General features: G+C 43.5%; 2 protein-coding genes across 3 annotated transcripts; one reads left to right on the forward strand and one right to left on the reverse strand.

Annotated features, from left to right (window-relative positions):
• The first annotated feature begins 1,163 nt into the window (after positions 1 to 1,163).
• On the forward strand, positions 1,164 to 84,474 carry LOC122694885 (speckle type BTB/POZ protein). Of its 2 annotated transcripts, XM_043904240.1 has the most exons (11): positions 1,165 to 1,344; positions 48,504 to 48,549; positions 63,550 to 63,693; positions 64,326 to 64,447; positions 66,491 to 66,642; positions 66,762 to 66,889; positions 74,390 to 74,567; positions 77,454 to 77,509; positions 78,006 to 78,128; positions 81,796 to 81,938; positions 83,208 to 84,474. In XM_043904240.1, exons 3-11 carry the CDS (start codon positions 63,616 to 63,618, stop codon positions 83,350 to 83,352), a joined length of 1,125 nt encoding a protein of 374 aa, XP_043760175.1. In that variant the 5' UTR covers positions 1,165 to 1,344; positions 48,504 to 48,549; positions 63,550 to 63,615; the 3' UTR covers positions 83,353 to 84,474. The 2 variants fall into 2 exon arrangements, with proteins under 2 accessions (XP_043760176.1, XP_043760175.1); XM_043904241.1 differs by lacking the exon at positions 48,504 to 48,549 and having other exon boundaries at positions 1,164 to 1,344.
• Positions 84,475 to 101,714: 17,240 nt separating this feature from the next.
• Positions 101,715 to 106,407, reverse strand: NXPH3 (neurexophilin 3). The gene is made up of 2 exons (XM_043904242.1): positions 105,874 to 106,407; positions 101,715 to 103,497 (listed from the first exon to the last, which is right to left on the reverse strand). Exons 1-2 carry the CDS (start codon positions 105,925 to 105,927, stop codon positions 102,793 to 102,795), a joined length of 759 nt encoding a protein of 252 aa, XP_043760177.1. The 5' UTR covers positions 105,928 to 106,407; the 3' UTR covers positions 101,715 to 102,792.
• Between the last annotated feature and the right edge of the window lie 37,772 nt (positions 106,408 to 144,179).

The raw sequence follows: 144,179 nt of genomic DNA on the forward strand, positions 1-144,179 counted from the left end.
ACATGTGGCAGGACATAGTGAGCACCGTGTCCTGGAGACAGTCCCACAGAAGCAGAGCTTCCAGTAGCTATCCCCAAGGCAGGGTTCATACTTAGTCACCCCATGACCCACAGGTTTATCTAGTTGCTTTTTTGGATAAGATGCTTCCTCACACGTTTGTGTGTGTGTGTGTGTGTGTGTGTGTGTGTCTACATAATGATACAATCTCAGTATGGAAAAAAGACAATGCCTGTTTCAGATTATTTGGCTCTATTCAGTAAGAATAAAATTTTTAAAGTTAAAGCTTAGGCAAGAATTGTAGCAATAACAAATCAAACATTCCATCACTGGTGAAGGTAACTTCTTTCTCCCAGGGCCAAGATGCTCTGAGACCTCTTTTTTTTTTAACTTTTTTTTAACTGCACTATGTAGCATGCAGGCAGAATCTTAGTTCCCTGACCAGGGATCAAACCAGTGCCTCCTGCAGCGGAAATACAGAATCTTTCTTAACTGTTGGGCTACCAGGGAAATCCCTGAGATATATTTCTTTTACTCAACTCAGCAATCAATGATAGTCCTTACGAGACAGGATGTGAGACCAACTGGGGACCCAGGTGTCCAAGAAAATAAATTGTCCCTGAATCAGCTTTCTATCAGTTAAGCCACCTACATGCCCACCTTACCGCAAAAGAAAGGACCTTTTTGTTTTTGTTTCCGAAAGGTCAATTTTTTAAGTTACTTAAAAGTCTCTAACATCATCAAGAAGTTCAAAATATTATACTTACACAGAACTGGTTAGAAAAATGAGGTAATATATGTAAACGTCCTTAGTAACCCACAAGCTGCCAGCGAATATAAGATGCTGTTGTTAAATGCCTTTATTGTTACGCTCACCCCAACTCCCAATCTTGGTGAGCCGCTGTTTCGTCCTCGCACCTCTGCGCAGCCTGCCGCGCCCTACACGCGACCCTCTGCGAGTTCCCGCCTCTTTTTTCTCAAGCCCCTCCTTCCCTTCAAATCTTCGGGCCCCGGCGACACCCGGGACGCATGCGCACTAGGGAAGGTAGGCGGAGTCTTGAGGCAGAGGGAGGAGGAGCTGGAGAACCTAAAAAGGGGAGGGGAGCGGAGTAGAGGGGGCGGAGGCCGCGCGGGGTGGGGCCCGGCGGGTACGCGCTCGCTGCGTCGACGTGCTGACGCCATGACGCCCCGGCCGGTGTGTTTCGGTGTGTGTGTGTGTGTGTGAGTGTGCGCGCTCCGAGTGTGTGTGTATTTGTGTATCGGCGGTCCCGCAGGTCCCGGATGTTGCGGACAGTATGAAGCGAGTGCAGGGGGACGGGGACCAGCAGCTGTCGCCGCCGCTCTCAGGTGAGTGGGGGGAGGAGAGTCGAGGGAAAGGGTTGTCCTGTCTGATTGGGGGGGGGGTGTCTCCCTTAAGAGGTGACTGACCCCCCACTCTCCCCCCCACCACCCCGCGCCGCACATAGTCTCTTTTCTGCCCCATTTCCCACATCCCGGATTATGGCCCGCGAATGCCAGCAGTCGTGCCTTCTCCTAATCCCAAGCATTCAGGAGACACAAACGCGCCCCCTGCCTTCGGCCCCCCCGCCCCCCCATAATTTTCCCAGTCCCATCCCCCTTGCCAAATAGTGAGCTGTCGCCTGCGGCGAGATGGGCGACTGCGCATGCTCGAGTGTGAACGAGCTAGGGGTGCTTGGTCGCTGCCCTCGGGGCGCATGCGCATCGCTGTGTTGCAGGGACCTGCGGGATAAAAAGCCACTTGACCGCGCGCCCGCCTTCTTCCCAGGCAGTGGGCTAGACTTGGTGCCAGATAGTGGGCCTGTTGCTTCTCTCCAAAAGGGAGCATTTAAATTATTTGAGGGAATTTATGACAAAGCACCGTTCGCGTCTTGTGTTGTCATAGGGACTCCCAGGCTACAAACGCCTCCGAGAGCCAGCATTCCCCACGCTGACCCTTCTTTGGAAACTGTCATTGGAACTTATAGTTCTAGTATTACTTTTCTTTTCTCGGATTCTTCCATCGTCATGTTGTATCGCTAGTGCAAACCTCCTCTAAATTTAGGAGTAGGTGGCAATTGTTCTGGCAAGGGATTTTGCTGGCCTTTCTAAGGAGGACTAGGGCCATAATAAAGAAAGTAAGGGGGGATTCCTTTTAGTAAAATTATTTATTATTCTCACAGAACCAGATAAAGTAAAGAGCAAAGAGTATCAGGCTTAGAGTAGTAACTGTAAATCAAGACATCTGTGTTCTCTGATCTCTAGCCCTCCTCGGTGTGACCTATTTGCCTCTTTTTTGGTAAAACATCTTCTTTAGTGCTTTCGTTTTTAGCTGTACATTATTGATGTTTTGAATAGCACATGAAAAAAGCAATCTGAAACTACTGGTGAACAATAACTTAGCCAGTGGAAGTTTTAAGTAGAAGAATGGTGTTTCTTTCACATTTGCAAATAACAAAGAGCAATTTTAAAAATGAACTTTAAGGTGCGGTAATATCTCAGTGATCTAGAACCTGTGTTTTCAGTTGGCAGATTATACATGGTCCCTTAATTTGCTCCTGTGTTGCCACTCTTGAATACTTGCTGCCATCAGAACAGGGTGAAGAGATGATAAACTCTTACAAACAAAAGGTTAAGTTTTGCTGAATAGCATTGAAATGAATAGTTAAATTGTTGGGGGGGTGCTGGTGGTGCACATTTTCTGTGTTCTTTTAGTTGTCTATGCCAACCTTGCTTCCTGTCTGGATAACTTAGGAATGGGACATATTATTAGGAAGCCTTATTTTCTCTTTTCTTTCCTTTGTGTTCTTTCTTTGATACTCATCTCTCAAGGCTTTTTTGGGGAGAACGGGCTGTCATTCTTAACTCTAGGGCCTTATGTTCTTGGGCTTTAAAGTATATATATATATTTTTTACTTCCTCATTTTACTCTGGCCTTTGCATGGTTCAGCTGTCTTTTATGCTGTTTTCTGTTGTCATGGTTACAGCTGGAGCTAAGCAATGACACAGGAAGCACAAGAATTTGGGGGGCATATATCTTCTTGCATCCTTTGAAAGAGCTGGAATTCATCTTTTTTCTTGTGTGAAGGCTGAGAAGTTTAAGTTATTGTGACCACCTCATGCTTAGGCTGAGGGTGGTTGATGTCCATTTGATACTTTGGGACTTATCCTTTTAGAGCTCTTCATGGTGGTTAGTTTAGTGCTTGGAGATGTTTAATGTTGCCTGTGTCCAGACTTCTGCCAGGTAGTTTGGTAAAATCTTTTAAATTTCTTTAATTTTTAAAAATTTTTGGCCATGCATGCAGCATGCGGGATCTTAGTTCCCTGAGCAGGGATTGAACCCCGGGCCACCTGCAGTGGAAGCACAGCCGTTAACCGCTGGACCACCAGGGAAGTCCCCTAGTCTGGTAAAATTTGGAAGTAAAATGGAGGTAATAAATGTCCATTTTTCTTCTCAGTAGACTTCTGTCATATAGGGTGCTTTGTTTTTATCTGGTTGAATTTACTGAAGTCTCATAAAAAAGTTGTATAGTGTGAAGACATGAAATGCTTTTAGGTTAAGATAAGTATTAATTAAATAATTCAGATTGGTGCAGTGTGTTCAGTCACTCAGTTCTGTCTAACTCTTTGCCGCCCCATAAACTGTAGCTCCTCTGTCCATGGAATTTTCCAGGTAAGAATACTGGAGCATGTTGCAGTTTTCTACTCCAGGGGATCTTCCTGACCCGGGGATTGAACCAGCATCTGTTATGTCTTCTGCGTTGGTAGATGAATTCTTTACCACTAGCGCCACCTGGGAAGCCCTAAATTGGTGTAGAGCCTTGTTTAAAAAAATTTTTAAATTGGTAACACATGTACACACATATGATATAAAAATTGGAAACTACATAGAGTGTGTCTTCCTTTCCCCTTCTGTCCTTCTTTCATCCTTCTAGATACCTCGCTCAAAGGAAATTGTTATCTGTACCTTGTTTACATTTCCATAGATAAGGCTTTTACATGCATATACAACTCTATATTCTTTGGTGTTTTTGTTTTTATTTCTTGTTTATACAAACGGTAAGATTCTATACCTACTATTCTGCACTTTGCTTTTGTCACTTAGTATGTCTTGGCTGTCATTTCATACAGTACGTAGAGTACCTCTTCCTTTTTGAAAGCTGGCAGATATTCCACGGTATAGATGTGCCATTATCCAGCCAGCTTATTGGATAGTTAGGTTGTTTCCAGTGCTACAATTAATTCCTCCTATGTACTTTTTATGTACATCGGTGTCTGTTGGATTAATTCCTGGTGGAAAGCTATATGGATTTTTAATGTTGTTAAATATTGCTAAATTGCTTTTCATAAAAGTTGTATTAATTTATATTCCTGCCAGCAGTGTGAGTCTGGCTCTTTCCTCACCAACACTGTACTATGTGATTTTTTAAATCTTCCTGCAGGAGACTTCCCTGCAGTCCAATGTGGAAAATCCATGCTTCCAATACAGTGGGCATGGGTTTGATCCCTGGTCAGGGAAGTAAGATCCTGCATGCCCCACAATTCAGCCAAAAAAACAAAACAATTACAAAAACAATAAAACTTTGTGTGCTCTTTTGTGTAAGATTTTAAAGTTCATTATGTAACTTGTTAAGCTTCATTATCTCTAGGAGTTGTGGATAAATACTGTTTATCAGACAGTATTTTGCATAATACTGTTTTGCAGACCAGGGGTGGTGGTGAAAGATATTGTTGGATTGAAGAATAATCTCATGAAAATAAAGTCATATGCCTGGATAACATGGCTTCTTAAAAGCAATGCTAGGAAGACATGTGGAACCTATATTCTAATTTCTCCCTATCACTCTTGCTGATGTTTCTCTATGGGAAATTCTGTAAGCCCATAAGTGATGTTTGATGATCTCCCGTTGAGAGCTGTGACTCAAGATTCTTGATACAAGTGAACTGCTACTCTGTTGAGAAGTTAAAAGACTAGCCCAGTTATTTAAGATGCTTTTCTGAGTGCCTGCACGGAATATTGCTACTAGTACTCTTAATGATAGTTGCAGAATGTGTGCTTCACTATGAATTGTGAGAAAATAGAGGAGAATTCATTTGGGAGGCCTTCCTGGAGGAAAGGAAGTGCATTTTGAGCTGTCTAGGTACAAAGTTGTAAACATACCGAAAAATTGAAAGAATAGTACGGTTGTCATCTTTATACCAATTACTCCCTAGATTCCAACAGTTTTTCATGTTTTACTGTATTTGTTTTATCTATATATGTGCACTCGTGCGTACTCAGTCACTTTGGTTGTGTCCGACTCTCTGTGGCCCTGTGGACTGTGGCCCACCAGACTTCTCTGTCCATGGGATTCTCCAGGCAAGAATAATGGAGTGGGTTGCTTTGCCCTCCTTCAGGGGATCTTCCCAACTCAGGGAACAAACCCAGGTCTCCTGCATTGCTGGCAGATTCTTTATTGCTGAGCCACTGGGGAAGCCACTTTATATGTGCATATGTGTTTATATATAATATATAAATCTTTACATTGTAGACGTCATGACATGTTAATACTTCAAATACTTTAGTACATCTTTTTAAAATAGACATTGTTTTAGTTCATTGATCTTACAATACATTGTCACAGTGGAGGCAATTAACAATACTTTCCCAGTACCATCTAATATCTAGTTCATGTTCAGGTTTTCCCAGTTGTCTCCAACACAACCCTTGTTAGCTATTGGTATTTTTTCTCCAAAAATGTTTTCCTTAGTCTCTTTTTAAATCTAGAACACTTTATTTAGGAGCGAGGCAGTATTGCCTTTTTGAAGAGACCAGGCCATTTGTCTTGTATAATATATCACTTCTGGAGTTTTCTGAGAAACTGGAGTTTCCTTTCAGTTTCATTTAATTTGTTCCTTTATCCCTATATTTCCTTACAAACTGTCAGTGAGGTCTTGGTTAGATTCAGTTAAACATTTTTGGTAATAATACTTCATAGGTCATGCTCTGTACCTCATGTCACATCACAATAAGAGAAACATCATGTCATAATATCTGACTGTTAATGGTGATGGATTTGTTTGTTCAAGATGATAAATACCAGATCTCTCCATTGTAAAGACTTTGTAATTAGCAGGTAATCTGTAGAGTAGTAACACTTTGACACAATACTCTTAAGCTTCTTCAGCAACCTTTATCACCTATTTTATCACCTATTAAACCTAAACGATCTTTGCCTGAATCAACTATTTCTTTGGTTATTACAAAATGATAATTTTCTAATTCTGGCATTCCTTTTACATTGATTAGCCTTCCATCATCTGTAAAGATATCTCTCATCAGTTAGGAATAGATTATAATTTCTTCCCAAAAGTTCAGGTAAATTCTTAATTTACTCAGAATCCTTTAGCAGTTTTCTGAGTAAGAAGTTGGTGTACCTCTAATGATAGCAAATGAATTTTTTTTTTTTTTTTGCTCTGTTTTGGTATCTTTATAAACTCATGGATTTTAATTTACTCTGTGTTTTACCAGTAATTACAGACTTTTTTTTTTGATGCTCAAAATGTCCCATATTTGACCTTTGGGAGCCTTTTACACTTGGTGTATGAGCTTCTAGTAGAGGAAGTCCCTGGATCACTGTATCTTTCTTGTCTCAGATGTCCCCTCACCTCACCTCTGTATGCTTATATATCTATATTACACTTCCTTCCGTTTTAATAAACTGTGTTGTTCATCTCCATATGGAGCTTCTGGCCCCAAATTCTAACAGCCAAAGGTGCCTTTTAACACAGTGCACCTAGTGTTTGATTCATTTCTGTGTCACTGGCATTGTTGGATTCTGAATCTTAGACCTCACAGATTTCTTATCTTGAATAGTCTTTGTGAAAAATAGCTAGTATCTCTCAAGAGAGCATTGCTTCCCAACCCCACATCATTAATATGAGGTTAGCTATAGAAGAGACTGGACTTCCGTGGTGGCTCAGACAGTAAAAGAATCCACCTGCAATTCGGGAGACCTAGGTTCAATCCCTGGGTTAGGAAGATCCCCAGGAGGAGAGCATGGCTACCCACTCCCAGTATTCTTGCCTGGAGAATTCCCATGGACAGAGGTGCCTGGCGGGCTACAGTCCATTGGGTCGCAAAGAGTCAGACATGACTGAGTGACTAAGCACAGCACAGCATGGAAGAGACTGGGGAATTTCTTTTCTCATTAGTAAGCTTGCTTTTTTTCTGAGATGAAGGGTATACAAGATGAAATTTATAAACTGATAGTTTGTATATAATATTTTCAAGATGTGGGGTTTTGAGCATTATGTACTTTTGTGTGTACACGTGTAAGTGTGTTTGTCTTTCCGCCCTTTTCCTTATTTACAAGTGTTTCTCCAACACAGTTGGAGTGTTATGTAAGATTATGCTCTTATAACATATATTTTTCATTATCACTAGATTTCATCATGAAAAAGTGACAAATTATTCATAATTAAGGAAAATTTTCAGATAGGCCATGAGCTCTAATATCTAGCTGTCTTAACATAGGGTCTGGAACAGGACTAAATCCTGTGGATTTCTATTGTGTGCTGTGGACTCAGAAATGTTGATGCATCTTCAGTGTTTCCTGAAAACCCATCACACTAATAAAAGTTAATACAAGGGAAAGATACAATGGAGCTATATTCTAAACCTGTTTTAGGGTCTAAACTAATTGCTCAGCAGTCAGTTCAGTGGCTCGGTTGTGTCCGACTCTTTTCGACCCCAGGGACTGCAGAACACCAGGCCTCCCTGTCCATCACCAACTCCCGGAGTTTGCTCACACTCAAGTCCATTGAGTCGGTGATGCCATCCAACCATGTCATCTTCTCTCATCCCCTTCTCCTCCTGCCTTCAATCTTTCCCAGCATCAAGGTCTTTTCCAATGAGTCGGTTCTTCACATCAGGTGGCCAAAGCATTGGAGTTTCAGCTTCAGCATCAGTCCTTCCAATGAATATTCAGGACTGATTTCCTTTAGGATGGACTAGTTGGATCTCTTTGCAGTCCAAGGGACTCTCAAGAGTCTTCTCCAACACCACAGTTCAAAAGCATCAATTCTTCATTACTCAGCTTTCTTTATAGTCCAACTCACATCCATACTTGACTACTGGAAAAGCTATAGCTTTGACTAGACGGACCTTTGTTGGCAAAGTAACATCTCTGATTTTTAATACGCAGTCTAGGTTGGTCATAACTTTTCTTTCAGGGAGCAAGCATCTTTTAATTTCATGGCTGCAGTCACCATCTGTGGTGATTTTGGACCCCAAGAAAATAAAGCCTGTCACTGTTTGCCCTGTTTCCCCATCTATTTGCCATGAAGTGATGGGACCAGATGCCTTGATCTTAGTTTTCTGAATGTTGAGCTTTAAGCCAGCTTTTTCACTCTCTTCTTTCACTTTCATCAAGAGGCCCTTTAGTTCTTCTTTGCTTTTTGCCATAAGGGTCGTGTCATCTGCATATCTGAGGTTATTGATATTTCTGCAGGCAATCTTGATTCCAGCTTGTGCTTCATCCACCCCAGCGCTTCTCATGATGTACTCTGCATATAAGTTAAATAAGCAGGGTGACAATATACAGCCTTGACGTAGTCCTTTCCCTATTTGAAACCAGTCTGTTGTTCTGTGGCCAGTTCTAACTGTTGCTTCCTGACCTGCATACAGATTTCTCAAGAGGCAGGTCAGGTGGTCTGGTATTCCCATCTCTTGAAGAATTTTCCACAGTTTATTGTGATCCACACAGTCAAAGACTTTGGCATAGTCAATAAAGCAGAAGTAGATATTTTTCTGGAACTCTCTTGCTTTTTCGATGATCCAGAGGATGTTGGCAATTCAATATCTGGTTCCTCTGCCTTTTCTAAATCCAGCTTGAACATCTGGAAATTCATGGTTCATGTATTCTTGAAGCCTGGCTTGGAGAACTTTGAGCATTACTTTACTAGCATGTCAAATGAGTGCAGTTGTGCGGTAGTTTGAGCATTCTTTGGCATTGCCTTTCTTTGGGATTGGAATGAAACTGACCTTTTCCAGTCCTGTGGCCACTGCTGAGTTTTCCAAATTTGCTGGCATACTAAGTGCAGCACTTTTACAGCATCATCTTTCAGGATTTGAAATAGCTCAACTGGAATTCCATCACCTCCACTAGCTTTGTTCGTAGTGATGCTTCCTAAGACCCACTTGACTTTGCATTCCAGAATGTCTGGCTCTAGGTTGGTGATCACACCGTCACGATTATCTGGGTCTTGAAGATCTTCTTTGTATAGTTCTTCTATGTATTCTTGCCACCTCTTCTTAATTTCTGCTTCTGTTAGGTCCATACCATTTCTGTCCTTTATTGTTCCCATCTTTGCATGAAATGTTCCTGCCTTAGCAGAAAATGATTTATAAGACTCTGAACCTTTTAGTGATATTTTGAGTAACTTACTGATTTCAGGTTACTCAAAGCCTGACAATAACAGTATTCTGATATTTATCTGAAATTCAGTTTTCTTTTTGCCATCTTGTCATATTTACTTTCAGATTTTATAAGCTTATTCTCAACCTGGTTTCATAACAGTACTGGCTCCATATTAAATTTTGGTTGTGTATTCAGGGAAGCACACCTGTTTCTTGTGTTTGTTTTCAGTTATGGTGAATCATTCCAGTAGCTTCCTTTACTTTTGTTTTTGACAAGCTTCTGTTATAGTTTTAAAAAGATTTTGAAGCTTAGCCTCTTTAGGAAACACTCGGGCCTTCATTATTGCAACTATGGTCATGTTTTAGTAGAATTGGCAGGAGTTGTACAGTTGCTGTGTGTGGCAGAGTTGGTCATGCAGCTTTGGGAATGCTGGATGCAGACCTCAAAATGGGAATTATATATTTGGACAGTAACCCTTACTTGACTGTGAAGACCTTTATTCTTTTTTTTTTTTTTTTAACAATTAAAAATTTTTTTTTTTTACTGTGCCGTGCGGTATATGGGATCTTAGTTTCCCAACCAGGGATCAGACCTGCACCCCTTATAGTGGAATCATGAAGTCTTAACCAGTGGACCACGAGGGCAGTTCTCAAAGACCTTTATTCTTTAGTGTTGCTTTCTAAGAAGCTGTTGGCATAAATCTTCAGACTGAGTCACCAGCTATATCAAAGAAGAGCTTGCAGTAGTTCTCTGAAGGCCTCTAATTCCTCCTAGCAATCTGTTTATTTGTAAGGAAAAAGAGATATATGTGCAATCATTCACCTTGATTTGAGATTTACATAGTCCTTTTATTGGTATTTAAAACAGGTACTACTTGCTGTTTCTATGATTTTGACTACTTTAGATACTTCATATGAGTGGAATCATGTAGTACTTGTCCTTTTATATCTGGCTTATTTCACCTAACATGATATCCATGAGGTTCATCCATGCTGTAGCATGTGTCAGAATTTCCTTCCTTTCAGAGACTGCATAATACTCCCTTGTTTGTATATAATTACATTTTGTTTATCCATTCATCCACCAATGGATACTTGGGTTGCTGCCACCTTTTGCTCTTATGAATAATGCTGCTCTGAACATAGGTGGACAAATATCTGAGACTCTGGTTTCAATTCTTTTGGGTTTATACCCAGAAGTGGAATTGCTGAATCATATGTTGATTCTATTTTTATGTTTTTTGAGGAACCTCCACACAGTTTAATGTGAGTCTTTGGCAATACTTGTTATCCCTATACTTTTTTAAAAAAAAAAAAAATAGTAACCATCCTAATGGGTATGTTTTAATGTGTTTTTTAGCTTTATCTTTTTTTGAAACTAAGTTTAAACTTTAAAGATTTTTTTTTCTTTTATGCTGTATGTTTTTTGTGAGGTAGTAGTTACATCCTGTGTTTTCTTCTACAAGTTTTAAAGTCACACTTTTCACATTTAGGTTTTTAATCCACCTAGAATTTATTTTGATGTTTGGTGTTACATAGAGATCTAATTTTTTTCATTAGGATAACCCAAAATAGGGTTAATTTTCTTTCCATAAGGATCACCTGGTAAACCACTATCATGTGTTGAATAGTCATGTTTGCCCACTGCAACTTTATGATAACATTTCAGTTCAGTTTAGTTCAGTCATGTCTGACTCTTTGCGACTTTGTGGACTGTAGCATGCCAGGCTTTCCTATCCATCACCATCACTCCTGGAGCTTGCTCATACTCATGTCCATTGAGTCCGTGGTGGCATCCAACCGTCTCATCCTCTGTCATCCTCTTCTCCTGCCTTCAGTATTTCCCAGCATCTGGGTCTTTTCCAGTGAGTCAGTTTTTCACATCAGGTGGCCAAAGTATTGGAGTTTCAGCTTGAGCATCAGTCCTTCCAATGAATATTCAGGACTGATTTCCTTTAGGATGGACTGGCTGGATCTTCTTGCAGTCCAAGGGACTCTCAAGAGCCTTCTTCAACATCATAGTTCAAAAGGATCAATTATTTGGTGCTCAGCTTTCTTTATAGTCCAACTCTCACATCTATACATGACTACTGGAAAAACCATAGCTTTGACTAGACGGACCTTTGTTGGCAAAGTAACATCTCTGCTTTTTAATATGCTGTCTAGGTTGGTCATAGCTTTTCTTCCAAGGAGCAAGTGTCTTTTAATTTCTTGGCTGCAGTCACCATCTGCATTGATTTTGGAGCCCAAGAAAATAAAGTCTGTCACTGTTTCCATTGTTTCCCTGTCTATTTACCATGAAGTGATAGAATCTGATACCATGATCTTAGTAATGCCACGAAGTGATGGGACTGGATGCCATGATACCACTTAACGTGTTTCCAAATATATGAGGGTTTGTGTTTGTGTTCTCTATATTCTGTACCATTGGCCTGTTTGCATATTTTGTGCTGATACTACACTGTCTTCATTGTCATAGCTTTATGATAGTTGTTCTGCCTTGTAGGGCAGGTCTCATGACCTTGTTCTTTTTCTGTTCATCAACCTCTGTGAAAAACCCTGTCAGATTGGTGTGGTTTAATGACACCATAGGCTGTCTAAATTATATTGACATGATATATAAGGGTCTTTTCCAAGAGAAAGGAAATTATCAAACCTCTCTTATGTAACAGCTGGTTATTAAGTTTGTCTGTTATTCTGAATGAACCAATAATTTCCATTCAGTTTTTAATTTTGTTGGAGTGATATTTACTTTTATATAGGAATATTGTCTTCAAATGGAGGAGAACCTTGTTATAATTTGTTGTCTCATATAAGGACCCAAATTAAACTGTTTTTGTAATGACATTGAGGTTCTGTGGTATTAAGATTTTCTTGATCATAAGGAAAATAAGCCTACTTAAAATTGCTCATATAAAAAATAAAATAAAATAGCTCATATAAAAGTTATTTATCAAAAGGAAATAGCTGTTATAGAATCCAAGGAAAAGCTGACCAGGGCTTCAGAAAGGGCTGGCACTGAAACAGTTCAGATATTTTAGCAGTTAATAGAGTCTAGTGTTCCACCACATACAGACCTTAGTATCCATGAAGCTTAATTCAGATTCCTGAGCAACATTTGATTTCGTCAGTCTAAGGCTTGACTTCGCCTGGACAGATATCTGCCCCAGGTTCCGCTCTGGTTGTGGATTCAAAAAGCAGTTTTGAGGGTGGCTGGAATCAGAGGCAAGTTCTCTTAAGCAGTGGTTCTCAAAACTTTTTGGTCTTAGGACTCTTTACACTCTTAAAAATTGAGTTTTGAGTTTTTCTTTGTGTAGTTTATATCTATTCATAGTTACTAAATTAGAAATTAAAACATAAAGCATTTAAAAATAATCAATTACTTTAAATATCATATTAACACAAATAATATATTTTTTGAAAAAAAGACTAAAAAATTAGAAGTGGTATTTTTAGATTTTTGCAAATCTCTTAAATATCCAGCTTAATAGAAGACAGCTAGACTATCATATCTGCTTCTATATTCAACCTGATGTGATAGATTGTTTTGATTGAAATATATGAAGAAAATGTGTCCTTAAAGTACTTGTAGTTGGGAAAGGGAGCAGCATTTTCAGACAGCTGTGCATATTCTCTGATACTACACCAAAACTTGATAATCAGAAGTTTCTTCATAAGTTACATTGCAGTGTGGAATCTGAAATCATGTTGTATATTAAAATTCATTGGTCTTTCTTGTACTTTAAATAGATCTTTAACTGATACTTGGTTTTATGATACCGTGCACTGGTTGTTTGGAAATGTTGGTTCATTGAGTTAAACATCTTCCAAATGACACGTTTTATAATATTATACCAAAAAAACCACATTAACTAATATCATTCTCCTTCCTATCAGAAAAAAATTTTAAGTATTGGGAAGCTATGCAGCTACAATATTTCCAAGATTTTAATTTTTGATTAAAAGCTTTGATTTTGCCATTAGTTACAAATACTGTCAGTTGTCTTCCTTGAAGTGACAGAATCACTTCATTTTCAAGAAAACGTCTGCTAAATATTCATGTCTGAATAACCACAGTTTGCCCGTTGTTCCAAGTAAAAGTAGTATTCCATGAAAAAAGCACTTAGTTTAGCTCACAAATCAAGAGTACAAGAGGTTTTTCTGGAGACTGCCAATGTACTGGAGTATCCTATAGAAGTGCTATTTACATACTTCCCATTTCATCATGCAGAATATTTAAAAGACCCATACAAGGGCTCAGATTTGATAAAATTAATACTGCTTCCTCAGGAATAATTTCAGTGAAATTGACTTTTTAAAAAGAATACTAGTCCATAATGGTAAGAGACACGCATGACTGTAGTACAGTTTGACGCCATTACCTTTCTTTATACTAATGCATCGATTTTGTATACCTGTGCAAATGCCAAGACAATGAAAAAGGCAAAATTTTCTTAATACTGTGAAAATAGTTTAAACAAACTCACTGAAAGAGACTTTCAAGGATTTATGAACTACACTTTGGGAACCACAGTGGGTAAGGTAACAAAGATCTATTATTTGAGGTACAACAAGTGTTTCATGGTAGAATTTTACTGGATTGCTAGTGCTGTTACTCAACAATATTTAATGTGATGGAGAAATGAAGGGATACTTCAGTTCAGTTCAGTCGCTCAGTCCTGTCCGACTCTTTGTGACCCCATGGACTGCAGCACGCCAGGCCTCCCTGTCCATCACCAACTCCCGGAGTTTGCTCACACTCATGTTCATTGAGTTGGTGATGCCATCCAACCATCTCATCCTCTGTTGTCCCCTTCTCCTGTCTTCAATCTTTCCCAGCATCAGGGTTTTTTCAAACGAGTCAGCTCTTTGCATCAACTGGCCAAAGGATTGGAGTTTCAGCTTCAACATCAGTCCTTCCAATGAACATCCAGGACTGATTTCCTTTAGGATGGACTGGTTGGATCTCCTTGCAGTCCAGGGGACTCTCAAGAGTCTTCTCCAACACCACAGTTCAAAGATCAATTCTTCTGTGCTCAGCTTTCTTTACATTCCAACTCTCACATCCATACATGACCACTGGAAAAACCATAGCCTTGACTAGACGGACCTTTGTTGGCAAAGTAATGGGATACTTAAAAGATTATAAAAAGTTTCAGATTTTTTATTGAACAGAAATACTTTCCTAGTAATTATTGTTTTCAAACAGCAGAATTTAAGGCATTCAGATTTTCAGCTAGTCCTTCAAACGTCATAATCGTAGGGTAACCCATTTTAATATGGCTTACAGAGTTTCCCTTGTGGCTCAGCTGGTGAAGAATCTGCCTGCAATTAGGGAGACCTGGGTTCTATCCCTGGGTTGGGAAGATCCCCTGGAGAAGGGAAAGGCTACCCACTCCGGTATTCTGGCCTGGGGAATTCCATGGACTGTATAGTCCCTGGGGTCGCAAAGAGTCAGACACAACTGAGTGACTTTCACTTTCAGTTTTTCACTTTATGGACTTTAGTCACATAGTAGCATGTGTAGCTTAACACTTTTTTTCAAGCAGTTGAATACATAAAATATCTGAGCTGCCAAATCTGGTGCTGTGTGACAACCTAGAGGGGTAGGGTGGGGTGGGAGGGAAGTTTAAGAGGGAGGGGGCATCCGTATACTCTGTGGCTGATTCGTGTTGATATGTGACAGAAACCAGCACGATATTGTAAAGTAATTACGCTCCAGTGAAAAATAAATAAATTTAAATAAAAATTAAAAAAAATCTGAGCTGCAAAAATTGCTTTTGGGACGATCTTGCCTTTTCAGAAAAGGCATAGGAGGGAAGGTTAAGGCTAGGAATCTGCTATTGCAGCTTTAAATCTTTTGGTCATTTAAGAATCTTGTGAAAGAAAACACCCCTCCCCCCAAATTTAAATATATTTTATGACAGAGACAGGACTGGTGGTGTTAGCTGACTTCAGCAGACACCTATTGAGTGACTGTAAACAAAAGGTTTGGTAAAAGGTATGTTCTGAAATGAGTGGGGAATTAAGCCAGTATTATATATTGGGTTGTGGTATTATATAAAGTACTGTATAAAGTCGTTCAAGTTTTTCTGTAAGATGTTATGGAAAAACCTGAATGACCTTTTTGGTCAACCCAGTATTTTGGTGTTTAGAAGAGAAAGAGGGCTTCCCTGGCTGTTCAGTAGTTCAGACTTAGTGCTTCCACTACAGGGGCACGGGTTTGATCCATGGCCAGGAAATTATGGTCCCCCAGGCTGCGTGGTGCAGCCAAAAAAAACCAAAAGGAAGACACCATTCAATTGGGAAAGTTAGGGTGGAAAGACTGTCTTTGTAAAGGTTGCATTTGAACTGCGCTTTGAAGGGTAGGTATTTTGAAGGCTGGAATTTCAATAGGCAGAAATAAAAAGTCAGTTCAGGCAGAAGGAATGTCAAGAGCAAAAATGTGGAGGTGGGGAGATGCGTTGTTAGTATAGGGTGTGTACTGGAAATAATGAGCACTGTAGTGTAGCTGAAGGAAAAGACACATGGGAAACTAGGAGATAAGGAAGGAAAGGAAATTGGCTCAGAATCTGGGAGGTCTACCAGGACCAGGCAGTTAGGGTTTAATGTGGTAAGTGATAGAGAGACTTTGACATTTTTTGAAAAAATAATATGATCAGAGTGTGCTTTCAGAAAATTTATTTGGCCTCAATCATTTGTTAGTTCATTCATCAAAAAAATTTTAAATAGTTGCTCTGTGCCACTTAGTCATGAGGAATGCTGTATATAATGGTGAACCAAACAGAAAACCCATATTTGAGAATTTCCACTCTAGGAAAGGAACTTCAACAAATAAAATATAATTACAAATTACCGTAAATGTTGTTATGAAGGAAGGGAATAAATTACTACGTCGGGGGGGGGGGCAAATGGTGAAATTAAGTTTAATTTAGGAATCTGGGAAGGCCTTGCTGAGGAGTTAAATTTTTAATGGAGTACTTGCCTTGTGCCAGATGATGTTCTAGGTGCTGGGGATATAGTGAAGGAACAAAACAGATGAAAATCTCTGCTCTCATGAAGTGCATATTCAGGTAGTAAACAAGATAAATAAAATATATGGTTATGTTAGAAGGTGGTTAAGTCCCACGGAGAGAAATAAAGCTGGAGAAAGAGATACTGAGTGTTTGGCTGGAGTTGGGTATTGCAAGTTTAGATAGAATGGCCAAGGAATGTCTCATTAAATCACTACAAAGGTAATATTTGAGTAATATCTGTAAAAGTAGAAAGTGGAAGAGTAAACCAGAAGCTCCAGGCAGAGGGAGTAGCAAGGGCAAAAGCCAGGAGGAATATATGTGCCTGGCATTTGCAAGAAATGAGCAAGGAGGCCAGGGTGGCTGGAGTTAGGTAAACAAGGGAGAAAGTGGTAGAAATAAGCTTGGAGAGGTTAGTAGGAGTCTGGGACCTGTAGAGCAGTGGGTGAGTCCTTAACTGCATGTTAGAATCACCTGGGGAGCTTTTGAAGTTCCTGAAGCCCAGCTGCACCTTATAACACCTAAATAAGAATCTTTGAAGGTAGAACTCAGTGGCAGAGGTGATGGAGAGACGTTTTTGAGAAGTAGGTCAGAGAATCTATCAAATTTTAGAGTGAATGTGGGGGTTTGGGAGAAGAAAATGTCAAGGATGATTTCCAGGTTTCTGTCTCAAGTCCATGGGTGGGTAGAGGTACCACTTACAGAGATGGAAGCAGGAGATAGGAGTGGGAGGAGCAGGTGAGGGTTTGGAAGGAAGATCAGAAGTCAGGATCTTCAATTTTAGACCTGTTAAAATCTGAGATGTGAATGAGGCTGAGTATAAAATATTAAGGAGGCAGGAATGTGAGTGGAGCTTGAAGTAAAGTCAGGATTTCAGTTAATAAATTGTATATAACCTGCTTGCTGATGGTCTTAAAAGTATCTAAATGACATCATATAGGATACATTTGATGTGGAAGGAACTGAAAGTCTGGAAAGTGGTTAGCCTGTTCCAGTAATCTGAACAAGAAATGATGCTAGTGTGAACTAGGACGGTGGCATTGGGACTAGAAAAGAAAAAGTAGGTCGGAGATTCGGAAACCTGTGAAGCCCCTAGGTAGTGGGGATGGACAGTAGACAAGGAATGAAAAATAGCTTTGAGATGTCAAGCCTGGGTAATGGTCTCTTGTTGTTGCCTAGTCACTAAGTTGTGTAGCCCACCAGGGTCCTCTGTCCATGGGATTTTCTAGGCAGGAATACTGGAGCGGGTTGCTGTTTCCTTCTCCAGGGGACCTTCCTGACCCAGGGATCGAACCTATGGCTCTTGCGTGGCAGACAGATTCTTTACCACTGAGCCACCTGGGAAACCCAGTCTGTTAGCAGATATAAATAAAGCGTTTGGCTTTGCATGTATTGACATTTAAGAGGCTGCTTAGCAGGCAGGCAATTTAATCTGTTGGAAGAGCAGGTGAGCTTTGCAACATAGACCTGTGTTTTATTTACTTAAAATTAGTTCACCATGGGAGTGTAAAAAATTTTGAAAATACAACATCCAAAGTCTTTATTATGACCTGTTAGGCCCTCTGTGATATGGTCCCTGTCTATTTTTTGTGATGTTTTCCTTTGTGCACCATGTTCAAACTGCACAGGCTTTCCTTCTGTTCCTCCAGCATGCCCAGCTAGATCCTCCTTCAGGGCTTTTGTACTTGCTTTCTCATCGTGAGTCTTCCCTTCCTCTTGGTAAACTGAATAGAAGTTCAGAGAGAAAAATTCAGAAGGTAGCATCTGGAAAGTAGAAACAATTCCAGGAGGTCCTTGCTAATGGATGAGAGTGTAAATGAGGACCTGAAATGGAATGGCTGTGGGAGCCTTTGAAGTTGAAGTCCAGTCAACAAAAGACAACCGAATACCGTCTTGGTCTTTGTGTACTTCAGTGTTCAAATCTGTTGATCAGAGGTGCTAAATAAGTGGATTTCCCCTCTGCCTCCTTGGTCTGGTGATGGGATGATAGTGGTGGTCATTGTTGACTTGACTTGATGACTCATTGCTTCCCTGTCACCATTTACAGAGATGTCCTCTGAATAGGTGAACACTTCCTTCAGAGAAAGTTGTGGGTAATTATTTCAGAAACTTCTGGCATGAAGAAGCAACATGTTGATTATGAAAATAATTATATTTTGACTTTGATACATTGTTAGGGACTATTTATCTTCCTAAGCTAGTGTTTTACTTCTTAAGTGATAAAGAGTTGTATGTTATTTCAAATCTATCCTCTATTTTTTTCAGAGTGAGAAGATTTTGCTTTTTTCTGATTATTAAATCGTGGAGAGAAAAGTAGAAAAAACTTTAAAATTAAAAATAAGCTTTTAAAGTAACTACATAAAAATAATGTTATATGGGTGCATCATATTTTATGTGGTGAATTCCCTACTAATGAACTTCTTTTTTCTCCAATTTTTGCTTATAAATTATGCTGTGATGAATCTTTTTATACACTGATCAGATTGATTCCTTAGGATGGACTCTTAGAGCGGAAGTGGAATTGCTGTGTTGAAGGTTATATAATATTCCATTTCCCCTAATTATTCTTTTAGTATCTTAATGGTTGAAAAAATAAACAGCATTAAAGGACATTTTAGTAAAGGGGGAAAAAATCAATTTTACCTTTTTGCCAACTGTTTTTGTTTCAGTTTTTATGTGCCTGTTCCAAGTTCTCGCTACACATACCAAAAGATAATTGAGGGTAAGGAAAAACACATACAGTTCTGGGCATCCGATATTAATGATCAGGTAAGGGATTCTAAGTAACATTTGTTAACTGCCAAGAAAGTGACAATTAATATGATGGGAATTCAGAGTGAACTGAAGTGATTAGGAAACACTTCAAGGCAAGGTGAAGTCTGACCTGGTATCCAGAAGAGTGGTATTCACATACGAGGTAGGAGAACGTTCCTAGTCTTCAGAATGGAATAACAAATTTGAGGAACGTGTGTATGAGCTGACAAATAGTCTAGAGTAGGTGGTTAGACTGATCGGAAAGGAGGGTTCCTGCTGTGCTGTAGTGGAGAGGCTTTATGGGAGTAACGTTCTATTCCAGAGGACTGCTTTTATTTTTGGTACATCTGAAGTTGTACAGTAGGGAACTTTAAGATAAAGCAGATAATGTGGTCCAATTTAAGCAAAAAAAAGTCTCTTTTTACAAGAAATATAGGTTATTTATTTATATAAGTGAATTATTTAAATAATGAACTTCCTGTAGATCTTAAAAGTTATTATCACACGCAATTGTGTGACTCTGTGATGATGGATATTAACTAAACTTATCGTGGTGATTATTTCACTATATATGTGTATATCAAATCATTATGTTGTGCAGCTAAAACTAACACAGTGTTATATGTTATATCTCAATAAAAAAGTGATACTTAAATATTCACTTTATTATATAGCTTGACAGACATGTTGCAGCTTTTGTGTATCTCAGTTTCTTCTGTAAAATCAAAGGGTTTAAACAGGGTGATTGCCGAAGTCCTTTCTGGCACTTGAAATTGTTACATAAACTTTCAAGAATACCTTGATTTTATGAAATAAATTGGCCTGCGATTAGGTTGATACCCTCTTCCACCTCCGTAGGCACAATAATGCACCTACGTATCTGTGGGAGCAAAACCTCTCAGTTGCATGATTATCTCATGGCTCCCCAGGTCTAGGTTCATTCACTTTTGGCAACTCAATTTTTCTCACCTTGTATTTCTAAATGACAATTACAGATTTTCATTTGAAAGAATCAGTGACCTAAGATTGAGCCTCAAGAGGATGCTGTGAGGTTGAGAAGAACTATTACACAATAATAGTTTTAAATTATCCTCATGTAAATTATCTATAGGAATTTATCTCATGCTGGCTTTCTGAATTCACTTCCATGATGTCTTTAATATATGGCCAAGCTGTGTAAATACACTTTATTATTAGTCCAGCCCATATGCAATTTCGGTTATACATCTATAGGAAAAAGTACATAATACATTCCAAAGTGAAATGTTAAGGATTTCTTCTTTTACTGTCTGTTTTGACTTACTTACACCACTTTTCACCTCCTTTAGTGTAGATAATTGAGAACTGACTAGTAGTTATAAAAAATTTTTATTTAATTTTTTGGCTGCACTGGGTGTTTGTTGCTGTGCGCAGACTTTCTGTCGTTTCAAAGAGCCAGGGCTACTGTTCGTATTGGCTTCTCATTGTGGTGACTTCTTTTGTTGCGGAGTGCAGGCGCTAGGGTGCTCAGGGCTTCAGTGGTTGCTGCATATGGGCTCCAGAGCACAGGCTCAGTCATTGTGGCATAGGGGCCTAGTTGCCCTGCAGCATGTGGAATCTTCCCAGACCAGGGATTGAACTGATGTCCCAATGTTGCAAGGCAGATTCTTAACCACTAGACCACCAGGAAAGCCCCTGACTAGTGCTTCTTAAAGCTAAGATTTTCTCTTTAAAGTATATAATCATGTTAAAACTAATTTGTGGTATACTTTAAGTATCTCCTGCATAGCATCACATTCTTTTCACTGAATCATTTCTGACCAGTGTTGCCTTTTAGATGGAACCAAGGTTGTAAGTTTGACTATCTAGCTCTTTTGACAGGCCTTATCAGGATGCTGTTAACTTGGTGGGGTTTTCAGGATTTAGGATCCATTCCTTAGTTTTTCAAGTACACTTGTTTTTTCGGTGCACCAAAGTTGATTGGTCTCACAAAAAAGTGGCTAGCCAAGCTGACGTTGGGCTGAGGGATAAACCAGAATGCCTTTTTTTTTTTTTTTTAATTATGTATTTACAGTTCAAAAGAATAGCAAGGAGAGATAAGAAAGCCTTCTTCAGTGATCAGTGCAAAGAAATAGAGGAAAACAAAAGAATATGAAAGACTAGAAATATCTTCAAGAAAATTAGAGATGCCAAGGGAACATTGCATGCAAAGATGGGCTCAATAAAGGACAGGAATGGTAGGACCTAACAGAAGCAGAAGATATTAAGAAGAGGTGGCAAGAATACGCAGAAGAACTGGACAAAAAAGATCGTCATGACCCAGATAATCACAATGGTGTGGTCACTCACCTAGAGCCAGACATCCTGGAGTCCAAAGAAAAGTGGACCTTAGGAAGCATCACTACGAACAAAGCTAGTGGAGGTGATAGAATTCCAGTTGAGCTATTTCAAATCCTAAAAGATGCTGCTGTAAAAGTTCTGCACTCAGCATGCCAGCAAATTTGGAAAACTTAGCAGTGGCCACAGGACTGGAAAAGGTCAGTTTTCATTCCAGTCCCAAAGAAAGGCAATGCCAAAGAATGCTCAAACTACCGCACAACTGCACTCATTTGACATGCTAGTAAAGTAATGCTCAAAGTTCTCCAAGCCAGGCTTCAAGAATACATGAACCATGAATTTCCAGATGTTCAAGCTGGATTTAGAAAAGGCAGAGGAACCAGATATCGAATTGCCAACATCCGCTGGATCACCGAAAAAGCAAGAGAGTTCCAGAAAAACATCTATTTCTGCTTTATTGACTATGCCAAAGCCTTTGACTATGTGGATCACAACAAACTGTGGAAAATTCTTCAAGAGATGGGAATACCAGACCACCTGACCTGCCTCTTGAGAAATCTGTATGCAGGTCAGGAAGCAACAGTTAGAACCGGCCATGGAACAACAGACTGGTTCCAAATAGGGAAAGGGCTACGTCAAGGTTGTATATTGTCACCCTGCTTATTTAACTTGTATGCAGAGTACATCATGAGAAGCGCTGGGGTGGATGAAGCACAAGCTGGAATCAAGAATGCCTGGAGAAACATCAGTAACCTCAGATTCGCAGATGACACGACCCTTATGGCAAAAAGTGAAGAACTAGAGAGCCTCTTGATGAAAGTGAAAGAAGAGAGTGAAAAAGCTGGCTTAAAGCTCAACATTCAGAAAACTAAGATCAAGGCATCCGGTCCCATCACTTCATGGCAAATAGATGGGGAAACAGTGTCAGACTTTATTTTCTTGGGCTCCAAAATCACTGCAGATGGTGACTGCAGCCATGAAATTAAAAGACACTTGCTCCTTGGCAGAAAAGCTATGACCAACTAAGACAGCATGTTAAAAAGCGGAGACATTACTTTGCCAACAAAGGTCCATCTAGTCAAAGCTATGGTTTTTCCAGCAGTCATGTATGGATGTGAGAGTTGGACTATAGAGAAAGCTGAGCACCGAAGAATTGATGCTTTTGAACTGTGGTGTTGGAGAAGACTCTTGAGAGTCCCTTGGACTGCAAGGAGATCCAACTAGTCCATCTTAAAGGAGATCAGTCCTGAATATTCATTGGAAGGACTGATGTTGAAGCTGAAACTCCAATCCTTTGGCCAGTTGATGCAAAGAGCTGACTCGTTTGAAAAGACCCTGATGCTGGGAAAGATTGAAGGCGGGAGGAGAAGGAGAGGACAAAGGATGAGATGGTTGGATGGCATCCCTGACTCAATGGATGAGTTTGAGTAAACTCCGGGAGTTGGTGATGGACAGGGAGGCCTGGTGCGCTGCAGTCCATCGGGTCACAAAGAGTCGAACAAGACTGAGTGACTGAACTGAACTGATGTATTTATATATGGCTGCTCTGTGTCTTCATCCTTACACAGAGGCTTTCTCTAGTTGTGGTGAACTAGGGTTACTTTCTAGTTGTGTGCATGTTTCTCATTGCAGTGGCTACTTTTGTTGCAGATCAAGGGCTCTAGGCCCTAGGCTTCAGTAGTTGGGGTACATGGTCTTATTTGCCCTGCAGCATGTGGAATCTTCCCAAACCAGGGATTGAACCTATGTCCCCTGCACTCACAGGCAGATTCTTAACTGCTGGACCACCTGGGAAGGCCCCAGAATGCCATTTTATTAAGGTACATGGTGAAGGTTTTATTCAGGTACGTTGAGGGGCAGTCCTTTCCATGACCTAGAAAACATGTGTCTGCTCAGTCCTTTCCCCTCCTAGTGTCACAGTATTTTTAAAAATAGTAATAATAGCTAATGTTCACTGAGTGCTTAATATGTGTCAGCTTCTGTTTTAAGCATTTTACTTGTTGTTTAGTTGCTAAGTCGTGTCCGATTCTTTTGCCACCCCATGGACTGTAGCCTGCTGGGTTCCCCGTCCGTGGGATTTCCCAGACAAGAATACTGGAGTGGGTTGCCATTTCCTTATCCAGGGGATCTTCCCAACCCAGGGATAAAAACCAAGTCTTCTGCTTTGCAGGTGGATTCTTTACTGTTGAGCCACTGAGGAAGCCCATTTTACTTGTATTTAGCTCATTTAATTTTCACAATAACCTTATGAGGGAGGTATTCTTATCTGTATTTTACAGGTGAGGAGGTATAGAGAGGCTTTTTTTTTAGTAACTTGCCTGAGATCATATAACTAGTAACTACTGTGTTCTAAGCAAAAGATCACTTGGTAAGCATGAATCTTAGCAAAGAGAAGTAAAAATCTTTGAAGCCATTCTATCTGGATCATTATCTATTCACTCATTCCTTTTTCAACATTTACTAAGCACCTAGTATTAACTGGGCACTGCCTAGACACTTGGCTTACTAAGGTGAATATAACACAGTTAAGTGCCCTCCTGGGACACTCAGTCTAGTGGGAAAGACATATAATAGCAAGAGATCTACACTTTGAGAGTGACTAGGAAGGAAGCATTTAATTCTGCTTGGAAAGATTAGAGTAGCTGTTTACCTCTCCAAAGAAGAAAGAAAGGCATTCTAGGTAGAGGAAACCTTAATGCAGAGATGGTATGGTCAAAACAGCTTACTCAGCAGGAATGAAATAAAATCTTGCAATTAAGGTAATATTGCAGTATACTAATGTTCTGAATTAATTAAACTGGTGGTTGTTCCTGGAGATCAAGAGAAACAGACAAGTTTGGGATGTATTTCTGAGGTAAAATTGATAAGACATGATGATTAACCAAATTGAGGGGGAGGTGGGGAAGTGAGGGAGAGTAGGAAGTTGAAGCTAGTCTAGTGTTTATAGCTTGAGTATTTAGATGAATGGTAGGATCGCTGGAAGACAGTCAGATTTTTTGAGGGAGGCTGGACCTACATTTTGGACTTACTTAGTTTGAGATGCCAACCAGATAGCCATGTTATGTCTCATGGCAGGAAGTTGGTTTGCATTGCAGAAGAGCTAGGCAGGAGAGTCTGTGGAAACTATAAAGCCATAGAAATTAATGAAATGAGGGTGATTGTAGTGATTTTGATTGTCTAAAAGGCAGGGGCAAAAAAAAAAAAAAAAGGAGTGGCTGTTATTATTCTGTTTTCAGTAAATCCTTGTTTAAATTTTTAGGTTCTTTTTTGTCTGCCTTTGACTTATAGAAACTTTGACTTGTCTTTTGAATAAGTGCTTTAGTAACTCTTTTTTGTGGTTATGTTAAAATACACACAAAAACGGTTGTATTTTGATTGTGGTGGTGGTTACATGTCAATTTTGTCAAAAATTTTATACACAAAAAGGTAGATTTTATTGTATTAAAAATTGCTAAATAAGTAAATGCATCCAGAGTTTATTCCAGAGTTATGTGGATACTTTTCTGTCCTTTTAATGGAATCTATTGAGAACTTTTCATAATGCCAGAATCTCATATTAACAGATTTCTCTAATCTTTCTCACTGATTCTTTGACTTAGCTGACAAATAAGAAAATGAGTATATTTAAATGTAGATATCCTTCTCCTACATTGTTTATTGATTCTTGAATACAGAAGGCAAGAAAGGATCTAAAGAGTCTACAGATTGTACTTAGCCATTTTCTCCACCAAAAAATTGTGAATGACTTTTCACTGTAGATATCTACAGTATTTTTAAAAATTTCTTTTTGAATATTTTCCGCTCCTTTCAGGTATGGTAGGAATTCAAATAAGGTTATAATTTCATTCTAGAATAAAGAATGAGGATTTGTTGTTGTTGTTGTTTAGTCACTAAGTTGTGTCCGACTCTTTGCCAGGCCCCTCTCATAAAAATATTTTGAATTAGCTAACGTAATGTCAGTTGGGAAAGTCAAAGTTATAGACATGAGATATTTATAGGAGTAATTGAGTTGGTTATAAATTAGGTTGGAGTCCTAAAGACATTGCACATGTAGTTTCAGTTTTTAACAACTTGTGCAGCAATGGAAAACTCAGACACCTCCCTTTCTGCATTGGACTGTGCCTTGACAATGTTGCCTTGTATGGAGTACATGCTTGTTAAAAACTTATATGATGGGGGAAAGAAAGAAATTACTGCTTACTTTTGGAAGTAATTTGCATTACATTATCTGATTGGATAAATTTTTTTGGCAAGTATGGACAGTAACCAATAAATATGCACTTTGGTTGTCAGATTGTCTACCGCCAGTTTTGAGCCATTATTTTCTTTTACATCATAGTAGTTTGCCCTTTAATGTAGCAACCCAACTAATGGTTGCTTTAGTTTGTTCTTGACAGTATGTGCAAGCTCAGTGTTTAATTGAGTGTCTTTGGGTTTGATTTTTGGTTTAGTTTCAAGTAGTCATTTTTCTCTTCTTGATCCATTGCCACTTAATACCAATCTCAAGTCCAAGAAACAGGTTCTTAAGTGTCTTGGAAATACCTGAGACCTGCCTCTTTGATTATATGATTGTAATATTTGGTTTTTTCTGTGGTTGATAGTTTTTATTTGAAAACTGTTAAACCTAAAATTTGTATCTACTAATTCATGGAGTTCATTCTCGTAAATGGAACATTGAACTCCAATAGGTAGACTTTGCTAGCACCTAAAGACTAATTTTTTTTCAGCTGCAGACAGTCTTAAAGGGCCTATATGTAAGGGTTTTTTTTAAATTTTTTTTTTTTATTGTTATTATTAGTGATGGAACTTGGGGACTTCCCAAGTGATTTTTTTGATAATATCATGGGCAGGATCCTTGCCAGGTAACCCTTATATTTGACTTCATGTCCCATTTAGTTCAACTGCTCCTTCCTTTCCTAATTGGTGCTTTGTTGGATACCTAGATTATCTGCTCTGAACCCAGAGTCTGAAGTTGGGCCCCACTGATAATTTGTGGTATAGTCAGAGCAAGTGCTGAGAAAACTTCTCTCATTTTGAAAGATGCTTCTGGCCCTAGTGTGGGACTTGCTATGTTTGGTGAGTTTTACGTGTAGGTGTATGTAAGGTTGGCTTTGATTTGAGTGCTTCCTGTTGATGCTTAAAACTGTGATGCTTTTTTATATTTTAGAGATCCCCTGATAAAAGAAGAAACTGGTGGCAGTTTTCTTAAGAGATTTAATATTGGGTGTGGTTGATTTACTTGGGTGAGGAAAGGAAAAAATATGTCAGGAGTAATCTCATAGTGTGTGTTCCTAAATTGTTTTCCCACATTTCTTATAAAATTAGAGGGAGCTTCTGTTGAAAACAAACAGACTGCATTAATATACCTCATTTCCCTGGTTCTAAAATTAAAAAAAAATTTTTTCCACATTTCAGCGAACAACCCAAGTTATTCCTCCCTCTATGGGATAGCATACTACAACTGCAGATGTAATAAGTATTTAAAATAGTACATTATAGAAAAGTAAACTTTTATATATGTTTGTTTTTAGAAACTCATGTTCCTCCTGGAGTTCCCTGATGTTTACATCAGTTCAGTTCCTCAGTTGTATCTGATTCTTCGCAACCCCATGGACTGCAGCATACCAGGCTTCCCTGTCCATTACCAACTCCCAGGACTTGCTCAAACTCATGTCCATTGAGTCGGTGATGCCATCCAGCCATCTCATCCTCTGTCATCCCCTTCTCTTGCCTTCGGTCTTTCTTAGCTCTTTCTTAGCATCAGGGTCTTTTCCAATGAGTCAGTTCTTCTCATCAGGTAGCCAGAGTATTAGAGCTTCAGCTTCAACATCAGTCCTTCCAATGAACATTTAGGACTGATTTCCTTTAGGATTGACTGGTTTGATCTTATTGCAGTCCAAGGGACCCTCAAGAGTCTTCTCCAACACCACAGTTCAAAAGCATCAATTCTTCTGCACTCAGCCTTCTCTATAGTCCAACTCTCACATCCATACATGACTACTGGAAAAACCATAGCCTTGACTAGACGGACCTTTGTTGGCAAAGTAATGTCTCTGCTTTTTAATATGCTGTCTAGGTTTGTCATAGCTTTTCTTCCAAGGAACCAAGTGTCTTTTAATTTCATGGCTGCAGTTACCATCTGCAGTGATTTTGGAGCCCAAGAAAATAAAGTCTGACACTGTTTCCACTGTTTCCCTGTCTGTTTGCCATGAAGTGATAGGACCGGATGCCTTGATCTTACTTTTCTGAATGTTGAGCTTTAAGCCAACTTTTTCACTCTCTTCTTTCACTTTCATCAAGAGGCTTTCTAGTTCTTCTTCACTTTCTGCCGTAAGGGTGGTGTCATCTGCAACTCTGAGGTTATTGATATTTCTCCAGGCATTCTTGATTCCAGCTTGTGCTTCATCCAGCCTGGCATTTCGCGTGATGTACTCTATACGTTAAATAAGCTAGGTGACAGTATACAGCCTTGACATAGTCCTTTCCCTATTTGGAACCAGTCTGTTGTTCTATGGCCGGTTCTAACTGTTCCTTCTTACCCTGCATACAGATTTCTCAGGAGGCAGGTAAGGTGGTCTGGTATTCCCATCTCTTGAAGAAATGTCCCAGTTTGTAGTGATCCACATAGTCAAAGGCTTTGGTGTAGTCAATAAAGCAGAAATAGATGTTTTTCTGGAACTCTCTTGCTTTTTTGGTGATCCAGTACATGTTGGCAATTTGATATCTGGTTCCTCTGCCTTTTCTAAATCCAGCTTGAACATCTGGAAGTTCACGGTTCATGTATTGTTGAAGCCTGGCTTGGAGAATTTTGAGCATTACTTTGCTAGTGTGTGAGAAGAGTGCAATTGTGCTGTAGTTTGAACATTCTTTGGCATTGCCTTTCTTTGGGATTGGAATGAAACTGATGTTTTCTAGTCCTGTGGCCACTGCTAAGTTTTCCAAATTTGCTGGCATATTGAGTGCAGCATTTGCACAGCATCATCCTTTAGGATTTGAAATAGCTCAGCTGGAATTCTATCACCTCCACTAGTTTTGTTCATAGTGATGCTTCCTAAGGCCCACTTGACTTTGGACTCCAGGATGTCTGGCTCTAGGTGAGTGATCATACCATCGTGGTTATCTGGGTCGTGAAGATCTTTTTTGTATAGTTTTTCTGTGTGTTCTTGCCACCTCTTCTTAATATCTTTTGCTTCTGTTAGGTCCATACCATTTCTGTCCTTTATTGTGCTCATCTTTGCATGAAATGTTCCCTTGGTATCTCTAATTTTCTTGAAGAGATTTCTAGTCTTTCATATTCTTTTGTTTTCCTCTATTTCTTTGCACTGATCACTGAGGAAGGCTTTCTTATCTCTCCTTGCTATTCTTTGGAACTCTGCATTCAAATAGCTATATCTTTCCTTTTCTCCTTTGCCTTTAGCATCTCTTCTTTTCTCAGCTATTTGTTAAGGCCTCCTCAAATGACCTTTTTGCCTTTCTTTTTCTTGCGGATGGACTTGATCACAAAACAGATTTCCCAACTTGGGGATCTGGCAAAGGAACTGAGAATCCCAGGGAATTTGACTTCAGAGGCAGTGGGATTTGATTACAGAATTTACACAGGACTGGGCAAACAGACTCTTGGAGGGCACAAACAAAATCTTGTGCACCAGGACCCAGGAGAAAGGAGCAGTGACCCCACAAAAGACTGACCCAAACTTTCCTGTGCGTGTCCAGGAGTCTCTGGCGGAGGTGTGGGTTGGCAGTGGCCTGCTGCAGGGTCGGGGGCACTGAGTGCAGCAGTGTGTGCTTGGGACCTTTTGAAGGAGGTCGCTATTTTTCTTCATTACCTCCTCCATAGTTTGGTCTCAGGTCAAACAATAGGGAGGGAACGCAGCCCTGCCCATTAACAGAAAATTGGACATTTACCTGGTCCTTTGTAAATACTTCTTATTGAACTAAGACGATAATTGCAAAGTGAATGACACTCATTAACTTAATTAACAGATACTTTATTGAGTATCTACTCCATGCTAGACATTGTACCAATTATTTAATAATTTTTTAAAAAGTTTAAAAATACTCTAAGAGTTACTTCTGTGTGCTCTGTTAACACTTTTATCAACTCTGAGATCATGTACTACCCTATTTAATTTAGGGATAAACAACTGAATTAATAGGGATTCTTTGGCAGTGCAAAAGGATAAGGAACTAAATTGATTCTCAGTGTACTGATAACAGTCTTTGGGTGAAAGTAGCTAGATTATGGAGAACAGTATGGAGATTCCTTAAAAAACTGGAAATAGGATTTCTCCATCAGCCTGGAAGGACGTTGCTGTTGAGCCGCCGAGAAGGAGAACTACCATGTCCACTGCTTTGGCAAAACCTCAGATGCGTGGCCTCTTGGCCAAACGTCTGCGATTTCATATTGTTGGAGCATTCATGGTCTCTCTGGGGTTTGCAACTTTCTATAAGTTTGCTGTGGCTGAACGAAGAAAGAAGGCATATGCAGATTTCTACAGAAATTATGATTCCATGAAAGATTTTGAGGAGATGAGGAAGGCTGGTATTTTTCAGAGTGCAAAGTGATTTGGAATATAAAGAATTTCTTGGATTGAGTTCCATGGAAGTTTGTCACTTTCCTGTGTTCCTGAACTATGAAACTATGACTATCTGGGGTGAGAAATAGTCTCTCAATAAATAAACAATTAACAACAACAACAAAAAAAACTGGAAATAGAACTGCTGTGTGACCCAGCAATCCCACTCCTGGCCATACACACCGAGGAAAAGGGAGACACGTGCACCCCAGTGTTCATCGCAGCACTGTTTACAATAGCCAGGACATGGAAGCAACCTAGATGCCCATCAGCAGACGAATGGATAAGAAAGCTATGGTACATATACACAATGGAATATTATTCAGCCATTAAAAAGAATGCATTTGAATCAGTTCTAATGAGATGGATGAAACTGGAGCCCATTATACAGAGTGAAGTAAGCCAGAAAGATAAACACCAGTACAGTATACTAACGCATATATATGGAATTTAAAAAGATGATAACGATAGCCCTATATGCAGGACAGAAAAAGAGACACAGATGTATAAACAGACTTTTGGACTCTCTTGGAGAAGGCGACAGTGGGATGATCTGAGAGAATAGCATTGAAACATGTATATTATCAAGTGTGAAACAGATTGCCAGCCCAGGTTGGATGCATGAGACAAGTGCTCGGGGCTGGTGCACTGGGATGACCCAGAGGGGTGGGATGGGGAGGGAGATGGGAGGGGGATTCAGGATGGGAACACATGTAAATCCATGGCTGATTCATGTCAATGTATGGCAAAAAACACTACAATATTGTAAAGTAATTAGCCTCCAACTAATAAAAATAAATGAAAAAAAAAAAAAAAAGAAGCTAGATTATATGTGGAAGAATTTAACCATACATGCTATTAAATCCACCTCTTGATCTAAGATAGAACTTGGGTCTCCTTGTGATTCATAGATCTGCAGTCAGTTGCTCACCTACTCTTTGTGCTTCCTTGTACTCAGAGATGTGGGAGAATCGAGCAGTCAGTCATGTGGGGAGCATATACTGGTACAATATTTCGTTGAGCAATTTGGCATTATCTCTCAAAAGAAACAGTGCTTAGACTTGAGGTTGCTTGCATTTATGTTCAGATACACCTGTGTGCTACATTGCAGTAGCAAAAACCCAGAAACCACACATCAGGGTACAGTGGAATTCTTTGCAACCTTTAGAAAGATTAAGGTACATGTGTGCTTCCAAGGAGAGAGAGAGAGTGTGTGTGTGTGTGTGTGTGTGTTTGCTGGCACATGCTTTCTTTTTTGGTTTTGTGTGTTTTTTGCTTGTTTCTGAGGATCCAAAAGAAAACATTGGTGTCTTTAGGCTTAGGAAGAGGATTTGGGTGTCTGGAAGATAACTTTTACTGTTAAATTTTAGCTTCCTATAACTTTCAAATTATTTATACTGAATACATGTTGCTTTTCGTTTTTAAAAAGCACATATGAAGAGAGGCAGATGTAATTTTAAGTTTTTCCAAAGGGTCATAGAACTTGAACTCTGGCAGGGACCTTAGAGAGCCTTGGATAGTTGCCCTCAATTTAAATATAGGAAAACTTAGATTTAGGAAAGTATCAGCAATGCCTATGCTAGAATTCGGATCCCAAGGACTTCAAGAGCTTATGAATATATTGATGTGTTCTGTTCTTACTCTGACAGTTCATTTAACTGATGTCCATTTCTCATTGTGAAGAATTGATTTTGAAAGACACAGTAAAATGTTGACCTTTGTAAGACAGATCTTAATGTAACTACCTCTGGCAGTAAAGGTAAAGTGGTAATGTTAACTCTTACCTACATTTGTAACTTATCCTTAAAAGCAAGTTTATTTATGAGTTCTGTAAGTTTTTAATATTTGAAATGAGTTCAAACCTTCTCTTTTTTATATGAGTACTAGCTGACTATCTAGATTTTTTAAATGATTTTACTGAGTTTTTGTTCCACCTAATTTTCAGGAGTGAATAGATGGAGAAATAGTTTTTGTGTCTTCTCAGTGGCTTGCTATTTAAAGATCAAGTATACTGAAAAAGATGATAGGGAAATTGTTTAATGGAGGAAATTTTATATATTGAAGATGAATTCTCAGTTCTTTAAAATATGAGTTCTTCTTTTAACTATAAGTTGAGTCTTTTCCTGGCTCTTCAGGGCCAGAAACATTTTCTCTTAATTCAAACCAAGCAAAGAAATTGACAGTGCTGAGAGTGGTGGTTTAGCTTGGGACTGGACATCCAGACTGCAGTCAGTGAATATTTTTTATGATTGATTGACTTTAGCATTCAAGCAGTGGTTTTTTGTTTTGTCACTAAGTTCAAACAATGTTTTGTCACTAAGTCATGTCCCACTAGGCTCTTCTCTCCATGGGATTCCCCAGGCAGGAATGCTGAAGTGGGTTGCCATTTCCTTCTCCAGGAAACACATTTATTAATGCTAAGGGTAGTTGCTGGACGTCGAGTAAAATCTGTTTTTGCTGTGACTCTTACTAGTTGTATAGGTGGGAAAAACAGTCTTCCAAAAGTTAAATAATCCATAGATCTCTCCCAGATGGGATCTCTATTTGATAATAATTTGATTCGGCCACTAAGATGACTTGTTGTTTGAAAGGAAAGGGCTTTCAAGAAATCAAGGCGTCTTTTTTACATCTTGAGGATCAGAGTCAAATATCTGTGCAGTTTTAATCAGTTAAGGTTTGGTTGAATTGAAAGGAAGAAAAGGTTATAGAGGGCCAGGGACAAAGAGTTGCAAATTTATCTTTGTAACCTCACATCCTTGGGGAGAAATCCAGTTTCTGTAGCCACTTTAATTGTGTTGTAAACGCAGACTGACCTGTGGAATTGGGTAGCCTGACAGTTGACTTAATTTAAACAGTTGAATTAGGTATGACTGGAAAACAGTCATTTTACTGGATATTCGTTACATCCTTTTCTATCTCTAGAATATTTTCCTAATTCCTTTATTCAGCAGATGTCTATGAAGCACCTTCTATGTGCCAGGCACAATACAGGATTCTCTGGGTGCATGTCCCTTGCCCTCAAAGAGTATTTAGGCTGATAGCAAAGAGCTCCCTTGAATCAACTAGTATTAGCAAGTTTTCTTGTTTTTTTACTATCACCCAAAAGGGATTTGTTACCGTTTTTGTTATTATTTATTTCTACATCTCAAAAAATGCTTTTAAGTGTACTTTTTATTACTTGTAAGCCAATTTCCCATCTCAGGAAAAACAGATCTCAGCTCCCAGTCAGTCCAGTTATGATCAGCTGTTTTCCTTAACTGGTAGAAAATAAACTGTGTACTATGAAGCCTTCTTAGTGGTCAGAAAAACTAGTAACTTATTTTAGGCAAGATAGAATCCAGGCTTGATATTATAATTTTTAAAAAGAGAAGCCTAAGTGGATGCAATAAGATGATTTTCAAAGATCAAGGATGGTTTTGTTAAACATTTTTACACCCAAAAGAAAAAGAAGGTTTAATTGTTTCTTTTGGACACAAGAGAAAGACAAGGGGAGTGCTTCTGACTTTGAACTGGGTGTTATCTCCCCAGAGCTCCCACTGTTTAGGTTCTGGTTTCAGATTTGCAGGACCAGAATGTCAGTATTACAGGTGCATTCAGAAGATAATCAGGCTATATATACTGTAGACAGTGTAGAAAATTAATTCACAGAAAACAAATCCATGGACAAATAAGGATGGGGCTGCTACTTTGATTGTGGTCACTGAATGCCTTTTTAAAAAGAGATGACTGTTGAGCTAAATGTAAATAGCAAGAAGCAAGCAATATGAATATCTAGAAGTGTCTTCCAAGCTGAGGGAAGATAATGCTAAGGTTCTGAGATGGAAAACAGGCTTGGCTTATTTATAGAAAGAAGGCCAGTGTGTTTGGAGTAATGGGTAGGTGATGAATTTGGAGTAATGGGCCAGTTTCTATTAGGACCCTGTAGGGCTCCAAAATCACTGCAGATGGTAACTGCAGCCATGAGATTAAAAGACGCTTGCTCCTTGGAAGAAAAACTATGACCAACCTAGACAGCATATTAAAAAGCAGAGATGTTACTTTGCCAACAAAGGTCCGTCTAGTCAAAGCTATGGTTTTTCCAGTAGTCATGTATAGATGTGAGAGTTGGACTATAAAGAAAGCTGAGCACCAAATAATTGATCCTTTTGAACTATGATGTTGAAGAAGGCTCTTGAGAGTCCCTTGGACTGCAAGGAGATCCAGCCAGTCCATCCTAAAGGAAATCAGTCCTGAATATTCATTGGAAGGACTGATGCTCAAGCTGAAACTCCAATACTTTGGCCACCTGATGCAAAGAGCTGACTCATTTGAAAAGACCCTGATGCTGGGAAAGATTAAAGGCAGGAGGAGAAGGGGATGACAGAGGATGAGATGGTTGGATGGCATCACTGACTCAATGGACATGAGCTTGAGTAAACTCCAGGAGTTGGTGATGGACAGGGAGGCCTGGCGTGCTGCAGTCCATGGAGTCGCAAAGAGTCAGGCATGACTGACTGATTGAACTGAACTGAACTCAGGGTCAGGTAAATGAAACAGAATTTTACTTTAAGTGTAGATAAATGGAAGCGTGACATGATTTGATTTACTTTAAAAAATATATGTATTTATTTATTTGGCTGTGTCAGGTCTTAGGTGCAGCACATGGGATCCTCGTTGCATCATTCAGGATCTTGTTTGCCGTGGAAGGACTCTAGTTGTAGCGCATGAGCTTGGCTGCTCCACGGCATGTGAGATCTTAGTTCCCCAACCAGGGATCGAACCTATGTCCCGTGCATTGCAAGGTGGATTGTTAACACTGGTTTACTTTTTAAAAGCTCATTGTGGCTGCTCTGTGGCCAGTAGATTATCCTACAGCAAAAGCTGGAAGATCAATTAGAAATGGGTTAACACTGGTTCCAGTGAGAGAAAACTGCACAAAAATGGATGAACTTTGAAATGGATTAATGTGGAATACTAAATTAGGGAAGCAGTAAGCTGACAAGACTTGTTGATAGATGGGATATGGAAAGATATGGGTTTTGGCTTGAGTAACTGGATAGAAGATGGTGCCATTTAGTATTTTAGTCATGTTAGACTTCTCAAATGAATGTAATTAAGGAATGTTAGAAATTGTGCTTTTTAATTCTGTAAGCTTTTGGCAAAGGAGAGGGATCTCTTCTGGAAAAGACAATGTTTGTTTGTTTTTGGTAAACTCAGAAAACTCTGACATATTAGAACAATAGAGCTTTCATTTAAAAAAACTAACGATGATTAGGTGCTAAAATATAGAGTTATTTAAAAAGTGTTAGGACATAGGATTTTTTTCCCCAGGTTCTAGCCTTGAAAGTAGGCCTGAGCCTATCAACGGTTTGCCCAGGTGTCATTAATAATTGTGCTCAGAATTTGTTAGAACAAAAGAGCATAATTTTCAACAGTTACCACTTGAAAATGAAATCAGAATTGAAAGTTATGATACATAGTTAGGTATCTTCTATCGGGTGTTTATCCAGTTCTTCCATGTTGAATAATCCCAGATCTAAGAATCATCTGGTCATAGGAATTAAAGTATTGGATTAGAAGCTGAAAGACTTGGAGTTCTGAACTCAGTCCACTTTATTAATAGTCATGTAACCATGATAGATTGTAACCTCTTAACTTCTGTTTCCTTATTTGTATTGTCTTTGTTTGTTTGTTTGTTGCCTTATTTGTAAAATACTTGCCTTGCATGCCTCACAGTTCTGTTAAAAAAATCCCAAATAAAGTCATGAATGTGAAAGTACTTTGAAGACAGTGAAGCTCTGACTGCTGCTTGTAAGGGAATGGTTATATAGCTTAAAGCACTTAGCACAAAAGGACCTTAGAAGTCCTCTTAAAGGCGACAAAGAAGTGCTTGCTTTGGCAGCACAAATACTAAAATTTGAACAATACAGCGATACAGAGAGGATTAGCATACCCCTCCCCCGCAAAAAAGACGAGGAAGGTAGGGGTGGGAGTGTTCAGGATGTATCTCCACTGTGAATCTTGAGGTTATGATTTCCATTAAACTGTAGTAGTACTCAATTTATAGACCTATTCTATGTGGTTTTGTAATTCTTAACCAGAATGACTTGTGAAACAGAACCCCGGATTAATGTGATGAGGATGATTTAATGTAAGTTTGGTTTTGCTCTCTTATTTGGTAGTTAGAATTTTATTCCTTGCCATAATGAAAATGAAAGGCAGCAAAATGTGGTTAGCATTTTTTACTTAAAATTTCCCCCATTTATTTGCTCTTTGGGCTATGGAGTGGGCTTTTGTTTGGTTTACTTGGAGTATCTTTTTCTTAGGAAAGGAGAAGTGTAAACATGCCAGAAGCTTGCTGGCAGTTGAAAGCAGCTGTTGGTCAGCAAGACAAAAGCTTGGGGGGGGAAAACAGGTTGGGGAATGGAAAATGTAAAGCAAGAGGGAGGAAAAACAGATTTGAAGGAGTGCTCAAGAAAAAACATTTAAATCATTTTCCAAAAGGCTCAAGTTTTCTTTTTAAAAATCAGTCTTTGAGTTCAGGTACTATTCTTTGAGGTGATTGAAGAATGGGTTGGTCTTAGAGAAGAGTGAGTGAAAGGGAAAGATGGAGGACAGGTTTTCAGGAGGTTAGAGGTAGGTGATGAAGAGGAAGGAGAAAGTGCTCTGTGGAAACGTGAGAACTGACTGAGCATGTGCTAGGTTACTGTGCGTGTTATTCTTACTGAAGTATGAAGTCAGTCCCTTTACTCCCTCTGCTTAAGTAACCCTGGTGCTCTGTTCCCATTAACTGGGGGCACTATTTAAGCAAGAGCTAAGTTTTTTATTATTGAGAAGATCTGGACTGAATTCATTGGCTTTTTTGGTTTGGTTCAGACTGTGTTATTGTGTATTTAATATATTGCTCTGATGTTGATTTTTTTTATGTTGATTAAAAAATAAAAAAAGCTTTTTTAACCTACTGTTCCCTCTGAATTCATTGTTTTTGGAAAAAAAATTTTTTTTAAAAGCCTAACAAGAAGTAAAGAGATTGTGACACCTTCAGTTGAAGTCCTCCTGATTGACTTTCTCAGTTTCTTTTCCCCACCTCACTCCCAAGAGACAGTCTCTAATCTCTGACCATGAATTTCGTGACCATCCAATACAGGGTGTGTGTGTGAATGTATAAATTTTGTCACAGTCACTTTTTTCATTTATTCTATTTTTTCAAGATCTACGTGGATCCACATAGATCTAGGTCCCTCGTTTTAGCTTTTTACCCTTCTGTATGAATATTTCAGTTTACCAAATCCCCAAACCTCCATGATGGATATTTAAATCGTTTCCATTTTTCTTTTTGCCATTACAGACAAAACTTCATTGAACATGGTTTTTTCCTCCTCCTTCCTTGTTACTGCTTTTTTGGTTTGATTTTTGTCCAAAATATCTTATTTTAATTCTCCCATTTTGCCAGTTTTCTTTTACTAAGACCAGAGGCTCTGAAATGTTCTTTTCCTATGGATTCTCTCTGGACTCTGATAAATATGGCAACCTTTGCATTTAATGTTTTGTATTTTTATTGTTTCATATCCAGTAGCTGATTTTCATATACATTATTGACTACTCACCTTTTCCCTTTCTCCATTATATGTTTTATTACTTTTTAACTCCTAGAATATGTCTCACCCATTACATGTAGGACTAGTAGAATACGTCTCACCCATTAAATGTAGTAGTTAGTGATCTCCAATCCAGTTCATGCAGTTCTTGTATTGTCTTATAAATTCAGCATGATCCAAATGTAGCTGATACTTACAAAAGAGTTTCTTGTAGCATTCTTAGCCAAAGTAAACATTTTAAAAGTGTAAGCCTTTACCTTAGAACTATTACAGGTAGATTTTGTTTAGGAATCATATTGTTGCAGGAAGGGGGACCCCTTCCAGGGCCCGAAACTGGGCTCTTGTCTAACACTCGGAAATGAATTGTCCGAGGAGACACATGCTGACAAAGCAAGAGATTTTATTGGGAAAGGGCACCCGGGTGGAGAGCAGTAGGTAAGGGAACCCAGGAGAACTGCTCTGCCGCGTGGCTCGCAGTCTTGGGTTTTATGGTGATGGGATTAGTTTCCGGGTGGTCTTTGGCCAATCATTCTAATTCACAGTCTTTCCTGGTGGCACACACATCGCTCAGCCAAGATGGATGCTAGCAAGAGGGATTCTGGGAAGTGGACGGACAGGTAGTGTCTCCTCTCGATCTTTCCCGAACTCTTCCGGCTGGTGGTGGCCTATTAGTTCCGTATTCCTTATCAGGATCTCCTGCCATAAAACAACTCATGCAAATGGTTACTATGGTGCCTGGCCAGGGTGGGCGGTTTCAATCAGTGTGCTTCCCCTAACAACTCCCCACTGAGAGACTTCATACTCAAGATGCTTCTTGGGAATTGGGGCGGAGGTCTCTTTCTTCTGTAACTTCTTCCTGCTGTGCCTGGGCATAGGCCTGCCTAGCAGAGCAGAAGTCTCTCTATACCTGACCTAAGTTGGGGTGTTTTATATCTGAAACCAGCTTTTACTCTTGTAATAACAGCAACTTAGTTTGAAACTGTCAGCGCCTCTCAGAGGTAAAATAGACAGGGGCCAAACAGGACACCTAACAGGATGGTCATCACTGGTCCCCAGAAACAGGAGGCACTGCTGGGATGATTGGCTGGTGGTCAAGCAACAGAGCTGTGTTCTAAGAATCTTATGTTTAGTCTGAAGTTACCATCTTCCACCTGGGTGGGGGCTCTAGTTCTGTAGAAGAACTCAAAAGACATTGTTATGCATTTTTTTTTTTTTTTTTTGAGTAGGAACCAGGACCTGTCTCAAGGCTGTACCACCATTTGATTGTTTCCCCTCTGTTTCTGTATTTTTTTCCTTCTCTGATTGGCAATTCTTTGAATCTACCCTTTGGAACTCAGGGAAGGTCAAGGAGGCTGAATAAAGCCTATATTTTACAGTACAGCAGATCTGTACTCCAGAGTCGCCACCCCGCAGAGTCCTGTTCAGTTTTATTTAGGGAACAGGGCAACTATGACTGTGATAACTTTTTGTCAAAATGGGGCATAGGACCGCCTCAGCTTGGAGAAGAGACACTGAATTGGAAGTATTCCTGAGTTCCAAGTCTTAGATCTGAGCCTTGTATGATTAAAATCTCAATCCCTTGGTCTGCCATTTTGTTGTAACATACCCAGTTAGTAGTAGCTAGAGAAGGGATAACTGGAGTTTTAATAGACAAAGTAAATCTCTTTCTTTTAGAAGAATAGACCTGAAATCCAGTCTGGACCTGGCACTTCAGGGAGACTTGTAGCCAGATGGCCAGTTGCCTAGTTTTATAAAAAGTAAGGTAGAAGTTACTAGCTTCCAGCAGACATTGTTTTGAGAATGGTGGCATCTAAGCCTGACACGACTCAGAAAACTCAAGTGTTTAGCAATACAATGTCTAATCTGAAATTACACCCATAGTAACACCTGGTTATTTCCCAGGATGTCTGAACCATAGCTGAGTACTCTATTTTGACTTTTAATTGTAAAATTTTTTCTTTAATATCCAAAGCAGATGGCACCATTAATGATGTCAGTGTTTCTCTAGGTATGAGAAGATGCAAGAATTGGGACTCATAAAATCTCTTGAAAAGACCTAACTCTCTGAAGGCCTGTTCTGCCAGTTTTTCCCAGAGCACAGAACACCTCATTCTTGATCTTCACCCTGAACTCCTTTCAGGGCCGTTGGAAGTCAGCAGTTGCAGTGGCCATGATAGAACCGCTGTAGATGTAGATGGCAAGTGTCAATCTTCAGTTGGCAAAGCCCCTTTTTGCTCACAAACTTGACCACGACTTTGAGGGGGGCATTTCATGACCATTTTATCCCATGGTGCTGAGAATGTCCATTCTCAGGTTTGGCAAAGATTTTGTCGACCGGCCTCTCAATGTGCTGTTACTGGATTAGGCCATAAAACAGTATCTAAAATTCTCTGGACCACCTGTCTTACTAGCCTCTTGGTCCAGGAAAACATTCCCTCTTGTTGCTTTTTCTCATATCTAGAGTTACACTGTCATCATCATCGATTTCATAAGGAACTATATATTATTCTATCAGAGGCCTCAGTCACACATCTGGCACTGTAAGAAACAGCAATTCTGTAAAACAGGTGAAATACAAAGAACGTAGCCAGCAGTATTAGTCAAGTCACAAGTAAGACCTAAGAGCTTCTATAAGATGTAGCCCAGTGTATCTCAGGTCGTCTGACTTAGTCTACTCTGTACGAATCTTTTATCTTTCAGGGAAATTATACATTGGCACCACCATCTATAAGGCACACAGCCCAGTTTTCTAGTGTTACTAGACTGATTATCTTTAGTATGATTTAATTGTTTTTAACACAGAGGAGACTTTAAACCTAAATTACCATAGCCTAGTGTTATCTATATAAATCTATCTCATAATTGTGGGAGATTTCTTTTTCTTTTGTTAAAACCTTTTTTTGTTGCTCTGATTGAGCTTGAGGAATAGAAAAAGGCTCAAATTTATAGCCAGAGTCAGAGTAGGCATTATTAATTGGCCCAGTAAGGGGATCCCATCTGGTAGTATCATAGTAACCTGAATATGACTATAATTTTTCCAAGTAAATTTCTTCAGGGCCAACCAGTTAGAGTCTTGTAGTAGAGAAATTTACCAAGGTAACCCAGAGCTAGACACATATAATTGGCCACAAACCCAACAATTGGATTGATTTTTAAAACTAGCATAGTATCAGGCCTATGATAGAAAAGCATTTGATTTATATACAAAGGTCTAAGAAGTCAAGAGAACACTATAAACAATCATACGAATCAGGTCCGGTATCTTGGACAAGCTGTCTACCTCTGATGTCGTTGTCTTCTCATCCTGGTGTACTGTAGTTTTTCTTGTTTGAGCATCATTTTAAGGTGAGATCAGGTCAGCTGTCTTCTCTATAGACCAATCCAGTGTAGGGGCCTTTGGAAATGGGAATTAATCTAAGAGTTAATTTCCCTTCAGTTTTATTCTGTATGAGCTAGTTAAGAGTACCTGATAAGAAGTCTTTCCATCCAGGTTGGAGACAGTCTCTTAAATTATGTCTTTTTTCAGTCCTGGTTGCAGGTCATGAGGCATCTGATCTTCGTCCAAAGATAGATTACTGAGACAAGCTTCAGAAACAAACTTTTACATTAATATCACATAACAGAATTGATCATAGACTTTTTATTTTGCTGAAACACTTATAGGATCTCAGACTGAACTTTTAATATAAAACAGGACTGGGAAACTCACACCAAAGGCTTATCACAGATTTTGCCTAACAAATCTAGGTGAACTCTTTTCTTTTAAGGTCTCAAAAATTCCTTGAGATTTTTGTACCTGTTAGTGAGATAACCTTTTTAGCTCATTTGATAAACTTACTGGAAACTTAAGAGTTTTAAATTTCTGGAGGAGTCAGATAGAAAATACAATTGTCTTGTTTATAATGTGTAATTTTACCAAATTATTTTTATAATTAGTTTAAGAGGAAGGTTTTTTTCTGTTCCCGGAAAACACACAATTTAAACCTGTAATTTCTCAGATAGAAACCATAAAAGTTATAAGCATATTCGCTGGTTCATTCAGTCCTTTGTTAACTTTTGTGAAGTCATCAGGTTTTTCATCAGAATACCAAGACATATCAAAATGTTAAGAACTCTATATTTCTAGGATATCTGTATTAGTAACTTTTTATACATTATAACATGAGCGGATTTATTACTCATTTGATAATCTTTTTCATGTAATTTAATCAACCAAATAAACAGTTTAATATCTCTCTTTGGGATGTTTCAGGGGCCCTCTGAAACACCCCAAAGTTAGCTAGATGTCAAAGAAACTTCAAAAGAATTCAATTTAGGAAGTTTTATCAAAAAGATCAATTAAAAGCTTTAGAACATTTGGTCAGATTCAGTCAATGTTGATGGGTGTATCATTTAGCTTGTTGATATGTCACAATGGGCGCAAATACCAAGGCTCAAGGTCTAGTGAAAGTCAGCTCCACCATCTTGGACCTAATTAGCTCTAACCAGTTTTCTTATGACCGTGTCATTTTAAACAAAATCTATTTATTTAACTAATTGTAATCTAATTTTAGAAAATCTTGATCATGCATAACTCTTTTTAGTATTTTTTTACTTTTTTTTTACTGAAAGCACACTTCCTGCTTTCCTTTAGCAGCCAAGAGCTAACTTTTATATTAGCATTTTATAGATTGGTGAGCATAAATACCAGTGATAATTTCTAAAACCCTTGCTTTTTTAAAACATTTTAGGATGGCATCAAACATTATTCATTTATAGTCCCAAATCTCTTTAGTTTTTCTGTAAAAAGAAATCAGTGTTTAGTAGTAAGTGTTTCAAAATCTTATTTCATTTGGAAATGACCTAATTATTTAATAGACTTTCAATACTTAGTTTAGCACAACCCTTAGAAATTCAAGTTACGCCAATCTGGGGAGACTATTGTAGACAGATATTTTTAAAGAATAATTATTCTTAATAGAGTTTATATATAAACTCATACCTCATTTACATTTTTTAGAAGTTTTTTCACTCGAGGTAATTTCTTTGTTGACAAACTTATAATAGGTATAATATTTAACTTATATTAAACCTAGGTACAATGAAAATATTCTACTTGATGTTAATTACTCTAAGACATGTCTATATTAGATAGGTCAACAAAAAACATTAATATCAGGTATTTAATACTGAATATTTCCCAGTTCACCTGAACCTGGAATTTATTGTTTAATTTAGAATTATTTGATTTGTAAGCGCTTACCTTTTCAAAGCCAATTAAATAGAGCTCATTTACAAATTAACCTAAAAATATTACCCAGAGACAAAAACATACCAAGACATATTTAGACAGACACACTCTAAGATCTAGCTTCATTTTCTAAGTTTGGTCATGAATTAGATATTACAATATAAAATTTACTAGTTTATAAAAAAAAGCTGAAATAAATAACATTTTTAAAGGCTTTTTTCTTTTTTTTCTCAGTCTCAGGAGTTAGAGATGGTCTAGATAAGTGTTCCTGAGAGCCCTGGTCTCAAGGCACAGGGAAAGAAAATCAAGCTCTAACAAAATGGTGGCAGGTCTAAATGGTGGCCAGACAAAGCAAAATGGCCATCACAAATCACAACACAGAACAGAGTTAAAACACACATATAAACCTGGCAGTCCTCATCAGACACTCTCTTAAATACAAGAATACAGTCTCTCAGAAAACCTTTTATAGAGACACAAAACTTCAGATGTCTTCAAAGATTTCAAAAGGAGGAAAGGAAGCCAGGTTGAAAGAAGGGGGAGGAGGTGGGAAAGGGGGGCAAAAGGGGTGGCCTTACAGACGTCTCCTGCCACCTGCAGACACCCAGGCGTTACGGGACTTTTCCCTGGGCTTCCAGAAAAGGGAGGACTGGAACTCGGCCCTACCAGAAACCAGACCAGAAAATTCGAGTTCTCTGCCAAGAGGAGGTGATCAGTCTCCAATCCTCAGCTCAAGCTGAGGCCCTTCGACCAGATTCCTGCGTCCAGGACCGGGGGACTAGAAAAACGGGAAGGATAGGAAGGGCTAAGGAGAGGAAAGAGAGAGGGAAGGGGAGGGAGGTCAATAAAGTCTCTTGTTCCTTACCGGTTGGGGCACTCTGGCCAGTTGTCCGCATCAGGAGGAGACCAGGGACAAAAGGGTCCCAGTTGCGGCCGCTGGGTCTGGTCCATTGGCAGGCAAGCTGGCCCCTGAGTACCCCGAGTGGTCAGGATGTCAGTCTCAGCGAAGAAGATGTCCCTTCGTGGTCACCATTTGTTGCAGGAAGGGGGACCCCTTCCAGGGCCCGAAACTGGGCTCTTGTCTAACACTCGGAAATGAATTGTCCGAGGAGACACATGCTGACAAAGCAAGAGATTTTATTGGGAAAGGGCACCCGGGTGGAGAGCAGTAGGTAAGGGAACCCAGGAGAACTGCTCTGCCGCGTGGCTCGCAGTCTTGGGTTTTATGGTGATGGGATTAGTTTCCGGGTGGTCTTTGGCCAATCATTCTAATTCACAGTCTTTCCTGGTGGCACACACATCGCTCAGCCAAGATGGATGCTAGCAAGAGGGATTCTGGGAAGTGGACGGACAGGTAGTGTCTCCTCTCGATCTTTCCCGAACTCTTCCGGCTGGTGGTGGCCTATTAGTTCCGTATTCCTTATCAGGATCTCCTGCCATAAAACAACTCATGCAAATGGTTACTATGGTGCCTGGCCAGGGTGGGCAGTTTCAATCAGTGTGCTTCCCCTAACAATATGATTCAGTGACCAGTGTTTCACTTGTATCTTTTTCTGGAATCTTTAATCCACTGTGGGGTGCGTGCTCAGTCGTGTCCACATGGCCTGTAGCCCGCTAGACTCCTCTGTCCGTGGAATTTCCCAGGCAAGAATACTGGAGTGGGTTGCCATTTCCTTCTCCATTAATCCACTATACTTTAGTCATTATTGTGAGGTTGGGTGTATTTTTAATTTTTATGTTGCATGCCCCCCCCCCCCCCCAATTTTAAAAGGTGGATTCCTGTTCAGAGCTTTGAGCACTTGGAATGCTAAAGTGTTATAAAGGAAAACCGGTTCTCTTCTCTACTGATACACTCCCCCCACCCCTACTGCCTGCTGAAGTGTTTGAGTAGGACTTCCTTTCTTGAATATATCAACTTTATGTCTTTAAGACATAATGTATGTCTAAAGACACAATATAGTCTTTAAGAATTTATGTGCTAAGTATGTTTAAAAGCAGTTGATAAGACCTTAAAATGGAAATGTTAGTAATAAATATAACTAGAATATCAGGTTCCTGTGTATTTTCTTCCAGATTTGTTTATGTCCTTAAGAAATAGTCAAGTCACAAGTTGTTGTGGTTGGAAAGTAACCTTTGGATCTAGGCTTATTCTGACTTGATTGTAGGTGAAATGTTCCACTGAAAGTATAAGCTCTATCTGTATGTTCAGAAGTATCTGTATGATCACCCAGTAGGCAGTTTTGTTCAGTGAATTATACCTTCCTTATTTTGTAATCACCAAGTTTGAATTGAGTTCCTTACCTGCTCTTGATCACATCAGTCCCATGTTTTATGCTACAGAGAAATGCTTCTATTTTAAATCTTTCTTTAGAATAAAAATATGTTCTTATGTGGAACACCAGCACCATGAAGTTTTGTTTTTCCTTCCACTCTAGAAACTCTGCTATAAAAAGTTTTAGTTCCTAAGTCAAAAATAATTTTTTCTTTTAACCGTAGTTACCATCTTGGGATAGTTCATCTGGATCCGTAATAGAAGACTTTACTGTTTCTGTAGGCATCAAAATATAAAGAATCTTCTTCTTGAATTATATTTTGTTTGCATAATTCTTATTTAAAGCACCTTTTTTCTTGATTTTATGAAAATATGCTCACTAAAAAAAAAAACAACAACAACTTTAAAATAGTAGAAAGTATAACTAAAGGAAGCAATCCCTCAGTCTTCATGCCACATCTGGTTGAGTAGTTCCCTTAGTGGTTACGGCGACTTCCTTCTGCACCAGCAGTACAGGAGAGCTCTTGTCTCCCTGGGCTTTCCCAGCATTGTCATCATTAAAACTTGCCGTGCACATTTGTTTTAGGGGAAGATACAATTTCGTTCATATCGACTTTTTATTTATCTGTAAGTCAGTAGTGATAAGAGCAGAAATCTGAATCTTGTTAGTAAAACTTTGTTAATAAATTTGATTTATAGAGAGGGGAAACCACCTTTTTTTCAAATGTGTAATGTTACTGTCTAATCTTTCAAGGATAGAAATCTAAAGAGCAGATTAATTCAATCATTTATTAAATAAGTATTTATTTCTGATTTTCCATGTGCCAGACACTGTCTGGGTATAGCAACAAAACAGATATCTGCGTTCTTACATCTCAGGTAAAGTATAGTAGATGACTTTCTGTGCTATAGAAAAAAATGAAGGAAAAATAAGACTGTGGCTGTGGGGGCAGGGGATGACATCTTTAAAGGTGTCAGGGAAGGCCTCACAGAGCTGGTGATTATTAGGGAAAGCCCCACAATGGTGAGGTTGTGTGCCAAGAGAATATCTGGGGAAAGAGTTATCCAGGTAGGATAAAGGGCAAGTACAAAGCCCTAAGGCAGGAACGAGCGTACTCTGTCTGAGAAACAGCAGCAGAGACGAGCAGTGTGGCTGGAACACACAGAGCTCCAGAGGACATAATTGGAGATGAGGCAAGAGAGGTAATGAGGTCCAGATTGTGCAGGGCCTTTGCAGTTATTGTAAGGACTTTGGCTTTTATTCATAGTGAGATGGAAGTCATTGGAGGTTTCATCCATGATTAAACTAAAAAGGTAATGGCAAAAAATACTTAGGTTCAAAAGTTTTTTTTTTGTTTCTTATAATTCAGGTATTAACTAATGGCTCCTGGTGAGCAGTCATACAAAAATTTAAACATTTGTGCCAGTACTTAAAATTTCCCAGAAATACAAATCTTAAGTATTACATTTAAATTCAGAGAAAGGAAGTATAATAGGAAAGCCTGTCTATTGATATTCATTCCTGGGTGGCCCTGCTTTATTACCGAGTTCTTATCCTGAGTTATCTTGCAAAAAAAGTCAAGGATGTATTCTGTGGAAGACCGTGTATTCACCCTTAGACATTGGAGAAGATATATGCATACCATATGTACTCTTATTTTATTTTAATGCCTTGTATAACCACCATTTATACCTATAAATACCATTGCTGGCACCCAGAAGAAGCTTGTTGTGTTGTAGATCATAGCCCCATCTAGATCCTAGCCCCTACCACTGCTCAGAGGTATCACTGATCTGACATTTGTAGTAGTAGATTCTTCTTTGTGATTTCACCAAGTACGATTCATTGCAGACCAATATAACTTAGTTTTGTCTGTTTTTGAACTTTATATAATTAAATGGAATAATACCACATGTGTTCTTTTATGTCTTCTTTCAGAACCTAACTATATGTTTGTAAAGTTCATCTGTGTTGTTATGTAGAACCATAATTTAATTGCCATATATGTATTGCTGTCATGAACGTATCACAGTTTGTGCAGTGTTCTGTTGACATTTTTAGTTGTTAGTAGCATTGCTGCTGTGAATGTTCTCATTTATGTGTGCTGATGGACATGTGCAGGACTTTCTCTGGGCCATATTTGGGGGTGGAATTGTTGGATCTTTAGTTAGGGGCTTCCCAGGTGGTGCAAGAATAAACTTGATTTCTAAAATGGTTGTACTAATTTGTCTTTCTACACACAGAACAGGGTGAAAGTGTTCCTGTTCCTTCTAGTCCTTATCACTATTGTCAGACTCTTAAATTTTGCCTGTCCACTAGGCCTAAAAGTGTGCATTCTAATTAACTGAGAAACCAAAACCTTAAACACAGTTGGTGTTCAGTAAATATCTGCTAGATGAATTTGACCTGACTCTTGCTATTTTAAATCTTCTAGTCATGACTTGTCCTCTTTTAGATTCAGTAGTTTAGTATGGTTTTTGGTGAGGGCTCAAATCAACTGCTGATAGTAACTAGACTTGGTTAACCAAAATAAGAGGAGCTTGTTTGTACCAGGGTAGCAGTTAAAGATAGCATTTACATTTTCAGGAAAAGATTCTGTTTTTTAGGAATCACCCACAATGTATGCAGTATTTCCTTTTCTCATAAAAAGGAAGATAGCACCAGAATTTTCTGCCTTGCTTATGTTCCCAGAAGCCTAGGAACCATTTTTATCCCTGATTTTGAGTGACTTTGTAGGATATGGTAGATTATTTAGGGTGGTGGTGGTGGTGGTTAGCTAAGATATCTCACCGGTCTTCAATAGCAACCTCAGTGTAGCAGCTGTTTATTAAAACCATAGGATGCATAGCTTTGTTTATTTTTATTTTTATTTTATTTTTTTTTTATTATTTTTTTTTCCATAGCTTTATTTAAATGCATCTTGCTTCAGTGTAATTGATCCACAGAGCACTTTTTATAAAGGGTATTTTACATAAAAACTTGATAGTAATTCTTTCAGCAGTTTGTGAAGTTGCTGGCAAAAAATGATTGCTTTTATAATTGCTTTTATAAATGATTGCTCTTATAAATGTTGACATGGGGCAAGCCACCTATTTCATTATTGCTGTATTCATAGGCCAGTTCATTAGAAGAATTAACTTGAATTTTTCTGACTTTAATTTCTAAGTATAATCTTTTTGAGAGATGACTAGAAGCTAGAGCACTCAGAACTAGTGATGAGATACAAGAATGGTAATTTTTGACTAGTAAATCCTAGCTAATGTATCACTTGCTTTTGTAAAATTTTCTCTTTTCAGAATAGCCTAAGTAAGTAAAGACTTGTATGAGATTCAGAATCGTAGGTCTGATTCATCATCTCTATTTCCCACAGAGATTTCCTGTTAGACAAGACAAATTAGAGTCTTCCTACTGACTTGGTGAGTTTTTACATAGTTTTATTTTAAACATAGTTTAAGATCATGAGGACAGAAGTGGAATGAAATGCATAGAAGTATTTATCATGACTGTAAAAGATACACATCTTGAGTGCAATCTACTATCTCATTTCAGTGCAAATAGTATGTAAAGGTGGAAGTCATACAAGGTGAGCATGTAAGTTTTTTTTTTTTTAATGAGCATTACAATAAGTGTTAAACATTTTTCATAACTGGTTTCAAAAGAGGTTTTATTCTAAATATTCTTTCCTGGAGTAAACCAGAGTTATTTATTCAGGTCTTCTCTGGTAACTGCTATATATAGGGTAAGGTTTTACACTAATTATGGAGATGAGAAAAGATGTTTGGATTTAAAATTTTAATTAATGGTTGATAATACATGATCTGGACATTTTTAGAGTAAGATTATTTTTCTCCCTAGAAAAGATCTTCAGAGAAATTTGAATTATAGCTTATAAAAGGGAGATACCTTAAAGCAATTCATGGGCTTCATTTTACTCTATATATAAGAAGTTTGATTTTGAGCAAATTGTCTTTGTGTATGTACTTTAAAACTCATCTCTCTATGTGTAACTTAGATATTTCTACCATTCTAGCGACCATCTTGAAAATTTTGCTTGTGGCATGAGATTCTTACCTCAAATGTTTATGTATGTTTTTATACAGTTTTATTGGATAAAATAAGTGTTATTGCAGTTTAATCTTTTTGATTCTGCCAAATCATCAGGAGCCAGGAAATTGTGTTCAGACAGACATTTTAACTTTGACCTGTTTTGTCTGCCTGTGTGGTTTTACTTTTTCCTTGCGTCATGAATTTTGGAATGAACACTTCAAACCGAGAACTTCCTGCTCATCCTTTGTCCTATTTAGTTTAGTTAAAACCTTACCATTACCACAGAAATTGGCTTATTTTTAAGAACTTTAGAAAGGAGAATTTATTTTTTGCAGGTGGTTTTAGGTAGGGAACATGGATCCATCAGATTTCTCTACTTAATACCACACTTGAAGAAAATTAAAGCATACGTATACCTCAGTATCTCTTTTGTAGTTACAGAGAGGTCTAGATGTCTCTCATAAAAAGTTTCCAGAGAATACTGAATTCTATACTACTAGATAGTAGTTGTTCAGTTGCTAAGTCGTGTCCAACTCTGCAAACTCATGGACTGTATGTAGCACACCAGGCTTCCTTGTCCTTTGTTATCTCCTGGAGTTTGTTCAGATTCATGTCCATTGAGTTGGTGATGGCTATTTAACCATCATGTTCTCTGCCATCCCCTTCTCCTTTTTCCTTAAATCTTTCTCAATATCAGAATCTTTTCCAAGAAGTTGGCTCTTTGCATCAGGTGGCCAAAGTATTAGAGTGTCAGCATCAGTCCTTCCAATGAATATTGAGAGTTGATTTCCTTTAGGATTGGCTGGTTTGATGTCCTTGGGGGGACATCAAGGGACTCTCAAGAGTCTTCTCTGGCACCACAGTTCCAAAGCATCAATTCTTTGGTGTTCAGCCTTCTTTATGGTCCAGCTCTCACATCTGTACATGATTAAATAGCTTTGCTATGTGGATGTTTGTTGGCAAAGTGATGTCTCTGTTTTTTAATACACTGTGTAGGCTTGTCATAGCTGTCCTCCCAAAGAGCAAGTATCCTTTAATTTCATGACTGCGGTCATTGTCTGCAGTGCTAGATAGTATGTAGTAGTAAATGCTGAAGAGAATTGGTTGCCCTTGTAGTAGACCAAATCCTCTGGAGCAGGTGGGTCTTTTCAGCTTCTGAATTAATGAATTTATCCCAAATTGTATACCCTAAGGGCAGTTTAGAATTTCTTCTTTGGTGTGCATTCTTTGGCCCCTTCTCTAGCAAGATTGTGTTAGCAAGAAATATTTTTAAATGTTTTGACTAAAACATTGGTGGGCAAAGAGAACTGCTTGTTGAATTTGGCTTCTATAAAAGCCAGAGGACCCTGTGAGGTTATGCAACCTCTGCCTATTTGTTTCATAAAATGACTCTTTAGTTTTTTAATTCATTACGGATTGGACATGCTTAAATTGTATTAAGGCCAAGCCACTCATCTATTTGCTGTTTGAGTTTATAAGATTCTTCATAGTTGTAGTTGAGGGGAGAAGGTGAAAAACTGTAACTTCTCAAATCTCAAAAAAGCTTTGGGCATATAATTATATAATAGTCTCTTAACCATAAGGTTTTGTACCTCTTCTTCCTCTTCCTTCTTCTTTTTTAAAATTCTGTTCCAGCTCTTGTTTTAGACTAAATTTTCTCAACCTAGAAGTCTTTGATAACATGTGGGTTGTGTTAAAATCTTCATTTTTCCTAAGTTTGCTCTTTGTGGCCCTAGAGATTTTTGCCCAAGCCATTCAGTGGAATCAACACATTGTTATTATTATTTGTGAAAAGAGAAAAGTTGCTGATTGTTTGGTTCTGCCTATATAACTTCATTTCTAAAGGTGTTTTCCTTTGGAACCGAGATCCGCTTTGAAGTGAAATATAGCCCCTTTATAGTCAGATTTGTTTGCTGATTTGAATTCATGTCTTTCTATTTTAGCCATCTCCCAAATAATGGATTTTGAAAGTGATGTGTGGAGAAGCTTAATCTGATGAACACTATCTGCCTTTTTCTTTTAAAGCAGTTGGAGGAAGTCGGCTTTTTTGTTTGTTTGTTTTGTATTTTATCCTTGCAGGGGTTTAGTAATTAACAACACCAGCACATCACCTGATGAAAGAACCCAGACTTTGTGAAACCTGTGCTTGTTGCACTCATGGTTTATTCTGCAGGATCCTCCATTCAAGTGGAGACAGGAATTTTTTTTTTTCTTTTACGTTGTTACGTAGATGTAGTTATTTGTGCCTGAATTAAAAAGCAAAACAAAAACCCAAGAAGTCTTTTTAAGTTCTAAGGAGATGAAGTCCTGCAAGACTGTTGAGTGTCACCTACCTCTTTCCAGGGCAGATCTCTGCATTTGGAGCAGAGCATGCCCTCCCTGGGGGGCTTCCCAGGTGACGCTAGTGGTAAAGAACTCACTTACCAATTCAGGAGACATTAGAGATGTGGGTTCGATCCCTGGGTGGGGAAGATCTCCTGGAGGAGGGCATGGCAGCCCACTCCAGTATTCTTACCTGGAGAATCCTGTGGACCGAGGAACCTGATGGGTCCATAGGGTCGAAGAGTCCGATATGACTGAAGCAACTTAGCATGCACCACACACATGCTCTCCCTGGACATATTTTTCAGGTAGGGGATTATGCTAATATGTCTATATCAACTTCTCTTACATAATGGATAGTTTTTGGGTAGAGGGAATGATTCCCTAGCCCTTAACTTAAATTGGCAATCAATTTTTTTGCTCTTTGATTTTTTTTTCTAACTGGAAAAGTTGCATCCAGATTGAGAATTATTCTGTATTTTAACCTTTGAGCTGGCTGCTGAGGTCTCCTTGGGGACAAGGACACTTTGTAGTTATTTATAACCTATAGGGAAGGGCAGTAAGACTGTAAACAGCCAGCACATGCTGAGGTTGGGAGTCAGTGGGAGCAGTCTATTGTTTATTCCTTTGCTTTCAATGACTTGAAATTCTTTCATGTATCTTCTTGTTCATCTTCATTTTGACTTTGGATGAGCCTTACTAGCCAGGCTATTTCTGTAAAAGTCTTATCTCATAACACACTGAGCAGAAGAAAAAAATAGCCTTTTTATGTTCAAAAGCATAGCTAACCCTCACAGTCATTTCAGAGTCCATGCTTGCCTAAGAGATCTGTAAACTGGGAAAACCTTAATGGTATTGACATGCATATGTAATACTATACTTGTTTCTGAGTTTTCCTTATATGCAACAAATATACAAGCAGTTGAACTCTTGGTTAGATAAATATTGACTATGGTAGAAAATAGGTTCTGCATCATAGCCTGGTATAGAAAAAACTTAGTAATATATCTGGACGTGTTTTAAAAGTGGATGTGTCTATCTCTGTGTCTCTCTCTGTATGTTTGTTTCTATACACATGTTTGCACATACATATATTTAATGTTAATTATCATTTCTCTACATGTCAGTTTTAAGGGAATCAAACCCTATGTCAGACATGAGAATTATAGATCAATTCTAAGTAAATGCTAATAATCTACCTCATTTTTATCCATATATGGGAATTTTATTGTATAGAATTTAACTTGGAATAACTGAGAGGTCTAGCATGAGTTTCTGACAGCTGCTATAATGATACTTTCAGGATTAACTTATACTGGAAGATTTGTTTATCTTATTTGTTGTGGGTTCAGGAACTTCCCATTTAGTCCTGCACATTTCTCTTTTTTTCTCAACTTTTCTTGGATTTTTTTTTTTTTTTAATCAAAGAAGAATGTAGTTTTGGAATGTATTAAATTAGTTCTTTAACATTGAAGATGAACCATTAGTTTTGTTTTGTTTTTTGTAATGTAATTGCTTTACACTGCTGTATTAGTTTCTGTAGCACAATGAAATTCATCAGCTGTATGTATACATGTATCCCTTCCCTCTTGGACCTCCCTCCCGCCCCCTCCACTTACCCCCTAGGCCATCACTGAGCACTGAGCTGACTGCCTGTGCTACGCAGCAGCTTCCCACAGCTGTTTTACACATGGCAGCGTGTATGTGTCAGTCTTCATCTCCCAATGCGTCTCACCCTCCTTTTACCTCCGTGTGTCCACGTGTCCAGTCTCTATGTCTGTGCCTCTGGTCCTGCCCTGGAAATAGGTTCATCAGTACCATGTTTCTGGATTCCACATATATGCATTAATACATGATGTTTTTCTCTTTCTGACTTACTTCACCTTGTATGACAGACTCTGGGTCCATCCACATTTCTACTAGCCACCCAGTTGTGGCTGAGTAGTATTCCATTGTATATATGTGCCTCATCTTCTTCATCCATTCTTCTGTAGATGGACATCTAGGTTGTTTCCATATCCTGAAAGTGAAAATGTTAGTCAAGGCTGACTCTTTGCGACCCCATGGGCTGTAGTCCATCAGTCTCCTCTGTCCATGGGATTCTCCAGGCAGGGGTATGGAGTAGGTTGCCGTTCCTTCTCTAGGGGATCTTCCCAACCCAGAGATTGAACCTGGGTCTCCCACATTGCAGCCGGATTCTTGACCATCTGAGTCACCGTGTCCTGGCTGTTGTAAATAGTGCTGCAGTGAACGTTGGGGTACATGGGCCATTTGGTGGAGTACATTGTACATATATATATTTTTTACATGTGTCATTTTAAATTATGGTTTTCTCAGAGTATATGCCCAGGCTTAGTTGCACTGCGACATATGGAATCTTAGTTCCCCATCAGGGAGTGAACCCTCATCCCCTGCTTTGGAAGGCAGATTCTTAACCACTGGACCACCAGGGAAGTCCCTAAAATATTTTGTTTTAAAAGTATGCTTGGATTCCTGTAGCTGTTATTCATTCAGCAACTCCTATTAACTAGAGCTCATTAAAGAAAAATATGATCCCAAAAGACAGTAGTCTAGTTAGTCAGTAGCAATTTCATTGAACAAATATTTATTGAATACCTATTATGATACCATTTTAGGCATAGGGGAATGCTGTTCTCTCATTGTGCTTTAACTTCTTAGTGGGAGAGACAGTAGACAAGTGAAAATATAAAAACAAGGCAATTTCAGATAGTGGTACTAAAAAAATGTGAGTTCGTTTACTGAATTTGTGAGTCTTCCTTGTTTTGTAAAGTAAGTTCATTTGTATCATTTCTTTTTAGATTCCACATGTAAGGGGTGTCATAGGATATTTCTCCTCTGTCTGATTGAACTCATGGTTGCCAGGGGAAGGGATAGTTAGGGACTTTGGGAGGGTCATCTACACACTGCTGTGCTTAAAATGGATAACTAACAAAAGCTATTGTATAACACATGCAACTCTGCTCAATGTTATGTGCCAGCCTGGATGGGAAGGGGATTTGGGGGAGAATGGATGCATGTATATGTATGGTACTACCACAATGTTGTTAATTGACCATATCCCCAATACAAGATAAAAACTTTAAAGTTAAAAAAAAAAAAATGTAAACAGGGTAATGTGATGAAAGAGGCTATAAGTAAGGACTGCTTCTGAACCCGTGGTCAGGGATGACCTGTCTGTGGATACTACATTTGACAGGACACCTAAATGATAAGAAGAAGCCAGCTGTGAAAAAATATGAGGGAAGAAAGAGCTTTCCAGGCTGAGGAAAGAGCCTGATGTGTTCACCAGATAAACTAAAGGCCTGAGTAACTAAAGCCTGATGACAGAAGAGTAAGTGTTAGGTGAGGTCAAGAGATATACTGAAGCTTTGGCCATCATGACAAAAGGCAGATTTTATTTGGATAACAATGGAAGCCACTGAATAATTCGTCTTGTTTCTCGTAAGGGTCTGATTTATAAGCCCTCTTATACCTTAGAGGAATTAATTGTACAGTCTGCTAATTCTCTTTAAGATATTTTTATTCACTATTTGAAAAGGTAATATAGTCACATGGTTCAAAATTCAGTAAGTACAAAAGGGAACATAATGGAAATTTCTCCTTCCCATGCAAGTACCAGTTTCCTTCCTTGGAAGTAGCCAGTGTCCCTAGAGTCTTGTATAGCTTTACAGAGATATTTTATACACACACACTAAATATTTTTGCATGTTTAGATAGAAGGAGCTTCCCCATTCCTTTTTAAAATAAATATTATTATTACATTGTCTATACCATAATTTATTTAACCAATCCCCTGCTGATGGACTTTCAGGTTATTTCCTTTTTTTAAGTTGTTGTGATTGCAAATAGTGCCACATTGAAAAACCTTTTATATTTGTCATATTAAATATATCAGTAGGATAAATTTCTATATGTGGAACTGTTAGATCAAAGGGTATTTGTATTTCTAATTCATTTTAATATATATTTCCCTTCGTGAAGTTTATAACAGTCTATACTCCAATCAGAAATACTCTCCTTACCCTAGGCAGGTGTTATCAAACATTTTAATCTTTGCAGAGTCACTGGGTGAATTAATGTGTGGTTTACTCTGCATTTATCCATTATAAATGAGAGTTGAAATTGTTTTCACATATTTAAGAGCCATTGATATTTACTTGTCTGTAAACCATTGGCTGTTCTTTGCCTATTTTTCTGTTAGGCTGTTGATTTTTTTCTTCTTGCTCTTTAGAGTCACTCAATTCTAAATCTCCGTGTTATAGAATTGAAAAAAAAAAAAAAAAAACCACTACAATATTGTAAAGAAATTAGCCTCCAACTAATAAAAATAAATGAAAAAAAAAAAAAAGAAGGAGAAAAAAAATACAGTGTTACATGTCAGTTATATCTCAGTTTTGTTAAAAAAGCAGTCATCTTTAACTTGTAAATTTTAGGAAGCGTGTACCTGACGTGAAACACGAGAAACCCATCTTCCTTTGCTGATTGAAATCTCTCTTGATTGCCCCTAAGAAGTGTCTCTAAGTTTTTTTTAAAAAGTGCATTTAAATAAATAAAAATAAAAAGTGCATTTAGTGTTTTGTTAGACTACACTGAGGGCTTCCCTGGTGGCTCAGATGGTACAGAATCCACCTGCAATGCAAGAGACCTGGGCTTGATCCCTGAGTTGGGAAGATTCGCTCTAGGAGGGCATGTCAACCCACTCCAGTATTCTTGCCTGGAGAATCCCTGTGGACAGAGGAGCCTGACTGGCTACAGTCCATAGGGTCTCAAAGAGTCAGACATGACTGAACGACTAAGCACAGCACCGACTAGACTGAACTGCAAAAAGTTTACTCATAACAAATATTCAAAAGTCATTCAAACCTTGCAGCAGAGGAAATCAGTATGACCTGTAATTTATAGGGTAATGAGAAAGAAGATATTACCTCCTGGGCTGTACATGATTGAGCATATGTAACAGAAGAAATACAGACACTCCTTTGAGGTCCCAAAAGTTTCTTAAAAATGAATATACCCAAGTCTTTCTATAGTTTTGTGTGTGTGTGTCAACAGTCTTTTTGGCATCTTCTGTTTTGGAAAATGCAGACGTCTCTCAAGTTTAAAATAGTTAACGACATTGGGATTTTTCCTTACTTGGAAACTGTACCAGGCTTTAAACCATGAAAAAAAAAAGTTACAGGTTTTTAAAAAGTCCCTAAAAAACTATGCTTTGGCAAGAAGCCATATTCCCAGCCTTCTAGCTTGTGCATGTTTATGTATTAAACCATATGAAATTGCCAATTTTTGACTATCTTTGGCCTACAAAAACAATGATTCAGTCTAGTATCTGCATAATTTTATCCTGTAATTTTAAGACTGATGGATATAAAGATACCATATATGTGATATGCCTGTATTAATTGTTTGTTTTTAAAAAAAATTCTCTGGAAGATGGGATCAGATTGAAGATGGAAGAATACTTATTAGGAATAAAAGATTTAAAAACTGCACAAGCTATCAGGAGAATGGATATGTGTATATGTATGGGTGATTCCCTTTGCTGTTCACCTGAAATTATCACTTATTAGCATTGATAATTTCCCCTGAAATTATCACTTATTAGCATTGTTTGTTAATCAGCTAAACCCCAATACAAAATAAAAAGTTTTTTAAGAAAATCCTTAAGGGTTGAATCCCTTTTCCACTAAAAAGAAAGACAGAAAGCAAGCTGCACAAGCCGTCTATGTAGCATTTTGCAGAGCACGTCTAGCCTAGCTCTGGCCTGTCTCTGGCGTGTGCCACAGGTTAAACTATTGGGATGTTTCTTTCTATTATACGGGGAATTCATCTTCTCTCCTGGAAGTATCCTGATTACATAAGAGTTCAGTTCGAATTACTGATTTATGGTTTCACAATGAAGGGAAAAATAACCAATCTTTTTCATCTTATAGAATGAAGATACTCTCAGAAGAGGTGTAGACTCATAGGTCAGGATTTAATAGAGTGAACAGGAAAATAAATGGTGGTATATTACAGATAGGGCTTCCCAGTTGGCTCTAGTGGTAAATAACGCGGCTGCCACTGCAGGAGACATAAGAGACTTGGGTTGGATCCCTGGGTCGGGAAAATCCCCTGGGAGAAGGAAATGGCAACCCACTCCAGTATTCTTGCCTGGAAAATCCATGGACAGAGGAGCCTGGTAGGCTACAGTCCATAGGACCGCAGACTGAAGCGACTAAGCACGCATATAACAGATACGTTCAGCCTCCGAGTTGTCAGCATACGGGGAAGTTTGCTAAGCTTTGGAAAATAAATTTCTTGTTAGAGAACTTGCGAAGTCTTGTTTCAACTTGTTTGAAGCCAGGAACAGTATATGTTGATGCTTGTTGTCTTTCTCTTAAAGATTCTCAAACCATGACCCTCAAATAGACCTCCTCTTTTCTAAAATTGTTTTTCTGCTGGGCGTCTGTGGAAATTGGCATGTAGTCCTGAAGAGTTCATGTACCACCAGGCTACTTTGCTGATGAACATGTGTTTGCACATGGTGCCTACTCTGAGTGAAATTAATTAGACTTGTGCTATCCTAGTCAATTTCCCTCCCAGCCAGTTGTGTGGTTAGAGCTCCTTAGAGTCTAAAACTGATTCTCTAGTTCTACTGACTGCTGGGTTGGACATTTTTAAACAATTGGAAGATGGGTGGGTGATATTATTTAAAAAAACAAACAAACAAAAAAAAACCCACAGACTTGTGTACAGAATAAATGAGAAACAAAAAAGATAGGAAAAAATGGCCAAGACAAGTTGTACTTTATTTTCTGGTTGTAATAATGGACCATAGCTCTGTAGCAACAGTTAATCCATTAAAATAAGCTGGCTTTTAAACTTGTCTTTTTCTTAGGCTTAGAGAATTCCTAAATTATTAATTGTTAGATAAGTTTGAAGTATTTTTTAAACTTGAACAATTAGTATTTTATGTATTACAACTCAAATTAGTATTTTATGATCCATCAATAGAGAGCTAAGCCTGCACCTCACACCCATAGAGCCAAGTTTTATGCTCTTAACTAACATGTAAAATTCACATCTTCATTGCCAGCCTGCCCAAAAGATAGTTTTAATTGGGAATTTTGAAATTCCATTCTGGTTCCTACTGGCAGTAATGGTAACTGGATTTATAAAACTGCCTAAGGTGCATTTACTACTAGATAAATAAATGGGCTTCCCTGGTGACTCGGATGGTAAAGAATCTACCTGCAATGCAGAAGATACCCCAGTTCCATCCCTGGATTCAGGAGGATCCTTTGAAGAAGGGAATGGCCACCCATTCCAATATTCTTGCCTGGAGAATTCCCTGGACCGAGAAGCCTGGCAGGCTGCAGCCCATGGGGTGAGAATGTGTTTTCCATCAAATGCAAGCCTATCTTGAACACAGGTCTCTTTTCTTGATATTATCATGAAATCTTGAATTGCATAAACCAGGGAGGCCCAAAGACCATTGCAGTGCTTAGTTTGCTGGCTTAAGTAAACTAGCACATCATGTGTATAAATCTTAACTTCATCTGTTATTACATGGGATATTTTAATTATAAACACATGTAGGATAGTGTTAAAACCAGTAGGGACTCTGGTAATACTAGTGGTATTACTCTGTGAGGGTGCCCTATGTCTTATTAATACTCTTCCATGCTTATTACTTAAGTAGCTACTGAATGCGTATGAGTTGAGTGATTTGGGGGCAGGGGAAAGTTATTCATTTATACCTCTTTCTATGAAGGATTTGAGGCAGTTTCCGGAAATACTTAACATATCAAAGAGTAAAATAAACAGTTTAATGACTTATAGCAAAATTAGTAACAGTGTTAAGAAAATAATAAAGCCATAGTACAGTAATAATATGAGCTATATAGAATATAGAATGAGCCATGTGAGCCTATAGTTTCAAGACAAATTTGTCTCAGAGCTTCATAGTAGTCAAGCACAGAGGACAACACAGTCATTTAGAAGATTCGTATTGTCTGTCCCTAACTAAAAATAAACCAGGAGTTTGGGAAAGAAATTTCTCCCCTGTATATTGTAAACTAGACAATGTATGATATAATGAAATAAATATATCCTTTTTATGCTATTCCTACAATTAATATATTTTAAAGATAAAGTAGAACAGTACAAAGGATATTATACACAACAGTAGTTGTCATCCCAAATTAAATGACATTTGTATTGTCATATTTGCCTTAGGTTGTCCTAATTTTAAAAGAAACATGAGAGATCAACTTGAAATGTCTTACATTCTTTTCCCAGCTTCATTCTTTCTTGCTCCCCCATCCTGAATCTGCTACATAGCTTGTCAGTGAATTTTTTTCACTTCTACTGTATGCATTAAAACTCAGTGTTCAAAAAACTAAAATAATGGCATCCGGTCCCATCACTTCATGGCAAATAGATGGGGAAACAATGACAGACTTTATTTTCTTGGCCTCCAAAATCACTGCAGATGGTGACTGGAGCCATGAAATTAAAAGACGCTTGCTCCTTGGAAGGAAGGTTATGACCAACCTAGTGAAGTGAAGTGAAGTCACTCAGTCGTGTCTGACTCTTTGCGACCCTATGGACTGAAGCCTACCAGGCTCCTCCATCCATGGGATTGCATATTAAAAAGCAGAGACATTACTGATAAAGGTCCATCTAGTCAAAGTTATGGTTTTTCCAGTAGTCATGTATGGATGTGAGTTGGACCATAAAGAAAGCTGAACACCGAAGAATTGGTGCTCTTGAACTGTGGTGTTGGAGAAGACTCTTGAGTCCCTTGGACTGCAGGGAGATCCAACCAGTCCATCCTAAAGGAGATCAGTCCTGGATATTCATTGGACAGATTGATGCTCAAGCTGAAACTCCAGTCCTTTGGCCACTTGATGCAAAGAACTGACTCATTTGAAAATACCATGATGCTGGGAAAGATTGAAGGCAGAAGGAGAAGAGGATGACAGAGGAGGAGATGGTTGGATGACATCACCAACCCAGTGCACATGAGTTTGAGCAAACTCCGGGAGTTGGTGACGGACAGAGAAGCCTGGAGTGCTGCAGTCCATGGGGTCGCAAAGAGTCAAGACACAACTGAGTGACTGAACTGAACTGTATGCAAATATCTGTAAATAATATATAAATCTTAAATCTGTGTAAATAATGTACTGCACAAGACATTCCAAAACTCTTTTTTCATTAGTATTGTGTTTGATCTCATCTCCATGGTGCAGTTCATTGCCTTTAAATCCTGAAATAGTTTTCCATTGTATGGAAATAACCCAATTTAGTTACCTATTTCCCTCCTACTGGATTTTTAGTTTGTTTATAACTGCCACATTGAACGACCTTGTCCATGTCTTCTTGTGCCTATGTGCAGTTTTTCTAGGGCAGTGGTTCTCAAAACGATCCAGGACCAGCACATCAGGGTCACCTGGGAACTGGTTCAGTTCAGTTCAGTCCCTCAGTCGTGTCTGACTCTTTGTGACCCCATGGATCACAGCACGCCAGGCCTCCCTCTCCATCACCAACTCCTGGAATTTACCCAAACTCATGTCCGTTGAGTCGGTGATGCCATCCAACCATCTCATCCTCTGTCGTCCCCTTCTCCTCCTGCCCTCAATCTTTCCCAGCATCAGGGTCTTTTCAAATGAGTCAATCTTGAGCATCACGTGGCCAAAGGATTGGAATTTCAGCTTCAACGTCAGTCCTTCCAATGAACACTCAGGACTGATCTCCTTTAAGATGGACTAGTTGGATCTCCTTGCAGTCCAAGGGACTCTCAAGAGTCTTCTCCAGCACCACAGTTCAAAAGCATCAATTCTTCGGTGCTCAGCTTTCTTTATAGTCCACCTCTCACATCCATACATGACTACTGGAAAAACCATAGCTTTGACTAGATGGACGTTTATTGGCATAGTAATGTCTCTGCTTTTTAATATGCTATCTAGGTTGGTCATAATCTTTCCAAGGAGTAAAGTGAAAGTGAAGTCTCTCAGTCGTGTCCGACTCTTTGCAACCCCATGGACTGTAGCCTACCAGGTTCCACCGTCCATGGAATTTTCCAGGCAAGAATACTGGAGTGGGTTGCCATTTCCTTCTCCAAGGAGTAAGCATCTTTTAATTTAATGGCTGCAGTCACCATCTGCAGTGATTTTGGAGCCCAAGAAAAGTAAGTCTGCCACTGTTTCCACTGTTTCCCCAGCTATTTGCCATGAAGTTATGGGACCGGATGCCATGATCTTAGTTTTCTGAATGTTGAGCTTTAAGCCAACTTTTTCACTCTCCTCTTTCACTTTCGTCAAGAGGCTCTTTAGTTCTTCTTCACTTTCTGCCATAAGGGTGGTATCATCTGCATATCTGAGGTTATTGGTATTTCTTCGTGCAGTCTTGATTCCAGCTTGTGCTTCATCCAGCCCAGCATTTCTCATGATGTACTCTGCATATAAGTTAAATAAGCAAGCTGACAATATACAGTCTTGACATACTCCTTCCCCTATTTGGAACTAGTCTGTTGTTCCATGTCCAGACTTGTTAGAAATAGAAATTCTTGGACCTATTCCAAACCTGATAGGTATACAGTGTTTAGTAACAGCTATTTTATTTACTTTTTGTGGCTGGTATTTTTATAGGATAGTTGGTCTTTTTCTTATTTATTTTGTAGAAACAATTTATGTATTACTTCTTATATAGCTAACTCTTTGCCATGTATTGTAAGCTTTGTTTGTTTTTTGCTTTGTTCATAGTACTTAAAAATTGTATTCACTGCTGTTTTTGATGTCTTTTATGTTTAGAAAGACCCTGGAGGGGAGAATTTTGAGTTGGATTTGGTTTGCTACTGGGACACCCTGTTGAGATGTGTAGCAATTATTTAGGAATGGTCTGAGGCTTATGAGAGAGGTCAGAGTTGGAGATGTGGGAAACATTTATATAAAGACAGAAATTTGACACTGTTGTGGATAAAATTACCACAAAAGAGAATGTAGTTTGAGAAAATGATTCAAAATTAAACCATGGGAACAACAGTGAAGTAAGAGAATCCAATAAAAGATATTGAGGAATGATCAGAAAACAGAGAAGGCAAGGAGAAGAATCTGGAAAATCAGACACTGGTGAAGTGTAACAAGAGAGATTGTTAATGCTACGTAGAAAGGAACACATCTAAGAGAGGGGTGAATGTTGCCCTTCAAGAGAGCAGCTAACAATGGGTTAAGAAATAGAGGACTATTCTTCTCTTTTCAAATTTATTTTTAATTGGAGGATAATTGCTTGACAATACCGTGTTGGTTTCTGCCATATATCAACATAAATCAGCCATAGGTATACATAGGTCCCCTCCTCGTGAACCTCCCTCCCAAGGACTATTCTTATTAATAAGTTTGCACTGAAGTGTAGAAGATAAGACAGTAGTTGGAAAGGTAACAAAGTTATTTTCCTGTAGGAGTATTTGTATTTGTACCCCCAAGGGAAGGAGGCAGTAGCAAACCTGTATGTGATGTTCACCATGCTGTCTTCTCTTTAGGAAGTCGCTCAGTCATGTCCGACTCTTTGTGACTCCATGGTCTGTAGCCCACCAGGCTCCTCTGTCCATGGAATTTTCTAGGCAAAAATACTGGAGTGGGTTGCCATTTCCTTCCGTGTCTTCTGTGTCTCCTGCATTGCAGGCATATTTACCTGTTGAGCCATCAAGGAAGCCCCTACTTTAAGTACCCTTTGAGTAAAGGGTACTCAATTGGTAAGATAATATTAATTATCTTATATAAATTATATGTTATATAAATAATTAGTTTTGTGCAGAAAATTAAAACAGGATTTTATCTTTGTGATGAGGAGACTGCCTTAGGTTAGGTGAGACTGCCTTAGGTTAGGTGATCTTCTCTGAGGTCAACATTGAATGCTAAGCAGTCATTTGAATGATAACTGCAATGCATTCCAGGCAGGAGACAGAGTTTCCAGTCTCTGGAAGGTCAAATGGAAGTAGTAGGATAGTATGCTAATAAAATTCTCTTGCTTCTTGCATCAACCAGGGTGAAGAAACAATAGAAGTTTTTGTCCCCTGACTTCGGAAATCTTGTTTAACCTTCAAACTGGCGATGTCAAGGGTTCCAAGTCCTCCACCTCCGGCAGAAATGTCGAGTGGCCCTGTAGCTGAGAGCTGGTGCTACACACAGGTAGGTGCTTCTTGGGAGGATTTTGGTGGACAAAAGGAATCAGGTTTCTTTTCTATGTTGACTTTCCTGCTTTCTCTGAGTCATACATTTCAAATAGGTAAAGTACATGTCATCTTTCCGTTCCTTGGTTTTCTACGAGGAATCTGAATGGCCTAGGCCGCTGTTTTTCACAGGAGGTTGAAGGAGAGAAATCTTTGAAACTAGACCTAGTCTCTACATCTTCCTTGATGGTAATGTGTGACTCTGTTGAGCAACTCAGGGGGAAGCTAGGTTTGAGATTTGCAACCCCAGGCAGTGGTGTCAATATCTAAATCATTAAACACTGCTCTGAGCAGAGGTTCATTTTAGGTGTGGCTTAATCACATGCTTTCCCAACATTGTCTGTGCTTTTCTCACTTTCCATCCAATATTTCTCAGAAACTGAAAAGAAAAGCAGTGGAAGCAGTTGATCACTGTGAGATTTCTTAAAATGTAGACGAGGGATGGAAAAGGATGAGCCTCTATGCTGGCTGAACAGTGCTATCTTCTTATGGGATTATGCAAAGGGAGGGAGGGGGAAATTATCTGATCTCCAGCCTGTTTTTCAGGTTGCTCACTTCCTATATAATTACTTCCTGGTTTTCTATCAACAGATCAAGGTAGTGAAATTCTCCTACATGTGGACCATCAATAACTTTAGCTTTTGCCGGGAGGAAATGGGTGAAGTCATTAAAAGTTCAACCTTTTCATCAGGAGCCAATGATAAACTGAAATGGTGAGGAAGAATACATTTAGCTGTAAAAATTTTTCTAAAAGTTGCCTGTTTTGCTTGGCTTCATGGAAGACTGTCTGGAACGTAAGATCCTTGATGGCAGGGACTTTGTTTTGTTCTTTATTCCCCAGTGTCTGATACATAACAGATGCTCACTGTATGTTTGTTGAATTAGTTCGGTGAGTGTTTCGGGGTCAGCAAGCTCAAATGGCTGTAGAGTAAAGTCAGTGAGTTAAGAGGGGCCAGTATTGTAAATAATATCCGTACCTGGTGTGAGTGTTGACCACTTTGCAAACTAGTTAGTGTCCTAAAAGAAGTGGTGGCTACAGCTCCCCCTGACTATAGCCAGATGTGAATAAGGTCTGACCATTGCCAGATTCTTTGATTTTTCAAGAAAAACAGAAAATCTAGCTTTTATAATGTAATAGCTCTTGATTTTTAGATTGCCTGTTTTTTTGTTTTTTTTTTAGTTCTCCCACTTTATTGCTACCAACCCATCTCCCTCCACCCTCGTGCACACATGCTCAGTCACGTAATCCCATGGACTTCAGCCCGCCAGGCTCCTCTGTCCATGGATTTTTCCAGGCAAGAATACTGGAGTGGATTGCCATTTCCTTCTCCAAGATTGCCTGTTTTTAAACAAAGGAGATTTATTTACTTGTAACTGGAATGCCCAGGGTATAGGATATCTTTTAAAGTAATTTGATCCCAGAGCCAGGCCAATGGTTAGATTAAGGACCCATCACTCTCTGTTCTGCCCTGCTCTCCACACTGTTTGACATCTCAAGATTAGCTTCCCTTGTGGTTGAAAGTTGACTGGCAGTAGCAATGGGCATCTTCCACTACCAACCAAGTCTTTAAACTTTCTCTGAACTGTGTGGCCAAGAATGTGTCAGAGTGCACTGATTGGTTTAGATCTAGGTTCCCTCAGTTGATCCCTGTGGCAAGGGAAATAGGATCTGGGAGGGTGGGTCAGTCCCTTCCAAACCATGTCTTCTCTTGAGGAGCTGTTTTGTATACAACCATGTTCTCCCTACAAAGCCCAGAGTACATAGCTATGAACCACCATTTTGACCTCTGTTAACCCACTGAAAAGTTCAGTGACTTTCCATTCATTTGGTATTTGTTGGCCATGTACTTTAAGTAGTGAATTACTAGGTGCTGAGAGAATTCTTAGGCATTGTATTTAAATCCACATCTTTAGCACAATGTGTTGTGATGTCTGTGGTGTATGCACTTCCCAGAGAAGCAGTGAATTGGGCCACCTGTTTGAGAAAGGTGTCATAATACTGGCAAGGCCTAAGGATGCATATGGCCTATGTATTATACATGGTAAAACAGTGTCTGAACCACATGTAGTTCAGCTAATGACATTTACAAGTTAACTGAGTTGAACCTGTTAAATTCTGTCTGAATTTTGTTTTGATCCATTGGTAACAGATTGGCATCGCTAACTCTACTTAGAAGTCTGACTTGGAACTCTGCCCCGCATAATGGGAGTTTACCTTTGTCTGTGCTTCCTCCATATTGCCTCTTATTTTAATCTTAGAGTATTATCGCCAGATTGGTAAAATATCTGTAAAAGATTACTTATTTCTCTAGAGTTCTTTTTCTCTCCCAAATTGGTGTTGAAAGGCTCACTGACTTTTTTTTCTCCTGGTTTCACTACAGTCCCAAAAAAATAAGGGGCTGAATTTTCCTGAGATTGAGGATTAAAACAGATGGAGATTCAACTGAATCTTGAAGTATTTTAGGGGGAAAAAATGATTTGGGAGATTATGAGGAAAGAGGCAGAGATGCAAGGGATGTGTTGTCGGATTCTAAGATGCCCCTTTATTGTTTACTTTTTAAAAGGTGCCTCAGATTGCTCTAGAAGAGTGATTTGTAAGTAGTCATTTAACTGAGTCAGAATATCCTGCCTGCTATGGGGCCTCGGTTTGTTTTTTAACATCTCCTGTTGATTCTTATGTTCTCGTTGCCTCCTATCACTTCATGAACCTACAAACATGGATGCTTTTGACTTTTTTTTCCTTCTGTTTTGGGCAGGTGTTTGCGGGTAAACCCAAAAGGACTAGATGAAGAAAGCAAAGATTACCTGTCACTTTACCTGTTACTCGTCAGCTGTCCAAAGAGTGAAGTTCGAGCAAAATTCAAATTCTCCATCCTAAATGCCAAGGGTGAAGAAACCAAAGCTATGGGTAAATGTTATCTTTGTTCAACTCTGTTTTCACATCCAGCAACTTTATACATTGACAAGTTGTGGATTTGATCTTTTTTTGAGTAACCCTAAATATAACTTTTTTTTTTTTCACTCCAGAGAGTCAACGGGCATATAGGTTTGTGCAGGGGAAAGACTGGGGATTCAAAAAATTCATCCGTAGAGATTTTCTCTTGGATGAGGCCAATGGGCTTCTTCCTGATGACAAGCTTACCCTCTTCTGTGAGGTGAGTCCTTTTACCCTGCTGTGAGAGTAGCAGTTCCCAGACCTGATGGGTATCGGTAGATGTATTGTGTCAAGGATGGAGAGTGAGAAAATCCCCAAGTGGAGTGGTGCTGCACAGATACTGTTTACATGACTGACTGAAAGTTGTGCCATGTTTTCAAGGTTGTTGGGCAGCTCAGTTTTCCACTTGTTACTATTTGTTTAAAAACAAAGATTGTGTGTGTACTATCTTGGGTCATGATTCTGGCTTTTCATTGCAAAATTTTTCAGAAGGCATTTGGAAGGACTGTTCCTTTACACTGAGGAGAATGACCAGCAACTGGATAAGTGTATTTGTTCCTTGAGCTCTCTGGCTCCTCCTTGAATATGAGGTCCACATGGGTTTGATAGAGCACTCTCTTTTCTGCTCTTTGAACAAGATGACTTTTATCGATTGTTGAGTGTCTCTGGTTTGTCTTGCTGAGGGAGTTGTGAAATAGGAAGGTAAGAACCATTTTTTTAGAGTGGGGGTTATGTAGAGCTAAGTCATTGTTAGTGAAGAGGGTTACCTGTAGTCATTTAGGAGAAGCCTTCTAAGATCCCCAATGACCTAAAGAGCCTTTTTCAGGTTTATAGGAGAAGCCTAGAAATAAAATTCCATGAGAGTGAGTTGGAAAATGGTTTCTTTAATGAGTATATACTAATTAGTTGTTTCATGCTGTTATTAATGCATTTATAAATACTAATAAGCTTACAGTGTAAGAAACTAAGAAGACCTCTAGTCAGCTGGGATGTTGGTGTTCCTTGTACATTGTGTGGTCAAGGACCTGATTCCTGATCAACATCACCAAGAGAATGTTTCCTGTGCTTTCATGGGGAGGGTACAGGCAAGTTTCCCAACTAACACTGTACTTTGTCAAATAATAGGCCCACATCGGGAGTTAACGTTAACGATAGCTCCAAAGGCATAGCATGTCACCCCCCGCACAGCAGGGAAGGTGTCTTGCCCTGTTGTAGAAGAGGCCTGGCCAGCAGTCGCTGGCTTCTTTTCCAAGTCACAGCTCATTGAATATTTTCATAGAGTTGCTGATGATTAGTAAACCTGTGAGGTATAGTTTATTAAAATACTACACTGAATACATAAAATATAGTTTGCATAATAGCTACCTTTTCTCCTTTTTAATTGCTAAGAGAAAAAAGGGAATAAGAAAATACTAGAGTGAAGGTGTCTGTAAAAATATATAAAATGTTGCAGTTATTTTTTATCTTGGAATTTCAGTTCTACAGAAATCCAAGTAGTTACAGATCATACTCAATTGCCCATGTGGAGAAATGAGAGCAAGAACAATTGGGTGGTTTTGTGTGAGACTGAATGTTATATAAACAAACTATCAGTTGAATATTCACCCACCTTAGAGATCCTGTATTTCAGAAAAAAAATAAAATAGTGGATTCTTAATTTCTGTTGGAAATGAAAGCCAATCTTTGGACTATTCTCTGAAGGAAATCACCTCTAAATAATGCATCTGGTGTCTTAGGCAATACCAGAGCCTTTATTGCCACATTTTTAAGTCTACAGTGCATCCAGCGTTTTCTTTACATGCTGTCCCCCGCACCTCACCCCACCCAGATCCATTCCATCTGCTTCAGCCCTTGTATTGACATTCTTGATTTGGAAACCAGTTGACCTGCCCTCACTTGGCAATTTCTCATCCTGTGGTTGAGTCTGAGGCACTCTCTCTTTGCTTCCCCATATGAAATTCTCTTAGGAGAAATTCTGTGGTTAAGTTTAGAAATGCCTTACTGACTTAGAAGGGAAGTGAGATGACACTTTGGAAATGAGGAGATGTTGAACAGGGAAACGTCTGGCTGGGTTCTGCTGATGCCATCGGTTTCTCACCATCGGACCAGGTGTGCCATCTGTTCCTCTCACACTTCTCCGTTGGCCACAGGTGCTGAGTGTTGCTTCTCGTTCTTGGGCTTGTGCCTAGTGAGACTCGTTTCTGTTCCAAGACTCTCTGTGGACTTAGTAGCGTTCAGCGTTGCAAGACAGTTGCGTAGGGGTGTGTGTTGGATGTGTGGGTTTTAAAAATGTCTGCAGCTCATCTAAGTTCTTAGTGCATTTCAGAGCTAGATCACCCTTTGGTGAAAATTCTGTCACTTTGACCTTTGCTCCCTTCTATCAATGGAATATTTATAAACAAGTCTATTTTGTTCATATTTATATTTTATTTATTATTGGTTTAGTTATATTTTCTTATAATTTAGAGGCCTTTATGAAGTTGATGTCCACATACAAATTTAGATTATGAGTACTCCACTGTTGTATTCCTTACCCAGTTTTTGGCCCAGGTACTTCTGTCCTGTCCTGATGTAATAAGTACAGTTGTTTTGTGCATATTTTGGTCTGTTTCCAGAGGTCATAAGAGGGAATCCTAAGGTGAAAGACTGAGAATCACACATTTGTGTGTTTGGGCTATATTTCAGTATAACTGTGTAACCGGTAATGAAACTGAAAATGCTGAATGGGCAGTCTTGTTTGTAATGTGCCTCTGGGTTCACTTCCGGTTCTCATTGATCTTTCTTTCTGACTCTTAGGAAATGCAGTGATTTTTCCAAGTTGATACTGCTTAGTTAACTCATTCCCTCAATTGTCTTTTATCACAGTCCTTTGAGCTGGGTTAGTTCTTTTCGATTCATGTTGTTATTGAGGGGAGAAGCAGTGCCTAGGGAGGTTAGGTAATTTTTCCTGACATTGTGCAGCAAATTGGTAGCAGCTCTCCACTTTCCACTTCTAGTCTGCTGTGCTACACTAAAGTGGAACTGAGCACCATTCACCCTGGGAAACATGGGCTCTACCAAGTTTTCTTTGGTAATGAAAGAATCATGAAAGCTTTACACTTTTAATTTTCTCTTTAATAATTTGGAGCACAGAAAATCTACCTGAAATGCTTCACTTTTGTTGATCCTCTTTATTTATACTGAAAACAAGTAGCTGTTAGTAAAAATCCATGTATTCCATCTTCATTGTATATGCCTCTGACAGAAGATTCCAGTGCCTGTTTGTAATGTTGTAATTAAAGTTGAAATACTAAATACCATATGAAATACCTAGATACTAGTTAATTATTAAAACGCCTCTTTCCTTAACAAACAATATCACTTCAAAGCCCAAGAATATGTATTTTTTGCAAATTTATATATGTTGGTCTATTTTTTCTTTTACTATTTGTTAATGGATTATTTGTATATATTAGTTGAAAGAAAATGTGAATAATAATTGATTGTTCTTAACCTACAAAAATGGTGCTTTAATGTGTACTATCATTATAGGTTATAAAACATGATAATGTAGTAAATCTACTACCCAACCCAACATTACCGCCAGTAACTTAGAACCAACCTATATATGCTTCCTCCTAATCCCTTAGACCTGTTGTCTTCCTACTCAGACAATGATAATAAATAGCTCTTTTGAATTAATCATTCTGTTGTTTATTATTTGTATGCCTGAACAATATATTGTTTAGGTTTGCTTTTTTTGAGCTTTATGAAGATGGTCTCAGGATATAGGTAGTCATCTAGGACCTGTTGTTTTCACATTATGTTTCTGAGGTTTATTTACATTGTGAATATAACTATAGTTCATTGATTTTAATGCTGTGCAGTATTTGGTTGTATATTCACTCACCAGCTGATGGGTTTGTTTATTCTTTCTCTTACTGATAGACATTTAGATTGTTGCTAGTCTTTGATTAGAAGTAGTGCTGCTGCTATGTTGTTGTTCAGTCACTGAGTCGTGTCCAGCTCTTTGTGACCCCATGGACTGTAGCACACCAGGCTTTCCTGTCCTTCACTATCTCCTGGATTTTTTTCAGACTCATGTCTATTTAGTTGGTCATGCCATCCAACCATCTCATCCTCTGTCACCCCCTTCTCCTCCTGACCTCAATCTTTCCCAGCATCAGGGTCTTTTCCAATGAGTTGGCTCTTTGCATCAGGTTGCCAAAGTATTGAAGCTTCAATTATTGTATCAGTCCTTCCAATGAATATTCAGAGTTGATTTCCTTAAGGATTGAATGGCTTGGTCTCCTTGCTGTCCAAGGGACTCTCAAGAGTCTTCTCCAGCACCACAGTTTGAAAGCATCAATTCTTTGGTGCTCAGCCTTCTGTATGGTCTGACTCGCACATCCATATGTGACTGTTGGAAAAACCATAACTTTGATTATATGGACCTTTGTTGGCAAAGGGTCAGCTGCTGCTATAAACAATCTATATACAGTCAGTTTATTTTTCTAGATTTGTTTTAATTATATGGAAGTTAAAAATGTATTTCCAGTATTTTTTACCTTGACTTTCTATGTTTGGACAAAATATACAAGAAATGACATAATCTTTCATGAAATTTTCTTTTTTAAGGAAAAGAATTGACTTTAAAAGTGAAGCCCTTTTACAACTTGAAATTTAGAGGGTTATAGAGCCTTCCTGAGACATTTTCATGCAGTTATGTCTAAGACGACATAAATGTCACAGTCACGTCATCTTCACAGCTGCAATTCTGAATGAGTCTCCATAGTCAACTTTATAAACATTAAAAAAAAATCTTTAGTTTTTCTCAAAATGGTATCATTTTAGTGTCATCATTTCCAGAGGAAAACAATCCTTTCTAAGTTAAAAGTTTGGGCTCTGAAGACTCATTTGTGAATGCCATTTAAAATTTATTTTTAATTAAGCGTATTTAATGTTGGTAAGAGGTGCCAGACATTCAGAGCTCTGGAGACTCCAGGCAGCCATATATCTGCAGAACAAGTCTGGCTCAGGCAGTAAAGGTACATTCTCCTTCCTGCTGTGTTCCTGTCTGTGTCTAGAAAGAGGAATTACCCCAGTGAGAGGAGTCACTGTCTTTGGGCCCCACTCATTACCAAGTACACATGTAACCAGCACAGAGACCACTGGTAACCATAGTCTGAAAATCAGCTTAGCTCTTGCCAGTTCATTTTACCCAGTCTAGTAAATTGCCATCAAGTGTTGATGACTTTGGGCTGCTGTCAGACTGGTTTAATTCAAGCTTAGGAACGTAGTGCCAAATGTATTGTCCGTTCCTTTCATTGGCCGTTCCATAAGATTCCTGCCTTCCCTCATGAGGAAGTTGGATTTAATTGGGCGTGTCCTTGGTGTTTTGTTTGTTCATTTTTAAATCAGCAGTATTTTGGAGCTAAAACTGGAAATAGGCTGCTTTTACTTTTGGTGTTAATATTATATCAAAGAAGTAAGGATGTTAGTAAGAGAAAGTTGCTGAACCAAATTAGAGATCTGACAAGGGACAATCTCTGTGGGGTGGTTTGTGTTGGGTCCTGGGCTGTTAAAATAATATTGTATTCTGGCTCTGATAAATGTGCTACTAATGCTGAGCACATTCATAATTGATTAACTCAGCTGCTTCATTGTTCAGGACTATAACAGCTAGTTTGAAACAAATGAATAAACTTCTTGACCTGAGAGTAAACATCTCATTCCTATGCAGAAGGTGCCACCAGTCATTTGGATGGGGCGTTAACCATCTCTGGGTTTATGATTGCATTTAAAGGATGACTTGCATCTTGAAGGTTAAAAGAAATTTGAGTCATTTAGGATGTTCCTTAGCTGTCTTTCTCATCTAACTCATAGGAATAGCATGAGTGGGGAGCTGATTCTCAAGGTTTGTGAATTCTACTTTCTTTTTAACATTTCTAACCTAATATGATGTAGGAGAGGAAGCATAGCTAAGGTTGTCAGGCAGAAGACAGATCTGTTGGGTCTCATCTTCAGCTTGGTAATTTACACTTATTTTATAATGTTTTATATGGTTTATAAATTCCTGTGTTTTTTTAAATTAATTAATTTGACTTTGTGGAGCCTTAGTTGTGACACACAGGATCTTTCATTTCGGCACATGGTCTCTGTAGTTGTGGAGTGCAGGCTTGGTTGCTCTGTGGCATGTTGGATCTTAGTTCCTTGACCAGGGATTGAACCTGCTTTCCCTGCATTGCAAGATGGACTCTTAACCACTGGGCCATCAGGGAAGCCTCAGTCCTTGTATTTTGTATTCTAACACATTTATCTGAGTTTCATTGACCTATCTAGAAGTACCAGGGTTTTAGATTCTTTAGACCAAACAGTTAAATTGGCTGCTGCTGAAGCCAAGTGGCCAGTTGGATTTCTCTGTAAACTCGTCATCATTCTGTTCCAAAACTGTAAGAGCATGCCTAGCTGGAGCCAATCACCTTATATGTCATTGTCACAAATGACTGAGTAGGCGTGTAAATGATGTGGGATGCCTACTCAGTTATCACTACCCAAGATCTTCCAAGCTCGGTCCAGTTCATTAAACTAACGTTGGTGAGGAAAACCAGTTATTTACTGTGTCCTGTGTGAGAGCTGGACCATAAAGAAGGCTGAGCACCAAAGAATTGATGCTTTTGATTTGTGGTACTGAAGAAGACTCTTGAGAATCCTGTGGACTTCATGGAGACCAAACTAGCCAATCCTAAAGGAAATCAACCCTGAATATTCATTGGAAGGACTGATGCTGAAGCACCAATACTTTGGCCACCTGATGCAAAGAGCCCACTCACTGGAAAGACTCTGGTACTGGGAAAGATAGAAGGCAAAAGAAGGAGGCAGCAGAGGATGAGATGATTAGATAGCATCATTGACTCAACAGACATGAATTTGAGGAAACTCGAGGAGATGGTGGAGGACAGAGGAGCCTGGTTTGCTGCAGTCCATGGGGTCGCAAAGACTCAGACATGACTTAGCAACTGAACAACAACAAAAATAGAAGCTGTATTTTATGTTTATGTTCTAGACCTAACTGAAATAAGTAAAGTGCTTTTAGGCTTATAAGCTTCTTTTCTCTAGAGAGTTTAATTTAAATGGGAGTTTCTATAGGAGTTCTTTGTATTTAACCTTTTGCTTAGGGAAAATAAGGTAAATATTTAAGGCTTAACATTTGTTTCTGTCTGTTTTTTCCCTGTGGTGATTTGCCCAGGTACTTCCCTGTCGGCTCAGAGGGTAAAGAATCCACTTGCAATGCGGGAGACCTGGGTTCAATCCCTGGGTTGGGAAGATCCCCTAGAGAAGGGAATGGCAGGCCACTCCAGTATTCTCGCCTGGAGAATCCCATGAACAGAGAAGCCTGGCAGGCTACAGTTCATGGAGTTGCAAAGAGTAGGATACGACTGAGCAGCTAATACACATTCAGGGCAGGGAAGGCAGAGCTTATGAGACGTTTGGAAGAGAGAGAAGTTTGTGGGGCTCTCTCCTCATTGTCCTGAGATGTTGTAGAATAGTATGATTGTGATAGTTTAGAACTACTTGTTCAAGAGGATAAATCCTTGATTAAAAACCAAGAGAATATGACTAAATTTTGATGTAGTTCCTAAATGTACTGCAACAGCAAGGTGAAAGTCATCTCTCCTCCTGCTGGGACGAAAATTCCTGGTAACAAAAACTTTGGACTACGTTTTCTTGTCGTTCACAGGTGAGTGTGGTGCAAGATTCCGTCAACATTTCTGGCCAGAATACCATGAATATGGTGAAGGTTCCTGAGTGCCGGTTGGCAGATGAGTTAGGAGGACTGTGGGAGAACTCCCGGTTCACAGACTGTTGTTTGTGTGTTGCTGGCCAGGAATTCCAGGCTCACAAAGCTATCTTAGCAGGTTGGTATTTATTCATGGAGTTTTGTTTTGGTTAAACAGGGATAAACAGTATACTGCATAATCACCTTTTGAATAGCTTAAACTTTGAACTAGTACAGAAAAACTTCAGCTAAACATATTTTTATATTGTGGTGACAGTTGTCAAAACCAAAAAGACTTTCCATAAAAATGGTACCTCGCTTTTCTTTCTGTAGTGGACTTAGACCACCATTTTCAAGGAATGGATGATGATGTGTATTAGACGCCTTTGCACCTCGAGTTTAAGATGTCCAAACACTGGTTAAGAGCAAGTATTAGCCCCTAGACAGGGACTTAGGATGTAATGGAGAAGATTCTGGACTCAGGACTAAACTACCACATAGCCAGGTCCCCAGCCCTGGAGGTTTTAGCCGTCTCTTCATACAAACAGCAGAAGAATGAGGATGCTGCCAGTGATTTGGAAGATCAGGTCTTGTTCTAATAATAGGCCCTTGGTCTTTAAGACCAGAAAGACTGACTCCCAGGAGGGAACTGATAAAGCAGACTGATGGCCTTTACCTCACAGGGAAGCATAGCTTTCAAACTTATATTCAGGCCAAAATATGTGAGAGGAAATCACATGAGCCTTCAGGCAACAGATTTCTTACCACGACCCCCAGCCTTGTCATTCTAAAATGCACACCTGGCAAAACCTCAGTTTGGTTCAATCTAACCATCCTACTGCTCCCCCTCTCAACTGAATGTTACTGAGAATTGCTAAAGGAAGTCATTAACGCTTATGTTAGTGTCTCCACACTCAGCCAGACCCTCATTACTGCCAAGACCTCTTGCTACAGATATTAGTCAGCTCCCTTTCTTTCTCTCAACAATAGACACTTCGGACCTTACCACTCTCCTTTAATCTCCACCTCCTGAGAAATGACCTTGCTACTTCTTCCAGGAGAAAATTGAGGCCCGTATCTCTTGGCTCTTGGCTCTCACCTTACCTGCATTTTCTCTGCATTCTCAGTGGAGGAGGAATTCTTCGTGTCCAAAGCAAACTGTACTTTCTACTGCTGTTCTGTCTCATATGCTGCCTTCTCAGAAGCCTTACTCTGCCATTCACACCCTTGTTATCTGATATCTTCGTCATCTCTTTCTCCTATTGCCTGTTTGCCCTCAGGCTAAAACATGCTCAAGCTTCTCCTTCTAGTTATTCTCTCTCTATTTTCCAGAGCTAAGTTTCTTGAGTTAGCATATTACCTCTCTCGACTCTTTCTTCCCACTTATCCTCAGTTCACCTGCGTGCCACAAAAGCAGTTTTCCAAAGTTATATTGACCTGCTAGTTCCTAAGTTTGAGGAACTCTTCAGTTTATGTATTATTTGACTCCTGGTTTCTCTGGCTGGCTCTCTGGCTACTTCTAATGTGTGACCTTCCTCTTCACCCACCCTTTAAATATTGTTTTCCCTAAGGGTCTGCCTTAGTTCTCTTTTCACTCTACTTAATCTCCCTAGGTGATTTAACATCAGCTTCTGTCTATCCACTGATCCCTATAGGCATCTCTTGGCTTTGGACCCTTCCAGAAAGCACCAGCCCTTAGTCTTCAGCTTCTGTGATGTATTTATAGAGTACCATATAGTCTATAACCTTTCAGAGATAAGAATAGTGAGAATTGATATTCTTTCGGAGTTAGATTAAAATACTAAGGTTCAGAGAGTTACGATTATATGGTTAGAAAATGGCAAATTTAAAATTAATCTTTTCCGACATAAATTAGGTAAAAGTTCTGGGTACCTGTTAGTTGAAACTCCTGTATTTCATCTGTTCCTTCTCTCTTAGGTAGAGATTGATAGTCTCAACTTTCACCAAAATCCTTTATTTATTGGACAACATGATAAAATTTGAGTTCCCCAGCCATTTTATTACTTTCATGGTTGAAATTGCGTTTACTTATTTTTCATGTTCATTAGACTAAAATGGGCATGGAATTATATATATATGTGTGTGTGTGTGTGTGTATAGTACTGTGAGGCACTATATAAATACATACAGAAGCTGAAGACTAAAGGGCTGGTGCCTTTAATAAAGAGGAAGTGTCCAAAGCAGAGCTGTCTGGAAGGATCAGTGCACGCTGTTTAGAACACTGTTTCTGAACCTTTCTTTGTGATTCCCACCCCTGAGGAAAGCATTAAGAGACATTAAAGAATAAGATTTTGTCCTATTGGGTTAAGATCTGACGTGCCATAAATGACTGTGGTACCTGAGACGGTTTTCACCTTTTTGGGTGATAATCTCTGTTGATAATGCATGGCTTTAAAGAGCAGCCATAAATAAGTCTGTACTTCATGTAGCTAACGGATGCCTTTTAGTCCTGTTCTTGACCTCCTTGCTATGTGGACCCTGGAAGTGGAGAAAGTAGGTATCCCTGTTCTAGACAAAAAGGTAGTATCAGGGCACCCTGCTTAGACCGTGAAGGACCTTCTATTTGAACCCCCAGATCTACCCAGAGGATATCATTGTCATCTAACAGAGGTAATTTGAGTAATCTCCTTGAAATATCATAGTTGGAGTGGAGCTAATAAATTACTTTGAAAGGAGTGATTCTTTTTTTCCCCTATGTATTATTATTTTTTTCCCCTGTGTATAATTATTCACTCATTGATATAAAAAGAAAGGAATTTTATAGTTCTGCATAATTAATATAAAAGATCATTTCTGTACCAGTGGGGATAGGAAAGAAAATGGTCTCTTCTGCTGGAATTCTGTGGCTGTCCAGTGGCCTGGGTTCAGTCCCTGGTTGGGGAATTAAGATCCTGCAAGCCACTTTGCATGGCCAAAAAAAAAAAAATCTCTTCTTCATAGTAGATGAACCAAGAGATTTTGGTGTGATAACCATATCTGTGTCTGTTTTCCTTTCACTTTGTAGCTCGTTCTCCAGTTTTTAGTGCCATGTTTGAACATGAAATGGAGGAAAGCAAAAAGGTATGTAACAGGATAGAAATATGTCTTTTTAGCTAGGTGGCTGGAATCAGATTATTTCCCAATTTGGAAGCAGATTTACTTTGCTGGTTTTTTTTTTTTTTTTTAATTTCTTATTATGTGATTAAAATGGAGTACAGTTCCCTGAACAGACAATTTCTAAAAGCAAAGAGCACTCTAGAAGCACTCTGGGTAAAGCAGACTCACTGTTCCAAGCAGATCATTCAAATAGTCTTGAGTTGGGGAATTAGGCATGTGTTTTGAAAAGAAACATGAAAAATCAAAGATATAGTTGTCTTGCTGTGTATTGAGAAAGCAAAGTGGTACATAAGATGGCAGGAAAGGCTATTAACAATCAGATAGAGCAAAGAGGGGTTTCTATTGATGTTAGATTTAAAATGATACGAACTCCTCTCTTTCTCAGAACTTAAAATCATGAAGACTGTTTAGGAATTTTGTTCTGTTGGAATGTTTCTCATTTTTAATTTTTTTGGCATAGAATCGGGTTGAAATCAATGATGTGGAGCCTGAAGTTTTTAAGGAAATGATGTGCTTCATTTACACGGGGAAGGCTCCGAACCTCGACAAAATGGCTGATGATTTGCTGGCAGCTGCTGACAAGGTGAGATAAGAACAGGAAAATAATAACAAGACTAGGATTTTGGTGACTTCTTGAGCTTCATGACTGGGCTTTTATGTTGCTTTGTGGGCAGGAGGAGTGTATATCTTAGTTTGGTCAGAACAATCCTGGTTCATGCTTGTGTTCCAACACAGTTATCCATAGCACCCTTTTTATTTTCAAAAGTGTCTTCCTTTTAATGGTAAATTATATGGTCACCCTCACTATGGAAAAGAAGTGAGGTTTACCTCTCTTCTCTTGCCCATCTCAAATTTAACTCAGTGATTTGAAAGACTCACATTAACATTTGGATTTATAATTTGGCTTTGTAGTTTACAGAAATGTTCTTGAGTTCATTAACTTTTATTTAAACTTTGTCAGGAAGAGAATATCTTTTACATAGTGTTCTGGTCATTTGCAGCTTTTCCCTAAGAAGTTATTGAAATACATCATATTCAAAATTGTAAGAGAGATACTTCTACCATAAACATACACTTTGATTGTGAGACACATTTTGATTTGAGAAATGTTAAAGTGTGAAAATTAATAATGTAGACCTTAGCCTTACTGAATTGCAGTGGTTACTGAAATAGCAGGCAGGTGATTCCCAAGATGAGGGGAAAAGTTATTGAAACTCTTAAGTCAAACTGGGGTTTTTGTGTTGCTCTTTTACAACCAGATTTCTCAGAACCTTTAGTATGTTAGTGTGCATTTTCTAAAAAAGAATACGGTGGACAAATTTCTCCAATTCATTAACCAAAATCACTTTTCTCAAGGATCACTTCCAGGGATTAGTGTTCCCCAAAACACAGTTTGGGAAACTGACCTTCATTATGTAGATACGCCAGAGAGAGCAGTGACCTGTTCCTCCAGGGCCCCGTGGTCTGAGGAAATGGGAGGATTAGGTGGGGGAAACAATTGCTATTTATCCCGTGGAAACTTTTCTTCTGTTGGGGAGCAGTTGAGGCAAGAGTGTTAAAGGGCATAAGGCCAGCCAGCAGTAGACTCTGAGAGAGATGGTTCTCTGCTGGAAGTGCCTGATTTTCCTCCCCTGCTGCTGCAGCAGCTGCCTGAGGGTCCCAGCTGTCTCTGACCTGAAGGCACTAGAGCCTTCCCAAGATTCACTCAGGGGAGTCATCTCCTTCCCCCTCCCTTTGCACCCCTGAGGAAAGTGTGTTTACAGTGGTGGTTTTATCTTTACCCGTCATCTTTTTGCTGTGTTTATAGAGGATGAGGCATATAAACCCAATCAGTACCTCCAGTGTAGAGAATTGAATAATAACTGTATTGTTTTATCAACTGGCAAAACTTTCTTAAGTATGCTTAGGCATTTGCAAACATCCTGTACCCTTCCAGTCTAGCTCAGTTCTGACCAGAGAAAACTTGGCTTTCAGTGGAAACAGAAAGAAAACATTCGCTGTGAGGTCTGAGGAAGTAGAATACGTGGCCCAAACGGCTGCTTTTCATAAACTGAGTTTATAATGATTATGCCTGATTTGCCCTGTAATAGTGTTTTGGCCATACCACTCCGTTTGTGGGATTTTAGTTCCCCAATCAGATTTTGAACCCAGGACCTCAGGAAGAGTTCTAGGTGAAGGTATAAATGTTTTGGAAATGAACATCTAGGTTAATACTGGGCACATCCTGAGAGCTCGGAGTCCTAGCCACTGGACCACCAAGGAATTCCCTGCCCTCTGATTTTCAGTGAAGCGGTCGCTTGTGCTTATACATACCAGGCATTCACCCCTCTCATTATCCAGCTCCTGTAAAGACGAACACGGTCCAGTTTTTAGACAGAAGTACTAAGAGTTGTACATTCTCAGAGCCAGGTTTAGACAGCTGTGTTCCTGGGCTTTCATTCCTGCTCCCCAGCCAGAGAGCCTACTGGGAACCTACTGTAAGTATAGAGAGCATGGGGTCAGCCAGAACTGACATTCCAAGGGTGGTGTTTTCAGTCCAGTGTGTAAGAAAAGCAGTTGAATCACAGCAGTGCTTTAAGTTTATGAATGAGAAGTAACTGAAGAGTTGGTTTTTCAAGTTCCTTTCAGAATTTCATATTAGATAAGATAATCTTTGCTCTAAGCTTATTTAAAAACATTTTTACCTTTACACCTCCTTGTGAGCTTCAGGAAAACAGAATAAGAAAATTTTCACGGAAGGATCTAAACACCTAGAATTTACCCAAGAGACTAAAACAGCTTCTTCTGAGCTTTTCCAGTCTCCTGGGGACATGTGTAATTAGACCAAAAACAAAACAAAACACGTTGCCCAGGCCTGGGAGACAAAATTTCAACCTCTCGGGTAAGTACTGCCATTAGGCAGGTTTTTCAGAAGCATAATTAAGGGAAAAAAACGTCCCCAAGGGACAAAAATGGCTACTTTTGTCTAATTATGCAGTAGGGATCAGAGCTATTCACAGCAAAAGTCCTTTTAAAAGAATATATTGAGAAAAAGGATAAGATGAATATTCTTTGCAGCACTGAGTGAAGACTGAATATTTACTCAACTTTTTCCAGTCTTCTAAAACAAAAATGGCAACCTAATTTCTTTCTTGTCTAGTGTCATTCCTGTTTTCCATGGAAACTGTTTTCCAGTTACTCAAATGTAAAAAATTAAAGCTGCACCAAAACCAATAAAACTCTCTTTTTGCTGCAGGAGATCACAGTGCCGGCAGATATGCCTCCTCACCCAGAACTCATAAAAATAAAATTGTCCTGGTTTGATTGTCATGATTCAGCCCAGAGGAGTATTGTGTCATTGAGTTCTGAGGCCCTCGAAATGGGACCTGTACAGAGACTGTGGATACCCTCAGACCAAATCATTCTCCTGTGAACTAATTAGTGACAATTTTATTTTGTGCCTCCTTTTTTCCCCGTCTTCCCTCTTTGCCCTGAAATTCCTTAGTAAGTTCATGATATATTTGAGAGCAAGTAGTACAGTTGCATCAAAACAAATCAGGTAGATTAGATGTGCTCAATATTAACCTAGACCTTCATTTCTAGAACATTTATTTATACCCTTTACTTGGAAAATAGAAAGTTTTTAAGACTGAAACTAGATCCAGGTTCTCTGTTGCTTTGTTCTTCTACCCTCAGAATCTTAACCGCAACCCCAATAAAATAGGGCTCCATTTATCCTTCTCTATTGAAAAGGAGGAACAGCTATGGGCAGAGATGCTGGTAAAAGTCACCACAGGGCTCCTTTTCACAGCCCGATATCCTGCTGGGCTGGTGACAGTACTTAAGTAGAAAGGGCTGTGCTGCACCCTAGTCTGGCTCTAAATAAAAGGATTGCAAAAATTTAAAATGTAATGTCCCTGTTGACTTGAAGCAGAGCAATGCCTCATTGTAAGGGTAGGTGGTGATTGTTTGAGAGGGACTTTAATCGTAGTCAGGGTAAGGGAAAACTTGAAGATGTGGGCCTGTTGCATAGACCCATATTGCTATTTTTCTAATAGACTTTAGAACTTGAATGGCAGCTCTGCAAGTTATTTTAGCCATCTTCATTTCAGCCTTCAGCGTATGATTGTGTTTTATAATTGCCTTTTCATGGTCTGTGGAGTTTTATTCAGGTATCCAGTTACGTGATGGTATGGTTGAAGAAAACTACTTCAGTAGCAATCAGCCCAGAGCCTTTCCTGTTCTGACAACAGCACGTTTGTGTTTTACAGTACGCCTTGGAGCGTTTAAAGGTCATGTGTGAGGATGCCCTCTGCAGTAATCTCTCCGTGGAGAACGCCGCAGAAATTCTCATCCTGGCTGACCTCCACAGCGCAGATCAGTTGAAAACTCAGGCAGTGGATTTCATCAACTAGTGAGTTGCCATCTTCAAAGTTCTTTCAGGATAGTTGGGTTAGCTAGCGAATGAAAAAGACTTTGAATTGGTGAGTGAAACATCTGAGTAACTTTAAGCTTTCAGGAGTAAGTAGAGAGTGTCTATCTTTTCCTTCAGCTTGACAGTGTGAAAAATGGTTTTGCTTTCATCAGTCTAATCTGATTGGGGAGTGAAGTGTTTTACTACCTTGCAGGATGAGAATTGATGAAAATGACAACTTGCTGGTCTGAAAAACCTTTGTCCCCCAAAGCAATAGCATCTTTACTTCACACTCACCAGTTTGTTACAAAAAGACTTGCAGATCTCTGGGAGAATGGAAGTGGATTTTTATGAGTTAGTAAGAGTGTCCAGTGGTCGACTGCAGAATGGGGAAAAGAGAAAACATAATTAGGAGATGAGGTCGTGGAATACTGTTTTGAGAAAGAAGTATCCATTCCAGTACATCTGTTCCTTCTTCCTAAATGACAAGTGACCTGGCCATATTACTTTCTCAATGGGAAGTAATTCTCAGTGGGACATGTTCTACTGCTTTGCCTGATGGGGGGCAAAAGTTGGGGGAAAAAAACCCCAAGAAGAGAAGCCCCCACAGTAGCCATACTGGAGTAAGACAGGTCTAAGAGATTGCAGGGTAGATGAGTAAACATTATTTAACACAGAAAATGCCCTGAAACAAGGAAAGATGTTCTATAAGGCTGAAGGACTATTTTGAAGGAGTTACCAATGGAGGCAAAATGTTCCTTATCCTGAGTGCTGACTCTGTACTGGACACTTGCTTGGTGCTTTTTAGATGTTAACCATTCAATGAAGTGTGGGAACTGGCCTCTCTTTTTCAATAATCAAATAAGCCCCAGGCTGTGATCTGCTTTGTGGTTATGGGACTAGTAAATGGCAAAGCCAGATGGAAACTCAGAGCTGTCTGACCCAAAGAACTCCTGCTGTTTATCAGCATCACCAAGGAATATAAAGAGCCTTGATGATTTAGAGAGAAGCCTGAAGAACATTTCATCTTTTGTAATTGAGAGTATAATGGCTCAATGTTCTGGTTTTCAGACTTACAAGAGCTGTAACCTGGTCACCTGTCTACCTATTGTCTAACAAACAAATTCTCTTGCATGTTAAGGGTTCTGTTTGAGTGTGTCTTGCATTGACACCCAGACAGCAAACCCTGGGAAACTGGGCTCTCTAGGTGGCTGTTTAGTTCATCCTTCACGTACTCCTTTGGTAACCCATCTCTCACATTTCTCCTAGCCATGCTTCGGATGTCTTGGAGACCTCCGGGTGGAAGTCAATGGTGGTGTCACATCCCCATTTGGTGGCTGAGGCATACCGCTCTCTGGCTTCAGCACAGTGCCCGTTTCTGGGACCCCCACGCAAGCGCCTGAAGCAGTCCTAAGATCCTGCCCGTTGTAAGACTCCGTTTATTTTCCAGAAGCAGCAGTCGTCATGGCTGCCACTGACCACCAGGTAGACAGCGCAATCTGTGGAGCTTTTACTCTGTTGTGGGGGGAAGAGACTGCATCGTGGCCCCAGACTTTTAATACAGCACTAAACAAACTTGGGGGAAATAGGGGTGGGGGGAGGGAAGGGCCCAGGACTCGGGGCTGTTCGACCTAATGAAAACCCTGTTGCTGCGTCGCTGTGTCCCCTTTGGCCCGGCCAAGGTTGATACTGTGGGGATTCAGCTTAGGCGCGGGCCCTGAGGACATCCCCGCGGAGGTACTTTGGAGAAACCTGTCTGCATCTGACTGAGCAGAGCAAATCGTCAGGTGCCTGGAGCAAAAAGAAAACTTAAAAAGGACATTGAGTTTTAAGAGAAGGGAAAAGAAAAGAAGAAAGGATTTTTGCAGAATTTCTCAAAAATCAGTTTGTGGATTCCAGTAGTATTTATGTTGAGAGAGATTTTAGTCCATCCAGCTGTGCTAAAACTCCGATATTTGTGAAAACTCCTCACTACCATGCAAGTTATCAGAAGAGCTCTCTTGTGGTTAGCACTTATTGTTTGCAAGAACAGAATATGTCTTGTTACCCTTTGATGAAAAATAACCAGCAGAGGTGAAAGGGGAAGGAGATTATTTGATCTAGAAGATGAGTGTTCTGATGTGGTAGCTTTTGGAAAAAAATCTTTATTGGTGTTGAAAACTGGAAAAAATAGTTTATCCAGAATTCATACTGTCTTGACAAGAACTATGGTTCTCTGTTTTTAGATATTGTGGAAAATGTTTTTTGGCATTTTTCTCTGATTTTATTTCGTCTCCCCCACTCCTTTTTCTAAAAAAACAAACAAATACACACACAACAATAACAGAGCAAAAAGAAGAGAAAAGAAAAAGAAATTTTATTATTAATGCTGTGTAAAAACCTCCCAGCCCAAGATTGCTCAGCTGTTTGTACCTGACTTGCCGCCTGCATAGGAGCCAGTCCTGTTCCTTCCAAGTCACCCCTCTTCCTGCAGGGGAGAACTTCCAAATGTTAATTTTTTTTTCTTTTTGAAAATATAAATAATTACTATTTTGTACTGTGTGGTATCTCTGGTCTTTTGTTTCACTCACCTGGCTCGTCTTGTGGGTCTGAATTCCTTAAGGGATTTTGAAGGCCTAGTTTGATCCTTTAACTTGCAGAGGTTACGCTCAAGATGTCTAAGCAGTAGGGATTCATTGTGTGTCCCTAATCCCAAGTTTCCTTTGTGAGCTTCCAGCATCTGCCAGTCCCTTGTCCTTCCTGAGTATCTCAGAGTCCACATCCTAATGAGGGATCAGGCTCCTACTGCCAAGGCAAGTAATAGAAGTGGGCTTTTCTGCACCCTACGTGTTTTAAGACCTAACTCCCAATCTCCCTTAACTAACTATAAAATATCAAGGGGACATGAATGTGGAGATTTAATAAAGGGAAATTCTTATCTCTGACTGGTTCTGTCACTGACTGGATGTGTTTTCAGAAAACTTAGTATCTGAATTCCCAGTGAGCTCATAGGAATGCTCTGGAGCTCCCCCTCTGCTTTCGTATGGCAGTGTTGGACAGGACAGTGGGGTACACTGGAGAATCATTAGCCATTGGGCCGAGGTGTGTGTATTATTTGACCTTAGATGGAGACTCAAAGCATTTCACCTTCCATTGTTCTCCAGTGACTTTAGCCTTCACAAACTTTCTAATTTTCATTTTACCTTGCCCCTTCTGGAATGAAATAGATAGGACTATTACCAGTGTATCATTTCCCCAGTGGCTCAGACGGTAAAGCGTCTACCTACAATGCGGGAGACCCGGGTTCGATCCCTGGGTTGGGAAGATCCCTTGGAGAAGGAAATGGCAACCCACTCCAGTACTCTTGCTTGGAAAATCCCATGGACGGAGGAGCCTGGTAGGCTACAGTCCACAGGGTTGCAAAGAGTTGGACACGACTGAGCGACTTCACTTCACTTCACATCACATTATCAGTATAATCAAAGGCAGGATTTGTTCATTAGAAACCACTCCTCTGCACTTCTTGGTTTCCTCCTAAGTGTCACCTGTGTGAGCAAGTGCCCAGTTCTCCATGTCCTGGCTGCCTTCTTGTGCCTCCTGAGTTCTCATTTTCCAGATGAGCACACGGAGCTGGGGGCTGAGGTGTACCCAGGATCTCCTCTACCCACATTGTCTCTCAGGTAACTGCACTGGCTCAGCACTGCTCAGGTTTCAACAAACCTTCCTATAACCTCATTTGAACTTCCCAACAACTTGATGGGTTTGGTAGGACAAGTGAGAGATAGCATCTTCCCATTTTATAGATGAGAGAAATTGAAGCCCTGAGGGGGACATGCCTAAGGTCACACAACTTGAATAAGAGTTCTTCTAAAATGATACCCTGAAAAGATTATGTAAGTAACTAGAGGAAGTTCCATATCTGAAATCTGAGGTAAAGCTTCTCCGTGTGGGAATAGCAAGAGCAAAAGCTGTATAAAGGTGTCTCAGCTGGCCTGTTACTCAGAGGATCCAGGAAGACAAACCAGGGTTCAGATTTGCTTTTCTTCATTCACAGAAAGCTGTGGATTGGGGGTTGGTGGGTTCAGGGACTGTGTCTTCAGGAGAGTAGCAATTAGCAATTTGGGCACCAGGCTCCTGGCAAGATAAAGATCTTTTCTGAGATTTCCCAATATTTATGGGATTTCCACTATGGGCTTTACTATGGAAACAGAGTGGTTAGGATTTCGGGTACAGGTGAAGCGGTTCGATGCTTCTGCCATCATCATTCTTTCTGGACGTGTTTGTTTTTGTTTAAATGATACAGTTGAAGCCATCTGGTTTTGACAACATCAGAGCCCCAGCATACTGTTTGTAAACCTCCCACTGCCGCCACCCTCTCCTTTAGCTCCCCCACATCTGAAATTTAATTCAAGTTAACTCCACAATCTGGGGCATGTGCTGTCACTGCAGAGATGTCCGTGCCAGTGGAACAGTTGGAGATTTCAATTCCACTAGGATATGGCTTATTTATCAAAACAATATTTCAAGCACATAGTTTCACAGAACCTTTCGAGTTGCAGTTTCAGGTCCAAATACTATCTGGCATCATTCCCCAACTCCCCTCCTTCCTTGTTGTCAGCCCCCTCTAACTGGCCATTCACGAAATATTTTTCTTATTCCTTAAGTGAAGATTAAATACTGTGTTGATTATTAAGCATCTCAGGTACCTTTATGGCATTTAATAATTTAGGTAAGAGATGTTTCGCTTTTCCTTATCACTTACTTGTTTGCTGGCCTATTTAGGTCTTTAAAAGGTTCCTCTCTCTCTGTCTTTTCTCTTTTAGATTCCAGCCAGGGACATCAAGATTCTTTCTTAGGCCAAAAGATCTTTGGTTTGACCAGCACTCTGCACAGTCATTTATAATTCTGGCTTAAACCTATTGTGGGTTCTCCATATTGTATGAGCCTGTGCAGATGAAAGGAAACAGCTTGTATGTTTATGAGCAAAACAACAAACTGGCAGGGGGTGGGGTGGTGGGGAGTTGAGCTGCACTTTGAAACTGACTGTTGCTTTGTTCTGGCTGTTCAACTCCTATAAAAGAGCAGCAGCTAAATCCCCCCAACACGACTATATTGGATCCTTTGGGTTATCGTTGTCAAAGACAAATTCTTGGCTGGAACCCAACCTTATTTTCCACAACTAATTTTCTTTTTAATCAGCTTGGGCCTGTGTGTTTCCTTTATCTCATGACTTTTCCCTGAACTCTGCCCTACATCATTTGGATTCATTTCTAATGGCTTGCTGACTAATCCAACATTCAGGTGAGTGTTGTTAGGTTGCTATTTATGAATGTTGATGCACAAAGTGGATGTGTTTCCCCTCTTTTGATTTCAGAAGTGACTGTGCCACATTGGACCCTTTGACCCAATAGGTGGACACCTCCTGGGGACAGTGAGCATGGAAGCAAATGTAGGATGATCAGTATTTGGGAGAATGAGCAGCTTTCACCTCCAGATGAGTGCAGAAACTTGAATGATGTTGACTGATGGGATCTTTATGCCGCTAAGCCATTAGCAAGATAATCACTCCCCCTCTGTAAATCCTGTAATGCTGGAGTGGAAAGTGGCCTCTGAAATATTGTTTGGTTCTGATTCCTGCAGCTCTAGGAAAAGAGAATCTGAGACTTGAGGGAATTCAGTACAAGCAACAGAAATGACTAAGGAGTTGAAGGGGATCAACTCGGGGGGGAAGACATTAAGATGAAATAGGCATTACTCAAGTATGGGAATAGCAGAGTTCTGAGCACTTGCCTTCTTGTCTTGTGCAGCTCCCATTCATCCCAAGGTGATAATGTAACATCCTCAAGGTCATTCAGCCTGGCTTTTGGCAAGAAGCAACAGAAGGCAAAGGAATAGCTTTGGGGCATAGGCCTGCAAAAGAAAAAGTGAAAAATCTAAGAATTTGCCTAAGTGGACACACCAGCTCATAATGCCCAGTTGAAATGGGGTGAGCTTTAGCCTGCTCAAGACCCTAAAAGATGAGCTCTTAACAAACTGCCGGGATAAAAGGGGCCCCCACATAATTCATCATCTTTTCATGTGTGAGAAAACATACCCAGAGAAGTGAGATACTGGGGCCACTGACTGGACAAATGATGCCTAAGCATCTAGAAAGTGCCAAACACTGCTAGGCTAGGCTTTCGGGCGAGTAGGAGTTTCACAGTAATCCAGTCTAACGGAGGAGAGAGGGGAGTGGCCCGCAGAACAAAGCCGGAAAGGCAAAGCACCGGGGACTGAAAAGCTGTTGAATTTAGCAATAAGGTCAGCGGTTCCCTTAGAGCAGTTTCTGTCAAGTGGTGGGAGCAGAAACCAAGACTGATGAGAAGGTAAGCAAACGTGGCTTGAGTATAATAAGCTACTCTTTCTAGAAGTTTCGCAGGGAGAGAGGAAGAGAATCTCTCCCACTCACTCTTAGGAACTTACGCCTCAATTTAGTCAGTACTTTTGTCTAGAAGTAGTGGTGTACATAAAATTACAGACGCTTTAGTGGCTGATGGCTTATAACAAAAGTCATGTCTAGAATAATTACAGCCTCAAATTGTGAAAACAATTACCTTCAACCCTTACACAGTTTTGAGAAACGTGAAAGTTGCTCAGTAGTGTCTGACTCTTTGTGACCCCATGGACTATATAGTCCATGGAATTCTCCAGACCAGAATACTGGTGTGTGGGTAGCCGTTCCCTTCTCCAGGGCATCTTCCCAACGCACGGATCGAACCCAGGTCTCCTGCATTGCGGGCGGATTCTTTACCAGCTGAGCCACCAGGGGGAAGGCCAAGAATACTGGAGTGGGAAGCCTATCCCTTCTTCAGTGGATCTTCCCAATCCAGGAATCGAACCAGTGTCTCCTGCATTGCAGGCGGTTTAGGGAAGTCCACAGTTTTGAGAATGACTTCCTGAAGACAGACATGTTTCTATACTTTATCCTGTCCATCCTCCAAGTAAAAGTTGGCTTCACATTTATTATAGACCCTTAAAATGTTTCTGTGAGTAGTGATTTGGTACAGTGGTGTGCTACTAAAAGTATAACATTTACTTACCCAAAATACAGGCCTTGGCTGGTAGCACTTGCCAGTTTCTATGGTGTAAATACTCCCACTGTGGCCATTTCAAGCTTCAAAGTGATACTGCTGGATGCAGACTTGGAAGGGAAAGTGCAGCTCCCTGTTATCAATTACTGCCACCATACAGATAACAGTAGATGTATATAACCTCAATCCATCAGTTCAGTCACTCAGTCATGTCCAACTATGTGACCCCATGAACCGCAGCATGCCAGGCCTCCCTGTCCATCACCAAGTTCCAAAGTCTACCCAAACCCATGTCCATTGAGTCAGTGATGCCATCCAACTATCTCATCCTCTGTCGTCCCCTTCTCCTGCCTTCAATCTTTCCCAGCATCAGGGTCTTTTCAAATGAGTGAGTCCTTCGAATCAGGTGGCCAAAGGATTGGAGTTTCAGCGTCAACATCAATCCTTCCAATCAACACCCAGGACTGATCTCCTTTAGGATGGACTGTTTGGATCTCCGCAGTCCAAGGGACTCTCAAGCGTCTTCTCCAACACCACAGTTCAAAAGCATCAATTCTTCGGCGCTCCGCTTTCTTTACAGTCCGACTCTCACATCCATACACGACCACTGGAAAAACCATAGCCTTGACTAGACGGACCTTTGTTGGCAAAGTAATGTCTCTGTTTTTTAATATGCTGGCTAGGTTGGTCATAACTTTCCTTCCAAGGAGTAAGCGTCTTTTAATTTCATGGCTACAGTCACCATCTGCAGTGATTTTGGAGCCCCCCAAAATAAAATCAGCCACTGTTTCCACTGTTTCCCCATCTATTTGCCATGAAGTTATGGGACCGGATGCCATGATCTTAGTTTTCTGAATGTTGAGCTTTAAGCCAACTTTTTCACTCTCCTCTTTCAGTTTCATCAAGAGGCTCTTTAGTTCTTCTTCACTTTCTGCCATAAGGGTCGTATCATCTGCATATCTGAGGTTACTGATATTTCTCCAGGCAATCTTGATTCCAGCTTGTGCTTCCTCCTCAATCCATAGGCAATGGTAAAGTGTAAGATAAATAAGAGATGAATTTTGAGTATTCACTACTTTTGCTGTTGTACATTAATACAGTTTGATTTTTAGTTGACCATTTAACAACCAGCCCTCGACAATTGGCTCTATGGAGCCAGCGTGAACCAGCTCCCAGCACACTGCTGGTGTGGATTCAAGCTTGTCCTCCAACTTCTTTGTGCTTTGTTATTTCCTGTTATCTTGCAGCACTCTAGAATGCACTTACTAGTTTAATGGTAAAATGAAGTACTGCCTTTTTGGAAATTTATACATAGATTGACATTGATACATGAACCAATAGTCATATTACACATTTTAATCTCTGGGTAAATAAATACTTTTATTTCTATCTCTCAGAGGTATTGAAAGTGTTTATTGACACACTAATGGGAAAGAAGCACACATACCCCTCACAATAAATTATCCAGTGTAATCTTAAGTCATTCCAGGGATGTGGTCTACACGCGGTGTCCTTCATGTCTCCATTACCTCTGAACAAAAGTTAAAGAGGCATTTGAGCATGGTCAGCATACAATGGCTAGTCCCCAGGGTCTTCTACACCCACCAAAATTTAAGAACCTTGCACGGGTTTGGCCTTTTAAAAAGTAATGTGTAGAGCCCTTTTTGTTTCCTTTGCTAAAAATTTGATACGTGATGTACCAGAAACTATGCTAGTTTCTAGGGATAAATAGTAAGTAAAACTAACTGCTCCCTGCCCTCATTGGACCTGACAGTCTAATGGAGAGAGAATGCCCTTAATAATCTCACAAATACATAATACCAAGCCATGGTGAGTGCTCTGAAAGAAATGTATAGGTACCGTGAGAGCCTGGAGTAAGCAGTTAATCTCTTCTGGAGGATCCAGAAAGGCTTCCCTACGACAACTTTTGAAGTAAGAGCTGCAGAATGAAGAGCTGTCGACTTGGTAAAGTTGGAGAGTCACATTGCACACACAAGAAGTCACCTGCATGAAGCCCAGAGTTAGGAGGGAGCATGGTGCTTGCATTTTGGGAACCCAGGGAAGACTGAGTGGCTGGAATATGGAGAAGTATGACAGCAAGTTAGAAGCCAGACCTGGGCAGGACCTTCATAGGTCACATTCAGAGTCTGGGTGTTTATACCAAGAACAGTGGGGAAATCTTGGAAGCGCTTTATTAAGGAGGAGGGAATGACAAGATTTTCATTTTACTAGATCTTTGGCTTGAGTGTAGAAAAGTAACAGTGTGACTGGGGATGGAGGAAGGCAAGAAATAGAACTTGAACCACGGAGGCGGCAGAGCTGGAGAAGAGATAATTTCAAGAGAGGTTAGGGGACAGATCTGTCAGAACTTGAGGATTGGATAGAGAAAGGACAAAGGTGATTAGGTTACCCAAATAGAGACCAGTGGGAAGATAAGCAGGGAAACTGGATAATTAAGTTCATTTTACTTGTTGATTATGAGATTCCTTGAGAAGTCCAAATGGAGGTGTCATGCAGGCTATTGAATTTATGAGCCTAGGATTCCAAGGCAGATTTGCCTGTTACTCCAGGTGTTTCTTGACTTCTACTTTTGCATTCCAGTCCCCTATAATGAAAAGGACATCTTTTAGGAGAGAAGTTTCTGGGAACCGAGGTCTCCCGCATTACAGGCAAATTCTTTACCAGCTGAGCCACAAGGGAAGCTCCAGAATACTGGAGCATGTAGCCTATACCTTCTCCAGCAGATCTTTCCAACCCAGGAATCAAACTGGGGTCTCATGCTTTGCAGGTGGATTCTTTACCAACTGAGCTATCAGGGAAGCCCGACTTTCACATGAGATGCCTTGAGAAATCCAGATAGAGGTATCTTGCTGGCTATTGAATTTACAAAGCTAGGATTCAGAGGAGAGGAGTTTCTGGAGTATACTGGTTTAGAGGTGTAGTTGTGAAGCCCTTGGTGTGTTGGATCATCAAGGAGTATAGACTGAAGAGAGAAGGGGGTCCAGGAGTAAACTCTAAGAAGCGCTTATATTTTAGGGCTGATTAAAAAAAAAAAAAGGTATGCCACAAAGGAGGAGAAGAATTAACTAGAGATTGAAATACATGTCAGGGGACAAATACAAAACTTAAAAGTGTCAAATGCTATAGAATAAGAATAAAATTGCCCATTGGAGCTAGCAACAGGGAAGTCATTAGTGACTTTAGCCAGGTCCGTTTCAGTGAAGGGACCTGTTGGGCGAGGTGAGGAGTAGTGGGTCACGAGGAGTTGAGAGTATAGGCAAGTCTTCAAGGTATGCCTGTGATGGAAAGAAGAAGTTGGGGCAAAACTGGAAGAGGAAAATGAGTAGAGGGAGGAGTTCCATTTTTCCTATTGTGTGGAAGAGAGACAGAAGCATGTTTCAAGTCGCCAGGAGGGATCCAGTAGAGAGGAAGCAGTTCAAGCTTAGTGATCCAGCAGAGAAAGGATCATCTGGGCAGGGAAATCCGAGAGAGCTGGGAGGAGAAGCAGGCTGGTGGGCGCAGGGAGGAAGACTAGGGGCACCCTCTCTGGGTGGGAGGAGAGTCCTGCAGAAAGAGGGTTTGTCTCATAGTGGGAAGTTGAGCAAGGTTGTATCTGGTGACTTACACCTCGTCATTTGGTATTAAGTAGGAGATAAGGTCAGTGGCGGAGAATTCCTGGGAAGGGGTTCGGGGTGTAATTGGAACTAGTTGCTGGGGAGGAGTTGGTGAGAGTCCAGGCAGCACTGGGGGTCCAGCCAAGGTTAGTGTTCAGGAGCCTGGCTCTGATCTGCCACCACTCATGATCTTGGCCAAAGCGCCTGTAAGTATAAGCCTTAGTTTTTTTTAATCTGTGAAATGGGTATATTTCATAGAGTTTCCATGGGAAATTAATGAGTAATACATATCAAGTCCTTAACATGGTGACTGCCATTCATGGGCTCCAGAAAGGTAAACTGCTGCTGATGTCATCGTTATTGCTGGGTACTCAGGTTGGTCCTACCTTAAGCCTTATGTAGCCTTTTGAGTCCATTGCTTTTTAGGATTTCTTGGAATGGAATGTCAATCTGCAGTGAGACCCTGAAATGGGCACTTTTGAGAGTGTGGGTATCTTCTGAGGGAGAATTACCTGTAGGAAGAGCATCCTACATGGACTGGCCAGCCCCACCCACATCCTGCAAGTTCTGAGGCCCTCACCTGCTGTAACAGGGGGCGTCCCAGGAAGAATCTGCCAGCACCAGTCTTTCAGTCACCTGGATCAACTCTTCCATTCTTCATTTACAGTCACCACTGTCATTGTTATAATTGCCAAAAGCTAGGAGTGCTTGACATTGGGCATTCCAGAGAGGAAGATAAGAGGCAGGACAGAAGCACTTCAGTTTGGAGGTGTGAAAACAGGGCTTGGGGAGAGGATGTCAGTAACCTGGGGGCCCTGGAACCTGGTCTTGGATGGCTGCTGCCTCGTGAGGGCCCAGGGAGTGAGGGATGATGCATACCTGCTAATCCAATCCCGCTTTTTTTTTTAACACACTTTTCCATTTTGGCTTCTTTTCTTTTTTCCTTCCTTTTCTGCTCCCTGACCTTCCCTCCTCCTGGAGCATGGAAGCTTCTATTATTTCTCCCCTGTTTTCCTAGACATTTCTCTCCCCTGTCTCCAGTACCACTCACTAGAGTGACATCTTGAGCCTGATCCTGTCGCATTAAAAAAAAAGAAACTCTGCCTACAACAAGCCCTCCAGTGCTGATCTCCGCTGAGATGTGGCAGATGGCAGAGCTTGACTGAGCAGAGCAGGCTCCCTCCTACCCCTGGCCTGGGAGCTGCCAAGACTGGTAAATGGGGCATTTATATACCTTTCCACACTCTAGTATCCTCCATCTACCCCTGATTTCCCCAAACAGCATCCTCCTCATTTATTGCAGATGCCACCCGGCAGGGTTTCAGCTGCCTCTTGACCTGTGTCTTCCCTTCTCCTCCTCTCTGTTCCTGTGAAAGACTCCCATGATAGAGTTCAGAGCTGTGAGTCACAAGATTTACTGCCAGGCCCCATGTCTACCCCATGCCCTTGGACCTTCTCAAAGTGTGCAAGAAATGGGTCACACAGACCCAGTCCTCAGGGACTCACCCTCAGGGGTACCATCCAAAATGGGCAATTTTCACACACCCAGTTCCCGAGAGTACCAGCAAGGGACCACAGACCATCCAAGTTGATGAGAAATTGATCCACTGGGTGGAGGTGATAAAGACAGATGAGATGGGGGTGGGGCAAAGTAAGGTGGGAGAGGGAGGCCCCTGGAGGCTGCCTCTGCCCTGGGAGCACGCTTGGCTGACTGCTCTGGGAGTTTAACTCTGCTTCTAAATAAAGACCCTTTGGCCACCTGCATTCCCCAAGCCTTGTGCCTACCAATCAAAGTCCAAGGGGGCATAGCCCGGGGCTTCTGGAGTGTGGAAGTGGGATTTGGGGCCCAAGGAGCAGTAGGAACGCAACCAAGAGCTCAGCTTTTCAACCAGAATCAAAAGTAGATTCCTTTGTATGTATCATCTTTTGTAGACATGACAGACTTCTGACCTTCCCTGTGGGTCTTCCTTCCTGCACATTCCTGCCCATGGCCATTCTTCTCCCTCCCTCGTACCCAGGCTTGGGCAGGCTCAAAGAGGGCTACAGGTTAGGACTGTGCTCAGGGCAGCTATGCCAAACACAGTTCAACTGCTTTACATCTTCCAGCTCACAACAGCCCTCTGACAGGTAAAGATCACCCCCATTTTACATATGGGGAAAGGAGGCACAACGATGTCCACTAACTTGCCAAAATTCTACAATTAGGAAGTGGCAGAGCAAGGACTTGAATCCAGGCAACTTGGTTCCAGCGTTGGTGTGCTCAGGTGCTGCCCTCCACAGCCTTCCTTGGACAGAACGAAAAATCAGCCCTCTCCCCCATGCCTGTGAGCCCAGCCAGATGGCAATAGTCCTACATGGACCAGATCGACAGCATCAGAGCTGCTCCTTGAACCTTGTGAGCAGGTGGGGGAAAGAACTGCCATCCAGGCCCAGAGGGCCAAGGAACAAGATCACATGGCAACCAAGCCAATCACATCCTGACTGGGGAATGGCCTTGCTCTGACCCCAAAGTGGGGGAGCCCAGTCTCCCTGGGGCTGGACAGGCCATCTTTCCCCAGATGGGACCACTCCTCAAGTCACGAAGGGGATCAGGGGTGAGGAAGTCTGGTGTCAGGAAAGAGCAGGTACTGGGTTAAGAGCTGAAAGACCCTGGCTTTTCCTGCGATGCCCAATGCCCCTCACTGGGTCCCCGGAGCTAACCCAGGTCTCTGAAGACCGTCCTAGAGAAGACAACACACGCTAATGGGACAGGAGGGAGGCGGGGTGTGCCAGCACTGACACGCTGCCCTCCCCCTTCCTGCATACCCTCTCCCCCAGCCAGGAGGTCCTAGGCTGCTGGAGTGGGAACAGTGCGGCAGCTTGTCCCCCCGTTGGCACTTCCTCTCCCAAGCTGGCAGAGCGAAGGCTGTGATCACGCCTCAGCGCACCGTCCAATGAGGCCCATCAGGGGTGACCCCTCCCCCCCAGGGAGAGGACGTGTGCAGGACACTTTTGAGCAGATACGTCTCAAAGGAAGGCCTTCCTGCCTCTGGGGAGCCTCCAGGCCAGGCGGACAGGGACATAGCACCTGCCCTCACGAGTCTCCAGTCTGATGGGGAATGACAGCTCCTATGTCCAGTTTCCAGTTAATCTGGGGCAACACCTACTTTCCTCCTGGGACAGTCCCCAAGTTGGCAGTTACCTAGCACTCCAGACTCAACCTGAGTCAAAGGTAGAAGCAGGCTCTTTTGAGAGGACCGTGGATGCTGGGGGATAACAGAGGAAGTAAGCTGGAATGGAGAGTTGAGGCTGGATGCTGGACGGGAGGAGGAAGATGGGAAGGCCAGAGCCTGGGTACTTGGGAACATGTTCAATGACAGTGCTCTTGGCTTCAGCTTCGAAAGGAGAACATTTGGGTATGGAGTGGTGGGGACTCATGGCTCCTCCTTTTTTCCTTGAGTTTTTTCCTCTTCTTGAGGTTTCTTGCTTCAATCCTAGCCATTGACATCACGCTGACCACAGGAGAATATGTCCTTTAAGGCTCTGGTTCAAGTGTGAACTGAAACCTCTTCCCCTGATGATCTGACCCCATGGAGACCAGCTGGAACTTTCAGAGGCTTTATTAAACAATATTTGTTGAATGAATAAATAAATACTAAGGAGAACAGAAGGGTATTAATGTATTATATCCACAAGGCTTAAAAATAGCCCAACTCATGGAGTCTAGGTTTCTGAGTCTGCCCCGCCAAGGCTTGGCAGGCTTCGGCCTGGCCTGGGCCAGTGCCTTCTGCCTTCACAGGGAGAAGCCAGTTGAGGGCCAGCACCAAGTTGGGGGCAGGGGGCTCCTTGCTAGACCCCAAGAAAGCACATGGTCCCTCTGCAGCCTACCTAAGTCACCCCCTTTCATCTCCCTCCCCAGGTGGATAACACCTCTGGAGTTCACAGGGGCTTTGCTTTTCCTGGGTGGAAGTAGAAGTGCCCCTGTTTCTTAAGCCAGGCCGATTCAGGAGAAATCAGAACCATGGCTGCTCCTACCCAGACTGGTTTGGGGAGCTCAAACCTGAGCTTATCCAGCCTGTGCTGGTCTCAGTATAAACAGAAAACCAACACTGACAGCTTCAGGTTCAGGAGCCTGGTACTCTGTCCCCAAGGGCCTGGCTTGCCTCACTCCCCGCTTGGCAGTCAACTCACCACGCCAGGAGCATGGGCTGCAAAGGCTGCTCCATACAGTTTATGCTCACCCTTGTGGGAGAAACGCTCTACAAGCCCAGGTCCCCAGAGTGATGTAAGGGCAGCCCCTACTCTGTCAACAATCCCCCTCCCATTACATGCCCCCTTCTGCATTGGACTTCCAGAGCTGTGTTGTTGCAGGTAATTAAAGGGTTTTAATTAAATTAGGATCCCATCTGGCTGGGACCAGTCAGCCCCTTAACGACGATTGTATGTCACCAACCTCAGAATGTGGACAGGGACTCAGACGCGTGGGGACTAAATTTGGGGATGAGGGGCCTTATAGACAGGGATACAGGATCCTTCTGGGCTTCTCTGGGTCCCCCTGCCATGTGACAGCAACTTGTTACACCCGCCAAATGGTGGCTGTGCCCCTCAATGCCAGAGAGGGGGCAGAATACCAGAGCTTTCCCAAGTTCCTTCTTGCCCGTGAGTTGATAAAACCTCTTGGAGGAGTGGAAAGATATGTGAGCATTTTCTCATTTCTACAGAGGAGGTCCACAGAAGTGAAGCATTCAACCACATCCAATGAATCAAGTGGAGCTAGACCTAACTGCTAGAAATGGAGACCCAGTGAGATAAAATTTTGATTTTTCTCTTACATAAAAGTCTGAAGGTAGGAGCCTAGGACTGGTATGATATTTCCTTTTAAAAATTATTTATTTATTTGACTGCTCTGGATTGTCATTGCTGGGTAGGCTTTTCTCTAGTTGTGGTGAGCTGGGGCTCCTCTCTAGTTGCAGTGAGTGGGCTTCTCGTTGCAGTGGCTTGTTGTGGAGCACAGGCTCTAGGGCATGCAGGCTTCGGGAGTTGCAGCATGTGGTCTCTAGAGCACAGGCTCAGTAGTTGTGGCACATGGGCTTAGTTGCTCTGCTCTGGGGCATGTGGGATCTTCCTGGACCAGGGATCAAACCTGTGTCTCCTGCATTGATGGGCAGAGTCTCTAGCTCTGAGCCATTAGAGAAGCCCCTGATATGATATTTCTATTCCACAAAATTTTCAGGAATCAGCATCTTCTTCCAGCTCATGGGTCTGCCACTTCTAGGGTATGGCTCTTATCCCTCTTGGTCTAAGATGACAGTTAGAGTTTCAACAATCAAATATATATTCCAGGCAGCAGGACAGAGGATGAAATAAAGAAGAAGGGGCAAAGTCTTAAGATTTCTGGAAGTTGCCAAATAACTGGCTTACATGTCACTTGCTAGATCTAAGTCACATGGCCACATCTAGGTGCAAGAGAGGCAGTGAAATGAAGTTGTTGTTGTTTTTTTTTTCCTTTTCCAGGCCTTCAACTGCCCAGCTAAAAATGAATTCCATTACTATTAATATGTAGAAAGGGGAAATAGATATTAGTGGTCTCTGCCACAGGCACTATGGGTACCCAAGTCTCCTACCTCCAGCCTGGGACCTTTTCACTTCTACACACTAGGAGTAAGGCTGAAGTGAACACAAACCCATATCCAGAAACAAACAGGAGAAAGTAACATTTGTTGAGCAACTCATTTAATCTTCCCAACAATGTTCCAAGGAAGGTAGACCCCTAGATATTCACCTAAGGAGGCTCTGGGAGATGATACCATTTGTCCAGCTCACCCAGCTAGTAAATTACTGGGGGGGCCAGATACATCTTTCTGCAACTGTCATGTTGGCAGTTCATTGGTAGCCTCTGTGGTTCAGGAGGGGCTAGTTTGTTCCCTTGGGACCATCTAGCCAAGTGGCTCTGAGATGAACTGGGAGGCTCTGAACGAGACACCTTGGCTTGGATTGTTATCAGGTCAGCCTTTGAGTTTGGCAGACCAACAGGAAACCAGGCTCCTGTGGAACCAGAACCAAGCCCCCAGATGAGTGCCAGTCTCCTGTGGCATTGTGCCTTGGAAACTGTGGCAGCTGCTTCTCCAGGACTTTGGTATAATGGGCAAGTGCTGCCCGCAGCCGATCTTGGCTCCAACTAGCGGGGCTGGTGGTCCCTCTCCTCACCCGTCACCCAGTCCCTGGTTTTCCTGGCAGTACCAGAAGACTCAGAGCCTTTGGAAGTAACATTTCTCTCTCCTATTCCCACCCTTGACATTGGATCACTTCCCAGCACAGAGCAACCGGTCCATTGTGTCTCCCACAACCCCCTACACCTACCCACTGGATAATCCAGAACCTTGGTCATTCCACCCCCAAACACACCTTTCCCCAGATTCCCTACCCACCTACCACCTCATTCATCTCTGAGCAATGGGCCTCACCACAGAAGTCTGCCATATGCAAGGTCACCAGCATTCCTGCCAAGGATGGGGAAGAGAGTGACTCAGTTCCTGCTTGCTCATCCCTGGGAAGAGGGTAAGGAGGGAGGGTGGAGAGAGGAGGGAGGAGGGACCCAGGCACCCATTTGCTTTTGCCTTGAGTTTCACCAAAAGGAAGACTCACCATCGTTGCCAGTTGACATGTATTCCCTCTTATTAGCTTCACAGGCCACTGGAAAGATTCACCCCATTAGAGATGGGGATGCTGAGGCCCAGGAGGGGATGCTTGCCCAGATGTGCACCAGGATGAGGGCAGAGGCTACCTCCAGCTATTCCAATACTTAGAAAAGAACAAGCTTTCCCTGCTGTATCGATACTGCATTTCTTGCTCTCAGAGAGACTCCAGTCTGATGAGGGAGGCACAGATCCTGGCGTCAGAAGCTCTTCATTCTGACCTGGGAGGTACAGACCCTGGCCCCAGGGGCTCCCCAGGCTGGTGGGGATTTACAAGTCATGTCCCCGAAGAGCCCCCAGTCTGGAGGGCTTGTCCCAGAGGCTCCACTCAAATGGAGGAGATAAGGCCCCTGCCTTTGGCCGGCTCCCCAGCCAAGCTGAACAGATTGGAGAGCAGGGCTGCAAGGACAGCAGGCAGTGGCGGCAGGGTGTAGGCAAAGATAGGCACCTGGAGCTTCTCTCTGGGACAGGACACAGGTCTGTTCCTGAAGAATTTGCTCTCCTGTGAGTTTTGAATGGCATGATGGTCCAAGCACTTGCTGTGAACTGGGGGTCCATCTCTCCTTCTTGGCAGATGCCCTAGGCATTGCTCATCAAGGGGGCAAAGGTTGGCATCTTCATAGCCAGATGCTTAATGTCCTACCCTTTGTGGGGATGGGGTGGGGGCGCAGAAGTGTCTGGTGATAGCAAGACCAGTAGGGTGCAAGGACTATTTCAAAAGAATTATGATTCGGGAGGAAATTTGTTAGCAAGATCTTAACTGAGAGGAGCCACCAGTTACTGGGAAGGTGGAAAAGGAGGCATGCAGCAGCAGAGTGTGCGCACGGGTGAAATGAAGTTATTAAAATGAACCCACCCCTGTGCAGGCGGAATGTGTGCCAGGCAGGCCAGCCCTCCAGCTGTCGGCAGCATCTGGCTCTCCGCAGGAGGAGAGGAGCCTGAGGGGTTGGGTCAGAGTGCCCCCAGCCCTGCTGACAGTTCAGCCAGGCTGGACGGGGGAGGAGCCCAGCACAGCCTCAGGGCTGAGGGAGCTGTCAGGGCTGGTGTCCAGTGTGTGTCCACAGCGGGGACATGCACCAGGATCCAGCAAGCCCAGACCCCCAAAGGCAAGGCCGGGCCCCCGTCCCCAGCGTGGGAAGGGAGTGGGAGGCATGGAGGAGCTCTCAAATCTCTGCTGAAGCGAGATGCCCTGGGAAGCACAGTGTGGTGGGTGGGTGGGGAAGAGGCTGGGATGGGAGCGTAGGCTCCAGTCACTTGCCCTTCCTGGGTCACTTACTTCCTACAACCTGGGGTGACAGCAAGCTCCACAAGCTCTGGCCCCACAAGCTCTGTTCTGTGCTGTGAGGGCACTTGTCCATGCTGAGTGCTGCTGGTCAAGGGAGACAGGCTGGGGGTAACCAGAGCAACCTGGGACTCTCCTCATTCCGGCTACCTGGCCGCAAGGGATGCAGGGGGCGTGCGTGCCACCCTCCCAGGAGAGCAGATCTCGAGTGGCCTCCAGAGAGGGCACCACGATCTTGGCTCCTGCTGTCCCCTCATGGAGCCCCAAAGGGCCCAGCTGACTCCCAGATGAGGTGCCCTCCTGTGGGCCGGAGCACGGGGATGGCCGCTTCCAAGCCCCTATGGTCCTCCCCCCAACGCCCCGGCCTGTTCCTCCCCAAGAATGTTAGACTGAAAACCCAATACCCCTGGTTCTCTGATGGGACCCCTCCCAGACTTCCGCAGGAGGAGCCGCTGGAAATCACAGCTAGGAGAGAGTCTTGGCAGTGTCTCCTCGTCTCAGGGAGCCAGAGCCAGAAAGGGACTCAGAGGACATGTGTGTGGCCCTCAAAGTGTAGCCCCTGGGCTGGGAGCATCAGTGTCTACCTGGGCACTCGCTACTTGTTAGAAAGGCAAATCCTGGGGTGGCGCTTCAGACCTGCTGAACTAGAAACTCTGGGATAGAACTCAGAAATCTGTGCTTTAACAACCCTCTTGGTTCAGAAGCCCACTCACATTTGAGAAACTCTGGGCTGGGCAAGCTCCTCATTTTATAGAGAAAAATGAAAAGAGAACCAGACAGGACAATGGACTCGCCCAAGGCCACAGAGCAAATATTGACAGAGCATTGTTACCCTAGTGGGCCCACCCAAACGGCGACCCAGGAAGGTGACCAGGATCACCCACCCTATGTGGCCCACCCGCCTACTAGTTCTTCCTCCCCAGGTGCTCGGCAGCTGCCAGGCCCACCCGCTACCAGGCCCACACAGCATCGGCCTAGCTCCCGGGGCTAGACAGGGGCGGGGAGGGAAGCCCTGGAGCATCAGCTCCAGCAGCTGTTGGAGCTCCGCAGCTCCGGCCTCAGGAAATGTCCTGCTGTCATCTGAGAGACGCCTGCCGGACACCGGGCACCTGGGGCCCTCCCCCCACCCCTCTGTCCCCAACAACTCGGAGTCCAATATCCAGGAAAGCTTTATTCCCTGCTCGGTGAATAAGAGTCTGCACACACAAGTTGACCATCAGATGAGTTCACAAACCCCACCCCCCACCCCACCCCCACCCCACCCCCACAGACAGACACTACGAGACAGGTCCAGCACACCCACCACAGTGTGACCTCACCCACCCCGAGCTGCTGACAGCCCCACAGGCCACGAGGGAGGCAGCATCTTTATCCAGGTGAGCCCTGGGCTGATGGGCAAGGCTGGCTGTGGAAGGCTCACTTGCTGGATAAGGTCACTCCCAGAGGAGCCAGCAGGGGCAGGATGGGGGAGGAACACGCAGCTCATGGGTGGCTTCCACCTGTGGCCTTGGTGCTGGGAGAATCGCAGTTGTCCTCGTCTCAGCTTTCGGACAGAGGGGTACTTCAGCTCAAGGGTGGGATGGGGAGCAATGGCTAGAGAAGCGATTTTGGAAAGGGGAGGCCTGGCTAGGGGCAACTGGTCTCTCTGCCAAGACATCAAAGACTCCAAGGGTCACCACTTCCGCCTCAAGCCGAACTCAGACCACAGTCCAGGATGAGGGCTCAGGGCTGCCTCCTGGGTGGGGCTGGAGAGTTCCTGTTGCTGGCTGCCAGGAAGCCCCAGCTCGACCATCCTGCAGTGCTCACTCAGTGACCACACTGATGAAATAATCCTCTCCTCGTTGCTGTTCTTTCTCAGGATGGCAAGGAGGGAGCCAAGATTTCAGGCTCCTCTCAAGAACTGTATTGGTCTGCCTGCCCCAGGGGCCTCCTGGACCCGGCATCTTTCTGTGGCTCAGTGGGGAAGCCCTGTGAGGCCACCCAGAGAACCCACTCCTCGGCCAGTGCTCCTGTGTCCTGCTCACCCCACAGCCTCAGGTTGGGGCCAGCACCTGTGACCCCTTCCCCACCACCTGAGACCTGGTTCTGGCCACACTTGGCCTCTCCTCCTGTCCACCCCGGAGCTCCCTGCCGGAGGCCCCTTCCCTTCCCTGCCCAGTATCCAGACGGATGGCTTCCTGTGTGGGCAGGCCTGTCCTTCCAGTCCTGGCCTGTCCTTTGTGGCCTGCCCAGGGGTCACCCAGAGGGGTAGTAGGGAGTATCGCTGTGGTAGTTGTAATCCGGACACACCTTTTGGACTAGCCTATAGTCCGTGCTGTAGAAGGCAATGTAGACGCAGACGACTTTGAAGGGCTGGGAGCAGCTCCAGGTGGCCGAGCTCTGAGCGTGGTCTCGGGAGCAGGTCTTGGCGGGGTCATGGGTGCAGAGCGAGATCCGGCGGCCCCGTTCCACCTTCTCCCACTCCATCCGGCAGTTGAAGATTTTGGAAGCCTTGGCTTCAATAAAGATCTGCTGCTCCTGATGAAACTCTACAGCTTTACTGGGGGGCACAAGGCTGATGGAGATATTGCCCTGGCCCGTGGCATTGTGTCGGAAGTGGACACTGAAGGTCCCGTTGCCGTGGTCCACAATCTTCCCCGTGACCAGCAGGTTCAGGGCTACTGTCTTGATGTTGGAGTAGAAATCACCCCAGCCAAAGATTTTCTTCACTTTGGTTGATGGCGGGGGGCTGTGGTTTGGGCGACTGGGGGGCTGGCCAAGGACCCCCCATGCCTCCCCAGGTGGAGCCAGCAGTCCTAGCAGAGTAGAGTTGGCCATGTGGCGGGACTTAGGGGACATGTGGCCCCGCTTTCGAGGCATCCGCGGCCGGGCCTGGCTCTCAGAGTCATCACGCTCAGGGTCCTCTGAGCCTGGCGGACCGTCATCCTGGCCGCAGGTGACCTGCGGAGGCAGTTGGGAGGAGAGTGAGCACCTGGGCCCTCAGAAGACTCAGGAATTCCGGTCCCCCACTCCCTACCACCAGGACCATCTCTCTGCCCCTCCCTTCCACTCTGGCTTGGGGCTGAGGGGCCCAGGCACATTGCTCTCTTACACTGGGGGTTGGGTGTGCATTCTGGGCCTGTGTCATGGTTCCCTCTCATGTTCTGACACTCAGGTCACCCCTAGCTCCTCTCCCCACTGTGCTGCTTCTGGCCACTATTCGAAGTCTGGAGAGATGGTGGAGAATTCTCTCCAGGGGACCAGCAGAGTTACACAGCTTCTACTCTTAAGAGAGCTCCAAGTCTGATGGGGGAGGCCCAGCTCCTGATCTTGGGAGAACCTTCATCAGAACGCAGAAGTACACCCCTCTGTTGACAGCAGTTGTTGTCTAGGAGAGATACAGTTTCCGCCTCTGTGATATTCCAAGGCTAACGGAGGTGGTACACTGTCTGCCTTCAAAGAGCCCCAAGTCAGGTAGGGGTGCTCCATCTCTCTGCTGAGAGAGCCCCTCGTTTGACAGGGGAGGTACAGCCCTTGCCTTTGGGAACTTTCTAGTCTGTTGAATGAGACACCATTCCTACACTGGGAGAGTTTCTACCCTCAGAGGCAAAGAGAACCAACAGATGATGAAAAGAAAACAGAACCCAGTAAAGTTCTCTCTCGAGTACAAATGCGGTTTAGGTTTTAATGGGAGGCTTTGAGGGAGACCTGGGTGAGTTCCATAACCAGGATGACCAAATTCCACTGATGGTAACATGCCAGGACATGACATACTAGGAGGGAGGAGTTCTTATTATTCCCATTTCACAGATGGGGACACCAGACTCACAGTTTACATCAGTACAAGACTAAACCCTTCAGGGTCAGTCCTCCTAATCCACCATACTCCCAGACTCTCAGACCAGATGGGTCCTACTATGGGGGTTTTATCCAAACCCTCCCCTCATCTGGGATCTCTGGAAAGCTCTGCGGAGGCTCAATTGACCTCTGCGGCATCCGCTCTACTGACAGGCAACATCTGGGGAGGCTTCTTGAAGGAGCTGTCGGGAGGGCCAGCAGGACAGCCCGACAAGCTCAACACAGGACAGCTCAGGAGGGCACCAGGGAATGGCAGGTTCCCTGAGGACAGCTGCCTGGCGTGGGTATGCTCAGCTTTTCAAGAAAGACCCTCTGTGTCTCATAACCAGCACCAGGTGTATCAGCTCACAGCTGGGAAGCATCTGGACTTGCTGGGACCTGGGATAAGGATGTGGAACGCCTGAGGCTGTCATATGCACGGCTACAAAGGGGTTCAGGGTCTTCATGTCCCCTGTTCTGACCCTGGCCATGTCTGCGGTCGTGCGCGGTGTCCCTGCCTGCCAGGACCCAAGGGTGGGGCAGAGGGACAGCAGGAGAGGAGCGCCGCGGGGCTGGGGTCAAGGCAGAAGACGTGTGCGTGTACTGAACCCTGGGGGTGGGGGTCACAGCTGAATGGCTGGAGGATGAAGAGAAGGGCCCTAGGGAGAGATGTGAGAAGGGAAGGGTTCTTCCACACAATGGCAAAGGGGATTATTGTTTTGAGGAGACGGGCAGACCCAGATGTGGGTCTGAGGCTTCTCCACGATAGGATTGGTAGGTGGCGGTTGGTCGGAGGGGATTAGCGCCTTGAGCTGGGGTCTGGTGTGGATTCCCCGAGTCCTGCGCCGCCAGGAAGGCGCGAGCGAGCGCACGGGGAGCGGGCTTCGGGCGCTCCGCTCAGCTGCCGCGAGCGCCCGGGGCGGGAGCCGCCTGCCCAGGTCCTGTGGGGCTCGGGCTGCGCGCAGCCGGGAGAGGAGAGGAAAACAACAGGCGAGGAGGGAGGGAGCAGGAGGGAAGGCGGGAGCGAGGGACGCGGGGCCACCCCCCGCCTGGGCCAGCTAGTGCGCTGGGGGCCCCAGAGCGCGGGGCCCTCCGAGCCCCTCCGCCTCCCCGAGGTCAGGGAAGAGCCCATACCCCCTACCCTGCCAGGTCATCAGCTCCACAGCCACCCTCCACTACCCTTCCGCACGGCCCGGGGCCCGGGAAGAGGTCGAGTGACCCTTGGCGACGTCTGCGGGCATTTCCCCTCGTGCCCGTCGCACCTCTCGCCACCAGCGGCCGAGTAGGTGGGCCAGCCCAGCACCCTCTCCCCGCCCCTATTAACCCTTCCTGTACAGTCTCCGGCCTCGGACCCGCCCTCTCCCCCAGCCTCGAGGCTTCTCCTCCATCCCCGGGATGTTGGGGGGAAGGGAGAAAGTTTTCGGGCTCGGAAGCTTCCCGCGCTCTCCCCCAGTCCTCCAGGCCCCCGCCCCTCCGCGCCGCTCCCGGCGGATCACTCACCAGATAGAGGCTGCCCTGCACTAGGAACACGAAGCAGCAGCGAGTCAGTTGCATCTTCCTCCTTTGCTCTCGTGCCCCTTTCTCGCGTCTGTTCCCTTCAGGGTCCCAGGCCCTTCCTCACCCCCGCTCGCTCTTTCAGGCGCGCCGTCGCATGCTCCAGTCCCCCGGCCCCTGGCGGCCCTCCGCGCGGCCAGCCGCCCAGGACCGACCCCGCCCCCTTCGTCCAGCTGTGCAGCCGCCGCCCCCCTCCCCTGGTCCAGCTGCGCGCGGCGCGGCCCCCTCTCGCGGCCCTAGATGTGCGCCCCGAGCGCCTCGAAGGGCCCCAGCTGCGCGGTGGCTCCGCGGCTCCAGATATGCCCCCTCGGTTCCAGCGGCGCCGCTCTCGCCCAGATGTGTTGGGGACCCGCGCGCGCGCTCGCCCCAGAGCTAATTCCCCAGGCCAGATGGCCCCTCCCGCCCCGTCGCGGCGCGCCCCCTGGCGGACGCCCCTGGCCGCGCCAAGCCCCGCCGCCGCTCCCCGCGCTGCCTCCCGCCAGACTGGAGCGCTCCTGGCGCCCAGGCGGCTCCGGCTTCCTCGTCCCTCCCACCACCGGCGGCGGCGGCGGCGGCGGCGGCAGGTACTGTGAGCCCAGCCGGTACCTCCGGAGTTAACTCCTCCCCTGCCGGCCCGCAACCCAGGGATTTAGGACGCAGGGGGCAGGATTTGGAGGCGGAGTTTACTCGCGAGGCAGGGAGAGGGTGGTGACCTCGGGGGTAGGGACCCTACTAATTCCAACCCTGAGCTGGGCCTCTGTTCCTGGTAGGGAGCCCTGAGAATGTGCTGCCCTCCCTGAACCCCCAGAGACCTGGAATTTGAAAAGATTATTTTTCCCAAACCCCATTACAAGAGATTCAGAAAAGAAGGTCTTCCTTATTGTAACCTGTCTCCTCGGCCCAAAGTCCACTTCTCTCTGCAAGACTTGCTTTTGTGCCGGGGGAAGTTCTTCTGGGTGTCTAGCCTGTACTCCTGGTTATAATATCAATTCCTATCCTCTTCTGCTTTACTCAGAGGGGCTGGGATAACCCTCCCCACCTCCCCCCAGTACCTCTCAGTCCAGTCGCTGTGACAGGAAACTTGACTGGAGTCCTGGAATGAAAAGGCAGCTAGGGGCCAGGCTGGATTTCTGGGGTAAGCCTCCCGAGAAGCTGAGGAGTGAGGTGAGCAAGGCCCCTGGAGGCTGTACCTCCATTCTTCACTCTGCCCTTCCTGTGATCCAGGGAGTCACAGGCTGGGATGTGGGGCTCCCATGCTAGTAGGGTCTCTGTCTCTGGTTTCGGTAAACCTCCAGGGCAAGAAGGAAGAAAAAGACCCTCATTCGAGATTGCAAAGTGGGGCCCATCCCCCATCACCCCACATCTCCACATTGTCTTCCTGGAATTGCAGGGCCCCTTTAGTCCTTAGAAAAATCAAAGGTCAAGTCCCAGCACCCAGCACTTCTCAGAGGCTGTGAGGCTGAGGAGGTACCCCAGCGTTTGGAGTGGCCCCAGCCTGGGCTTGGCCCATGGGGCAGGGTGGGTGGGCACTCTGCTGTGGCCCTCGAGGCCCAGCTTGGTCTCTGGCTGCAGCCCCCAGCACGCACCCAGCCTCCTCCCCCACCATCTGCCAGGCGGGTGCATGGGGAATGCAGATGAATCTTAATATCAGCCTGGGCCAAGTGCGATGAGGGAGACAGATTCTGCAGAACCCAGACAGCGTCACAGGGCCCCCTGCATTCCCCAGGCACGCTGGGCAGTACAGGAGACAGCAGCCCTTCTCTGGTGGTGGCGGGGGGGTGTGTGTGTGCAGGTCTAATCAAAGACCACCCCCCCTCCCCCCCACCCGCCACCCTACCAAAGCCAGGGGAGGAAGGAACAGATAAATCTTTGTCTGGCCTCTGAGCCTCTGGTCCGGCTAGGAGGAAGAAGCTGTCGGCCTGAGCGTGGGCAGCTGGTTCCGGCACTCAGCTAGGCAGAGGCGTAGCTGGGCCCACTCCTTGTCCATCTCCAGAAGGTCCTATCCCCAGGAGAGCAGTGTGACCCAGCAGAAAGAGCACAGATTTTCAGGCCAGACAGTCCTGGATTCCATTCCAGGCCTGGCTGTGTGACCTTGGGCAGGTTGCTTTGGTTCTCTGAAGCCAGTTTCCTGATCTGTTGTTGCAAGAACTAAATGAGACAGAATGTGCAAGCAAAGCACAGGCACAATGGCTGGCGGGCAGTCATGGCGTGCAATAAAGGGAAGCTCTTTTCTACTGCCCACACATTTGCTCTGGCTGAGCCTCCTGCGGGCTTGCCCTCACTGCCCTCTTAGCCCTTCCTGCCTCTCACTTCCTTCAAGTTTCCACTCCGCATTCATCCATCAACCACTGGCCAAGCCTGTCCTTGGTCCCAGGCACCAGGCCAGGGGTTGGGATACACAGATGAATGGAACTCCATCCCTGCCCTCAAGGATCTCACTGGCTAGTGTGGAACTGAGACATGAAAATCAATGATTATAACTCAGTGTGGTGAGTAGAAAGATCCTTCCAGCAGTCAGTACGGATACCCTGAGGACCCTGTGGGTGTGGGTGGAGAAGGTTGGCTTCCTGGAGGAGGTGGTGCCAAAGGACAAATGAATGGTCTAAGATCTGCAGGCTAGAACCGGAAGCAGTTTGCAGTTACTGGAGCTCAGAGGGGAGGAGAGGAAGTTGGAGCAGGAAGCTGGGACCAGCTGACCCAAGGTCTTTCTTGTGGGTCAAGGGGGTTAGGACCTTGAAAACACTTTGAAGGGTTTTAAGGGGGGTTGGTAATTATAGTCAGATTTGCATTTTAGAACATTTTGGAGAATTCACAGGAAAGAGGAAAGACTAGAGCTCTGGAGGGAACCAGTTAGGGGATAAATGCAATCTGGGGTGAGAGAGAGGTGGAGACTGGAAACATGCTGGGGAGGCAGATCAGGATTGAATTGTTGCTGAACTAAGGGAGGAAGGGAGACAGGGAGTCAAGTCTGATACCCAAGTCTCTGGCTTGGGCAATAGGCAGGATGCCCTCTGAGGTGGGCGCTACTAGTGGTGGGGAGGCAGGTCAGTTCCAGGGGGATGGGGATTGGCTTTGGTCAAGTCAAGTCTGGGTGCTGTTAGCCAACCAAAGGCAGAACAGAGTCTCGCCTGGGGTACTGGGGGTGTGGATGTGCAAGTAGAACAAGGGACTTGGATGGATTTAAGGGGTGGACAGAGGAGGAGCAGCTCCCAAAAGACCCCAGGCAGAAGCTGGCAGCCAGGGGCAAGGAGGGTTTGTGGGCTGATCCCAGAAGCCACAGAAGCAGTGGGGCTCTCACATGAGTGTGCCAAGCTGAGGTAACTGAACACACGCAGAGGCCAGGTCCCACCCCAGGGTCAACAGATGGGAGCTCAGGACCATGCATTTTTGCCCCTTTCCCAGGTAATGGCCTCTGGACTTTGATAAACTGGTGTGTGGGGAGTGTCAAGAAAGAGGGTATGAGCAGTAGCTGATAGGAGCAGAGCATCCTGGTATAAAAGAGACTATGGGGTTTGGCAGAGGGTCCTCTGAGAACTGGACCCAACACTGTTTCTTCCAGCTGCTCCCAGGATGGGAAGACAGACCACAGATTCAGTGAACTCTGCACAGCTGTGCTGGAGGTAAGCCCAGATGTGTCTGCCATTCAGGGTCACCTCTCCGTATCCCTAACCCTCTCACCCACCACACCCTGCACACAGCAGAGGCTCAATGAAGGGGGCAGAACTCAATGTGCTAGTCCTGCCCCTTGGCCCCCAGCCTCCTTGGTGCCTACTTGCACCCTGGATGTGGGTTGGCTGGGCATTTGCTCAGCACTTCAGATGCTTTCACTTGCTTCAGTCTCACCTTTGGAAGAATCCTGTCTGTATCCCTCCCCTCCTCTCTGCCACTCCAGTGCTGCAGTAAAGAAAAAAAACACAGGGGTGCCTGATCAGTGCTTATTGAATGAATAGGAAATGGGGCTCCTGATGGTTTGAAAGGCAGAGAATGGATGCCCTTGAGCCAGCTGGAGCGGAGAGGTCACAGGAGAGGTGGGAGTAGATCATTGTTGCTAACAGTCTCTCCTGTTTACCTGGAAATTTGCAATTTTTGAGTGTCATGATAGAATGCTATTAGAGGAAACCAGGGGAGCCCAGAGGGAAACCCTAATTCTAATGAGGGGGCCAAGGACAAATCCTAGAGAAACTAGTCTTATGTGGATCAGCTGAGGTGGGAGAAGGAAAGAACCTTCCAGGCAGAGGAAGCAACTCATGCAAAGGCCAGAGATGAAAGAAAGGCTGGGAATGGGGTTTTGATGAGGACAAGATGAAAGACTCATTTGTTCCACAAATAGTTATTGGATGTCTACTTTTATGTTGGGTCCTGGGCTGGGTGTGGGGGTACAGCTGTGATTGAGAGATGGCAGTCCTTCAAGTGGAGAATTTGGGCTCTGAGAGAGACAGATTAAATAGCTAAGCATATGAAAACACAAGCTCTGAGATGTTGGCAAGTGGTGTGAAGGAAGAAGACCTGCAAGTTCTGAGTGAGAGAGAAACCAAGGAGGGGTCCCACTTTCCCTGGAATTGGTCAGGGGGGGCCTCTGTGAGATGTGACATTTCAGCTGGAATTGGAAGGGTGAGGAGACCGCGCCAGCTATCAGGCTAGGGAGGGGCCTTCCAGGCAGAGGGAACAGCGCATGCTAAGACTCAGAGCCTAGGAAGAGTTTGGTGCTTTGGAGGAGCTGAAGCAGTGAAGGAGTGGGGAGTGAGAAGAGGGCAGAGAGATGGGCAGGGCCTGGATGGGCCCAGGGCTTTATAGGTCTGGTGGAAAGTTTGGGCTTTGTCATATGATTAAGATGTTTTGTATTACAAATTTTTAATTTACAAGTTTTAAACAGGGAGCAGACTTACACTTTAGAATGATCACTAGAAAGATCACTCTGCTGGCAGTAGATTTAAGAGAGAGGATGACACTAGGAGCTAGGAGGTGCTGGTGGCCTGAGTTAGGGCAGATCCCCTGGGGATGGAGAGGAGGGGATGGGCCTGAAAGACATTTAAGTAGTGGGATGAAGAGGAGTTAGGCTCTAGGACAGTGGTTGAGGGGTCAGAGATGCCTCCAGCTTTCTAGCCCAGGGACACAGGATGAAGGGCAGGTTTGTGGGAGGGTGCAGTGGCCTGCCCTGGACAGGTGGTATTAAGTGCTTCAGATGCTCAGGTGCAGCGAAGAGCTGGGTGCAGGGTGGAGGTCCCACTGGAAGGTTCAGACTGGGAGGTGTGCAAACCTCGAGAGTTATCAGAGGTGAGAGTGTGAGGGACTCTCAAAGGGCAGACAGTGAGGGTACACAATGGGCTGCCAGGGCCTGTCTTGTAGGGAGGAGTGATCCCAGAGTGGGAACAGGGGAGCCAGGAAGCAGGCGGGAATCCCCTGGCCCCAGAGGCCTGAAGGGAGCTGCCCACTAACATCCCACACTGTGCCTGCCTCTTTGAGGGGTCATTTTGTCTGTGCCCCTGCCTCACATGGGACTCTCCACCCAGGAGGGCTGTACACCTCCCAAGTGTGCTCTCTTGACAGGAAAGGGTAAGAACGCGGGGTCCAGGATCCCTGGATTAGGGCCTGGCCCTGAGATTGGCTGTGTGGGTGATCTTGGGAGAACATCTTGTCTTCTAGGGGGGCTGGCACTGCCTGTCTACGGAGCTGGCACTGCCCCTCTCTCCGGGTGAGGACTGTGAGGGTGAGAACATCTGGCTCCCAGTGGGCACATAGTACCTTGGTCTTTTGTCTGCACTGAGCTGGTGGAAAAAGCTTTGTAAACAGTGAAGCACTTGAATATAAGGAGTCTGCCTGTGCTCCTTTCATGGTACAAACCAGTATGTTTGGAGGTGAGAAGCAAGGGGGAAAAAAAACAGGCCCTGGGCCGCTAGACTGCAGGGCACCTGGCAGGGACCCCACACCTGGCACCAGGTCACCTGCTCTCCACCTGTCGGCTGGACCCCCGTGGCCGTGGTCAGCGCCAGCTCCCACTGGGAGGAAGCGGAGACCGCGCGGGCGTGTCGAGTGGGACGCGAGTGGGGTCAGCGCGCCGCCTGGTGGTCACTTGGGGCGCCGCCTGGGGGCGCTTTGCCCCGCCAGGAAGATGACGCCGCGCCCGCCCGCTGCGCTGCTCTCTCTGTCTCTGTCTCTGTCTCTGTCTCTCTCTCGCCGGTGCCTGGCACCCAAGCGCTTGGTGGAAACTCCTGAAGCCAAGGGAGGGCCTGTCCGGCTCGGAGGCGTTGTTGAGCAATGGAGCTCTTGAGCCAGATTGCCTGGGTCCCAATCCTTCATTTGCCACTGTGTCTTGGGTAAATGCCTTCACCTCTCTGTGCCCAGCCTCTTCATGGGGAACGTTAACAGTATGCACGTATAAGCTTGTTGGGAGCAGCGTCTGGCACATAGAGAGTGCTCAGTAAGTGCCACTTGTCCTATATTTACATTAGGTTACTCATTCAACCTTAGGTGTTCACGTCGCTGTCGGATCAGGGGCTTTGCAGGGAGGCCGCTCTGCGGTAGAAATGGTCCCGGCTGAGTCAGGGAGAGGGGTCGTCCACCTGGGCACAGAAAGGGAGCCTCGAGTTCTTTATCTGTGAAAGGGTCAGCATAACATCCATAAGTGAACAATTCCCACTTTCTTTTCACTGCAGGGGCGCAGGGTGGGCGGAGAGGCGGAGCGCCCCAGGTTCCAACGCTCACACGCACCCTGGCCCTCCAGTTCGCCTCCACTCCAGGTCACAGCGGCCAGAATTCCGGGACACGTGCCCCTCTGGACCCCCGACGGACACTGGGTCCAGAGCACCCAATGGCAGCCCTCCGGAGGTCTCGGCGTCCTTCCTGCAGGGTCCCTGGCACCCCGCATAGGGCTGGCGGGGCCCGCTGCCCACCAGGCGTCCAGAGGGCCTGGCTGCGCCTTCCATTTCTAGGCCGATGGTGACGCCTGGCGGTGGAAGGAAGGACTACCGGGACCTCCCCTCCATTCGAAGAACTATCTAAACTCTTGGGCACCCCTAGGTGGGGGCGCGGGAGAGTGGCCGGCAGTGTTGTGGGGGGGACAGTGAGATGGGGAGCAGACACTATCAGGGTGATCCGAGAGGTGAAGGGTTCCCAGAGCAGCGCTGACCTGGGTTTCTGTTGTGGAGATGGGATCCAAACCTTCCAATTCCTAATCCGATTAAATGTGGGGCAGAGGTGGTCCAGGGGCCCTCAGGAAGGGGCAGGGTTGGAGTGGGAACCAAATGAGACCCCAGAGAATTCAGGAGGAAGACTTCCGTGGTTTTCTCCTTCCACCCCATTTGGGGTCATCACTGTTTCCTTCCAGGGTCCCAGCCCTTCCCAGATTTCAATGTAGGGAGGTACATGGGGAGATGAGTCTGGGACTGGCCACAGCCTGAAAGGGACCTTAGTTGGGCAACTCCCAGGAAAGGTCAGTGCAGCCGTGAAGAGGCAGAAGGACGCGGTGGAGGTGTTTCCTGAGCGCCCACACCTGACTAGGGAGACTCTGTCACCTTTCAGACTTGGAGGGTGGGGACTGACCTCGGCCCAAAGGCATAACCTACTCACCCTTGAATGTCAGGCCCTGAATCAGCCAACTCTGGATGTGGGTTTCACAGACTGCCAACTCCAAGTATACAGAATCATCCTCTTTACACCCTGGACCATGGTCTTGCCTCCTGTGTTCCCCCTTCCTTGAAGGGCCCCACCATCTACCTCACTTGAATCTTGGTGCCAGCCTTACCCCCAGTCTCTCTTCCTGATGTCCAGTTGCATCTCCTCCAACCCAGTGGAGGCTTCAGGACTCCATCCCTGCTGACTGGGACCACAGCAGCCTGGAAGGGTCTCTCCCAGTCATTCCTTACCTACCCCACAGTCAAAGGAAAGATGCAAACCGGATGATCTTCTGTTTCATATCCTTGGAGGACTTCCTACAGCCTCAAACTAGCCAAGGCATATTGAGAACACTCATGAATGGTACCCAAAATGGTACCCAAATTCTCTCATTTAATTGTACAACCTAGTGGGGTAGATTCTATTATCACCACATTTTATAGATGGGAAAACAGAGACTGCAGGAGAGAAGGTGGCCTCCCCAGAGATCCATAGCTAATACTCTTCAGAGCTGCGATTTGGACCCAGGCAGCCCATTCTTTTACTCAGTCCAGCAGTGTGTCCTAATGTGAAGTATTTGTTGTGTTGGCTGGGATATTCCTTTTTTTTTTTTTTTAAATAGTACAGATGAACAATTTTAGTTTTCATAGAAATATGTTTCCTTTTAAGGTTTTTCCTTCTATTTTATTTTATTTATAGCAAGGGATACTGGTTTCCCATTTATGGAGGTGATACAAAGTGACTCTTTAAAATGAATTTATTTTAGGGAAAAAGATTAGCTAACTGAAAGCAAAAGTGAAAGTCACTCAGAAGGCTCTTTTTGACCCCATGGATATACAGTCCATGGAATTCTCCAGGCCCAAATACTGGGGTGGGTAGCCGTTCCCTTCTCCAAAAGATCTTCCCAACCCAGGGATTGAACCCAGGTGTCCTGCATTGCAGGCAGATTCTTTACTCTCTGAGCCACCGGGGAAGCCCAAGAATATTGGAGTGGGTGGCCTATCCCTTCTCCAACGGATCTTCCCGACCCAGGAATCAAACTGGGGTCTCCTGCTTTGCAGGCAGATTCTTTACCAGCTGAGCTACAAGGGAAGCCCAACTGAAAGCAAAGTAGTAAGTATATGACAGACCAGGTAGAATGTGGGGATGGGATGTGAGAGTCGGCGCACTTACTGTCCCACTGTGCTTCTCAGGAGAAAAGGCAGACACGCTGCAGCACACTTGTGAGCACTCTGGCCCCCCTTGTTACCGACGAGTGTTCTTGACCACCTTAATCAATAGAAATTGACCAGAGGCCAGACAAGAAATTCAGGCTAGGTTTTACTGGGGCCCTGCTACAGCAAGGGGGAATGAGAACAAGTATGGGGTCCCCCTGCTTGCTTGCTCATCTAGGAAGGGTAAGCTGGTTCCTTACATGCGGTGAGGGTAGGAGTGTGTCCAGGGATCAGACCTGAGGGGTGGCTTCGGTGGCTTGCTTACCCCTTTGGTGGTGTGTGCAAGGGGCATGCATAGTACCCTGCTTTTGTCCTTGCTCTGGGCTCTTCAAAAGTGGCAATTGGGTTTTTTGGTCTTTTCATATCTTGTCCAAAAGTTGTCCCAAATATGCATGCACGCAGTTATTTTTTGTCCCTTATTGTCTCTGTATTTTGTCCAGGTGCAAGCATTGCAGCAAAGTGTCCCAGGTCCTAGGTCCCAGTCTGTCTCACACTTACCATGCCAGCCTGCCCCTTGCTTTCTCTTCTCTACCAGCACCCCCTATCTGGGGCCTCTGAACCATTTGCATCTCCCCAAACATACCAAGCTTTGCCTTGCCTCGGTGCCTCTGTACACTCTATTCATGCCACCTGGCAGCTCCTTCCTCCATGACTGCCTGGTGAACACCTGCTTACCATTGGACCCTTCACCCACCTCAGTGTCATTCCCTTCTTATAGATTTCTGAAATGGAATTGACACCTCTCCCATCAATATTCCCCCAGAGTTACTTGGCCTCACTTTATTCTCCCTTCTTTTCCCAGACTGTGAATTTCTAGAAGACAGGGGCAGTCTTCTTTGGTCCAGTGCCTAACACTCAGGAGGAGCGTGATAATATGAGTGTATGGTTTGAATGAATGATTTCCATAGGAGGTCAGGTGGGGGCTAAGGGAGGTCAAGTGGGGATAAGGGTGAGTCCAGCTGGGAGGAGTGGGGCAGGGGGTTATAGTTTTTAAGGAGAAGCTGGGTGTGGGTTCTTGAGCTGGATGTTGATGACAGCTTGGAGAACAGTCTCCCAGACACAGATCTAAGGCTCTATATGGCAACTTATATTCTGTTAAAGAGGAATGGCAAGTTATTGGGAAAGTCTGTATATTTAATAAATGATGCTGCCATATCGATGGTCCATCTGGAAGAAAATAAAGCCACATCCTCCCCTCTCACCTGACACCACCTGCAAAATAGATCCCTGATGGGTTAAAGTCTTAGAGTGAAAAATAAAAGCTAAAAATACTAGGAGAAAAATTAGAAGAATAGTTTTTTTTAACTTTGCAGGGACAGAAGACCCAGAAGTCTTACAAAAGAGAAAGATTTTTTTTTACAGAAGAACATTTTTCTGGGTGACATATGTTTCCATAAACAGAAAGGCCAACAACAGACTTAAAAAAATACTGTTAGCACAGCCAAAAGAAAAAATACTGTTGCCACACATGTGTAACAGACAAAGGGTTAATATCCTTACTATGAAAAAAAATTTATAAGCTGATAAGAAAAAGCAAGAAATAGAAGAGTGGGCAGAAGTAGAAATAAGCAGTTGACAGAAAACGTATGTGAAAAGAGATTTAGCCTCAGAAGGAGTCAGGGAAATACAATTTAAAACAAGAAGACAGATATTTTTAAAATTTACTTTATTAAAATATGGTTGATTTACAATATTGTGTTAATTTCTGCTGTAGAGCAAAGTGATTCAGCTATACGTGTATAAATAATATATATACAGTCTTCTTCATATTCTTTTTCATTATGGTTTATCACAGGATATTGACCATAGTTCTCTGTGCTATACAATAAGGACCTTGTTGTTTATCCATTCTATATTTAATAGTTTGCATCTGCAAATCCCAAATTCCCAACTCATCTCTCCCCCACCCTCTTGGCAACCACAAATCTGTTCTCTATGTTTGTGAGTTTGGTTTCTGTTTTGTAGATAAGTTTATTTGTGTCATATTTTAGATTTTACATACCAGTGCAGTTCAGTCGCTCAGTTTGTGTCCGACTCTTTGCAACCCCACAGACTGCAGCACGCCAGGTTTCCCTGTTCATCACCAACTCCTGGAGCCTGCTCAAACTCATGTCCATCGAGTCGGTGATGCCATCCAACCATCTCATCCTCTGTCATCCCCTTCTCCTCCCGCCTTCAATCTTTCCCAGCATCAGGGTCTTTTCCATGAGTCAGTCTTTCGCATCAGGTGGCCAAAATATTGGAGCTTCAGCTTCAGCATAAGTCCTTCCAATGAACATTCAGGACTGATCTCCTTTAGGATGGACTGGTTGGATCTCCTTGCAGTCCAAGGGACTCTCAAGAGTCTTCTCCAACACCAGAGTTCAAAAGCATAAATTCTTTGGCGCTCAGCTTTCTTTATAGATTTTACATATAAGTGATATCACATGTTATTTGTCTTTATGACTTAGTGTGATAATCTCTAGTTCTATCCGTGTTGCTACAAATGGCATTATTTCATTCTTTTTTCTGTCTGAGTGGTATTCCATCTTCTTTATCCATTCATCTGTTGATAGACATTTAGGTTCTTTCCTGCTGCTGCTGCTAAGTCGCTTCAGTCGTGTCTGACTCTGTGCGACCCCATAGACGGCAGCCCACCTGGCTCCTCTGTCCCTTGGATTCTCCAGGCAAGAGTAGTGGAGTGGGTTGCCATTTCCTTCTCCAATGCATGCACGCATGCTAAGTCACTTCAGTCGTGTCCGACTCTGTGCTACCCTATGGAGAGCAGCCCACCAGGCTCCTCTGTCCACGGGATTCTCCAGGCAAGAACACTGGAGTGGGTTGCCATTTCCTTCTCTGGGTTGTTTCCATGTCTTGCCTATTGTGAATAGTGCTGCTGTGAACATAGGGATGTGTGTTTCTCCTTGAGCATAGTTTAGTCAGCATACATGCCCAGGAATGGGATTGCTGGATCATATGGTAGCTCTATTTATAGTTTTTTGAGGAACATCCATACAGTTTTCCATAGTGGCTGCACCAGTTTACATTCACACCAGCAATGTAGGAGGGTTCTCTTTACGCCAAATCCTCCCCAGCATTTGTTATTTGTAGATTTTTTAATGATGACCATTCTGACCAGTGTGAAGTGGCACCTCATTGTAGTGTTGATTTGCATTTCTCTAATAATTAGCAAGACTGAGTATCTTTTCATGTGACTGTTGGCCATCTATATGTCTTCTTCGGAGAAATATCTCTTTAGGTCTTCTGCCCATTTTTTGATTGGGTTGCTCATGTTTTTTGTTGTTGCGAGTTGCATGAACTATTTGTATATTTGGAAATTAAGCCCTTGTCAGTTGCATGAGAACAGTTTTAGATTTACAGAAAAAATTAAATAGTACAGAGAGTTCCCACAGATATCCCTTGCACCCCATACAGTTTCCCCTAATATTAACAACTTATATTAGCATGGTACATCTGTTCCAATTAAAGAAACAATAGTAAGATTTCCCTGGTGGTCCAGTGGCTAAGATTCTCTGCTCCCAATGCAGGAGGCCCAGGTTTGATACCTGGTCAGGGAACTAGATCCCACATGCTGCAACTAAAGATACCAGTAGTGATATACTATTGTTACACACAAATGTTATTCACTTGGTCCTGTCCGACTCTTTGTGCCCCCAGGGTGTGTAGCCCACCAGGCTCCTCTGTCCATGGAATTCTCCAGACAAGAATACTGGAGTGGGAAGCCATTCCCTTCTCCAGGGAATCTTCCCAACCCAAGGATTGAACCCAGGTCTCCTACTTTGCAGGTGGATTATTTACCGTCTGAGTCACCTATAGTGACATATTATTGTTAACTAAAGTCCACACTTGTATTCAGATTTTCCTAGTTTTTACCATGTTTTGTGCCGGGATCCCATTCGGGATACCTCATTGCATTTAGTCTCAGACTGTTCTTATTTTTGATGACTTGACAGATTGAGGAGTACGGTCAGGTTTTTTTTTTGTAGAATACCCTTCTGCTGGAATTTGTCTGATCTTTTTCTCATAGACCGGGCCTATGCATTTTGGGGAGGTTGACCACAGAAGTGAAGTGCCATTCTCATCACATCATATCAAGGATACGTATGTAATTGTTTAGTCGCTAAGTTGTGTCCAAATTTTTTGAGACCCTATGGACTGTTACCTGCCAGGCTCCCTTGTCCATGGGATTTCCCAGGCAAGAATACTGGAGTGGAGTGCCATTTCCTTCTCCAGGGAGTCTTCCCAATCCAGGGACTGAACCCACGTCTCCTGCACTGACAGGTAGATTCTTTACCACTGAGCCACTGGGTAAGCCCACATATATAATAGGGAAGAACAGATTTGACTCCATATTGGATCTCTTTCTTTTACTTTATACCTCTGTATTCTATTGTTTTTTCTACAAGTTAATCCCTAAAAAGATGTTGCCTATAACTTAAAATATACATAATGGCTCATCTCTGGGAACCCTGCCTCCCAGGCCTGCGCATGAAGCTAAAATACCTTGTTTAGTTCTCAGGTAGTATCCTGACCAGGCTGAAGGAAAGAAGAAATTAACACATCCTCTCCAGGGTCTGGCTAGAACCAGGAATTATTTGGAGCAACTTATTCCTGTTTTTACCTCCTCACGTTCCCTTCTCTGTTCGATAAAAGGAACTAGCATCCATACCTGGGCCAGACAGTTCTTTGGGACACTAGTCCACCATCTTGGTCTCCTGGCTTTCCAGGTAAAGTTGCTGTTACTTGCCCCCACAACCCATTGATTTACTGGCCTGTTGTACAGTGAACAGACTGAGCCAATTTGGACTCAGAAACAAATAATGTCAATGTACCTTATGACAGTTGATGCTGACCTGGATTACCTGGTTGCAGTAGTGTTTGTCAGGCTTTTTCCCTGTAGTTATCTCTCACTCCCTAGCCTGCCTCTCCCATGCTCTACTCTTTATTTATTTATTTTTTCATGCTCTACTCTTTAAAAGGATATCGTTATGTACAGCCCACAGTTAAGGAGGGAGGGACTATATGCCCCTCTTTTAGGATGAATTGACAGCATCATTTACTTGGAATTCTTCTTTCCCCATTTATTAACTTATTCAATCATTTATTAAAACCACTGTGGACTCGCGTAAATTTATTTTATGCTTTGGGTTGTAATCCAATACTACTTTATTAATTTTGTTGTTCAAATCCCTGTCATGTATTTTTTACCCTTTGGATTGGAAAAATTAGAAGACTGATTAACAACCAGGGCTGTGGCCCCTGTGGGGTGCTGGCTGCCCAGAGTGTGAACTGCTGTCCCTTTGGAACTGGAATTCCTTTTTCTGACCAAAGCACTGGAAGGAAAAAGAGAAGAGCAAATGTATATAGTCTAAGCCCATTTTATATAAAAAGAAGGAATATCTGAAAGAAGAAATATCTCTCTCTCCCTCTGTCTCCTGACAGCCATACTGGCTCCGTCTCAATCCATTCTGCCAATCCCTTCCTCTGCTCAGAGGCTTTCTGGTGCCCTTAGAATAACATTCAAACAGTGGTCTACAGCGCCCTCTATTGGGCATCAACTCAAACGTCCCTCCTTGAAGAGCCTTCCCCCGGCGGTTCCAACCAAACCAGCCTGGTCCCTGCCCCAGAACCCATCACTCCCGGCCCATCACCCCACCATTCCCCCCCAACCCCCACCCAGAGATTGCATCACTCTCTGAAATGTTCACTGTCTATTGTCTCCCCCCCTCACTAGAATGTAAGCGCCGTGAGGGCAATGGGCATCATGGTTGTTGTCTTATTTTCCCGAAGCCCAGGCTTAGGACAGGGCTTAGCGCATAGTGGGTTACAATTCTTCCTACCTGCGTAGTGAACAGCCTCAGAACAATAAGGCAAGACAACGCTCCTTCAACCACGTGAGTGATCTCAGGGGTGTGGGGCTGGAAAGGGAGGGAGGAGTTTATCAAGTTTTTCTTTCGATACCTCTGGTTTGTTTAGCTGTTACAAAGAACATGTGTATGGTGGTTTATCATTAAAAAGAAAATCCAATAAAGTTAATAAAAAAAGAAAAGAAAGAAATTAAAGTTTTCATTTCCTGAGGGGGGGGGGGAAATAAGAAAAAAGCAGAAGGTTTTACATGAGAAATTGGTTGTGAGAGAGCACAGGTAGTCTCCTGAGACGGGCTGCTGAAGAGGACTGGAGAATATGGTGGCAGAGAGACAAGACAAGGAGGTTCTAGAATTCTTATAAGAGGGGACAGGGTAGAAGGGGTGGGAGGAAGAGGCCGAGCTAGGAGATCTGGAGTCGTCTGGATGTAGGTTGAGCAGGGGTGGTTGGTGGGGAGCCTGAGCGGTGGGGGTGACTAGGTCATTCCATGACACCACCACTGGGATGTAGCCAGCCTCGTAATCCAGTCCCTGGCCCCAGCCACTTTTGGGGGTCAATCATCTCCCCTCTCTTGGCTTCAGTTTTCCCAGCAACAAAATAGGGATTGATGCAGGAGTCACTAAAGTTTTCCCAGCTCAGATGACCACTTCAATGGGTACAGACTCCTGGGGCCCTAGGAAAATTTGCTTTGGGCCAGAGTCCTTGAGAGTCCCTTGGACTGCAAGGAGATCCAACCAGTCCATCCTAAAGGGAATCAGTCCTGAATATTCTTTGGAAGGACTGATGTTGAAGCTGAAGCTCCAATACTTTGGCCACCTGATGTGAAGAACTGACTCATTGGAAAAGACTCTGATGCTGGGAAAGATTGAGGGCAGGAGAAGGGAGTGACAGAGGATGAAATGATTGGATGGTATCACTGACTCAATGGACATGAGTTTGAGCAAACTCAAGGAGATAGTGAAGGATGGGGAAGCCTGGTGTGCAACACTCCACGGGGTCGCAAAGAGTCGGACAAGGTTTAGCGACTAGACAACAAGAGTCCAAGCGATCTCTCCCCCTCACCATCGCAGCGCTCTAGACGGCCACATCCTCTGGCCAACAGAGGGCGCTGCGGCATCGCCGTACCCTGAGCGGTTTGCTGAAGCTGAGGTTTTGGGTGTGCCCCGCGGATCACTGCCTCCCTATCAATTAGATCTTCCTCTCTACAGCCCTGGTCACACTAGTGTCCACAGAACTCGAGTATCTGGTTCTCTGAGCCTAGACCCCACGCTATCATCAGTTGCTGAGTCCAGATTAAAAACAGGCCTATGGGCCACACAGTAAGGGGCATGGACTTATGCAAATAAGCTATATCAGGAAGTCTTAGGCTGGACATTTGATCTGTCTGCCCAGAACTGTCACATCCTGACCCATGATTAACGCTTTGCCAAATCCAGATTAAAATCTAGATTCTGATACTTGTGTGACCTTGGCAAGGAAGCCCCTAATAGTGCCACCTGGGAAGCCCCTAAATGTTCTAAGTCCACTTTCCACTTGTAAAGTGGAAAGCCAGTATCTCCAACACCACAAAATTGTTGTAGGAGTTAAATCAGGTATGTAGTAATAATTATAATAGTAAATATTGAGTAGTGCCAGGAAACTCTTCTAAGCGTATTGCTTGAATTGATTTGTTTAATCCTCACTATAAGCAGATGAAAAGCTATGAAAAACCTGGACAACGTATTAAAAAGCAGAGACATCACTTTGCTGACAAAGGCCTATCTAGTCAAAGCTATGGTTTTTCCAATAGTCATGTATGGATATGAGAGTTGGACCATAAAGAAGGCTGAGTGCAGAAGAATTAATGCTTTCAAACTGTGGTGCTGGAGAAGACTCTTGAGAGTCCCTTGGACAGCAAGGAGATCAAAGCGGTCAGTCCTAAGGGAAATCAACCCTGAATATTCATTGGAAAGACTGTTGCTGAAGCTGAAGCTCCAATACTTTGGCCACCTGATGCAAAGAGCCAACTCTTTGGAAAAAACCCTGATGCTGGAAAGATTGAGGGCAAGAGGAGAATTGAGTGACAGAGAATGAGATGGTTGGATGGCATCACTGACTCAATGGATATGAGTGAGCAAACTCAGGGAGACAGTGAAAGACAGGGAAGCCTGGAGTGCTACAGTTCATGGGGTTGCAAAGAGTCGGACATGACTTAGTGACTGAACAAGATCAATAAGCAAATGAGGTCTGTCCTATTATTATCCCCATTTTGTAGATGGAGACATAAACCTTGGAATTTCTAGTCCAGTGGGGAGACAGAAAAGTGAACAAAAATCCTCTGAGCCAAATTAGTCTGTACTGTTCAATGAAATGAGAATTTAGGCCATAAATATTTAAGCTCTAATGGGGTCCTCATCATCCCCCCATGAGCTTATTTTACAGATAAGGAAACTGAGGCCCAAGAGGCTACAATACTCACCCAAAGGTACACAGCAGAAATGGTAGAAGCAGCATTGTCTGATTCTGGTGCCTATGCTCTTCCACCGAAAATAAACAAAAAATATAATTTAAACCCAAACACTCACCATGTAATTATGTTTTTCCGAAAAGTCCCCTGCCCTTCCTTACAAATAAAGACTCCAAACCCCTAAACATCCTCTACACAGATATTCAGGGCCAACTGTGTCTTTCTACCCACTGCTCTGCCTCTGGATTTACAGAGTGAGGAGCGAGATTACTTCTGCCTGGGAAGACTGGAGAAGGATTCACCCAAGAGGTGACGTTCAAGGTGGGACCTGAAGGATGTATAGAAGTGATGAGAGGACAGGGAAGGAAGCCCACCCAGGAAGAGGGCACGAGTGAAGGTGTTGAGTGTTCATGTTGGAGGAAGGCAGAGAGGTGTTCTTGGTAGGGAGTGGGGTGAATAAAGTCAGAAGGCAGGGCCACCCAAGGAAGCTGTTTGGGGACCAGTAAGGGCAGGAGGCCTGGGGTTGGGGGACCAGAAGTGGTATAGAAAACTCAGGATGAAACCATATTTCAGGGAAGACAAAACTCTGACTAAAGGAGTGTTACATTGACTGTGTATCCTAGGGACCTGCTGGTGGTAAAACCACTAAAAATAGCCACCTGAGCTGTGCTGTCTCCTCCCAGCCGGTCACACAACAGTGCCCTTGCCAGTCCTGCCATCTCAGGGGCTGGGTGGGATCTGTTGCTTAGGGCACCTCACTGGCAGGTGGGCACAGAGACTGTGTGTAACCCACCCAACTCCTATGTGAAGCTGAGTTGTGTTTGCTTGTGCCCTGAAGCTGTGGGAGCATGTGTGTAGACAAATGTGTGTGAGTTTTGAGTGCATGTGAAGACAGAAGTGTGCAGTTGCACTTGTGAGTGTATATTCAGTATATAGTCCATGGGCGAAGGGTGAGGAGGCACAGGGCTGGGACCCAGGACTCCGCATTTTTTGCATGTAGGTGGAGGCTGGTATACTCTTCTGCCTGTGTACAAGTGCAGCTAAGTGGAGGGAGAGTTCTGTGCATGTGACTGTCCTTTGATGTTGTTTTAGTCACTAAGTTGTGTCCGACTCTTTGCAATCCCATGGACTATAGCCCACTAGGCTCTTCTGTCCATGGGATTTCCTAGGCAAGAATACTGAAGTGGGCTGCCATTTTCTTCTCCAGGGGATCTTCCCGAACTAGGGATCAAACCTGCATCTCCTGCATTGGCAGGTGGATTATTTGCAGGGACGCTCATGTGACTGTCCTTTAGGAGGCACCTGGGTCATGGGAGATGGAGAGAAGCAAGCTCCTAGAAACAGCTCAGCATCCTGTGAGATCCAAATTCTAGGGTTGCTTAGAAATGGCCAAACCAGGAGACACATACAAATCAGATGAAAGTGATATGCAAATAAGAAGGCTTTTCCTGTTCTGGGCTGGTGCCCTAGGAATCCTCCCAGAGCCCTGGGGCAGAGAAAGTGGGGCTCTGAGGGTGCTGGGAGCAGAACTTCTTGTTACCTTGATCTCTCCCAGCTCGTGGATTAAGGCTCAGAACCCCATGAGATTCCATGGCCACTGGAGGCTTTTAGGTGTCACCCTGCCTAATTCCCAGATGTGGGTGTAGCAGGGAGGGAGACGGGTGAGAGAACCTAGGGGAGCTGGGTGGGAGTGCCCAGGCCCACCGAGGAGAATGGATGTCACAGTGACAGCTGGTTCAGTCTGCATTTGCTGGTCAGGCACAGTTGTTGGGGCGCCAAGACGAGGGATCAAGGGGAGACAGAAGGCCTGGCAGTGGGCGGGCAGGGCCCCTGGGGCTTCCCCTGGTGCGGGTGCTCAGAGCACAGACTGATGGAGCTGGGGAGGCCTGCACAGATGTCTGCTGACCCCTCCCTGTGTGCAAGGGCCTTGGGGTCCAGGGAGCAGGGGACAGATTACCCAGCACGACCTCATGGGGCAGACACTGGCCCCGCCTCCCTGCTCCCCTTGTGGGCTGCACCCTGGCTCACCCACACATGTTGCACCAGCAGTGCACACACCTGCACCTCACACCCTCACCGATGCCTCGTGCAATCTCTGCGTGCAGCACGCTCACCAGCACGGAGGACTGAGAGGCCAGCACGCCCCTCTCCCAGGCCTGAACATCTGCCCACGATGTGCACACAGTCTCCCACCCAACCCTCTTGCCTTCCACCCAAGGGCTTGTCTGCAGACGGCCAGGGGCAGGGGCACTCACGGGTGTTTCTGCACCCCCACCAGCTCCCCAAAACACTGCTATCACTGCCGGGCATGCTGCCAGCTCTGCTTCCCTGATCTAGTTTCAGATTCACATGCAGTTCAGGCTCCAGCTGCCCCTAGAGGAGGGGTGAGGGGCTCGCCTGACTCCCAGCTCATTTGTCCCTGTGACAGGTCTCTTTCCTGGAGGAGAGCTAACTGCCCCTCCACTGGGCTCCTGAGGGCAGAGGCTGTGTCTACCCGCTCAGACAGACTGCCCGCCCTGCTCAGAGCCAGCACTGGGCTCCGCACAATCTTAATGGTGTAGGGTGACTGGACAAACAACCCCGCTCTATGATTAAGCCAAAGGTCAAAAGTCAGATCTCATGAGGGCCAGGAACGGTCATCCAGCCTGACCAGGACAAAGTCCTGCTATCCCAGAGACAAGGGCAGAGGTAGCTCCCAACACTGCTTTGGTCACAGGTCCCTCCCACTGCCCAGGCAGCTGGAGCCCCAGACAGCAGTGACCCTGGGCTTGTCCAGGGGCTCAAGCCCCTTCCTCCCAGGAAGTCTTCCTCAGTATCAGCCTCAAACCTCCCCCACGCTCTACAGAATTTCCTCTCACTGGGCTTCCTGGGGCTCTCACAGGAGGTCTCCTAATCTTACAGTTTTCCAAGACGTATTGTTCCTGTTGGAATTTTTAAAAGTTAAAAAAAAAAAAAGTGAAGGCCCATCACCTCGTGGGTAAACAGGCTGATAGAGCGGAAGGGCCTTGCCCAAGGCCCATGGGAATTGAGGGCAGAGGCTCTGTCTCCCGGCTCTAGACCCTTCCTGTTCTGGCAGCCTCTCGTGGGTCTTCTTCCACCCTGGTCCTGCCCTCAAGCCCCTCCTGAGGATGAGTGTAGGCCTTTGGCTTCAGCCCAGTGCCCGCCTGGCCCCGTTTAGCAGTCTCCCTTGACATGGGCTGCTGAGTGAGCTTACAGTTGGGGGAGAACAGGCGGGTAAGGGTGGAGCTGGGGAGAGCAGCGAGCCCCTGCAGAGACCCCCTTGGGGAGCTGACCCTCTCCCGGCCTGGTCACACCCCGAGGGGCCCTTCTCAGATAGAGGGGTGGCCCTGACGCCTTGGGAGCTGTGGGCTCACCAGCAAGCGGTGGGTGGCTGGAGAACGTTGCGAGAGGACATGACCCGCTCCCTCTGCTCCAGGCCTCCCGGGAGGTGTGGGGAGCGGCCAGGCGCCTGGCTGCCAGACCACAGCCCCAGCGCCAACAAGAAGCAGAGCCTCTCTCAGGGAGCCTCCAGCCTCACAGCAAAAACAGTGCCCCGACCTGAGGCAGCTCCAGGGTGAAGGGGAGACACAGCCCCTGCCCTCAGGGAGCTCAAGTTTAAAGCAGACGGCCCTTCCCACTTCCCTTTGATAATTCAGAAGCCAGCATTCCCAGTGCAGTTTGTGTAACAGTTGTTTCCCCCACCGGCTAGGATCTCTTCGAGGCCCTCATCAGGCCCACATCTGGCTTGTTCACGGCTGTCTCTCGCCCCCAGCAGAGGTGTTGAGATGTGTTGGACTAAACAGGGCAGGGATAGTCATAGTCCAGCTCAGGGAAACCCAGGTCTTCTCCCCTCTGCAGGTCCAGTCAGTTGTCAGGAGCTACTGGTTTTTCTCCAAAAATCACAGGCTTGGCCCATCTGGATTCCCTGCCACTCCCAGGCCAGCCTTTCCAATCTCTTCCTCTCACGGCAGTCAGAGCGGTCCTTCCAAGACCCACATCTGAACAATCACTTCTGGGCCTAAACCTTCCATGGCTCCCCACAGCCAGCTCCTTGTCTGGCATTCACAGCCTTTCACGCCTGGTCTCACAGGGCTTCTTTATCTCATGTCCCAGTCTCACACCTTCCCTCCAATAGCCCCAAGCCTCTCTTCTCCCTCTGCCCGCCCGGGGATGAAGGATGTCTGCTTCGTGGTCCTGCAGCCTTGCGTCTCTCTGACTATTTGTCTTGGGTGCAGGGCCTGGCACCTGCTTACTTTAAGTGCATCTGCTCGCCAGGGCACAGACTCAGAGAGATGGACAAACAGCCGCTCTCTAACACCCAGCCTTCCCCACTCTGCTTCCTACCCATCCATCCAAACCCTTGCTCACCCTGCTCTGAGTACCTTCCTATCATCTGTCACAGTCGGGGTTGATCTCATTTGCAGACTGCCAACAGGTTCGGTGTCGGCCTTGGCCCCTGGCGTGTGAGCTGGAGATGGCTCAGACTCCATCTCTGCCTGGAGCGTGCTGGCCCTGCTGTCTGAGCAGCAGCCAGCAGCCCTGGCTAAGCGGGTACTTTGCATGAACTGCCTCTTTTGTCCTGTGAGCCCTGGGGAGGCATCGCCAACACTCTGGCCCATATGACACACAGGTCAGCAGAGACCTCGGCAACTTGTCTAGGGACACACTCTCAGGGAGTGGGGGATTGAGATGGGAGTGCAGGCTTCATCTGCGCCTCGGCCAGAACAAGGCAACACCCTCAGGACAACAAGGCTCCGGAGCCGCCTCCAGACCCTGCCTCCGTCCCTTGTGCCCCTGCTCTTCCCAGACACGTCTCCTGTTTCTCTGCCTGGAGATCGGGGCCAGTGGGGGAGGGCAATCAGCAGCTGCCGGAGCAGATGGACAGCAGTGACCAAGTCAGAGACAGGGAGCAAGGTCAGACAGCAGAAACAACTTCCAGACCCTGGCCCCTTGGGGACAAGACCCCATGTCTTGTTTCTGTGAAAATGAATGAATCTGCCCCCCGGGGAGCAGGGGAAGGACTCCCTTTGTCCAGCCAGAGGAGTCTGCTGCGATGGTGGAGGGACGGAGACATCTGGTTGGAGGCAGAGGAAAGGCAGAGACGAGAGTACCCGGGATCCATGGAGCCCTGCTGGGAGGGAAAGGGTTAAGCCCACTCCCTGGCCAGCCTGCTCACTCAGGCCTCCGAGCGGTGTATGCTTTGGCTCAGGGAGCCAGCGCTGTCTGTCCGAGGTATCCCTTCTTCGCCCTCCTTCCCAGGGCTATTGGCAGGCCCTCGGTCCCAAAGGCCACCAGCTGTGCAGCTCTGGGGGCTGTGTCTGGGGCGATGGGGCGTGAGAACAGCTGGGGCTGGGGGTGCAGAGCATCGAGGCAGTGGGGAAGGGCCCTGGGCCTGCCGTGGCCACACTGAGGGGCCCCCACCTCCTGGGGGCTCTGTACCCGGGAGGAGGGCTCTGTACCCGGGAGGAGGGCGACATACCCAGCGTGTGAAGGCAGAGGGAGGGCCCCGCGCTGGGCACAGCGGAGGGGCACGTGCTGGTGGCCTTCGCCATGAGAGAGGGCGAGAACTGGGGACAGGGCAGCTGCTTTCAGACTGCATCCGGGCCCACTCTCCTGTTTTCTCTTTTCTCTGCTGGGGTGTGATGACCCGGCCACCTTTACCCCTCCGCGGCCTCCTCGGACTCACCAGACTAGGTCGGGGCCCAGATCTTTGCTCCTACAATACCCTTTTCTCTCCTCTGAGTTCATATTCCAGATGGACTTGATGATTTGGTTAGTGTCTGTGTCTCTCAGATCCCTGAAATCCCCGCTCTGCTGATTCAATATTGTGTTCACAGCACCAAACTGTGAGTGTCTGGCTTGGAGTTGGGGCTCAGTTTAGAAAGGGACATGGGCCTCCCAGGATGTGGTCATGGCAGGATATCATATCTTTCTCCGGCTCATGGAAGTTCAGGTTCATGGCTCCCCACTGCCCCCTCAGCCTGCCGTCCTCAGCTCTCCTGCCTCTGCTTTCTAGCCTGATCTCTCCATCCAAAGCCCTGTGGTAGAGACTTCCCTGGTGGTCCATTGGTTAAGATTCTCTGCTTCTAATACAGGGGGCATGGGTTTGATCCCTGGTCAGGGAACTGAGATCCCACACTGCCTCAGTGCAGCCAAATAAATAAATAAAGCCCTTCTTGTCAATAGCCACACTGTTCCCCAAATTCACCTCCGTCAGCCTGTCCCTCAGCCAGAGCAGCCCTTTCCCCTCCACTCCCAACCTTGGTTGCCTTCAAAATCCCACCAGAGTCAGCTCAGAGCATCCTTCCCCTTAGAAGCTTCCTAAAGTGACTTCTTTATGGGGTTGGCCTCATCCTTGAGGATATGAGTTCCAGCGATGGGTCTCAGCCTTGCCACCCCCCACCCCGCCCCTCCCCATTCCTTGCCTTGTGCACATCTCAGCCCTTTGCTGGCTGGAAATCAAAAAAAGAAGAGTCCACACGGGTCCCTGCCCAGGTTATTGGCTCTGTCGCTGCCACAGTCCAGAGACGGCAGAGCTCTGCAGAAGGAGGAAGGATGGTCACGTTACAAAGACCCTCAGGGGCTGGTGTGGCAGAGGCAGGGCTAAGGGGATACTCAGTGAGTCAGACCTTCATATAATCCCCTCCCTTGCTCATGATCAGAACCTGTGACTTGCTTCTAGTTGGTAGAATTTGCAAAAGGTAAAGGAGTTTTGCAGCTATTAGGTTCCAAATCAGTGGATGATGAGTCATCAAAAAGGAGTTGGTTCTGGGTGGGCCTGGCTTAATCAGATAAAAGCTCCTCAAGGGGAGACTGAGGTCAGAGAGATCCTCTTGTTGATCTTGAAGAAGGAAACCATCCTGCCGTGAGAGTGCTGGGACAGGGCCACATGGTGAGGAAGCGTGGGCAGCGTCTGGGAGCTGAGAGTAGCCTCTGGCTGGCAGCCAGGAAAAAAACCAGGACTTCAGTCCTGTAGCCTCAGGAACTGAATTCTGCCAACAACCACGTGAACTCAGAAGAGGCCAAACTCAGGGAGGAATGCAGCCTGACGGACACCTTGACTACAGCCTGGGAGACGCAAGCAAAGCATCCAGTTAAGCTGGACCCAGATTCTGACTCGTGGGAACCATGAGATAATATATGTGCATTGTTGTAAGTTGCTGAATTTGTGATAATTTGTTACTCAGTAACTAGCCTGGGTTAGTTACAGACAAAGCTAGTGGATGTGATGGAATTCCAGTTGAGCTATTTCAAATCCTGAAAGATGATGCTGTGAAAGTGCTGCACTCAATATGCCAGCAAATTTAGAAAACTCAGCAGTGGCCACAGGACTGGAAAAGGTCCATTTTCATTCCAATCCCTAAGAAAGGCAATCCCAAAGAATGCTCAAACCACCGCACAATTATACTCATCTCACACGCTAGTAAAGTAATGCTCAAAATTCTCCAAGCCAGGCTTCAGCAATATGTGAACCGAGAACTTCCAGATATTCAAGCTGGTTTTAGAAAAGGCAGAGGAACCAGAGATCAAATTGCCAGTATCCTCTGGATCATTGAAAAAGCAAGAGAGTTCCAGAAAAACATCTATTTCTGCTTTATTGACTACACCAAAGCCTTCGACTGTGTGGATCAAAATAAACTGTGGAAAATTCTGAAGGAGTTGGGAATACCAGACCACCTGACCAGCCTCTTGCAGGTCAGGAAGCAACAGTTAGAACTGGACATGGAACAACAAACTGGTTCCAAATAGGAAAAGGAGTACATCAAGGCTGTATATTGTCACCCTGCTTATTTAACTTATATGCAGAGTACATCATGAGAAACACTGGGCTGGAAGAAGCACAAGCTGGAATCAGGATTGCCGGGAGAAACATCAATAACCTCAGATATGCAGATGACACCACCCTTATGGCAGAAAGTGAAGAGGAACTAAAAAGCCTCTTGATGAAAGTGAAAGAGGAGAGTGAAAAAGTTGGCTTAAAGCTCAACATTCAGAAAACTAAGATCATGGCATCTGGTCCCATCACCTCATGATGGGGAGACAGTGGAAACAGTGTCAGACTTTATTTTTTGGGGCTCCAAAATCACTGCAGATGGTGACTGCAGCCATGAAATTAAAAGACGCTTACTCCTTGGATGGAAAGTTATGACCAACCTAGATAGCATATTAAAAAGCAGAGACATTACTTTTCCAACAAAGGTCTGTCTGGTCAAGGCTATGGTTTTTCCAGTGGTCATGTATGGATGTGAGAGTTGGACTGTGAGGAAAGCTGAGTGCCGAAAAATTGATGCTTTAGAACTGTGGTGTTGGAGAAGACTCTTGAGAGTCCCTTGGACTTCAAGGAGATCCAACCAGTCCATCCTGAAGGAGATCAGTCCTGGGTGTTCATTGGAAGGACTGATGCTGAAGCTGAAACTCCAGTCCTTTGGCCACCTGATGCGAAGAGTTGACTCATTGGAAAAGACCCTGATGCTGGGAGGGATTGAGGGCAGGAGGAGAAAGGGACGACAGGATGAGATGGTTGGATGGCATCACCGACTCGATGGGCATGAGTTTGAGTAAACTCCGGGAGCTAGTGATGGACAGGGAGGCCTGGCGTGCTGCGATTCATGGGGTGGCGAAGAGTTGGACACGACTGAGCGACTGAACTAGCCTGGGTGGGCTTGAGAACAACCAGCCTCAGGCAGAATGCTAGGGGGAGGGTCAGGGGAGTGATAGAATCGGAGGAGAGGGGACTGAATTCCTACCTGCCACTGGGTTTGCCCTGCCCAGTCTCTACCCATCTGCACCTCCAGACCTGGCCTGGCTGAATTGGGTGCTTGGACTAGTGAGTCAATGTGGAATCCAACTGGTCCCAGTGGGGACCTTGCGGAGGGGTAGGGGTATATGGTTTGAGAGTCCTAGTCTCTCTGGTTCTCCTTGAATTCAGACCAAAGTTAGGAAAAGGTTAACTGTATCCCCAGTACACCCTCAACCTTAACACCAACTGCAAGGCCCCAAATTACCATAGAGGCAAGTGAAACCCAGATCCTCCCCCATCACCCCCCTACAGAGCACCGGCGCCCGCCTGTGGCCCCGACGCCCTGGGGAGACAGCTGCTGCTCCCTCGGCTTTTCTTCTGTTGTTGGGACCAGGCAGACTTGGGGGGAAGAGTTCACAGCCTCCACGGTGGGTCGGCAGCTGGGGCTCCAGATGTGGGGGAGCCCCAAGCCTGGGGTTAGAGTTACGCCCAAGTGGCTAGGCTGCTTTCCCAGGAGGATGGTGATGTCGGGGGTGTCTGGGATTTGAGAGTCTGGGATGGGGGGCGGGCGCTGCTTCCTACTCCTCCTAACCCCAGCTCTGCTCCTAGGCCCCCTCTGGGTGTGGGTAACTTCAAATCAGCTAAAAGCAGGGTTTAGTGAGTGGGCCTCTGTCCCCAACCGACAGGCGTGCAAACCACTACCCCCTTTGGGTCCTTCTTGCCTCTGAAGAGAACTGACCCAGATGTCCCCAGACTGTGCCGGAAGCCTCCAGCCAGAGCAGATGTGAGAGGAGGCTGAGCCCCTCTGCAAGCCCTTCCCTTTGTCCGCAGTGAATGCATCAGGATCTGGTTTCTCTGCTCACACTCCCTCCCAAGCCCCTGGCCCAGGGCTCCCATCCATCCTGTCTCAGGGCAGGCCTCGCTGGGGTGCAGACAAAGAAGCCATCTCAGGTTCCCTTGTTGGGGCGCTTGCCCTTTGATCTGCCCTTCCTCCTGCCCCAGGGGTCCCGAGGTGCCCTGGAGAAAGCACCATCCGGGGCCAGCACCGAGATAAGATCTGGGATGAGAGGGAGCCCAGGGCTCAACAGACTTTAAAGGGGTGTCGACAGCTGCCCCCTTCCAAGTGCACCTCTGCCTGTCTACCTGGGCTCCTTCCTTCCATACTTGCCTTTGCTCCCCAGGCCTCACCTACTCTAGATGAAAGATGCCCAGGGGCTCTCAGAATGGAATCCCAAACCACCTGCTGCCGCAAACTCAGTGGGGAACTCACTGGCCCAGCCCCACTGAATCCTAATCTCCATCCTGGCGGGTGGCAGGGGCCTGGGCTCCTGCACATTCACCAAGTTACCAGGCTGACACTCCAGGGCCGCACCCGTCCCCACCCCCAGAACCTTCAGGGCACAAGGTGTCCCCCCGAGACACCGCCCCTGCCCCCCAGTCCTTGGCACCACACGGGCACTGGGGGGAGCTCCTGGGAGGCCTCCAGGTGCTCTCTTCAGCCTTCTGGAGGGAAGAGGCTCTTCCCGACCCAGCAAAGCCCGGTTCTGCCCACTTTTTTTTCTCTTCCTGGGAGCTGTGAGCGTCCAGCAGGGCCCCTTGGCTTGGGCCCCATGCAAGCCCTCTCTTTATCTTTTTTGTTGGTCTCTCAGAGCAGGCAGAGCTGCAAGCAGCTGAGTTTGAGCTCCTGGGTCAGACAGAGCCAGATTTAGCCACGGGTTCATCACACACCAGGTTGTGCCCCTGAGTCTCCTGGGGTCTCCTCCTCAGTTCCCCTCTGGATCCCACGCCTCTTTCAACTCCTCTTCTATAGCCATGTGACTCTGTCTCCCCTGACTTCACTTTTCTTTTCTGTTTCTGACTGGCATGAGCCCCCAGTCCTGGCCTGCAGTCCCTCCTCCACACCCTGCACATTTCATTCTGTCTGACACGTCCTCACCCTCCTTCACCCAGGCAGAGTCACTTTAGACCCAGCAAGGAGGAATGTGTGCAGAGGGAAATCACCCAGAAGTCCTGATAAACAGCAAGATTTAAAGTTGGAAGGGACTTTAAAATCCTTTAGCTTCTGCCCAGGATGGAGTAATATGGATTGTGTTTGCCTATCCTCAAAACAACCCCAAACAACCAGACAGAAGATATGAAGGAAGGTCGTCAAGGCACTGGGGACGAGGGCAGTAATCCCTGAGAAATGGGAAAGCACGTGCTGGGCCTAGAGAGGATTTTCAGGCCATGCACACGGAGAGACTGAGGCAGAGCCTGAGGGGCTCCTGGAGAGGAGGAGTGGACACGAGAGTCCAAGGAGACCAAGGAGTCTAGAGTCCACAGGAAAGGGTACCTGAGAGGAGAGACCTGCTCAGAGGCTACCGCTAGACCTACAGGGGGGATCTCTTGAGTGTTACACAGAGAACCAATCAGCATATGCGGGTGAGAAAACTACCAACAGCCGGGAAAGACAATCCAAAAGGATTAGAGAGCAGTGTCCATCTGGGAATAGCACCTGTTTCCACCAGCCAGACTGGAAAAACTCATAATTCATGCAGCATTGGGTAGACTATGCAAGAAGGTCTTACTTCAGTGATAGGAATGATTAGCCCGAGCATCACTCTGAATCTGCCTTTGTAAAAGAACAAAGTTGGAGAACTAACACTACCTGATTTCAGAACTTATACATCTATAGTTCAGTTCAGTTCAGTTGCTCAGTTGTGTCCGACTCTTTGCGAACCCATGGACTGCAGCACGCCAGGCTTCCCTGCCCATCACCAACTCCTGGAGCTTACTCATGCCCATTGAATCGGTGATGCCATCCAACCATCTCATCCTCTGTCATTCCCTTCTTCTCCAGTCTTCAATCTTTCCCAGCATCAGGGTCTTTTCAAACGAGTCAGTTCTTCACATCAGGTGGCCGAAGTATTGGAGTTTCAACTTCAGCATCAGTCCTTCCAATGAACATTCAGGACGGATTTCCTTTAGGATGGACTGGTTGGATCTTCTTGCAGTTCAAGGGACTCTCAAGAGTCTTCTCCAACACCACAGTTCAAAAGCAACAATTCTTTGGCACTCAGCTTTCTTTATAGTCCAACTCTCACATCCATACATAACTACTGGAAAAACCATAGTTTTGACTAGACAGACTAATCAAGACAATATAGTATTGGCACAAAGATAGACAAATCAATCAATGGAATCGAATAGAGTCCAAAAATAACCAACATATATGGGCAACTGATTCTTGACAAAGATACAAAGGCAACTTAATGAAGAAAGTGTCGTTTTTTCAATAAATGATGCTAAAACAATCAGATAGCTGTATGTCCAAAACTCCCCACAGCCAAAAAACAAAAATCTTTGACTCACATAATACATCACATATAAAATAAACTCAAAATTTGTCATAGACCTGAACATAAAACTTAAAATTATAAAACTTCTAGAAGAAAACATGAGAAAATATTTTAATTTTATTAATAAAACATTAATTATTAATGTTAATAAAATATTATTTATTTTATAATTTTGAGTTAGGCAAAGATTTCTTATATATGACACCAAAACCAGGATACATAAAAGAGTAAGTTAATAAACTGAATTTCATCAAAATAAAAATCTTTTCAGAAGACCATTCTGACTGAAAAATCTTTTCAGTCAGAGCCATTGAGAATGAAAAGACAAGCCCCAGACTGGGAAAAATCATTTGCAAAACATATTTCTGAAAAAGCACTTGTATCAGAAAAAAACAAAAAAGACTCATATAAAAAAAAAGGACTTGTATCCAGAATACACAAAGAACTCTTAAAACTTGACATAAATAAAACCAACCAATTAAAAAATGGGCAAATGATATGGACAGACACCTCCCCAAAGAAAACACGCAGATGGCAAATAAGTATATGAAAACACACTCAACATCATTTGTCATTAAGAAAATTTAAATTTAATTGAAAATTAAAACAAAAATGACATATCTAATAGAATGGCTAAAATTTTAAACATTGATGATATCAATTGCTGGCAAGGATAAGAAACAATTGCCAAAAAAAAAAAAAAAAAGAAACAATTGCCAGCAGGAATGCAAAATTGTACAGCCACTTTGGAAGACAGCTTGGCAGTTTCATAAAAAGCTAAATATTTGATCTAATGATAACACTTCTACATGTTTACCCAATTGATTTGAAAACTTTATGTCCATATGAAGACCTACATACAAATGTTTTTAGCAGTTTTATTGATAATTGCCCCAAATTGGAAGTGATCAAGATGTTTCCATGGGCTAATGGATAAAGAAACCATGCACATCTATTCAGGGGAGTATTATCCAGTGATGAAAGAAAAGTCATGGATAAATTTTAAATGCACATTACTTTACAGCACAAAGAGTAAACCATAATGCATGCAAATTTAAAAATTCATCTAGGGAATTGAGCAATCTCAGAAAAGTGTTACAGAACCAAACTTAGGTCTGCTCACCTACGTGCAGTAAAGTCAGTTTACACTGGATTGTAGTGAAGGAGACTGTAGTGTTTATTGCAGGGCACTAAGCAAGGAGTCTAGGTAGCTTGTGCTTAAAAGACCTGATGGCTCTCAAGGAAAGGCTTTTAAAGACAGGATGAGGGAAGGGGTTGGGGGATGTGTGATCAACTCAAGAACATTTTTCTGATTGGTTGATGGTGAGGTAATCAGGAGTCAGCATCATCAACCTTCTAGTTCTAACCTTCTAAGTCAGAGTCTACGGCTTGTGGTCAGCAAACTTTATCCGCCTGGTGAGAGTTTCAGTATCTGCAAAACTGCTCAAAGCATATGGCTCAGAATACTTTCTATAGGCTTTGAGGAGGAACTAAAGGTCTTTGGGCTTGTTTAATGCCAAAACTATTATTATTTTGCCTTGTTTGACTGTCTTCCTTTCTTTCAGCTTTTTCTCACATTTCTGATTAAATTTATTCTTTGAAACTTGGAGAAGGCCTAGGAGGCTAAAGTTTTTCTACAAACAAGAGGGGGGCAGTGGTGGGGACATGGTGGGGACTTCTGTCCTGGGAAGGCCCCAGCTCGGCTACAAAAGAATGCAGATTGTGACAAAATAATCTGTTAATGAATGTATGAAACAACCTCTCTGGAGGAGATTGTGAATGAGTCCCATCTGTAGGATTAAAGTCAGAAGAAACGGTACATTAGCCTGGGATTCTGGCTGGTAAAGTTATTTCCTTCAGGGGCACAGGTTCACAGTCTATTCTGGTATGTGTATATACTGGAATTGAGCAGCTACATAAACGGATAGTGGATTGTAGAAGCTGGGTTTCTCACTATGCAGGGGTAGACGTAAGCCAGGAGAGGAGGCTAGAATGACAGAATGATTTGTGGGTTATAGTTAGAGGCATTAGTGTAAACCCATGTTCAACTTAATATAGATACAGATGGTTATATATAGAAATATATATAGGCATATCTATGTACATGGATTTGTATACACATATTTCCTTGCTGTGACAACTGAGACAGCCTAGAAGAAATCACACACTATTAGAAATGAGCACTTTAGTGCCCAGATCTTGGTTTCTAATACCATTCTCCAATAAAAGGAACAAAGGATTCTTAGAAAATTGATTGATTTTAGGCCATGAACGGGCTTCTCTGCTGGCTCAGCAGTAAAGTTCTGCCTGTAATGCAAGAAATGCAGGAGATGCTGGTTCAACCCCTGGGTTGAAAAGATCCCCTGGCAACCCACTCCAGTATTCTTGCCTGGATAATCCCATGGACAGAGGAGCCTGGCAAGCTACAGTCCATGGGGTCGCAAAGAGTCAGACACGACTGAAATGTCTGAACACACACGCACGCAGGACTCGGACAGGAAATATACGAGATGAGCCTGAGGAATCTTGTAGTGCCCAAAGTAAGAAACTACTCAAACAAAACAAAACACATAAAAAGGCAACTTCCCCCCACACACAGTTCATGAAGATATGTCAAAGGAACACAGACCAAACTGGAAGAGATCCCAGAGGCCAAAGCTGGAAAAATCTGCACAACAGAATAAGTGAAGTAGTATTGGATTATAGCTCAAAGTAGAAAATAAATGTCCATGAGTCCATACTGATATAAATAAATTACTGAGTAAGTAAATAAATAGAGGAGAAGAGACAAATCTCTCATGCAGAGACGTCTAAGTAATATATATCCTACTTGTGAGGTAGAGCATAGTTTCCCATCCTTTAAGTGTGAGCTCCTTCCAAAAAATGCAGTAGGGAAAGAGTTCGGGGAAATGAGTATTTTTACAGTAGAAACACCTGACAAACAACCTCGGCTAGGTGATCAACATTAACATACCCTTGATATAGTATGATAAAAATGGGACCCCAAATCCATTATCCCAGTCTAATCATGAGAAAAACATTAAACAAATCCCAGTTCAGGGACATGCTACAAAATATTTGATCAGGGATAATCTACAAAATCCTCAGACTGTCAACGTTATTAATACAAGGAAAGTCTGAGAAATTGTTATAGCCTAAGAAGTCTAAGGAGACTAAGTGTAGTGTCCAAGATGGGATCAGTTCAGTTCAGTCACTTAGTCATGTCCAACTCTGCAACCCCATGAACCACAGCACGCCAGGTCTCCCTGTCCATCACCAACTCCTAGAGTCCACCCAAACCCATGTCCATTGAGTCGGTGATGCCATCCAACCATCTCATCCTCTGTCGTCCCCTTCTCCTCCTGCCCTCAATCTTTCCCAGCACCAGGGTCTTTTCAAATGAGTCAGCTCTTTGCATCAGGTGGCCAAAGTATTGGAATTTCAGCTTCAGGATCAGTCCTTCCAATGAACAGTCAAGATTCATTTCCTTTAGGATTGACTATTTTGATCTCCTTACTGTCCAAGGAACTCTCAAGAGTCTTCTCCAGCACCACAGTTCAAAAGCATTGTGAACACTAACAGACAATCTGAATAAACCTGTATCTATTACCAAAAGTTAATCAATAATTAATAACCTTTCAAAACAGAAAGCACCAGTCCCAGATGGGTTCACCCAGATGGTGAATTTTACCAAACACTTAAGGAAGGAATTATACCAATTTTCTACTAGCACAATTTCTTCCAGAAGATAAAAGCTGAGGAAATACTTTCCAGTTCATTCTATGAGTAACACTACCTGAATACCAAAGCCAGACAGAAATAATACAAGAAAAGAAAACTATACACCAATATCTCTCATGAACATAGATGAAAAAATCCTCAACAAAATATTAGCAAACCCAGTCCAACAATGTATAAAAAGAATTATATACCATGACCAAATGGAATTTATCTTAAATATGCAAAGCTGGTTCAGTATTTGAAAATCAATTAATGTAATCCATCACATCTGCAGGCTAAAGAAGAAAAATCATGTGACCATATCAATAGGTATAGAAAAAGGCATTTGACAAAATTCAACATCCATTCATGATAAAAACTATTAGTAAACTAGGAATAGAAGGAGACTTCCTCAACTTGATAAAGAACATCTACAAAAAATCTATAGCTAACATCATACTAAATGATGAGAAATTAAAAGCTCGCTCCTGTTAAGGAACAAGAAACAAGGCAAGGATTTCTCTCTGATTTTCCATATTGTACTGGGAGTCCTAGCTAATACAGCAAAACAAAAGAAGGGGAAAAAAGTATTAAGAAGGAAGAAATCAAACTGTGTTTCTTCTTAGATTACATTATCATCTACATAGAAAATCTGAAATAACTGACAAAAAACTCCTGGAACTGATAAATGATCATCACAAGGTTGCAGGATATAAGGTTAATATACATAAAGCAATCACTTTCCTACATTCAGGCAATGAACAAGAGGAATTTGAAATTAAAAACACACTATCATTTACCTAGCATCCTCTCGAATGAAATATTTATGTATAAATCAATACATATAAGATCTATATGACAAAAACTACAAAACTCTGATGAAAGATATCAAAGAACTAAATAGAGAGATATTCCATGTTCATAGATAGTAAGACTCAATTTTGTCAAGCTCTCAAGTATCCCCAATGTGACCTACAGATTCAGTGCAATCCTAATCGAAATACTAGTTAGTTTTTTGTGGATATCAACAAACTGATTCTAAGATCTGAATGGAGGGGCAAAAAACCCTAGAATAGCCAATTTAATTCTGAAGGAGAAAAACAAAGTTGCAAGATCTGACTTTAAGACTTAGTTCAGATCAGTTGCTCAGTCGTGTCCGACTCCATGCAACCCCATGGACTGCAGCACACCAGGCTTCCCCGTCCATCACCAACTCCCAGAGCCTGCTCAAACTCATGTCCATCGAGTTGGTGATGCCATTCAACCATCTCATTCTCTGTCATACCCTTCTCCTCCTGCCCTCAATCTTTCCCAGCATCAGGGTCTTTTCCAATGAGTCAGTCCTTCGCTTCAGGTGGCCAAAGTATTGGAGCTTCAACTTTAGCATTAGTCCTTCCAATGAATATTCAGGACTGACTTCCTTTAGGATTAACTGGCTTGATCTCCTTGCAGTCCAAGGGACTCTTAAGAGTCTTCTCTAACACCACAATTCAAAAGTATCAGTTCTTCAGGGCTCAGCTTTCTTCATGGTCCAACTCTCACATCCATACATAACTACTGGATAAACCATATCTTTGACTAGGCAAGTAACATCTCTGCTTTGTAATACGCTGTCTAGGTTGATCATAGCTTTTCTTCCAAGGAGCAAGCATCTTTTAATTTCATGGCTGCAGTCACCATCTGTAGTGATTTTGGAGCCCAAGAAAAGTAAGTCTGCCACTGTTTCCATTGTCTCCCCATCTATTTACCATGAAGTGATGGGACCAGATGCCATGATCTTTGTTTTTTGAATATTGAGTTCTAAACCAGCTTTTTCACTCTCCTCTTTAACTTTCATCAAGAGGCTCTTTAGTTCCTCTTCGCTTTCTGTCATTAAGATTGGTGTTATCTGCATATCTGAGGTTATTGATGTTTCTCCCGGCAATCTTGATTCCAGTTTGTGCTTCATCCAGCCCGGAATTTCTCATGATGTACTCTGCATATACGTTAAATAAGCAGGGTGACAATATACAGCCAATATATTCCTTTCCTGATTTGGAACCAGTTCGTTGTTCTACAATAATCAAAACACACTGTGGCATTGGCAAAAGATAGATAAATATATCAAGAAACAGACTAGAGAGCCCAGAAATACAGTCAATTGATCTTTAACGAAGGAGCAAAGGCAACACAATGGAGAAAAGATAGTCTTTTCCACAATAGTGCTAGAACAACTGGACATCCACAGGCACAAAAAGCAAGAAAGAAAAAAGAATCTACACAGATTTCACACTCTTCAAGAAAATTAATTAAAAATGGATCATAGGGACTTCCCTGGTGGTCCAGTGGCTAAGGCTCCATGCTCCCAATGCAGGGGGCCTGGGGTTCGATCCCTGGTCAGGGAAGTAGATCCCACATGCTGCAACTAAGACCCAACACAGTCAAAGAAATAAATAAAAACAAATATTATTTTTAAAAAATGGATCATAGACTTAAATGTAAAACCTAAAAAACTAGAAAACTTATAGAAGATAATACAGGAGAAAACCTAGTTTACCTGGTATACTGTGATGACTTTTTGTACACAATACCAAAGGCACAATCTTTGAAAGAAATCATCAATAAGCTGGACTTCTTTAGAGTAAAAAACTTCTGCTCTGTGAAAGACAATGTCAACAGAATCAGAAAACAAGCCACTGCCTAGGAGAAAATATTGGCAAAAGGCATATCTAATAAAGGACTATTATCCAACATATATAAAGAACTCCAAAGACTCAAGAATTAGAAAGCAAACAGCATGATTACAAAATGGACAAAGTCCTGAACAGACAACTCACCAAAGAAGACATACAGATGACAAGTAAGCATAGGAAAAGATGTCATCATATGTCATTAGGGAATTGCATATTAAAACAAAAATGAGATACCACAACACACCTATTGGAACGGCCAAAATCCAAAACGCTGATACAACAAATGCTGGGGAGGCTGTGGAGCAACAGGGACTTTCATTCATTGCTGGTGGGAATGCAAAGTAGTATAGTCACCTTGGAAGACAATTTACCAGTTTCTTATAAAATTAAACATACTCTTACCATATGATCCAGCAATTGCACTCCTTGGTATTTACCCAAACTAACTGAAAACTTAAATCCACACAAAAATCTGCACACAGATGTTTATAGCAGCTTTATTCATAATTGCCAAAAACTTGGAAGCAACCAAGATGTCCTTTAGTAGGTGAATAGATATTATACCTAGACAATGGAATAGTATTCAACACTAAAAAGAAATGAGTTATCAAGCCATGAAAAGACATGGAGGAAACTTAAATGCATATTGCTAAGTGAAAGAAGCCAGTCTGAAAAGGCTACACACTGTATGTCATACATATAACAATCTGGAAAAGGCAAAATTATGGAGACAGTAAAAGAAAAAGTGGTTGGCAGTGACTAGGAGAGAGAGAGGTCAATAGGAGGGCCAAACAGAGAATTTATAGGGCAGTGGAATGATTCTGTACCATATTATAATGGTGGATACATGTCATTATACATTTGTCCAATCTCATAAGATGTACAGCACTAAAAGTGAACTCTAATGTGAACATGGACTTTGGTGATGATGAAGTGTCAGTGTAGGTTCATCAGCTGTAACTAATGCACTGGAGTCTGGGATGTAGACAGTGGAGGAAGGCATGTGTTGGGGTGACAGGGTACAAGGGAACTGCCAATACTCTTCTGGTACTTTTCACTCACCTTTGCTGTGAACCTAAAGTTGCTTTTTGAAATATGTATATTAAAAAACAATACAGAGCACTGAAGGAGGAACTCTTATTGTTGCTTTGGTTTCAGAAGGATGGTGCAGATAAAGAATAAATTCTTTTTTTAAAAAAAGGATTTCTATGGCTGATTCATATCAATGTATGACAAAACCCACTGAAATGTTGTGAAGTAATTAGCCTCCAACTAATAAAAAAATTAAAAAAAAAAAAAAAAAAAAAAATAAAAATAAAAAAAGGATTTACTTACTTGGCTGCCAGGTCTTAGGCGTGGCATGCAGGATCTTCGATCTTCATTGAGGCATGTGAGATTTTTAGTTGCAGCATGTGGGATCTAGTTCCCTGACCAAGGATGGAACCTGGGCCCCCTACATTGGGAGCATTGAGTCTTGGACCACCAGGGAAGTCCCAAGAATGAATTCTTGTTAAGTTACGAGCACGTTGAGTCGGAGGTGTTAGTAGAACATGCAAAAGGCAGTACTTACAGGCAACCAGAAAACTGAGGAAATCAGGAGAGAGAAGGTGCTGAGGTAATAGACTCAGGAGCCATTTAGAGTAGGGATATGAGCCAGAAAGACAGCACAGCCTAGAGTGAAGGACTCAGAAGGGAACCCAGAAGCTTTGACCTTGGGGTGGTGGGCAGAGGAGTCAGTGGAGAGGTAGCTGTGTCCTGGCATCTTAGAGAAGACCGCGTTTCAGGGGTGACCAGGCCCTCAGAGCACAGGGCCAGGGGCAGGGAGTCTGGGAGGGTGAGGCCTGGAGCACTCGGGGGTTCCCACAGGGAGGCCAGCTAGGGGCGGGGAGGGCGTGGGGAGGTGGAGGTCAGCAGGGTTGGTTGAGGGTAAGAGGCAGGAGGGGGTGACTTCTTTCTCCCAGAATCTGGAGTTGGACAGAGAGGGTGCGAGAACAGAGTTGAGAAAGTGACAGGGCTCAGAGAAGCTGTTTATATATAGACTGAGGGGACAGTCTCCGGGAGAACCCAGAGCACTGGTGGCCTGCGAAGGGGCTTTTTCCGGTCTGTTTCCAAATATCCTAGAAAAAGTCTTACACCAACTCTTAAAAACGTTTTTTGGTGAAAATACCCCCAATTCTACCTTCCAACTTGCTCAGTGATTCAGTTTTACTCTGATGTCAAGAAGTTTTTCTAGCAGAGAGAAAGGGACTTCAAGGAGGTCCTTTCCCAAAACCTCTCTTCTGAGAGACAGTGGCCGAGGGGCGGGGTGGAGGGAGGGCTGGGCGCTGAAGACTCGCAACAGCCGCGAGGGGATCTAACATCGAATCCATCCCAAGTGAATAAAAACATTGTTGGGACACCCCCGTTCCACGCCCCGTCTCCAGGCACCCTTGACCTCGCGCGTGAAGGGGGCGAGGAGGGCCCTGCCGCCGCGCGTGGGGGAGTCCGGGGAGTAATTGAATCCAGGGGCCTCGAGACTGACTGAGGTCGATGGCTTTTCCCGGCCTAATTAGAAGTTTTGACTTTTTTTTTTTAAACCCAGGAAACAAATCCATATGGTCTGCGATTCTTTCTCAGGCTCTTTACCCTCCTGAAGTCGTAAATGTCGTGGGCCTTTTAGCACCCGAT

Source organism: Cervus elaphus, chromosome 5 (genome assembly GCF_910594005.1).
Source record: "Cervus elaphus chromosome 5, mCerEla1.1, whole genome shotgun sequence".
Classification (NCBI taxonomy): domain Eukaryota; kingdom Metazoa; phylum Chordata; class Mammalia; order Artiodactyla; family Cervidae; genus Cervus; species Cervus elaphus.

What these genes read in the sequence shown, in the direction of transcription:
- LOC122694885 (XM_043904241.1), top strand. Translation starts at nt 63,616, where the DNA reads ATGTCAAGGGTTCCAAGTCCTCCACCTCCGGCAGAAATGTCGAGTGGC. An exon ending in AGAGCTGGTGCTACACACAG is followed by an intron (nt 63,694 to 64,325) that starts GTAGGTGCTTCT and finishes TTCTATCAACAG; the next exon opens with ATCAAGGTAGTGAAATTCTC. An exon ending in GCAGTGGATTTCATCAACTA is followed by an intron (nt 81,939 to 83,207) that starts GTGAGTTGCCAT and finishes CATTTCTCCTAG; the next exon opens with CCATGCTTCGGATGTCTTGG.
- NXPH3 (XM_043904242.1), bottom strand. Translation starts at nt 105,927, where the DNA reads ATGCAACTGACTCGCTGCTGCTTCGTGTTCCTAGTGCAGGGCAGCCTC. An exon ending in TGCAGGGCAGCCTCTATCTG is followed by an intron (nt 103,498 to 105,873) that starts GTGAGTGATCCG and finishes CTGCCTCCGCAG; the next exon opens with GTCACCTGCGGCCAGGATGA.